Source organism: Trachypithecus francoisi, unplaced genomic scaffold, assembly GCF_009764315.1.
Source record: "Trachypithecus francoisi isolate TF-2019V2 unplaced genomic scaffold, Tfra_2.0 Lachesis_group5, whole genome shotgun sequence".
Lineage (NCBI taxonomy): Eukaryota > Metazoa > Chordata > Mammalia > Primates > Cercopithecidae > Trachypithecus > Trachypithecus francoisi.
The window spans coordinates 111,389,094-111,531,850 of record NW_022681470.1 but is presented as its reverse complement, the minus strand read 5'-3'; the positions used below and the strand labels follow the sequence as shown (position 1 = coordinate 111,531,850).

At 43.8% G+C, this 142,757-nt stretch overlaps 4 protein-coding genes and 2 long non-coding RNA genes across 11 annotated transcripts; 4 read left to right on the top strand and 2 right to left on the bottom strand.

The window, feature by feature from the left end:
* Window positions 1–9,434: 9,434 nt before the first annotated feature.
* Window positions 9,435–16,803, top strand: RBM15 (RNA binding motif protein 15). 2 transcript variants are annotated; one of them, XM_033199828.1, is made up of 2 exons: window positions 9,435–12,401; window positions 15,658–15,728. In XM_033199828.1, the coding sequence occupies exons 1-2, from the start codon at window positions 9,539–9,541 to the stop codon at window positions 15,726–15,728; spliced, it is 2,934 nt and encodes a 977-aa protein (XP_033055719.1). In that variant the 5' UTR covers window positions 9,435–9,538. The 2 variants fall into 2 exon arrangements, with proteins under 2 accessions (XP_033055719.1, XP_033055718.1); XM_033199827.1 differs by lacking the exon at window positions 15,658–15,728 and adding an exon at window positions 16,429–16,803 and having other exon boundaries at window positions 9,436–12,401.
* A 16,962-nt stretch (window positions 16,804–33,765) lies between these two features.
* On the bottom strand, window positions 33,766–63,842 carry SLC16A4 (solute carrier family 16 member 4). Of its 4 annotated transcripts, none has more exons than XM_033199823.1 (9): window positions 63,048–63,626; window positions 61,392–61,510; window positions 54,751–54,883; window positions 53,576–53,719; window positions 52,848–53,009; window positions 50,147–50,647; window positions 48,239–48,450; window positions 46,731–46,824; window positions 33,766–34,831 (listed from the first exon to the last, which is right to left on the bottom strand). In XM_033199823.1, exons 2-9 carry the CDS (start codon window positions 61,476–61,478, stop codon window positions 34,689–34,691), a joined length of 1,476 nt encoding a protein of 491 aa, XP_033055714.1. In that variant the 5' UTR covers window positions 61,479–61,510; window positions 63,048–63,626; the 3' UTR covers window positions 33,766–34,688. The 4 variants fall into 4 exon arrangements, with proteins under 4 accessions (XP_033055714.1, XP_033055715.1, XP_033055717.1 ...); XM_033199824.1 differs by having other exon boundaries at window positions 33,766–34,811; window positions 63,048–63,607; XM_033199825.1 differs by lacking the exon at window positions 33,766–34,831 and adding an exon at window positions 37,249–37,369 and having other exon boundaries at window positions 63,048–63,619.
* Window positions 48,444–61,824, top strand: LOC117076389. Its single transcript, XR_004434350.1, has 3 exons — window positions 48,444–48,839; window positions 54,728–54,917; window positions 61,770–61,824. It is a non-coding gene; the product is annotated as an uncharacterized LOC117076389 (long non-coding RNA).
* A 9,468-nt stretch (window positions 63,843–73,310) lies between the features above and the next one.
* Window positions 73,311–80,640, bottom strand: LAMTOR5 (late endosomal/lysosomal adaptor, MAPK and MTOR activator 5). 2 transcript variants are annotated; one of them, XM_033196842.1, is made up of 4 exons: window positions 79,681–80,640; window positions 78,420–78,481; window positions 75,992–76,109; window positions 73,311–73,646 (listed from the first exon to the last, which is right to left on the bottom strand). In XM_033196842.1, the coding sequence occupies exons 1-4, from the start codon at window positions 79,947–79,949 to the stop codon at window positions 73,586–73,588; spliced, it is 510 nt and encodes a 169-aa protein (XP_033052733.1). In that variant the 5' UTR covers window positions 79,950–80,640; the 3' UTR covers window positions 73,311–73,585. The 2 variants fall into 2 exon arrangements, with proteins under 2 accessions (XP_033052733.1, XP_033052734.1); XM_033196843.1 differs by lacking the exon at window positions 73,311–73,646 and adding an exon at window positions 74,547–74,854.
* Window positions 79,907–88,315, top strand: LOC117074898. Its single transcript, XR_004433755.1, has 3 exons — window positions 79,907–80,039; window positions 83,937–84,057; window positions 88,049–88,315. It is a non-coding gene; the product is annotated as an uncharacterized LOC117074898 (long non-coding RNA).
* Window positions 88,316–123,680: 35,365 nt separating this feature from the next.
* PROK1 (prokineticin 1) lies at window positions 123,681–129,885 on the top strand. Its single transcript, XM_033196841.1, has 3 exons — window positions 123,681–123,854; window positions 126,504–126,629; window positions 128,772–129,885. The coding sequence occupies exons 1-3, from the start codon at window positions 123,783–123,785 to the stop codon at window positions 128,889–128,891; spliced, it is 318 nt and encodes a 105-aa protein (XP_033052732.1). The 5' UTR covers window positions 123,681–123,782; the 3' UTR covers window positions 128,892–129,885.
* The last annotated feature ends 12,872 nt before the right edge of the window (window positions 129,886–142,757 follow it).

The window sequence follows — 142,757 nt, the reverse complement described above, 5'->3', positions numbered from 1 at the left end:
ATACTTCTGGACCCAAGCATTTTGGATAAGAGATACTCCATCTGTTTTGTGCTTTATAGCTTCTTTTCCCATCTAGGATATAAGGTAGCATTAGGCATTGATTTTATTGACATGTCTCTCTTTTACTCTGGAAGAAATTCAACTTCTATAATTAAAAACTTGATAGCTAACTGGAATAAAGTGAATTTTCTTAAGGTAAGGATAACAAGAAAACAAACAAAATGTGTAATAAACATCATCTTAAATGGAGAAACATTAGAAGTACTCCTTTTAAAATCAGGAATAATAGGCCAGGCTCAGTGGCTCACACCTGTAATCCCAGCACTTTGGGAGGCCGAGGCAGATGGATCACCTGAGGTCAGGAGTTTGAGACCAGCCTGACCAAAGTGGTGAAACCCCGTCTCTACTGATGTAGCAGGACGAGCCACAGACAAAACCCCTCAGACATTGGGTTAAAGAAGGAAGAGGCTTTATTCGGCTGGGAGCATCGGTAGAATTGCGTCTCAAGAACCGAGCTCCCTGAAGAAAGATTTCCTGGCCATTTTAAGGGCTTACAACTCTAAGGGGTCCACGTGAAAAGGTCGTGATAGATTGAGCAAGCATGGGGTATGTGACTATGTCCACATACATTAGTGGGGGGAGTAAGCAAGGCAAGTATTTCTCCATACCATTGTCTGTGATCTGTAGATAACACGAGTGGTTAGGGTGGGGGGTAATCTTTTTTTTTTTTTTTTAAGATGGAGTCTCGCTGTGTCACCCAGGCTGGAGTGCAGTGGCACAATCTTGGCTCACTGCAAGCTCTGCCTCCTGGGTTCATGCCATTCTCCTGCCTCAGCCTCCCGAGTAGCTGGGACTACAGGTACCCACCACCACGGCCAGGTAATTTTTTTGTATTTTTAGTAGAGACAGGGTTTCACTGTGTTAGCCAGGATGGTTTTAATCTCCTGACCTCTTGATCCGCCCGCCTCGGCCTCCCAAAGTGTTGTGATTACAGGTGTGAGCCACTGCGCCCGGCCAGGGTGAGGGTTAATCTTTAACCTATAGGCCTGGCCAATGGCACTGCTCAGTCTGTTATTTTTTAGTTTTTACTTCCTCCTTTTCTTTGGAGACAGGGGACAGTAGGAGAAATGGCCTCTCTCCTCACTAAAAATACAAAAAATTAGCCAGGCGTGGTGGCACACGCCTATAATCCCAGTTACTCAGGAGGCTGAGGCAGGGGAATCATCAGAACCCAGGAGGCAGAGGTTGCAGTGAGCCAAGATTGTGCCATTGCACTCCAGCCTGGGCAACAAGACTGAAACTCTGTCTCAAAAAATAAATAAATAAACAAAAAATAAAAATAAAATAAGGCATAATAATTCTTACCATCAATCTTTCTATGTAACATTATATCAAAGATTCTATCAATCAAAGTCAGCACAGTAACACCAGAAAAGCAAAATCATAAGGATTAGAAAGGAAGAAATACTCTTACTATTTGTAGATGATATAACTGACTACATAAAAAACTAAAAGGGGGTCAGGCACAATGGCTCATGCTTGTAATCCCAGCACTTTGGGAAGCCAAGGTGGGGAGATCGCTTGAGCCCAAGAATTCGAGATCAGCCTGGGCAATACGGTGAAACCTCATCTCTACTAAAAATATAAAAACGGAGGTGAGAGGATCACCTGAGCCCAGGGAGGTCGAGGCTGCAGTTGGCCGGGATCACACCATTGCACTCCAGCCTGGGCAACACAGTGAGACCCTGTCTCAAAAAAAAAAAAAAAAAAAGGAAATTTAGCAAGGGGCTGTATTTCGAATCCTGACAACAGACAAATAAAAAGCATAATTTAATTTAAAAAGACACCGTTACCAATAGTAACAAACCATACTAAAAGAGATGCAAGAGTACTCATCAAGTGTACAAATTTTGCTGAAGGAAACGAGATAAGACCTAATTAAATGAAAAAATATCCATATTCACTGAAATACTTTTTTAATAAGGAAAAATAATTTTTTTATAGGGAGACTTTTTTTTGCCATTTTCTTTCCTTTTTGTGGAGAATGGGGTCTCGCTATGTTGCCCAGGCAGGTCTCAAACTCCTGGGCTCAAGCTATCCTCCCACCTCTGCCTCCCTAAGTGCTGGGATTACAGGTGTGAGCCACTCTGCCTTATAATTTATAAGAAAGAACAAAAATTTCATATAGTCATATACTGGTGGCAGGGTTGGGGAAAGTGATGAGGATTTCTTAGACAAGATACAGAAAGTGCTAACTATAAAATGATAAATTCAATCTTATTTAAATTAAGAATTTGTTTCTTAAAAACCAGCTTAAATTGTGTGAAAAGATAAGCCACAACTAGAAAAAGATATTTGCCATACATACACTCTATGAAGGATTAGGATCAAGAACATGTGAAAAACTCATATACCTATAAGAAACATACAATTCAATAGAGGAGCAAAATACATGAATAGATATTTCATAGATGAAGAAATATATATGGCCAGTAAATTTATAAAGAGATATGCAACCTCACTAGTAACCAAAGAAATAAAATATCAAAACCACAGAGACATGCTATTTTATGTCCATTTGATTAAAAAAAGTTATAAAATGTTAGTGACATGGATCAATAAGATCTCTTATACACTACTGATGAGACTGTAAATTGCTAACACCACTTTAGAAAACAATTTGACATTATCCTGTGAAACTGGACATTCAATGCAACCTTTTTTTTTTTTTTTTTTTTTAAGAGACAGGGAGGGTTTCACTATATTACTCAGGCTGACCTCCTGGGCTCAAGTGATCTGTCCACCTTAGCCTCCTGAGTAGCTGGGATTACAGGCCAGCTTCAATATAATATAACTTTTTAATCCAGTAATTCCACTCCTAGGTATCCTTCACCTCCCACCTCTCCATCCTATCCCAGGGGAATTCTTGCATGTGTGCCTCAGGACATATGAATAAGAATCTTCATCATAGCACTGTGTTAGGCCATTCTGCGTTGCTACAAAGGAATACACAAGACTGGGGTAATTTATAAAGAAAAGAGGTTTTAACTGGCTCACAGTTCTGCAGGCTGTACAGGAAGCATGGTGCTGACATCTGCTCAGCTTCTGGTGAGGCCTTGGGCTGCTTACAATCATGGCAGAAGGCAAAGGGGGAGCCAGCATATCACATAGTGAGAGTGGGAGTGAGAGAGAGTGGAGTGACATATACTTTTAAACAACCAGAACTCTGGAGAACTCACTCACTATCACGAGGACAGCACCAAGCCATGAAGGATCCTCCCCCATGATCCAAATGCCTCTCACCAGGCCCCATGACCAACACTGAAGATAACATTTCAACATGAGATTAGAGGGGACAACATTCAAACTATATCAAGCACTCTTCAAAATAGCACAAAAAGTAGAAAATATTCATAGCCCAAATCAAAAGAAGAATGGATATATACGTAGTAGTACATTCGATATAATGGAATATTTTACAACAATGGAAATAACTATAGCTACTATATATGATAACATGGAAGAATCATAGTAACACAATAAATGAAAAATGGAAATCTCAGAAAATTATATATAGTATGTTGTTCGAATACAAGTTTGTATAAAGTTCAAAAACAACCAAAACGAAAATAATATACTTTTAAAGTATGTGTGTGCACACATGTGCAAGCACACGCACATATGAATTCTTTAAAATTCTTTTAAAAATTCTTTTACGAGGCAAGGATTGTTAAATGCTAGATTCAGGATATCTATGAAAGTGGACAGGATAGAGGAGCAGAATTTAGGTAGATGTAAATTACTGGTAATTTTCCATTTGTTTGAGTGCTGGATTGAGTGCTGGGTTCATGGATATTCATTATGTTATTAATAAATAATAAATGTTGAAGGGCCCATATATGGACCATTGATGATTGTATACCATGAATTAAGGATTACTATTAATCCAATTCTATGTACCCAAGTTCAAAGAGAAAATATATTAATAATAGCCATCATTTATATAGTGCTTACCATGTGCCAGGCACTGTTCTAAGCTCTTTATATGGTTTAACCCATTTAATCTTCCCAGTGAGGAGAAAACCAAGGCCCAGAGAGGTTACCAGTAACTCATCTGAGGCCCATAGCAGAGCTGGGATTTAATCCAGGCTGGCAGGCTCCAGAGTGTGTACTCTTAATCATTGCCCTATAAGGTGTCTAAATAAATAAAAGAGATAATTATGTTAGGACTTAGTCATGAAGAAGTTATAGCAGAGTGCTTTCTATAAAAATATTAAGGGAGAAACCACATGGACAGCTCTGTAAGGATGCTAAAACCCCCTGAATTGTATTACTTTGGATGGGTAAACTTTATGGTATATAAATTATATCTTAATAAAGCTGTTAAAAAAAAAACCTCACAGACCACAAATAGTGATTTTGTAACACAAACCGGTCCTGAATGATTGTTTGCTACTTTTGGGATTTAATATTTGCCTAAGGGTAAAAAGACACTTTTTCTGCAGACTAAACAAAATAAACCTCACTGTCAAGACACTACTCACTTTATGGAGGAAGATGAAATAGAAAATTTTAATTTGCTATTATCGGTGGGAAAAAATTTTCAATTCCCAGCTTTAGCCTCTTTTTTGCATCTGCCAGGAAATTGGATGGCTCTCAACTCCCAAGATAAATTTCATATTGCAGTTGTACTTGTGTGTATATTGAGGATATACAAACAATAAAACCTAGGAAAGATGAGGGTGGAAAGAAGACATTTGACTGAAAACATACACATAAGTTTAAGATGCCAGTATGTTTTCAATCTTTATTAAGCTTAATTTATATACCATAAAGTTTATGCATTTAAAGTATACAATTATAAAATTAGCTGGGTGTGGTTGTGCATACCTGTATCCCAGCTACTTCAGAGGGTGAGGCAGGAGAATCCCCTCAGCCCGGGAGGTGGAGTCTTCAGTGAGCCAAGATTGCACCACTGCACTCCAGCCTAGGCAACTGAGCAACACTCCGTCAAATAAATTAATTAATTAATTAAATAAAGTATACAATTCAGTAGTTTTTTAGTATCCCTACTGTGCTGCTGTGATGCTCAGGGAATCTGCTGGTAACTTAACTCTGTTTTCTTTTTTTTTTTTTTTTGAGACGGAGTCTTGATCTGTCATCCAGGCTGGAGTGCTATGGTGCCATTTCAGCTCACTGCAACCTCTGTTTCCTGGGTTCAAGCGATTTTCCTGCCTTAGCCTCCCGAGTAGCTGGGATCACAGGCGTCTACTACCACGCCTGGCTAATTTTTGTATTTTTAGTAAAGACACGGGATGGAGTTTCACCATATTGGCCATGCTGATCTCCAACTCCTGACCTCAAGTGATACACCTGTCTTGGTCTCCCAAAGTGCTGGGATTACAGGCGTCCTAAGCCACTTTGTCCAGCCCTGTTTTCATGACCACCGAAGATCCTCCTCACCTAGGTCAGCTCTCCTCACAAATCTGGCCATTGATCACAAAGAGATCAAATGAAAGCTCGGGTTGCACCTTAACAATTCCATCATCAACAGCAAGAGAAGGGTTCAAAGTCCTGGCCAACTAAACCATGGGTCACTTTTATCCACTTTTACACATGTGCCCTCTCTAAAGCACATATGTAAGCAGAGGATAAAACCTAACTTGGTCGGGGACTGTGGCTCACATCTGTAATCCCAGCACTTTGGGGAGGCTGAGATAGGAGGATCACTTGAGGCCAGGAGTTTGAGACACGCCTGGGCAACACGGCTAGACCCCATTGCTACAAAAAATTTAAAAATTAGCTGAGTGTGGTGGTGTGTGCCTGTGGTCCTACCTACATGGGAGGCTGAATCGGGAAGATTGCTTGAGCCCAGGAATTTGAGGTTGCAGTGAGTTATGATTGCACCATTACACTCCAGCCTGGGTGACACAGCAAGTCCCTGTCTCTAAAACTAAAACTAAAACTAAAACTAAACTAAACAAAAGAACAAAAAAGAAAAAAAGAAAAGAAAAACTCACTAAGCAGTTTTATGCTTTAAAGCAGGAGTTCCCAGACCCCAGGCTGTGGACCAGTAATGGTCAGTTGCCTGTTAGGACGTGGCTGCACAGCAGGTGAGGGGCAGGGGAGGGAGCATTACTGCCTGAGCTCCACCTCCTGACAGATCAGCAGAGGCATTCGATTCTCAGAGAAGGGCTAACCCTGTTGTGAATGGAGTATGTGAGGGATGTGGGTTGTGTGTTCCTTATGAGAATCTAATGCCTGATGATCTGAGGTGGAACAGTTCCATGAAACTGCTCCCTGGTGCCAAAAAGATTGGGGACCACTGCTTTAAGGAACACAAAGGATTTTCAGGTAGTATCTGCTGGGAGCCAGGGAATGGGGTAATTTTGGGGGCAAGAACACAAAAGAAATGAAAACAAATCATTTAACTAAAGCATGGATCCAACTTATGTCATTATTCAGTTGCTGTGGAAACACACACACATGTACACACATACACATCACAGGCAATATTTTGGCTGTTACTGTAATGGAATCCAGGCCTTTTCCATTTAAGCATAACACTTACTAGTCCTCTTGGCTCCAGGCAGATTTCCAGTCCCCCTCGGCAAGCCTTTGTACTATAGCCAGCTGCGGGCAGTAGCTTCCATCAAGCTCCCTGGTATTTGAAGTGGCACCACTAAGCTTGGCATGCCTCTGGTGCATGTTCACACAGACTGGGTGTCTGCTTGTCTCCCTGAATTATTTCTCTCAAATCTTGTGCTCCCTCAACCCCTATCATGAGGTCTGGAAAACTACTGATTTGGTCATTATCTTTTTCTTTGATCAGTGAGTCACCTTAGCAGGTCAATTTAGGTTAAAAAGTCACTCTGGTGCCTGGTTTATTATCTCGACTGGCTGTTATATTGAGTAATCAGATAATGGCTTAACTTCAATTTCCATTTGTGGTCTATTAATATAACCTTGAAACATTTAAACCCAGGTAACTTTTTATTTCATGCTTTTACAAATAATATGTTCATGTATTTTTTATCCTCCAGCATCCAGATTTTTATCTTTCAATACCATTTCCCACTAAAAGGAACCAGAGCTCTCTGGAGAAATGGCTGACTCCACAACTGGGGCAGGAAAAGGATATCAGGTAAGTCTGGAAGAAAACAATGGAGAAAGGAAGAGTGGGAAGAGTGATGCAGATGAAACAAGATTCATATGATTTGGTAATTGTTGAAATAGGGTGTTGGGTACACATGGGAGTTCTTTATAGTATTCTTTTATATATTTTAAACTTTTTCCATAAAAATAGTTTAAGGAAAGTTAAAAATGTTATTTTTTAAACTGAAGGAGTAATAGCGTGCCCTTTGTAGAAACAAAAGATTTCTACAAAGAAAAGTGAAGTCTCCCTCCTACTCCAGACCCTCACACCCCTCCTCAGGGCAATCCTAGGAACAATTTCCCATGTAGTTGTCAAGAAAGTTTCCACGAAAATATTTTTAAATGTACATGCTCAGAAAATACAAATATTTTTAAAACCACAAATGGTAGCGTATTATACACGTTATCTTATGCCTTCTGAAGTTTTATTTCTGAAGTTTTATTTCCTATTTTAATACAATGAATATGTCTACACATTACAATATTGTGGATTTTTATGCTTTACAATTGAGCTTCTTCCTTCAAGTTTCTTTGATTTATTCAAGAGATAAAAGGCCTACAGCTTCACATTCCTCAGGATTATTTACAAAAAGGATGGCTCAGACAAGGCTAAATTTAGGTTACAGTTCCTAATATTAACAGCTTTCAAGTTTAGGTTTCGGCTTTTGGGACATTACTGTTACCCTGAAAAATGTCATGTTTAAAAACACCTCACACCCTCTACTATAGATTGGATCTTGGGAAATAGGCTTGAGGACGGGATCAATATAACCTCCGCCCCGGCGCATACCCGGGAGAGTTGCAGACGGTCTAAAGGATGTGGTGACCTCAGCAGCAACCGGCGAGTGCTGGGGCACAGGCCATAACCCCCTAAGCTCGGCATCGCCTGCACCTCTCACAGGTGCTCTGTCCGCCACAGTAATGCTCTATGGAAATTAAAGTTGTAAGGCGAACGACTGAAGGAGCCAAACGAGGTGGATCCGGAGCGGCCACAAGGTGCCTGTGCTGCTGGCTTTTAACACACAATAAGACGAGTGCCAAGGGATAGAAAAAGCCACAGGGGGAATAAAAAACGACCTATCTGCATGGAGCCTAAATTTAGCTTGATGATTTTCAGGGAAGAAGCATTACATATTAAAAACAAACATTGCTATTTTACGGGAATACCGGATTTAAAAATCCACACAGATTTGCAGCCCAAAGACACGTCCGCGGTGTCCTGACAGTTCCGGCTCCGCCCGCAGGCCACGAGGCGGGGAACGACGGTCACTCCCCTCGGTTGTCCAGAGTACTTGGGCGGCAACGTGGAGCGCCCGGGAGAGACAGGCTTCTGGACGAGGGCTGCGTCTTAGCCGCTTAGCTTAGCTCTCGAGGTCCCGCGTGTTAAGTGTTAGCACCGCCCCGGGGCGTCAGCGTGACCCGGAGCTGCAGGAACCGTGAACTCCCTGCCCCGCGGGCCCGGGTGACCGCGGGCATCGCTCTCCCGAGCGCGGGAGGCGGGGCTTCCCCCGGCTGTGCACTCAGCTACCACAGCGACATAAGATGGTGTCCGCTAGGCGTCCCAGGACGGCTTCCTGAGGGACTGAAGGGCCCCGACAGCCGGAGAGTCTGCCCCGCCCCTTGATCGGCACAGGTAGGACGGCGGGGAGCTCAGAAGTTTCGAACTCCAAGGGCCGAAGCACAGCCAAATACCCCGCGGAACTTAACAAATGTTTGTGGGGAGAACGCCAAAAACGCGGGGAGGCGGAGCTGGCGCACAGTCACCCTCTCGCGACATCTAAGTGACGTCGCATAGCAAGCACGTGTTCTAGTCTTTCACCTTCAGTCAGCCTCCTCCGTTATACGGGCCTACCCCTTTAAGCGAGTGATGGACAGTTATTTCAGCCTATCAACTTCCTTGCAGACATCCAATCAGATTTAAACTTCTTTTAGCCGCCGGAGGAGTTGGAAAAAGGGGGTCGAAAGAGGGAGCTCACTGTCTCTCGCGATATCGCTGTGAGCCTGCCTCTCGAAAAAACGCCGAAACTTGGCCCCACCTCCCAAATAGTGGTTTAAAGGACCGGTTTATAAGCCAATGAAAGGGATGAGGAGGAGGGGTTGCTGCTTTCACTGAGCAAGAAGTACCGTTACAGGGCAGACTTTTTGTCCAATCAACACAGCTACACTTTGGGTCACGTGACCGCAGAGTGCGAGGGGCGGAGCTACAGGCTGGCGCGAGGAACCGTTAAGATAGACAACAAATGTAACCAATGAGGTACTCTGACTAGGGGGTTGGGAACCCAATAACAGTGGTTGGGCGTGCGCCTTCCTGGAGCGCGGGGAGATGTAAAGATAGACAAATAATTTTCCCAATGAGACTGTAGAAGAGAGAGCTAATTGGCCAATGAGGAATGCGGGGCGGGATCCTGTGCCGCGGCGGAGTCCAAGATGGCGGCGTGCGGTTCCGCTGTGTGAAACGAGCGCGGGGCGGCGGGTTGATCAGCTCCGCGGAGACGACCTCCGACGACCCGCAACAATGAAGGGAAAAGAGCGCTCGCCAGTCAAGGCCAAACGCTCTCGTGGTGGTGAGGACTCGACTTCCCGCGGAGAGCGGAGCAAGAAGTTAGGGGGCTCTGGTGGCAGCAATGGGAGCAGCAGCGGAAAGACCGATAGCGGCGGCGGGTCGCGGCGGAGTCTCCACCTGGACAAGTCCAGCAGTCGAGGTGGCAGCCGCGAGTATGACACCGGTGGGGGCAGCTCCAGTAGCCGCTTGCATAGTTATAGCTCCCCGAGCACCAAAAATTCTTCGGGCGGGGGCGAGTCGCGCAGCAGCTCCCGGGGTGGAGGCGGGGAGTCACGTTCCTCTGGGGCCGCCTCCTCAGCTCCCGGCGGCGGGGACGGCGCGGAATACAAGACCCTGAAGATAAGCGAGTTGGGGTCCCAGCTTAGTGACGAAGCGGTGGAGGACGGTCTGTTTCATGAGTTCAAACGTTTCGGTGATGTAAGTGTCAAAATCAGTCATCTGTCGGGTTCTGGCAGCGGGGATGAGCGGGTAGCCTTTGTGAACTTCCGGCGGCCAGAGGACGCGCGGGCGGCCAAGCATGCCAGAGGCCGCCTGGTGCTCTATGACCGGCCTCTGAAGATAGAAGCTGTGTATGTGAGCCGGCGCCGCAGCCGCTCTCCTTTAGACAAAGATACTTATCCTCCATCAGCCAGCGTGGTCGGGGCCTCTGTAGGTGGTCACCGGCACCCCCCTGGAGGTGGTGGAGGCCAGAGATCACTTTCCCCTGGTGGCGCTGCTTTGGGATACAGAGACTACCGGCTGCAGCAGTTGGCTCTTGGCCGCCTGCCCCCTCCACCTCCGCCACCATTGCCTCGAGAGCTGGAGAGAGAAAGAGACTACCCGTTCTATGAGAGAGTGCGCCCTGCATACAGTCTTGAGCCAAGGGTGGGAGCTGGAGCAGGTGCTGCTCCTTTCAGAGAAGTGGATGAGATTTCACCCGAGGATGATCAGCGAGCTAACCGGACGCTTTTCTTGGGCAACCTAGACATCACTGTAACGGAGAGTGACCTAAGAAGGGCGTTTGATCGCTTTGGAGTCATCACAGAAGTAGATATCAAGAGGCCTTCTCGCGGCCAGACTAGTACTTACGGCTTTCTCAAATTTGAGAACTTAGATATGTCTCACCGGGCCAAATTAGCAATGTCCGGCAAAATTATAATTCGGAATCCTATCAAAATTGGTTATGGCAAAGCTACACCCACCACCCGCCTCTGGGTGGGAGGCCTGGGACCTTGGGTTCCTCTTGCTGCCCTGGCACGAGAATTTGATCGATTTGGCACCATACGCACCATAGACTACCGAAAAGGTGATAGTTGGGCGTATATCCAGTATGAAAGCCTGGATGCAGCGCATGCTGCCTGGACCCATATGCGGGGCTTCCCACTTGGTGGCCCAGATCGACGCCTTAGAGTAGACTTTGCCGACACCGAACATCGTTACCAGCAGCAGTATCTGCAGCCTCTGCCCTTGACTCATTATGAGCTGGTGACAGATGCTTTTGGACATCGGGCACCTGACCCTTTGAGGGGTGCTCGGGATAGGACACCACCCTTACTATACAGAGATCGTGATAGGGACCTTTATCCTGACTCTGATTGGGTGCCACCCCCACCCCCAGTCCGAGAACGTAGCACTCGGACTGCAGCTACTTCTGTGCCTGCTTACGAGCCACTGGATAGCCTTGATCGCAGGCGGGATGGTTGGTCCTTGGACCGGGACAGAGGTGATCGAGATCTGCCCAGCAGCAGAGACCAGCCTAGGAAGCGAAGGCTGCCTGAGGAGAGTGGAGGACGTCATCTGGATAGGTCTCCTGAGAGTGACCGCCCACGAAAACGTCACTGCGCTCCTTCTCCTGACCGCAGTCCAGAATTGAGCAGTAGCCGGGATCGTTACAACAGCGACAATGATCGATCTTCCCGTCTTCTCTTGGAAAGGCCCTCTCCAATCAGAGACAGACGAGGTAGTTTGGAGAAGAGCCAGGGTGACAAGCGAGACCGTAAAAACTCTGCATCAGCTGAACGAGATAGGAAGCACCGGACAACTGCTCCCACTGAGGGAAAAAGCCCTCTGAAAAAAGAAGACCGCTCTGATGGGAGTGCACCTAGCACCAGCACTGCTTCCTGCAAGCTGAAGTCCCCGTCTCAGAAACAGGATGGGGGGACAGCCCCTGCGGCAGCAGCCTCTCCCAAACTCTGTTTGGCCTGGCAGGGCATGCTTCTGCTGAAGAACAGCAACTTTCCTTCCAACATGCATCTGTTGCAGGGTGACCTCCAAGTGGCTAGTAGTCTTCTTGTGGAGGGTTCAACTGGAGGCAAAGTGGCCCAGCTCAAGATCACTCAGCGTCTCCGTTTGGACCAGCCCAAGTTGGATGAAGTAACTCGACGCATCAAAGTAGCAGGGCCCAATGGTTATGCCATTCTTCTGGCTGTGCCTGGAAGTTCTGACAGCCGGTCCTCCTCTTCCTCAGCTGCATCAGACACTGCCACTTCTACTCAGAGGCCACTTAGGAACCTTGTGTCCTATTTAAAGCAAAAGCAGGCAGCCGGGGTGATCAGCCTCCCTGTGGGGGGCAACAAAGACAAGGAAAACACCGGGGTCCTTCATGCCTTCCCACCTTGTGAGTTCTCCCAGCAGTTCCTGGATTCCCCTGCCAAGGCACTGGCCAGATCTGAAGAAGATTACCTGGTCATGATCATTGTCCGTGGTGCGTCCTAAAGTCCATGTGTAACTTGTATTTACTACTTTGACATGGTTCCTGTTTTGTGATGTGTAATGGGATACAGCATCAGATGCAATTTTCTTTTTAGTTGTTAGTTGTAGCATTTTCTTTTTTATATTTTTATAAACGTCTTTAAAATAGAAATCAGGACAGTTTAGCTATTTTTTTGTTTGTTTAGCTATTATTTTAAGTGAAAGGGATGCCCTAAAGGTAGCAGGCAGACAGATTTGCTTTAATTAGGAGTTCCCACCCTTATGAGTAATTTTTTTCCTCTATTCAGTTTTTTTTTTTTTTAATCTTGAGCCTAAAAATCCTCTGAGTTACAAAACCAAAATTTTGAAAAGTCAGAATTTGGAGAAAGGAGTCCACTGACCATATAAAGAGAGTAATAGCCACCTAGAAATGACTCGATCGGTGTGTAGGTAAATAATTCTTTTACCAGAAATGTGTGTGACTGAAATTTGATCAGGGATCTCAAAGATATGCTGGTAAATTGTTTAGCAATGTAATTATTTTAATCAGGTATTTGAGTATTTCTTAAGATACAGTTTATTCCCAGAGAGTTTGCTTTAACTTGCATTTTTTAAAATCATTTGTTCTAGAGTTCTGTATCCCGTTTATGCACTTTTGGTTTGTAGCAGTAACTGTTCAGTAAAAATTAAGGACTATGTTACAAACCATATATGTCTTATGCTTACACTAGTATGCAAGAAGTGAGTAGGTGCTTTTAAAATCAGAATTCTTTGGTCAGTTATTGGTGTGTGGTGATGTTTTTACTGACTTTCAGAGAGGTGTAGCAGGTACAGTTCTAATTGTGCATATTTCAAAACTGTTCTTCATCAAAGATGAGTTTTTGATTTTGTATCCATTCAAATTTCTGGTTTCAATAATAGAAAGAAGAGTTGTCTGCAGGCTCGTAGTCATCTTTTATTTCAGTGGGCATTTAAATCAGCCATATTTGGATTGCAGACTTTCTTAAAAAGTCATCATAAAATGCATTTGACGTGCTCTCTTAAAATTTTGCTTGTCTTTTTATTTTCGTATTTAAACAGTAGTGACATTACATTATTGGAAATGTTTTGAACATCTTGGAAATTTTATGTTTAGTATTCTCACTGCTGTCCAGCTACGGAATTGAAATGTCAGTGTAGGAAAATCTTTTTTTATTTTTTATTTTCCCAGACACCTGGAATTAATACAGGATCATTTAACTTACCCTCACAGTTTTTTTTTTCGAAGGTGATAATGATACCAACCTCTGGTTCTCAACAAGGACTTTTGCTGCTTAACAGTAATGGATTTTTTTTTTTTTTTTAAATCTATCCCCTCTGTCCCACCCCTGATTTGTCAGGTCATTAGTAAGTATATTTTTCTCCCTTGATTTAAATGCTGAAGACTTCAGCTAAGGCCCTTGATATTTAATTATGATTAGAGACTTTTGGACCTTCTGGATCATGGTCATATTTCTGTTCTGTGAAAGTGACTTAACTTGAAGCCTGGCAGAATCCAACTGTTTTCTTTCTGTTATCAAAGCTGGAAGTTTTGAAATAGCACCAATAATAACCCAGAGAAATGTCATGTAATTTTTATTTTCCATTATGACAGGTGTCTAATGCATGTCAGCACGAAAGTGTCATCACTGCTGTGTCATCCCTCTTGGTTTTCACTATGCCTTTATAATTTTTTTAAGTTTGCAGGTTTTGTGGGGTTTTTTTTGTTTGTTTCTTTTTAAACTGGAAAAACTAGCCATTTTGAGAGAAGGAGGGTTCTATCTAGGCTGTGAGCATGAAGGTCCTTGTACCTCTTAGGAAAATACTATGCTTCTTGCTTTCAAAAAGCAGTGATTGGTTTGGAGTAGACACCTGTTCAGAAACTAATGCAAGTGTGAAGTCTGTGCATACATGGGCTCATAGTATAATTTGTGGCCAGCTACATTTTTCCAGTTTAAATAATCTCACTAACCATTAACTTTTGAGTATCTTTTGTTGAGATAGTTGGACAAATGATTTTGCTCTTTTGGAGAGTGAAGTCCATGACATCTAATTTTACTATCATCCAAAATGTGTGTTTTATTTCTTTTCTTTTTCTATCTTTCTTTCTTTCTTTTTTTTTTTGTTTTTTGTTTTGTTAGTGTGACAGCTTACAGAAGAGTACTATGGTTTTGCTCCATGTTTGTTTGAATCTTTACCTGACATTGCTACTTTTGTTAGGTCTGGGCAATTTGTACTTCAGTGTTTTTGAAACAATGGCTTGGTACCATTTCTAAATGTATGTATTATAAAAAACTAATTATGTTTAGTTGGTCATTACCTATAGAGTGCCATAGTCCACATGAACCGCTTATTTGTACTGCCCATTCTTTTGTGCAGGTTCATAATATCCATAAAGTATCTAGTTAAACCTTAAGAATTCGAATGAAAACAAAAGTCTAAAACCGGTTCTACTTCTCATTAGCCAGGATTTAATAATCCCAACGTTGGATGTTCTTTGTAACAACCAATTTTTTTCTATCTTTTTTCTTTAATTATTTTAATGTAGTTGATTTTTCTGGAACTCAGTTAAAATGAATGGAAAGAAAACTTCAGGATATCATTTAATGACTATTAAGTATTATTGGTAAAAACGTGAAGATAAGACTTTTAGATCACAGCTTCCAATTTTATGGGAAATTAAGCAATCAATACCTAGCCAATAGTCCTGCTTAACTTATTGGTTAAGTATTTTGTTGGGATTCCTGTAAATAATTTTTCACACAAAGTTTTAAATTCCTGGTGTACTTTGACTCTCAACTGAGAGTGGATAGAGTTTTTCTTTTGAGGATTACATCTTAAAATGTCCATCCCCTGACTGGTTATAAGCATTTGTCACCTTTTGAAGGTAAAATATACTCTGGCCCTTCTTGACTCACTTACAGGTCATTTTAGGTCCAGTAATAAGAGTCAGGTGTTTGGTTATTACTTTCAGAGTCAGACATTGTTTAGGTTTATTTAAAAACTATTAGCAGGTTTTCACTGACCATGCTTTTTTAAAAATAAAAAATGTAAATCCACTTTTTAAAGACAGATTTTTCATTATGCATATACAGCTTAAACTATAGTTTGGGTCCATATAGGAACCATTCACCAAAAACTCTGGTAACAGAATTAGGAAATCCTCTTGAGAAGAGGGCCTTAATGACCTTTTATGTGAAAAAAAATTTTGGAGAGAATTTCTGGACATTTTTTTTCTGTCTCTGCCACAGTGTTTGGTTTTGAGATAGGAGTTAGGTATGAGAACAAGAAGAGAGAAAACATGGCGCTGACCTTGTTATAGTGGTTATAGTGGTGTCCCTAAAGGGAGAAAATGATTTCAGGTAACCACAGTGAAATGTTAAGCTTAATGAAGAGTTTTATATGTATGGTTTCAAACAGAGTTGAAAAGTGAGAGTCCTGAAGTGTTCTTTGGCTGTTTAACAATTATTTGTATGAGTGTTTTCTTAAAATAATGGCTGTTGTCTTTGGTAACATAGATGAGGGTGGATTTTTAAATGGCTTTGTATCGACCCCTTTCTACAATAATGGAGTAGTCTGTGTTGCTCCATATAAATTACAGAATGAAAATAGATGGGGCAAAAGTTTGACTAAACTTCACCTTTTTATAGTTTCACTTTTTAAGTTATATTTAGAATATATTGATAGATTATAAATTGATTGTGAAACTTTTTTCTGAATTTTTTCGACATGTTTTACTCAGTTACATGAGTATAAAGGATATTTTCAGTCCTGTTATCTTCAATTGCAGTCTTTAAAAAAACCCACCCTATTGTTCTACTTGTTATATGTCTATTCATACAGTAAATTCATTTCAAGGTTTATGCCAGTGGGTATTATTGGTGCTTTTTGAAGTTGAGGTGAACCATCCAGGAAGGTCTTGTTAATGTTATGTTCATCTATAATGGCATAGGGGAAATATATATATTTTTAATATTGTAAACATTTGTACTGAATAACCTTTTTTTCCCCCCCTCCGCAAGCAAAACTGGTTGAACAGCGGATGAAGATATGGAATTCAAAGCTCTAATGGACCTTTTTGAAGAGAAGTTGTGGCTTATGTGGAGTTTACATGGGCCTCTGATGGAAGAAAGCTAATCTGTTTAGTATTTGTGCATTTTACTAAAATGGCAGCTTAAAGTTGTGTATCTGCTATTGTGATGCCAATGCCGGTGTTTTAAGTGGAAAAAAAAATGACCTCTTTGCTTTGTGCTGTGTACACAAGATTTCTGGAAAAGTAAAGAAAAACCCTTTTTATGGCTCACACAGCTTAAGAGTAGCTGTCTCTCAAACGTGCGCTCACAGTTGAGCTGCTTTTGTTTTATTCTAAATAAATTGTTTCTTTTGAGGAAAATGTTTTTCTGCCTGGAAGTGAATTGACGGCAAACCTTTGACCCCTTTGTTTGCAGCCGAGGGGGTACTTGCTGCTGCTCAGATCTTGTATGTCTTGAGCAAGAAGCAGGGAGACCATCAATTTCATTTTGACTATCACGGTGTGTCAATTCTGAAGGATCACTAGTGTTACTGTTGACCCCCTTTGTTTGCAGTGAAGGGGATCATTTGCTTCTCGGTTCTCAACGTGATGAGGAAATGGTGCTGTTTGCTGGCACGCAAGAAGCCGGGGCAGGCACCCTAAGCCTCACCACAGTGCCTGAGTCGGGGGCTTTTGCTGGTTTGAAGAGCTGGAGTTGCTGAAATTTAAGTTTTGATTTATTTTGTTCACCCATCACGTTTGGCCTTAGTTTCATTTTTAATTTGAAGAAAAGTTTGAAATTGCTTTATCTTGCACTTAACATTTGCACCAAATTGCCAAAAGAAGGAGAAATGCTCCGTTTGCTTTTTAAATGTTAATGATGATGTTAATAAAGCCTTTCCTGACACATTTGAGGAGCTCCTCCGTCTCCAGGGGCTTCTTACCAGAGTTATGCAGTGATGGGTTTAGTTCTGAATGGATGAAGAGTTCCTGAGAGCTAGCGTTTGTAATTAGAACCGTTACTTGGTATCTGTGCCTTATTTGACCTTTGGTTCCACATGCCTTGGATGTGCATGCACCGTGACGGTTTCATAGGTACGAACGCACACTCAGGCCCAGTCACTTCGGTTGGTAGTACAGATTGTGAGGAAAAAGATGGAGGCATCCTTAAGGAGGAAAAATGTTTGCCTTTAGTTCCTGCATTATCCTGTACAGGGGCTCCTGAGTTTCGGAAGCCTGTTCCCAGTACAGGAGAACAACTCCCCTGTTTGCAGCAGCAGACTTCGGTGCACAGTGACAACGCTGGAGTTCAAGAGGAAGCCAGCAATGCTGCACCATTGGCTTCAGACACCATTGTTGTTGTTTGCCAGTTTTAAACTTAACTAGTTGCAGACGAAGACCACCTTGAAATGCAGGCTTGTTGGGCTTGTTTTGAATTTTAACCTCGGATGGAAGAGCCCTAGTGCTGTCTGTCTCCATGCGGGATGATGATTGCTAGGCAACAGGTGATTATCAACAAAGGATGCCACGGTTATACTCTGCAAGGTGGTGTTCCAGTGGCAAACAGCTGTATAAACTCTTGTAAACAGGTAAGAGGGTTTTTAGAGGTCAAAATGCATTATAATTAATAGGGTGAGGGCTTTTAATGTTTTGGGTCTGTTTCTCTAGATGGAAGCCTTAAGGCACTCTGCTGCCATTACTAACTTCCTTCACCGAAGTGTCGTATTTCAGGTCAGAACTTCTGTTTTACTCAATATTTTTCTTTTTAAGTTTATTTTTAACATTAAAAAAATACTTTTAATGTGGCAGCCAAAGTTTTAAAATCTTGGTTATGGATTTGGAACCTATAGTCTTGATGTCCTTTAAAATTTGACATTTGCTGTTAACCTTGGCCTTTACCCTTAGTCATGATTTAATGATGCTGGAGGACTTACTGCTGTAAAAACGTTGCTTATTTACAAATACTGATTTCTAAACTTCAGAGTTAAGACATTACAGTGTATAACAGCAACAAAAGAAAGTACGCCATCAGATTGTGAATGATACATATTTTAACCAGGATTTTTTTTTCTTTCTTCTTTTTGTCCCACAGAGAGATTATAAAATTAGGCAACCTTAACTTTAGGGAAATTAACAAGCAGTGTTGAGAAGTCTGACTTTTGTCTGCCCTTCACATTTTCAGTATCTATTTAGTTTTACCAGCCTTCTGAGCCCTTCTCCCCTACATTAATCAAGTTTGAAGCTTTGGCAACTTATCACAAGCACAACTTTGTTAGTATGTAATACAACTTAGGTTTCCTTGCTTTATTTCAAATGAGATCAAAATTTTTGAATAGAATTGTTATTTTTTCATCTCTTCTAGAAGACATACAGTATCTAGTAACTATAGTAGCTGATCTATACTGGTTACTTTTTCCACAAGATTGAGCTCCTTGGATTGTTTTGCTAGGCAGTTTATGTACCCATACTTTGATAGAGTAAAAGGGAAAAAACGAAGTACAGTGGAAGTTTTCAGGTTCTCAGTGTGTCATAAGAATTTTTAAAACAGCTGGTTATGAGATGATGGCTGCCATCTGAGGCTTTTCTAAATGGTCTCTCCCCTGCATTTCTTTAAACATTTTATACTTGTTGTAAATGTCAGTTTTCAGTGTGTTTTCTTTTTCTTGCTAGTTCACACCATGAGGCCGCTGAGTGGTTTTTTCCAGTTAGTAAGCAAATATTTTAAATCACTGTGGAGATTTAGAAAGATTATGTTACACTTTCTACATATTTCTATATGTCTGGTATCTTTTTGAAGTTTCAAGCTTCATCTCTCTAGTAAGAACAAGAAAAAAGTTGCAGACAGGGCATTTGTTTATTTGTATATAAAACCATGTCATACAAATTGGAAAGGTACACAGCATGACAATTTTTTGAAATTACTCATGAAATCATTTTATTTATTCCCAGCTGCACTGTGGAAAAAAGTTAACTGGATTGAGTGTTAGATTCAGTGTTCTGGTTTTATAAATTGGAAACTTCCCTTTTGAAGTATTTGTGTGGTTTCCCAGTGTCCTTCATATGATCTAAATTTAGGGTTCTGTAAAGGAACTACTTCCAGGAACACCTCCAAATTGACTTGGGCTTAATTTGAAAAGCTTTGTTGTTAGTACTAAAATTAAAAATGAGGATTACCCTGATTTCAGTAAAACAACCTAAATTTTATAAATTGTCACTTCCATAGCTTAAGTTGTATAATTGTTTATAAGCTGTTTATCTGAGGCAATATATTTAGTATTTACAGCTTATAGAGCATCTATTTTTCTTTTGACAATAGTATATCTGATTATGGCTTCTGACCATCACCTCTGTCTCCCATTTCAGTTTAGTCTTTTTGAGCTTCCCTGTTTAAAGATCCTTTAACTTAATAACTTGAATTATAATCTAGTTTTAAAATCTTGGCAGAGGAATTTATTGAATAGCAAAATTCCTTCAAACCTCAGACAAGTTTGGTCTTAGCAACCAATAAGTTTTTTTCATCTATCTATTCTCTTCAGCAACTTGTACTCTTAACTGGAGAAGCTATGAAACAGGTGAATAGTTAATTTCTAATGAATTTTTTTTTTTCCTGTTGCCCAGGCTGGAGTGCAGTGGCATCATCTCAGCTCACTGCAACCTCTGCCTCCCGGGTTCAAGTGATTCTCCTGCCTCAGCCTCCTGAGTAGCTGGGATTATAGGCGTGTGCTGTCACGCCTGGCTGATTTTTTGTAATTTAATAGAGACACGGTTTCACAATGTTGGCTAGGCTGGTCTCGAACTCCTGGCCTGAAACAATCCCCCCGCCTCAGCCTCCCAAAGTGTTAGGATTACAGGTATGAGCCACTGCGCCCTGCCTCTAATGGATTTTAATAGGTGATATAGGTGTATGAATGAGCATATGAACAGGTTACTTAAAACAGGGATGGTCAAGAAAGGCTTTACAAAAGAATTTGTTAGAGTAGGACGTGGAATGGTGGAGAGAGGTTGGGATGGACGTGTCAGGCAGACAAGCGTAAGTAAGAATATAGCAGCTTGTGGATTGATGGAAAAGATAAGATGCAAACTGAAGCCTAGAATACTAGTAAAATGGTTGGGTCAACAAAAATAGGGAATCCTGAAGGGTAGGCCCGTTTGAGGGATGGAGAGTGGAAACAGATCATTTGGGGCACATTGATAGCAGTCATTTATTGACTGTCTACTTCAAGCCAAGGATTCTGCCAAGTACTGTACACACATTGTCTCATTTAAGTCTCACCACAGACCGTAATTTGACAGTTTAGTGATAGAGCCACAGTTCTAACCAGGCCTTTGTCCCAGCTAAGGCTCTCTTGGTTACTGTACTTGTGGAGGCTAGGAATGAGATTAAGGCTGCAAACCTGAAAAAATGGGCAATGGATTTCAAATTATAGTTTATCAACATTGGCAGTACTTGGGAAACGTGCAGGCCCTTGGTACCTCCCCTAGACATTCTGGGATGTGTTAGGACCAGCATGACCTAGGAGTCTTTGCTCTTTTACAAACCCCCCAGGTAATTCTGATATATTCTGTGGTCAGTGGGCCATGTGTTGAGCAACACTGGCCCATAGAGAGTAGAATACTAAGGTAAACTTAGGATAATGTCATATTTGAGGCATGGGAAGAGAAGATGGTGCTGGAAAAAAGCCTAGATAGGAAAGCAAGAATTGTGCTGTCTCAGAAACTGAGAGGGGCTTCTAGAAGATGACTTTAAAACTGTTGCAGCAGACAAGGAGAACAAAACTGCAATTGCCATGGAATTTATTACTTAAAATTGCCACTTAAGTAACATAACAGTTTTCTAGTCATGTAATTATTTCTCCAAGAAACTCAATCTAGATTACTATTTAATTTTGCCTTATAACAGTCCTGAAGGTGGGCCACTGTTTTGTTTATGAAATGCTAAAGGGACACCAGAAAAGTTTTGTGACTGAGGGATACATAGCCAGGGACTGATTGAGGTATCTTTGAGTTTTCAGACGTGAATCTAAAAATACTGTGACTATAGTCTTAAAATTGAAAGTGATGCTGGCATTGAGTGTGTACACATGAAACTTATTTCCGGACCATCACCTATATCTACTACTCCTAAGTTACCAATAGGATTGAGACAAAGGTATTATAGGTAAAGTTTAGTGTATCTTTGTCCTGTAAATGATTATTTATATCTATACTGCATTTGTGTTTGATAAGTATAGCCAATGAACTATTCAAATATTTGAGTACATATTATGTATTGGACATTATTCTAGATCTTGGGAGTAAATTTGTGAAAAAAGACATGTTTCTCTTTTCTTACGAAGCTTACAGTCTGGTGGAAGAAAGGAGATGATAAGCTATAAATTAGGGCCTTTAGGCTCCAGACAAAGGGTTTGGATTGTATTCTAAATGCTGATTGCTATAGAAAGACATTGTAGGTTTTAAGCAGAGAGTGATAGGATTTGATCAAGATTTGACTACCTGTCTGAGGAAAATAATAAATTTCCTTCAAATGCCAAAGAAAATAAGTTATTAACATTTCACAGATTCTCTGTCAGACTGTAAATATGTTTCTGTTCAGAGATCAGCACTGTTCTTTATTTAAATACAGTAATAAAGATTTTATTTCTTTTTAGGGCTCATAATTGTTGACCATCCTGAACTTTCAAAGCAGTCTTCCTTCTGAAGATGCCTCATTTTCTGAACATGCCGCTTCGTATTTTCTACTTTCAATAAACTGTCTTAACAGTTTCCACTGTAGTCATATATATGACTGATATGACACACTGACCACGCTTTCTGTATTTCATAACTTGCAGTTTTTCTAGTGATATTTAACCAAACTCCCTTTCTAAAAAATAATTTAGAGAGTCTTTCTGTGAAATGGCTGTTATCCTATGCAAATAAGATGTATGTGTGTAGTTTTTAAGTGCTGAATTTATCTGACCTTTTTCAGGTAACCAGCAGATTCCTTTTTACCTAGGAAAAGGACTTAATGAAAAATTTTTATGCGTAAGCATAAGTTATTATACCAGTGTCTGCAATATAATTATTATTACAGGCAAAATTAACACTTTGGGATGCTGTATACATGTATATTTTTTATTATATAGTTTAAGACCTATTGGGAATATTAATGTTTCATAAAATTGATTTGCATTTTAGCATATAGAAATTGACTGTCAGGCCAGGTGCGGTGGCTCACGCCTGTATTCCCAGCACTGTGGGAGGCCACGGTGGTTGGATCATGATGTCAGGAGTTTGAGACCAGCTTGGCCAACATAGTAAAACGTGTCACTACTAAAAATACAAAAAATTAGCCGGGCATGGTGGCACATGCCTGTAATCCCAGCTACTCAGGAGGCTGAGGCAGGAGAATTGCTTGAACCCAGGAGGTAGAGGTTGCAGTGAGCTGAGATCACGCCATTGCACTCCAGCCTGGGTGACAGTGCGAGACTCTGTCTCAAAAAAAAAAAAAATTGCCTATCAGGCTGGGCGCTGAGTCTTGCACCTGTAATTCCAGCGCTTTTTGAGGCTGAGGCGGGGGGATTGCTTGAGTCCAGGAGTGTAAGATCGTATATCTTTAAAAAGAAAAAAAAAATTGAATATCAATAGATTTACGTAGCTCCCAAGATAACTATCTTTCTTTCTTCTTTTTTTTTTTTTTTTGTGGGGATGGAGTCTCGCCTGTCACCCCAGCTGGAGTGCAATGGCGTGATCTTGGCTCACTACAACCCCTGCCTCCTGGGTTCAGGCAATTCTCCTGCCTCAGCCTCCGGAGTAGCTGCGATTACAGGTGTCTGCCACCATGACTGGCTACTTTTTTGTATTTTTAATAGTGACGGGGTTTCACTATGTTCACCAGGCTAATCTTGAACTCCTTACCTCGTGATCTGCCCGCCTTGGCCTCCCAAAGTGCTGGGATTACAGGCATGAGCCCCCGCACCCAGCCTATGATAAGTATCTTAATATATATGCCATTGTGTATATTCTTTATGTACAGAAACACTTCAGTAAACTAGACCCCTTAATTGGAATTTTTCTGCATTCTATGGCAGAGGTTCAACTCTGGCTGTACAATGGAATCAGCTGAGGAACTTTAATACTGATGACTGGGGCCCGCTATCAGGGATTCGTATAAATTGATCTAGATTGAGTGGGTTTCTGCAAAGGCCCAGGTTTCTTTTCATTTTGTTTTAAGTGCTCCCAGTTGATTGTAATGTGCAGTCAGGGCTGAGAACCACTGCTCTAGAGACAAATTTTATACCTACAAGTGCGCACAATCAGCCTTTTAAGGATTGTTTGAAAATCAGAACACAAAACTTTGAGAATGTAATTTGGGTTCAGTACAGTATGTATATTGCCCAGTCTTCTAGAATCTGTTACTGAAAGTGTGGTGCTCAGACCAACAGCATGAGTCTCAGCTGGAAGCTTATTAGAAATGCAGAATTGCAGGGCCTTACCCCAAACCCACTGAATGGAACAAGATATATGATTTGTACATATATTAAAGTTTGAGAAGCAGTACTTTAGATGTAGATATGAATGTTCTGTGTGATAAAAATTGATAATTAGAATCTTCTTCCATGTGCATAGGATTCTCAGATTTGTGCATTAGTCAGTGTCATTTACTGTAAAGCATTTTAAAAAATACTTTCAACAAGAAAAGTAGAACAAAAGAGTTCTTATGTAGTGAGCCTCAGGTGACCAGAAAATTACCAGAGGTCTCTGTCACCAAGACAGGGGAAAGAGTTACTATTTTGCCTATCCTACTTGGTTGGTTCTTGATTACTTTGCAATGCTTTTCTCTTTTCTTGCCTTCCAATTCTATCCTTGTCACCTGTCTTCATTATGAGATAGAAAATGTTACTTTTTTACAAGTACAGGTGCGGATATTGGAGACACTCTGCTAATAGGTGCCCCAGGATTTAGGAAATTTGGTAGTGGTAGGTTTAGAGCTTTCTGTGAGGGGATAGAAATGGGCAGAATTGAGGAATGGTTCCTAATTGCCTTTGTTTCTTAAGTGTAATATACTAACTTCATAAATCAATTTTCCTTATATAACAAGAATAAAATACCTATTAAAGTACACAGTGACAAATAATGTAGTATTAAGATTCATATGTATTAAAAGGAATGGTTCAGTATGAATGCTCAGAGACAAATAATGTATTAAGATTCATATGTATTAAAAGGAATGGTTCAGTATGAGTGTTCAGATAGTACTCTAAATTGCAGTGTATCAAATTAGGTTCAGGAATGATATTTTTACTTTTTTTTTTTGAGACAGTGTCTCCCTCTTGTCACCCAGACTGGAATGCAGTGGTACAATCTCAGCTCACTGCAACCTCCACCTTCAGGGTTTAAGTGATCCTCCTGCCTCAACTTCCCAAGTATCTGGGAAGCACGACTATAGGCGTGTGCCACACTGGGCAATTTTTGTATTTTTATTAGAGGCAGAGTTTCACTATGTCACCCAGGCTGGTCTTGAACTCCTGGACTCAAGCAGTCCACCTGCCTCAGCCTCCCAAAGTGCTAGAAATACAAGCACGAGTCACTGTGCACGGCCAGGAATGACTTTTTTTTTTTTTTTGAGACACAGTCTTGCACTGTCGTTCAGGCTGGAGTGCATGCACGTGGCACAATCTTGGCTCACTGGGCCCACTGAAACCTCTGCCTCCCAGGTTCAGGTGATTCTCCTGCCTCAGCCTCCCGAGTAGCTGGGACTACAAGCGCAAGCCACTACGCCTGGATAATTTTTGTATTTTTAGTAGAGATGGGGTTTCGCCATGTTGGCCAGGCTGGTCTTGAACTCCTGACCTCTGGCCGGGCGCGGTGGCTCAAGCCTGTAATCCCAGCACTTTGGGAGGCCGAGACGGGCCGATCACGAGGTCAGGAGATCGAGACTATCCTGGCTAATACGGTGAAACCCCATCTCTACTAAAAAAATACAAAAAACTAGCCGGGCGACGAGGCGGGCGCCTGTAGTCCAGCTACTCGGGAGGCTGAGACAGGAGAATGGCGTGAACCCGGGAGGCGGAGCTTGCAGTGAGCTGAGAGCCGGCCACTGCACTCCAGCCTGGCGGCAGAGCAAGACTCCGTCTCAAAAAAAAAATAAAAAAAAAAAAAAGAACTCCTGACCTCCTGCCTCGGCCTCCCCAAGTGCTAGGATTACAAGCATGAGCCACTGCACCTGGCCTGATACTTTTAATGTGTAAGTTTTTCATACCCAGAGGCACATGAAGAGATAAAAATAATGTTTAAATTTTTATGATAAAAGAATCTCAAATACATTCACTAAGCAACAATGTGGATATCAATTGAAAAATTGCAGTCAGATTATTTCTTAAATCCCACAGTTGTAAAATTTCTAAATTGGTATATGTGACTTAGAGGGATTTTTTTTCATCAAACACAACGATGCCAACGTCTCTAGAAAACTTTTCAAAGGTTCTTTTGTAATTTATAGATTTATCCTAGAAATAAGAGGTTTTTAGTGGAGACTTAACCTATGTCATCATTTGTCCTGACAAATTTCATTTGTGAAGTTTACTCTTTGCAGTGCTGTAACCTTACTGAAAGTTCATTCCACAAAAGGAATGGATTCATCTGCACTTTAAGGTTTAGTGATTGAAACTACTTTATATTTATAATGTATGAGTGCTTTTTTCGTTTAATATAGTGGTTTAAAAGTGTTTTGGACCTTCAGAGACACCCTCTCTTCTGTTTACTGCTCCTTAATTTTAGTAAAGTCTGAAGCCCTAATAAAAATTTTTTTTTAACATGGGGTATTGGCTCTCCCTCCTCAATTTTTTTTTAAAGCCAATTTTAAAGGGAGCGTTTCTAAGTACAGTAATTGGTTAAACATCTTTTTTCCTCCTGGGTTTCTTTTTAGGAACTACTGACAAAAACCTATAGTCGACTTTGGGATCTGACTTTATTATTCAGCAACTCAAAGATGAGTTCTAATTGGCAGACTTCTGGCACTGGCACTTGTCCTCCTGTTTCTATAGAAACTGGGTTGGAAGTCAGAGCTGCACAAAGGGAAAGGGTAAGTTTCTTTTAATTCCATATTTATAAACCCATATCTTATTAACTGTGACATGGTGTCAGTTTTCACATAAGAATATACATCCTCGAACTAGAACTCAAATATGTACTACTGATTTTCACTTGAGTGTAAACTGACATCAGGTCACTAAATGTAATAGGAGGGTTTAAATATGGATTTATTTTTCTTGTGACTGACTTCACATTTCTTGAAGCAGTGAACTCAATGTCATAATTCTCACTTTCAGCTATTTTTAATTTGGGGGTCATAAAATTGGTTTTTATTATCTTAGATCTTATTCTCTTGTACTTTTCTGGTAAATGAAAATTGGAAGGACATTTTGAAAGTCTGCATGAATTATAAATTTTGTTGTAGCGAAGTCTGATTCTTCTTTCCATTATAAAGTACTATACTACTGATCAGTTTTTTTAGTCTCTCTACTCTCTTAGCCAAGCAGGATGAGTTCGTCTGTTGGTGCACATACATTTGTTTTCATCCAGGCAGACACCCATTATTTGTAGAACCTAAGACACCTGCCAGTTGGTGAGTCATCTTATTGCTATGGCTTCAGAGAACTGCTGTATAGCTGGAGTATTTAGGCTTGAAATTGTTGAATTAGGTATGATAAGCGCATTCCTTTGATTTACAGGTTGCCATATATAAATAACTTATATTGAACTGTGACTAGTTTTGAGATAGTGGAAGGAAGGCAGTATTTGCTGTTGCTCTTTAAAAGTTGTCTCACTTGGCTGGGCACGGTGGCTCAAGCCTGTAATCCCAGCATTTTGGGAGGCCAAGACGGGCGGATCACGAGGTCAGGAGATCGAGACCATCCTGGCTAGCATGGTGAAACCCCGTCTCTACTAAAAAATACAAAAAAAACTAGCTGGGCGAGGTGGCGGGTGCCTGTAGTCCTGGCTACTCGGGAGGCTGAGGCAGGAGAATGGCGTAAACCCAGGAGACAGAGCTTGCACTCCGTCTCCGGCCACTGCACTCTAGCCTGGGCGACAGAGCAAGACTCCGTCTCAAAAAAAAAAAAAAAAAAAGTTGTCTCCCTTATTTCCTTGGTCCTGGCATACTGCCTTTAGGGGATGGACTTCTTTTTTTCCTGATAAAAGACGTAAGATTGGTTGACACAGGTCAAAGGGTGGAACACCTTGCCATTACATCTGCTCAATTTGTCACTTTAAAAAATAGTTTAGAAAGTAAAAGCTGGAAGCTTGTCAATAGGAAAAGTAAACTCATTTAAAAAATTTCTTTTCACAAGGCAAATAATGCCTTAAAGTGAATTATTTTTTTTTAATTTTAATTTAATTCTACTCTGATGAATTCTCATTAAAAGTATTGTATGTCTCCTTTGTTGGTTTCTGTTTTGCTCATTAGTGCTTGCACGAGGTAAAAATAGAAATGAATTTGTGGATTTTTTTTTTTATTTGGAAGGTGGCTAGAAAATACTTTAGTCTTTCGTTGTGTGCTATCAAGTATCCAGATGTAGTCCCCACTACTTAATAAGGAGTATAGTCCCCACTACTTAATAAGGAGTAGCCAACTCATCCAGGCTTTAAAACTTAAAGTCCTATGTCTCAAGAACTCCTTTGTTTCTGTCTAGACCCAGACAGTCACCCTAATCCTAGTTCATTCTCTGTATTCCTAAAAAGGCCTCACTAAGTTGTTATTGAGTATCATTTTGAATGGAAGGAGATTTCACAGTATATTAGCTTCTGGCGGAATGTATCAGGGATTAGGTTCTTTATTTTTATTTTTATTTGTTTATTTTTTTGGGGTTGGAGTCTCGCTCTGTCTCCCAGGCTGGAGTGCAGTGGTGCCATCTTGGCTCACTGCAACCTCCACCTCCCAGGTTCAAGCGATTCTCCTGTCTCAGCCTCCTGAGTAGCTGGGATTATGGGTGCCCACCACCATGCCTGACTAATTTTTGTATTTTTAATAGAGACAGGGCTTCATCATGTTGGCCAGGCTGGTTTCGAACTCCTGACCTCAAGTGATCCACCCGCCTCGGCCTCCCACCGAGGGGAGGAGCCACCATGCCCTGCCCCAGGTACTTTTTTCAAGAAATGACTTATTTGCCTCAGTGATCCTAAGTCATGCCAATTTAATTCTCACAGAAATAAAACATGGAGAATTTTAAATGGATTTTATAAGTTGCTTTCAAGCACTTTAGTTATTTTTTGTTTGTGTATATGTTGAGACCATAGATGACAAATGTGAGATAATTGAGTAGATATTTGTGGCAAATGAGTAGCCACATGAGGCAAATATGTAGATATAAAGCCTCATACAAGGTGGTTCTGGCTTAAGAGAAACACTCAAGGCTTTTAAAAAGTATTGGGCTTTGGGCCGGGTGTGATGGCTCATGCCTGTAATCCCAGCACTTTGGGAACCTGAATCGGGGATCACTTGAACTCAGGAGTTTAAGACCAACCTGGGCAATGTGGCAAAACTCCATCTCTAATAAAAATACAAAAGTTAGCTGGGTGTGGTGGTGTGCACCTGTAGTCCCAGCTACTCCGGAGGCTGAGGGAGGCTGGGGCAGGAGAGTTGCTTGAGCCTGGGAGACAGAGGTTACACTGAGCTGATATTGCACCACTGCACTAGAGCCCAGGCAACATGAGTGAAACCCTGTCTCAATAAAAAGTATTGGGCTTTGGTTTTATATGAGGTCTTCAGAGAAACCACCATCCAAGTTTTACACTATGTCTCTCTTAAAAACAATTAAAATAATAGTGTATGATTTTTTTCCTCACATGGAAAAAGCTGATTTTACAGTTAGACAAATATATTTACTAAATAAACATATTTTGCAAATAGGACATCACACATATACCTCAATTATTTGAAAAAATCACAAAAGTATCATTTCAGTACATTTAAGTATAATTATTGCTTTTAATAAAGTTAAACTCCTAGAGAATCATTAAAGAAGAAAAGCCAGGGGCCATGAGCTAATTAATCAGCACCAGTAATTAGGTTTTAAAATTGGCTTTGTTTTAAGCAAATAACTTGTTCTTAATTGCTTTTGTTCCTTATATATAAAATAGAAATAATAATAATTATTATCCATACTGTGTTACAGAATTAACGTGATGATAATGAGGTAATAGATGGGAAAGAACTCCAAATGGTTAACAGTACCATAAGGTAGAGTTTTAGTGTCAGTATTTTACAATGACATGTATGGAAAATTCCTTCTTTTATAATGATGGAAATATCCTAACAGTTTTAAACATAATCCAAGAAGTAGCAGAGAAGAAAGTATAGTGAAGTATACTGAACTTTTATGTTCAGATTACCATAGCTCTACTAGATATGTGTGTATATTTTAAGGCTTACAATTTGTAAACACTCCAACTATTAATAATAACATATTAAGGAATTACAAGTAGCCCTGTACATAGGCATTATTTTCTCTTTAATCAGGTTCACTGAGTATTGGGAGACCTAGGAAAGTTAATTATCTTAACAACTACATTATTATTGCATTGTAGCAGATGTATTTTGTGGTTTTAATTTTGATGGAGGTGGAGGATGAGGGGTGGTTCTTAGGTACTTTGCATCTTTGCATTCTCTATTTTTTTTTAAGACAAGGTCTCGTTCTGTTGCCCACGCTGGAGTTCAGTGGCATGATCATAGCTCACTGCAGCTTCCACCACCTGGGCTCGAGTGATCCTCCTGCCTCAGCCACCCAAGTAGCCTGGACTACAGGCGTATGCCACCATGTCCAGCTAATTTTTAACAATTTTTTTTGTAGAGATGGGGCTCACTGTGTTGCCCAAGCTGGTCTTAAACTCCTGATCACTCAAGTGATCCTCCCACCTCAGCCTCCCAAAGTGCCAGGATTACAGATGTGAGCCACCTGGCCTGCATTCTCCTTTTTGTTTCAATACAGACATTAAAATTTTAGGCCAATTTGAGTTAGATTTTTGTTAGAACTGCTTTCAATTGAATTAGCTTCATAATCTGTTGATACTGCCAAGAAGCCAGAGTAATGTAAAGGGGAAAGAGTAGGGTTTTGTGTTAGATTGTGTTTGGAATATTACTCCACTACTTGCTGGGTATTTAATTTCTTTGACCTTCAGGCTGGGCACAGTGGCTCATGCCTGTAATCCCAGCATTTGGAGAGGCCCAGGTGGGCAAATCAACTGAGGTCAGGAGTTCAAGACCAGCCTGGCCAACATGGCGAAACCACATCTCTACTAAAAGTACAAAAATTAGCTGGGCCTGGTGGTAGACGTCTGTAATCCCAGCTACTGGGGAGGCTGAGGCATGAAAATTGCTTGAACCCGGGAGGTGGAAGTTGCAGTGAGCCCAGATCATGTCATTGCACTCTAGCCTGGGTGACAAAAGTGAAACTCCATCTCAAAATAAATAAAACTGAATTATTTTTAAAAAATAATAATTTCTTTGACCTTCAGTTTCTTCATTTGTAGAATGGACATCATAGTATAGTATCTCTATCGGATTCTGAAGGTTATCATGAAGACTAAATAGGGTATTTGTCGGCTGGGTGCAGTGGCTCACACCTGTAATCCCCGCACTTTGGGAGGCTGAGGTGGGAGATTCACTTGAGTCTAGGAGTTCTAGACCAGCCTGGGCAACATGGCAAAACCCCATCTCTACCAAAAATACAAAATTTTGCCAGGTATGGTGCACGCCTGAGGTCCCAGCTACTTGGGAGGCTGAGGTGGGAGGATCACTGGAGCCCAGGAAGTAGAGGCTGCAGTGAGCTGTGATTGTGCCACTGCACGCCAACCTGGGTAACAGCAAGACCTGGTCTCAAATAAAAATTTTTTGAAAAATTTTTTTTAAAAAAAGATACGTGTCTACCTCAGTGACTGGTATGTTATTAGATGTTGAAGTAAAGTTATTCACCACTCTACCACCCCAAGCGCACTTATTCATATATAAGTTGTGTAATATTTGTTTCCTCTTTGTCTTATGGAATCTCTTCAGGGGGGAAGAAAAAATCAGCAACTATTATGCTTTTCTTGAAACTCCGTATATAGCTGGGATGATATTCCTGCATTATGGATTCCTAAAAGTGTTTTATATGGCATCTTAAAATATTGTCCACAAAAATGACAACATTGCAATAAATGAACAGGAATATCATAAGTTAATTGCTAATATGATGAACGCATTAGTTATAGAAGTCGTTAGCTTTCTGTAGTCTTGGGATTCAGGCTTTCTTAATTCCCACCACCCAGGTTTAGAGGGCCTATTACCGTTGAGTAGGATAAAGAACTTCTCTGTTGCATGAGATTCATAAAACCTAAGAATTCAATCTGGAGTTTTTTAGTTGGTCCTACTTAAAATGTACAGCTTGGTTAGATGGGAGGAAGGATCAGGTTGCTCTAGGTAGTTGAAGTCCCTTTTAAAAATAATTGCTACTCTAAAGAGAAGGAGGAATTAATGAAAGTGGTTCATAAAATCATTGATTTCTTTTATCTTTTGTTTTGACATGAAAGCAGAATGGACATTAGCACCTACTGTATATGAAGGGCATTTTGCCTGATACAACTATATTTCCTTTTTTTTTTTTTTGAGACGAAGTCTCACTCTGTTGCCCAGGCTGGAATGCAGTGGCATGATCTCACTGCCACCTCCGCCTCCCGGGATCAAGCAATTCCCCTGCCTCAGCCTCCTAAGTAGCTGGGACTACAGGCGTGCGACACTGCACCTGGCTAATTTTTGTATTTTTAGTAGAGACAGAATTTCACCATGTTGGTTAGGCTGGTCTTGAACTCCTGACCTCAAGTGATCCACCTGCCTTGGCTCTCAAAGTGCTAGGATTAAAGGTGTGATCAACCATGCCCGGCACAAGTATATTTTCATGGGTTTAGTCCTCACAGTACGTCTGTGAGGTAGGTTGGTGGTATTTTCATTTTACAGAGGAGGAAATTGGGTCTCAGAGAAGTTAATTTTAAAAGTAACTTTCATGAGGGCATATGGTAACAAGTGGCAGAGCTGATATTTATTATTAGTTAACTATTTTTGCTGTTTGTATGTGTAAGGGGGTGGTATTTTTTTCATATTTTCTTACATGTAAAATGTAAAAGTGTTAGACATCCACATCTAAATGTAAAAATGACATTTTTTAAAGTCAGAAAACCAGTTTTCTTTTTTCTTTTGCTTTAGAAAGCCATAAAAACCATATTTAAATAGGATCAACTACTGTTTTTTTTTTTTTTAACATAACTGAGATTTGAACCCAGATTAATTTGTTTCCAAAGCTTATGCTAGGCCTTGGAGAGTACAAAGATGAATGAAACCTCATTCATCTTGTTGATCTTGCAGACTAATGGAAAGGATTGACATGTGAGTTCATGTAGTAATCTGTTAAAAGTTAGATAGGATTCCAGATGAGAATGACTGCTGGGGAAGATTTTTCCAAAGGAGGTAGCCTTTGAGTGAGTCAGATAGTGAAAAGTGAAATGGTGCCTAGTAGAGAAAGGCGTACATAGGTAGTGACAGGGTATGGAGCTAAAACCAGTCTTCTAGAGTTTTTCTCTGTAAGGAATCAATAGACATTTTAAAGCAGAGAGGAATGAAAGAATAGAATAACGATGATGGTAATAGTTTAAGAAGCATTCTGGGCCAGGTGTGGTAGTTCATGCCTGTAATCCCACCACTTTGGGAGGCCGAGGCGGGTGGATCACTTGAGGTCAGGAGTTTGAGACCAGTATGGCCAAGATGGTGAAACCCTGTCTCTATTAAAAATAACAAAACTTAGCCGGGCATGGTGGCCAATGCCTGTGATCCCAGCTACTTGGGAGGCTGAGGCAAGAGAATAGCTTGAACCCTGGAGGTGGAGTTTGCAGTGAGCCGAGATCACACCACTGCATTCCAGCCTGGGCCACATAGTGAGACCCTGTCTCAAAAAAAAAAAAGCATTCTGAAGGAGATGCTAAGGGAGGTTGGTGGTTGGTGTTGCAGATGCAGGGAACTCGAGCTGGTTTTTTCCTCTTAAAGATCACTCAGGAGGAGGAAGAGGAGGAAAAAAAAAGCTTACTCCAAATAATGAAGGCTCTCTATTCACATGCAATTGCTTAGTCTAAGTGATATTATTAACATAATTATTCCATATATAAGAAACATCTTTTAATTTAAACATATTTCCCATTAAAACCACCTATTCAGCTTTCATGTAAATCTTGTAGATGTAAAGAGATGTTTCAATATTTAGTGTGAATATTTTGTTAATTAGATGTAGTGGAAAATGACACTTTGATGGGCAAAATTGCTGTTCAAATGATCTTGAAATGAAGTTTTTAAAGCAATTTTTATATACTGTTTATTATTTAGCAATACATACTTATCATAGAAATTTAAGAACTTAAGTAATACAAAGAAAGTAAGGATTACCTTTAATTAAGAACCTAAGTAATACAAGGAAAGTAAGGATTACCTTTAATCAATAAACAAAGATAAACTTTTGGAGGGAGTATATACCATTCTAGTCGCTAAGTAAGGTTTTAATATTCAGATTCTAGGGTTCTGATCAATCAAAGGCTATTTTTCGCACTTAGGTAAATTAAGAAAAAATGTTCTATCTTTACATATTTTAGTGACTGAATTACCATGGCGTAATTGAGAGTTTGGATTTATTATGGTACATTCCGATTTCTATTTAATATATAAGATACCTGATTAAAATTTCAGACTATTTGATTAAATACTAACAATACAGGCTGCTATTACTCTTGTCTTGCTACCAATTAGACATTTCTCAGAATGCTAAAGCAAGAAGGAACCTTAAAAACTTATCTGGTTGGCCGTGCCCAGTGACTCATGCCTGTAATCCCAGCACTTCGGAGGTCATGGCGGGCGGATCAGGAGGTCAGGAGATGGAGACCATCCTGGCTAACATGGTGAAACCCTGTCTCTACTAAAAATACAGAAAATTAGCTGGGTGTGATGGCATGTGCCTGTAGTCCCAGCTACTTGGAAGGCTGAGGCAGAATCGCTTGAATCTGCGATGTGGAGGTTGCAGTGAGCCGAGATTGCGCCACTGCACTCCAGCCTGGGTGACAGAGTGAGACGCCATCTCAAAAAATAAAATAAAATTCTTGTTTACCTTCTCATGTTACAAATGTAGATGCGTTTCTTTCAAGCTTTTGTTTCCAGTGACATACTAGTTTAGGTTTTCTTTCGTTAAGCTCTCACTTGATTGCAGTCTTCTTTCTTTCAGGTCAGACTGTTTTTCCATCTTTCGGCCAATGGTACAAAAAAAAAGGAAACTGAAGAGAGGAGATAGCATATGCCAGAGAAGTAGAAAGAGCCATTGTATGTCTGGGTATAATCATATAACCAGCCTGGAAGGAAGGAATGATTTCTGTTAGGGAAGGAATTTTGCCATTAGTAATTCTCAGCCATGAGTAGCTCCTCAAAGCAAGGAGCCTCCTGTATTGTGACCCATTCTAACTTAGTGAAGCTTCTTAGCTGTCCTGTTTTTCACTGATGAAGCTGAATGAGCTCCACCTGACTTAGGGACTTACCCCCATCTCCAATCTTACAGTGGAAGTTGGAGAAAATTAGGGACACATACCATTTTATTTTACCATGAATTTTATTAGAAGACCACTATTATGAAGAAAATAATCATAAATTACTATTTTCCAAAGAAAAAAAGAAGTGATAATATCAGTTTCCTTTTTTCCTTTACTAAACAAACACTTGAATACTTACTATATTCCTGTTAATATTGCTAGGTGTTGAGGATACAATAGTGAGCCAAAACAGATACGGTCCCTGCCCTCACAGAACTTCAGCGGTGAGATAGGTACCAACCACATAAATAATATGTAATAAGTGCTATGAAAGGAAGGTACAGGGGGCTATGAGAATATATGAGAAGAAACTGACTGCTTGATCATGCGGGTTAAACAATGGCTAGTTCCACCCTGAAATCTAAATGCTTTTTTTTTTTTTTTTGAGACAGAGCCTAGCTTTGTCACCCAGGTTGGAGTGGTATGTTGGCACGATCTCTGCTTACTGCAACCTCTGCCTCCTGGGTTCAAGTGATTCTCCTGCCTCAGTCTCCCAAGTAGCTGGGATTATAGGCGCCTGCCACCATGTCCGGCTAATTTTTTTGTGTTTAGTAGAAACGGCGTTTCGCCATGTTGGCCAGGGTGGTCTCGAACTCCTGACCTCCAGTGATCTGCCCACCTCGGCCTCCCAAACTGCTGGGATTATAAGCATGAGCCACTGCGCCTGGTCCTAAATGCTTTTTAAAAGCATAAGTTGGAGGGTCCTCAAAGTCTTTTGGCTAATGGCACATACTAAAACTTAAGTGAAACACTTTTTTTTTTTTAACTGAGTAGGTGATAGCAAAGAATATTTATGCTAAGGCACATCATTGAAAAGTCAACACTGAAAAAGGCAAATAATGTCCTTAGTATTACCATGATAATAATTTTGACCTCCTGGACATCCTAAAGGGTGTCAGGGATCTCTGGGGATCTGTTGACCTCACTTTGAGAAGTTCTTTTCTAAAGTATATTATGTATATTATATCTGATCACTTATTCAAGAAATTTCAGTGCTGTATGGCAACACAGGTCTGGGTTCCAGGGATATATCACTGAACAAAATAGATGAAAATATCTGCCCTCATGGAGCTTACATTGTGTCTTTGATTTTTCCCTTCTGTCTTAGATCATGATGCCTCACTGGATATGTAGAGTATACCCTCCCCCACCTTTTTCTTCTGGTCTGTCTGCTTGTCTCATGTCCTCTTTATTCTCTTATGGACAAAGAGGAGATGAGACAAGCAGACCAGAAAAAATTGACTTAATTTATTTTTGTTTTATAGCTCTGTGTTCCTGTTATTAATGTAAACAGTAAGTGAATAGAATGTTTTATAGCCTCTTTAAGTTCAACTAACTTTGAGTTGCTTTTTACTTACTGACTCCTGTTTGATCAGTGACCTCTATTAAATGTTTCTTGGAGTTACTAGAGTGAAAACAACTAGGACAAGTCTTTGTGTTATGTTGATTGTTATTGACCAATAGATCTCTAAGAAATAGGTGACTAGTCTCTGAACTCTTGTAGACATTTCTAGAAAGGAGGGAGTATGGAAGGTAGCAGTCCTTACCCTCCCAGTCCCTTGTCATTCTTGCCTTAGTCCTGCCAACACAGCAAATGTATTAGAGTGTATGTGTCTGTGTATGTATATGTGTATATATAAAACCTGTGAATTATAAAATAGTAGTCTCAGAAGTAACACCCTGGGGAAAGACTAGGAATTCTTGGACAAAAAGGTAGACAGTGCTACTAACATGTCATGTAGGCACAGCTAAAAATAGTAAAAATGGATTGAAGAGGAAAACTGTTTATAAGCCTTTTCTTTATTTCTTTTCTTTTCTTTTTTTTTTAATTTCTTACAGAGACTGGGTTTAAGTTACCCATGCTAGTCTCAAATTCCTGGCCTCAAGTCATCCTCGTGCCTTGGCCTCCCAGAGTGCTGGGATTACAGGTGTGAGCCATCATGCTGACCGAGCCTTTCATTTTATACACACACAAACACACATACACACACACACATACTCTTTCTCTCTCACTCACACACACACTCACTTTTTTTTGTTTTTTGAGATGGAGCCTCGCTCTGTCACCCAGGCTGGAGTGCAGTTGTGCAATCTCGGTTCACTACAACCTCCGACTCCTAGGTTCAAGTGTCTCTTGCCTCAGCCTCCTGAGTTGCTGGGATTATAGGTGCCCACCACCACACCTGGCTAATTTGTTTGTATTTTTAGTAGAGATGGGGTTTTGCCATGCTGGCCAGGTTGGTCTCAAACTCCTGATCTCAGGTGATCCGTCTGCCTCGGCCTTCTAAAGTGCTGGGATTTCACTCAGTCTTAGAATGCTGTTTCTGAAACATTAAGTATTAAAATATAGTCATGTGGCACATAACAGGACAAACCTCATGAGGTTATGATATGCATTTTTACTGTATCCTGTGTTTAGATACATGAGTACTTTGTTTAGATTCACAAGTATCTTTCAATGTTTAGATACAGTTGCCTACAGTACTCAGCACGGTAACATGCTGTATAGATTTGTGGCCTAGGAGCAATAGGCTCTACCATATAGCCTAGGTGTGTGTAGGTATACTGTTCATCTGACAACAAAATATCTAACAACACATTTCTCAGAATGTATCCCTGTTAAGTAACTCATGACTATATTTAATATATTTTCTTACCAGGGCAGGGAAATGTTTAGCATGTTTTAGAATTATTTCTATGTATTTCCATGCAAAATTACGTGAAATAAAACCTAGATGAAATAATTGTTGTAAATCTGTTTCTCCCAGTCATATTTGATCATTGAGATATTTGTATTTTTTAAATTCTAAATTAAGATCCAATTGCCATTCAATAGGATAATAGTATACAGTCGAGTATTTAGTTTTAGGATGGTATTTATACTAGCAAATAGGAGGTAAAATGTAGGATGCAGAAATACACATATGACTGATTATTTTATGAAAGTATAGTTGTTATAATCAAGCTTATATTTAAGTGGCTACTAGGTAAGTTAAATTTTGAGCTTCATTGGTATTGGAACATCTACTTTATTTGGTTGGAATAACTAGCCTTTCTCTACTGTTGAAAGTAAAAGGATTGGCCAGGCACAGTGACTTATGCCTGTAATCCCAGCACTTTGGAAAGCCAAGGCAGGCAGATTGCTTGAGCCCAAGGTTTCATGGCCAGACTGGGCAATGTGGTGAGACCCTATCTCTACAAAAAAGAAGTAATAAATTAGCTGGGTGTTGGCTAGGTGTGATGGCTCATGCCTATAATCTTAGCACTTTGGGAGGCCTAGGTAGAAGGATCACTTGAGCTTAGGAGTTCAAGACCAGCCTGGGCAACATAGTCAGACCTTGACCCTATTCTATCAAAAAGTAAAATTAAATTTAGAAAAGTATTGGAAAAGAATAAAGAAAAAGTTAAAGAAATAAAAAGTCAGGTGTCATGGCACATATCTGTAGTCCCAGCTACTCAGGAGGCTGAGTTGGGAGAATCACTTGAGCCCAGAAGGTTGAGGCTACAGTGAGCTGTGATTGTGCCACTGCCCTCCAGCCTGGGCAACAGAGGGAGAGCCTGCTCAAAAATTTAAAACCGATAGATAGATAGATAGATAGATAGATAGATAGATAGACAGACAGGGAGAGAGAATGAGTGTCTGATTTTATTAGATTTCTGTATTTTTTTTTTATAACAGTATGAAAAATCTGTTCAGATGCACTTCTGACCCTAAACAGTTTAATGCTTCTAAGTAAATTTTTTTTTCTTTTTTTTTTTTTTTTGAGAGGAGTCTCGCTCTGTCGCCCAGGCTAGAGTGCAGTGGCGCGATCTCCACTCACTCCCAGCTCCGCCTCCTGGATTCACACCATTCTCCTGTCTCAGCCTCCCGAGTAGCTGGGACCACAGGCATCCGCCGCCACGCCTGGCTAATTTTTTGTATTTTTAGTAGAGACGGGGGGTTTCACCGTGTTAGCCAGAATGGTCTCGATATCCTGACCTCGTGATCCGCCCACCTCAGCCTCCCAAAGTGCTGGGATTACAGGCGTGAGCCACCATGCCCAGCCAAGTAAATTTTTTTAAAGGAAATTATTGTTGATAGTTCAGAAGCCACTGTATTCTCACCATTTTAAATGGAAGCACACATATAAGTTGACATTGAAAAGACTAGATTCCTTTGTGGTTATAGCATAAGCATTGTGAATGTCAGAAAAAGACAAGATTACATACCAGTGATAATCTAGGATAATGTGCATGTATCTGAATGTTCACTCTATGCCTGGTATTACTGTTTGTAGCTGGCACTCTGAGGAATAAACTGGCAGCTGATGTAGAATTATTAAGCTGAAGACCTCTGTAAGCACTTCCTCAGTGTCTACAGGCTACCTGCATCAGATTTACCTGAGATGCATGTTAATAATGCAGATTCATTGGATTCTGTCAAGCAGAACTTCATCCTGGGTGGCCTTCAGTTGATTCTTATGCACAGTAAAATTATTATTTAACAATAATAATTATTGTATTTGAAGTTATTAATCCAGACTCTTATATCTATGGCTATAGGACTTGTTTTAGGCAGAAATGTCTAATAATGTTTCCTGTGATAATTTAAAACAAATAGGAAGATTGGGCTGAGCTTCCTTAAACACTTGTGCAAACCAGTTTTTTTACAGTCAGTAAAAAAGGAATAAGAATAATCATTCAAGTTAGATATTTTTTTTTTTTTTTTTTTTTTTTTTGAGACGGAGTCTTGCTCTGTCTCCTGGGCTGGAGTGCAGTGGCCGGATCTCAGCTCACTGCAAGCTCCGCCTCCCGGGTTTTACACCATTCTCCTGCCTCAGCCTCCCGAGTAGCTGGGACTACAGGCGCCCGCCACCTCGCCCGGCTAGTTTTTTTTTTTTGTATTTTTTAGTAGAGACGGGGTTTCACCATGTTAGCCAGGATGGTCTTGATCTCCTGACCTCGTGATCCGCCCGTCTCGGCCTCCCAAAGTGCTGGGATTACAGGCTTGAGCCACCGCGCCCGGCCGATATTTAATATAGGATTCTGAATTCATTTTTTAAGTGTTAATACTTTAAAACTATTCCACATCATTTTATGTGTTAGGTCATACATGTTTCAAAAGTAATTTAGCATCCTGTCTAAAAAGTATTCATACCTTCAGACATCTCAGAACTTGATTGTTAAGCCAAGTTATGAATCATTTTTATTAAGATTACTGTGTAAGTTTACTATTGGTCATCTTATTAAAACTTAACATGGCCAGGTGCAGTGGCTCACACCTGTAATCTCAGCACTTTGGGAGGCTGAGGTGGGCAGATTGCTTGAGCTCAGTAGTTCGACACCAGCGTGGGCAACATGGTGAAATCCCATCTCTACTAAAAATAGAAAAAATTAGCTGAGCATGGTGGGACACACCTGTAGTCCCAGCTACTCTGGAGACTGAGGTGGGAGAATCACTTGAACCTGCAGGTTGCAGTGAGCCAAGATCATGCCACTGCACTCCAGCCTGGGTGACAGAGGGAGAGTCCATCTCAAAACAAAAAACAAACAAAAAACTTAAAGTCCTTAATTTCAAAGTTTCTTGGTGTTAGTTCTTTTTTTTTTTTTTTTTAATTATACTTTAAGTTCTAGGGTACATGTTCATAACGTGCAGATTTGTTACATATGTATACTTGTGCCATGTTGGTGTGCTGCACCCATCAACTCGTCAGCACCCATCGACTCGTCATTTACATCAGGTATAACTCCCAGTGCAATCCCTCCCCTCTCCCCCCTCCCTGTGATAGGCCCCGGTGTGTGATGTTCCCCTTCCCGAGTCCAAGTGATCTCACTGTTCAGTTCCCACCTATGAGTGAGAACATGCGGTGTTTGGTGTTAGTTCTAATAAGTGGTTGAAAATTCTGCAGGTGACTGGTCAGAGTTGAATCAGAACTCCTGTGGTTGGGTTGTAGCATAGTGGCAGATTTCCAGGGTGTGCAGAGACAATTTTTCTCTCATCCCTGGGTCCACTGCAGCCACCAGCTGGCTATTGGCAATCTTGTTCTTTTACTTTGGGTGTATTGTGCAAATATTTTCTATATGTGGCATGATCCGAAAAATCTTGGGAAACTTGGCTTAGCAAATTTAAATTTCAGGGCCTTTTTAGATGGGAACTCAGTAAAGTTTCCTTGATAGAAATTTGCAATAAGATTTACTAGGAATGCGTCAAGTATTGGCTGTGTGCTGTAAGTTTTATTAAAAGGATCGTGGTGTCTATTAGGATTTGGAAGCTGGATTCTTTGGCCTTGCAAAGTGTGTTACATAAGGGAAGAACTCTTCCTCCTCTTATTAAACCACAATAGAGAGCTATTTGGAATTTATTTTTGATGCTTTGTAGGTATTCATCAATCTTAGGAAAACTGAATCAAGGTAAAAATCTGTAAGGCTTTGTAGTTTATGGGGAAAATAATCACTAGATACATAAAATATTTACTTTTTTTAGCCTTTTTTTTCCCCCACAGAATGTATAGAGGACAGGGCTTTGCTCTGCCTTCTCACTTTCTCCCCACTCACCCGCAACCTCCAGAGTGTGCAAGTAAAATTTTAGGCCATAGAGAAATTCTCCATTGACTGATAAAACTGATAAAGGTGACTGATAAAACTCTAGAGGTCAGGACTGGTAATAGTGGAGTGAGGAACAGATGGAATTTTTGTTTAATACTGTATCTGAAATTGAGGATGGGATAGATAGGAAATGACCTATCATTTCATGAGATGACTTTTCTGTGATAGTGGGACAGATACGAGCTTAGATGGATGAATATATATTTTAGCACTTAACTTTTTCCATAAAACACAAATAGTGCAAAATTACCAGTCTCACTCCATGGTATTTCTGATGAGATCAGTAAATAATAGAGACATAAACTTCTTTAGGAGCTAGTTGACTTTAACGTATGCTGCAGTACAATTGACTTACAACTATTTGGCATTAGAAATGATTTTTCTAGGGCCTGGTGGAGGGAGAAACAAGCGTGAAATACCTGCTTGACTTAAACTTCAACATATTTTCAAGTCATTTTATTGTCCCACAGCTCAGAATGTCTTCAATTAAAGGTAAGAAAATAAGGTGATGGGCTACAGTGACTTAATCAGGTGTTCAGTTAATGAAGTAGAAGAATGCAGATTCTAATAATTCACAGTTGTAGAGGTTCTAGGCTGTTCTTAATATGAAGTCCCGGCAGTGTATGTGGCCGAGTGAATACTGTGTCACGACCTGGTGAGTGATGTGAGGACTGTGAGTAACTTTTATCTTCTGTGTGTCCCACATAGCATTTAACAGAGTACTCTGCTAGTGATTTGCTTGACAGTTATTGAATGAATGCTAAGTTTCAAATATTCATTTGATAGTTACTTGATTACCAGGTAATCAAATAATTACTTACAGTGTTTTAGGGAGTTTTCAGAAGATATTTGTGATTAATTTAAATGATCATATATGTATGTTAGCATAGTGTATGCATTTGTCAGTTGGGAAAGGGGGGAATATGGAGAAGTGGGAAACTGTATTCAGTTTTATTTTATAGGCAACTAATGTAGTCCCTTGGTTTTATTTTAAAATGAAACTGAGCCTTGAGCATTTTGAGCTTTCATGTCAAATGCCTTGAATGGAAGAGTAGGAATTTCATGTAAGTAGCTTACATCTGCCCTGTATGTTGGAGAATGTGATTAGATATACTTGCTTTTCTGCCCAAGGCACTATTTTTGTATTTATATTGCTTTTTGCAGGTTTACTTTTGTTAATAGGAGTCTGTGAGAAATAAGGCTTAAAATATCAATACTTCTCATTTTTCCACAGCCTTCCAAGGCTTCCATCTTTGTGCTAGTGTGTAGTTCTGGGTGCCATCTAACCCCAAAAGCAGCAGTTGGGTTTGGATGAGCTGTGTGACATTTGGCCTACAGTTAGGTCTACTAACTACCCTGGGTCAGGGAACCTAGAACAATCCTAAAACTCACCTACTCTAATGCAGGCCATATTTTTTAATTAAAATTGAAATTGTCACTGAGTATTGGAAAGGAATAAGAAGGGACTTTGGGGTATAGTGGGTGGGCAGGGTGTTGTCTTACAAAGGAGATGTGGGGACTGGTAAGTTTTAACTTTCATCCTTTCAATCTCTCAGTTTCAGTAAAGATAAAGAATTTTGTTGCTACCATTATTTCTTAAAATCATGAAAGAAATGTAAGAAATCGAGGTGTATAATTTTCTTGCCCATATTCCCTATATTTAAAAAAAACAAGAATAGTATATATGGTTCTATGAATTTCTTGTGCTATTTTTGCTTTCCTTGAATTATTAAAATATGTTGCATAGAACTAATATTGTTTTCTTTTTTATTTTCATACAGGAAGGAGAGAAATATTGTTCATGTAATGTGTTACCTTTTTTGTCTGTGTGATCTACAAGAGCATGGCTGAAATGTTACCATTTTAAAGTAGTGTTTTGACTGAAGATTATTATGAGAAGTTTTACTTTTGTTAGATTCCTAATTTAAAATGCCTATACTCTTTTATAGGAGTTTCAACTTTTGCAATTTGGTAATAACAGATTTAGGTAAGTAAAAAATGAGAATCTCATACAGTTCTGAAGATCTAAGTTTGGTTGAGAATTTAATGTTTCATCACCAGTAAACCTTTTGATTCAGTTAAGGACTCAGTTCTGCCTACATCTGTAAGAACTGAGTTGATCTGTACATCAACATTTCTAATGTTTCTTTGGTAGTTGCTGCTGGAGTCAGAAGTTAGGAACAAATCTAATGGCCTTTGTAATGTCCTCTGTCATTTCACCGAGGAATGACTTAGAGGAACAAAGCTTTCCTGTAATTTCTTTCTTAAACAGATGGTTAAGGGCACAGCATTGCAGTTAGAATCTTGTTTAAGATACTAGGAGCACGTCCTGGACTAATAATTTCTACATAAGCTTTAGCAATAACCTTATAACTTGCTTTGACTTTTTTGTAGAGCTTACAGAATGTATGGCTGCCTAAGTAATACTCTCTGAATTAATGGGTAAAAAAAGATATTATGAGTTTTTTATCCTTACGTATGGTGCTAGGATATACTGGATTTGGGCTAACAAAAGCTTGTTAACTTTTTTTTGTCTCATTGACAAAAGTATTTTATATCTCATATTTTACATTACATAGGTGTGTGTGTGTATGAAATCAAAGTTTGAAAATAAAGTGATATATTCTATTTTTTAATCTGCTCTGTGGTGGTCTGTTTTCATAAAAACAATGAGATCATTACCCAACAAATTTACTTCAGAACTCACATGTATACCTGTAGCTTTTTCTTTTCAGGTAATGGTCTTCAGAAAACTTGCCTTGTCTTCTCGAGTATTGAACTATTTAAACATTTTATTTTAAGAAGTATACAGAGACATATAGGACATTAAACATGTTATAGTTTTGTCGCTTGTCTTTTTCATTTGAGTAAGATATTCTATGCCCTTGTATTTGTCACTTGCTTGTACTTTTGGCCCAATAGGCTTGAAAAGTTCCAAGACAATACTGGGACAGCCAGTGAAGAAGGAGCAAGATTGAAAAAATGCATCAGCAAACTGTGTTTGAGCTCTGTTTTCTGTATCTCACTGTCCTGGGTACTAGCCATAGAGTAGTTGTGCAAGGTACTTCTGGTACTTGGCCTCTTTTTACTAGTCCCTATATAACAATTCTGGGCTTTACTTTATAATTCTAGCCTGCTTTCCAGGTATGAAACGTAGGCTAAGTGTTAGATAGCATGGGAAGGGGTGTGTTCATAAATGCAAATAAGAGAGTTGGTTGCATATTTATATAAATTTTTTCTTTAGAATAAGTATACCTTAATTGAACCTCAGATAGTGGCATAGTTTTTTGTTCCCGGTACTAATTTTTTTTTTTCAGACAGGGTCTCACTCTATCACCCAGGCTGGAGTGCAGTGGCATGATCAAGGCTCACTGCACTCATTCCTGGGCTCAAGCAATCCTCCTACCTCAGCCTCCTGTGTAGCTGGGACTACAGGTATGCACCACCACATCTGGCTGATTTTAAAAATTTTTTTTGTAGAGATGGTGCCTCACTATCTTGTCCAGGCTGGTCTGGAACTCTTGGACTCACAATCCTCCCACCTTGGCCTCCCTAAGTGCTGAGATTATAGGCATAAGCCACTATGCCAGGCCCTCTCAGTAACAATTCTTGTTATCCTTAGTTTATACTCTCCTTCTTTTAATATTTACTTTTTCTGAATCTTTTTTTTTTTTTGAGATGAAATCTCGCTCTGTTGCCCAGGCTGGAGTGAAGTGGTGCAAAGTGAAGTCGGCTCACAGCAACCTCCATCCCCCGGGTTCAAGCAATTCTCCTGCCTCAGCCTCCCGAGTTAGCTGGGATTATAGGTGCCTGCCACTACATTTGGCTAATTTTTGTATTTTTAGTAGAGACGGGGTTTCTCCATGATGGCCAGGCTGGTCTCGAACTCCTGACCTCAGGTGATCCACCCACTTCGACCTCCCAAAGTGCTGGGATTACAGGCGTGAGCCACTGTGCCTGGCCCCTTTCTGAGTCTTAAGAGGTATAAACTTAACATCATTTTGAAACTTAATTTTTAAAAAATGATAGTGGGACAAGATCAACTCCCTTCTGTCTTACTTCAGGACTAAAAGAAGCAAAAGTAAGTTTTAGGCTAAGTTCCTTTTTGTGGATGATTAGAAATGTCATAGTAATTTGTACATTGAAACACATTGAGAACTTGTGGTGTGTGAGAAACTGAAATTTAGGTCTGTTCCCTAGAAATATTTCTGTGTGAGTATTCAAGTTTGTAGTAGTATTAGATTAAATGTTCAGCAAGCATAAAATGTCCAGTTAGGTAAAAGGTGAATGTAAAACTACAATTTGAATCTTAAACTTAACTTATATATGAGAACTCCCCAAATGTTTACTGTACTTGTATATAATAATTTCCAATGGCCCCCAATAGCCTCTCCATAGAGATCTGGCCTTTAGGGCAAGTATCCTCCCATCCTTGGTACCCACAATTTGAAGGGCCTCTTTTCAAAGAGAGATACTTAAAGAACAGATAACAAGCAATCCTGGACATCCATATGGCACATCAGAAGAACAAAAGTGTCAGGCCTATACCTTTCAAGCTCTATAAAAGTGACTCATGTTTAGATACAGGATGCTAGTCATTCATTGATTTTTGTTTGTTTGTTTCGTTTTTTCTTTTATAGAGACAAGGTCTCTGTTGCCCAGACTGGTCTCGAACCCCTCAGCTCAAGTGAGAACCCCCACCTTGGCCTCCCAGAGTACTAGAATTACAGGCGTCAGCAATTGCTCCCAGCCTTTTTCTTTTCTTTTCTTTTCTTTTTTTTTTTTTTTTAAAGCATCATGGGTCTTTGAAGCTCTGAAAAAACTCTGGATTGTCTCCCCCAGACAAATAGACATAGATCCAGGGTCTGCCCTACAACTCCCAAGAATATAAGAATCTGCTTAAGGCACATCTTAAGAGAATACAAGAATCTGAGCCTTCAGATTTTCCTGCATTGGTGATGGAGTGAGTAGATACAGGAAAAGCAGAAATAATCTGTTTCTTTTAACCTGATACTGTCATTACATGTTACCATTAATCCTGGATCAGTGTTTCCTTTTATTGCTATTGAAATTTGTTCAGAATGTGGTGAAAGGTGTTACCTGCTATAGGTGGTCCAGAAAGGACAGCCATCCCAGCAAAGAAGCTGGCAAGTCCCAAAAACCTGTTTACTGTAGAATTCCTACACAGATCAACCTGTAGGAGTTAGAATTCAGTGTTAGCCACATTAAGGGTGAAATTCTATAGAGACCTATGCCTAAAAGGGACAAATACTATTTATGTCATCTCAAGCTACGAACAGTGTGACTTCTGGGGTGAGTTGGTTGGCTTTTTGCCCCCAATATTGTGAAAGAGCTGAGGACTAATAGTGAACAGTAACTGCTAGGCAGGCAGTGTTTTCAGTTTATTAGTAAGAATACAAGTTTTTATTTTCATTTTAATTTTGTAGGTGGTTCATGGGTACTTTTTCTTCCCCAAACCTTGCTGCTTTTCTCTATTAGGAAATGATATTTACGATATGAATTGATAGTGATATTCTTTTTTTTTTTTTGAGACAAGGTCTCACTCTGTCACCCAGAGTGGAGTGCAGTTGTGTGATCTTGGCTCACTGCAACCTTCACCTCCCAGGTTCAAGCGATCCTCCCACCTCAAGGGAGCTACTTCCAAGTAGCTGGGACCACAGGTGCGTGCCGCCACACCTGGCTAATTTTTTTATTTTTCGTAGAGATGGGGTTTCACCATGTTGCCCAGGCTGGTCTCCAACTCCTGAGCTCCAGCGATCCACCCACCTCTGCCTCCCAAAGTGCTGAGATTACGGATGTGAGCCACCACGCCTGGCCAGATGGTGATATTCTTGAATCCCCTAAGGCTAGGTATCAGCCATTGGTTTGTAAGTAATCAGATATCACAAGGAGTTAATTTCAGCTTTAGGAAGCTTGATTTTTGCCTGAGCTTCATATAATATCCTGTAGCACTTATGCTAATATTGATAGAACAGAAGTTTTCTAGGAAGTCTGTTCCAGCATGTTTAGGACCTGGTTCTAAGGAGAACCCATGAGATTCCCAGGGGTTCCCAGAACACCGAAGTATTTGTAGAAGTATTTTGGTTGCATCTGGGTCAAGGACTTTGAGTCAGTTTAGGGTAAAAATGGAGAGGAAGTATAAAACAATGGCCCTGTGAAAGTACACAGGACCAAAGCAATAACTTCAAGAGAGAAACCACACTGGTCAGGAAATCCGTTTTTCTCTGTGTTCTCAGGGATCTCTTCTTTAAGATTATGTCTTAAAAGGAGCCAAACAAGTTTCTGGAACTGAAGGAGAGAAGTGAACACAAGCCTAATCTAGGAGACTGATAAGTAAAAAGGAATCCTGCTGATCCCTTTTTTGCTGTAATTTTATTGCTGTCCCATGTGGATAGTCCTCTCACCATCCCTCCCCCGTCACAAACAAGATGAGTAACTGGACAGGATATAGCTGCAGAGTTTCTAAGATGTTTGAAATGATTTTTTTAAGTTATAAAATTAATACAAAATATGTATTTTAGGGAGATTGTTACTGATATTTGCTTTTACTAAATGGTTTAACAATGTTAATGAGTGTGTCTACTCACCAGTACAGGCAGTATCAATGCCAGGTAACCACCAGCAAAGATGGCAAAGCAGATGGTGTAGGTCATAAGTAGTGGAAATGTGGTGGCTAAAGGAGCAAGCAGGTTAGTGATGCCGCAGAGGATGAGGTAAGACTTGTGGTAATGATACTTCTTAATCCAGTTTTGATCAGCAACCCATCCAGAAATAATCTGACTGACCGTCTCAAGGATACCTGGAACAATATTGAAATCTTTTTATTTTCCTAGCCCCTTTGAAAAATGTGAATGCATACAGCATCATTTCCCAAGTAATGTGACCTCATCCCAAGGCCAGGATATGTGAGGAAAAAAATGATTTCATTTGTGTACCATTAAGCTCTATTATTTACTTACCTATTCCAAATACATTTAATAAAATAGCAAAAAAGTCTCTGCTAGAGTTGTGTAGAAGACCCCTGTAGTTAGTGTTTTTTTCTGATTGTGTTTGGAAAGCTTACATCATCACTACAGTGGGAATCTTTGGTTACAGAGGACGCTGGGCACAGAAGGCCATGCAGTCCCTTCGTCTAAGAGGTCCTGCAAGTGAGAAAAAGAAGTTTCTAAAAGACAAATAGACCTTCAGGTCAGTGTCTTGGGGAAATTGTATTGTAGAAGATTGGAGTATAAATAAGTCTTCTGTTAAAAAAGAGATATTGGGACTCATAATTGCATATAAAGTTTTAGGAATTAAGTCCTCCAAAGTTTATGCTTAATTTGAAAATATGTAGTAAGTTTGGAAATGGGAGATCGTATTTTGGACCACTGCACCTGACCAAATCCCTATCTTCTAGATCAAGCATTCTGTCTTTAAACAGTTTTATGAGTAGTCAACTAAAATAGTTGCTTTTATTTATTTATTTATTTTCATTTTATTATTATTATTATTTTTGAAACAGTCTCACTCTGTCGCCCAGGCTGGAGTGCGGTGGCACAATCTTGCCTCACTGCAAGTTCTGCCTCCCGGGTTTGTGCCATTCTCCTGCCTCAGCCTCCCGAGTAGTTGCTACTACAGGCGCCCGCTACCATGCCCAGCTAATTTTTTGTATTTTTAGTAGAGATGGGGTTTCACCACGTTAGCCAGGATGGTCTCAATCTCCTGGCCTCGTGATTCGCCCACCTCAGCCTCCCAAAATGCTGGGATTACAGGCGTGAGCCACCACACCCGGCCAGTTGTTTTTATTTTTACTTTACATTTTAACTTATTTTAAGTATCAGACAATCCATAAGTGACTAGCCTTAAAAGTCATATTTATCTGTTTTACTATGAGTTCAAGGGAAAAAATCCTTAGCTACAAATAATAAAACATTACTGAATGCTTGCTACAGGCCAGGCACTATTCTAAACTCTACATGCATGGCTTTTTTGATCCTGACAATCTTATGAGGGTAGATACTATTATCCCTGTATTACAGATGAAATGAAGGCACCATGAAGCAAAGTAACTTGCTGAAGTTCCCACAGTTAAGAAATACAGAGCAGGAGGTTGAGCCAGGGAAGTCTTGCTCCAGAACCAATCCTTTGAGCCACTGCGCTGTGCTGTCTACCTGGGGTTTTCTGTTCCTTACAGTGGCTATTGCCACTGAGCATCAGCTTTTTGAAATTTCCGCATTTATCTAATAAATAATGTCTACTGTGTCAAACACTGTTATATGAAGATGAGTAAGACTTGTTTTAGTGTCCACTATCTAGTAGGGGAGCCTGTGTGCAGTGACAGAGATCTCTTCTGGGGAAATGCCCAGGTGCTCCATTTAGCCTCAAAAATTTTACTTTCTCTGGCCCTTCTACAATTCCTCTTTTGTTTTTCTTTAGCTTTTTATTAAAATGTAAAAAACTTGTAAAATTAAGTTGATCTTTCCTTTTGGGTAGGAGGCTAACGTAGGCTTTCTTACCTGCTACGGAAACGAGGTAAGAGGCATCCATGATGTCAATCCCCAGCGTTTTGGCTCTGGCTACCAGGTGAAAGGTAGGGATGAAGTATGCTAACTGACTGAGGAGAAAAGACCAAGTAAATATGTAGAAGAAAGGATTTCTAAAGAGAGAAATATCAAAGAGTTGTTTGCAGCTCCACGAAATAACCTTATCACTTTCTTCATTACTTTTTAATAACAGTCTGTTCCTGTTAGGCCCATTGTAGAACTCTTCACTTTGATTTTGTGAGACTATTAAATTTTTGCTAGGTAGTCCAGCCTTCTGCGTAGTACTGTCCTTGATGGTAGACTCTTCTGTCTCATCACAATGTGTTTCTGTTGCACATGCCTCTGGACCACGTGCAGACAAACTGCTGCCTTTATCTTTAATACCAGAATTCTCAGTTTTGATATGGATGGGTCTTAAGAGCATACTAGAAGGCACCAAATTCAATGCGATAGCTCCAAATAATATAAGGGCACCTAAATAGGAGGGAGAGATTGAGCAATTAAAAATAGCCTTTCAGTTCACAATATTGCTTTGTGTTCATAGGCTCAGAAGAGGCCCCACTGGCATAGCCCATTAATTCTTGAAAACATTACTTTGTCTCAGATTTGACTTATTAGTCATATACACTGCAGTATCCCATGTACTAATGTAGTGCTTTGGAGATAGAAAACCAGAAAGCTGCACCAATAGATGGGATAAAAGGAGAAGTGGTGGTTATTTCTGTTAAGAGTTGAGGGGGGCAAGTTTTTGGAGGGAGAGGAGGGTATTTCAAATGCTAAAAAATTAAATAGAAAATTTAGGCTGGGCGCGGTGACTCACACCTGTAATCCCAGCACTTTGAGAGGCCGAGACAGGTGGGTCACGAGGTCAGGAGATCGAGACCATCCTGGCTGACATGGTGAAACCCCGTCTCTACTAAAAATACAAAAATTAGCCGGGTGCGGTGGCGGGTGCCTGTAGTCCCAGCTACACGGGAGGCTGAGGCAGGAGAATGGCGTGAACCTGGGAGGTGGAGTTTGCAGTGAGTGGAGATTGCGCTACTGCACTCCAGCCTGGGCGACAGAGCGAGACTCCGTCTCAAAAAAAAAAAGAAAGAAAATTTAAATATCCTGAAGTGAGAGTACAGATTTAGGTACAGAAAAAATAGAATAAGATAAAAGAAATCATTTGGAAACAACCTTAGAAGAGGGGACACCTGGCCAGGTGCTATGGCTCATGCCTAGAGTCCTAGCATTTTGGGAAGCTGAGGCAGGCAGATCACTTGAGCCCAGGAGTTCAGGACCAGCCTGAGCAACATGGTGAAAACCTGTCTCTACAAAAAATACAAAAAAAATTAGCCTGATGTGGTAATGTTCACCTGTAGTCCCAGTTACTTGGGAGGCTAAGGTGGGAGGATTGTTTAGCCTAGGAGGTGGAGGTTGCAGTGAGCTGATGTTATGCCACAGCACTCCAGGCTGAGTGACAAAGAGAGCCTATCTCAAAAAAAAAAAAAGGCCGGGCGCGGTGGCTCAAGCCTGTAATCCCAGCACTTTGGGAGGCCGAGACGGGCGGATCACGAGGTCAGGAGATCGAGACCATCCTGGCTAATACGGTGAAACCCCGTCTCTACTAAAAATACAAAAACTAGCCGGGCGAGGTGGCGGGCGCCTGTAGTCCCAGCTACTTGGGAGGCTGAGGCAGGAGAATGGCGGAAACCCAGGAGGCGGAGCTTGCAGTGAGCTGAGATCTGGCCACTGCACTCCAGTCCGGGCGACAGAGCGAGACTCCGCCTAAAAAAAAAAAAAAAAAAAAGCAGGGGGAGGAAGGCATGGATAGCCTTTCATCCCATGACATTTTTTAGATCTTCCTTAAAAGATGACAGATGCTAATCTTGCCTTTGAAGCTGAATAGTTGCTTGCATTCAGCATGTCCTGATCAAAGCTATGGCTTGTATGGTGCTTCTAAAGATAGAATAGGCTATAGGTTCTGCTATCCTATCATGGATTTGTCAGCTGGTCCCATTCACCATGAGACTGCTGAATAGTTAGGAAAGATTCAACAAAACTGCCATGTAGATAGCAATAGGCATGAATACACACATATACATATTTTTTCCAGAAGTTTAAGATTATTTTAATCCAAATGTCTTAGTTACAAAGAAAATTGTGAGATGAATCATTTTTTATTCATTTGTGAAAATTTATAGTTGACATTATATAAACTATTAAGGAACGTACTCTTTTTACCAAAGTATTTTTCTTTTTCGTCTATTTTAGTGAGTCTGATGGAGGAGGCATTTTTTAAATGTAGATTTTTGTCTTAAAGGGAAAATGGGAAAAGTGAGTGTTTTGAGGGAGGAAGGGGGAAGCCTTGCTTCCCCAGAAGTATCGCTTTTACTGCAAGCTGTTTCCAGCTGCATGGAATGCCCTCCATCTCCTCAGACGTTGAGCCCTATGGTGAATTCTGAGTTGCTTGTGTGAGCTGGCAAAGCCTGCAAGTATTTCAAGATCTCCTCTGCATATGTATTCTCCAGGGAAGAGAAGCATATTTACTTTAGAAATTATGCTCATTTCCTCTCTCACAATACCTTGTGAAATCGATTGCTGTAAAAGTCTTAACTTCCAGTTCTCAAAGGGAGAAAGCTGAATGCTAAATCTTGCACAGTTGATAATAAAGAAACTTAGAATGACTTACCTGTCCAGTCATACAGATCTATAAGGAATTTTGTAAAGGGTGCCAACAGAAAAGTCAGTCCCATCCCAGAACGGGCAATAGCTGTAGAAAGAGCCAGTCGTTTTTTGAAGTATTTGGTAGTTACCACAGCAGCTACTTGGTATAAGAAAGCAGAACCCAAACCTAAAAGAAAAACATAATAGTTTAGAATCACTCTCATATTAAGTGGCTTGGTACCAGAAAAGATAATTTCCTGGATCCAAGATAATAGGCCTTTTGGACCCAGGAACAGTAGAAGGGAAGGGTCCTGTTCCATCTTCTATGGATAGATGCATATATATATATATATACACACACACATACACACACACACACACACATATACATACATATATATATACACACACACACATACATACACACATACATATTTTGAGACAGGGTCTCACTTTGTCACCCAGACTGAAGTGCAGTGGCACAGTCTCGGCTCACTACAGTCTCAACTTCCTGGGCTCAAGCAGTCCTCCTGCCTCAGCCTCCCAAATAGCTGGGACTACAGACATGTGCCACCACTGGCCTGGCTAATTTTTGTATTTTTAGTAGAGACAGGGTTTCACCATGTTGCCCAGGCTGGTCTGGAACTTATGGACTCAAGCGATCCACCCGCTTTGGCCTCCCAAAGTGCTAGGATTACAAGCGTGAGCCACCACTCCCAGCCTTCTATGGTCACATAATTAGAATGGACTCACCAGGTAGAAATCCCATAGTTACACAAAGAAAAGGAATACTTGTGGCCCAGCTGCTGATCAGATATCCACCAGTAACAAGGAAAGCTCCAAGAATGGAGGTAGTTTTCTCTCCAAGTATGTCACAAATAATAGCAACCAGGGGACCTTAAGAGAAGAAAGAAAGGCAGTTCTTAGGTAAATATGATCTGGCATCTCTTATCCTCTGATGGCGATTTAAATGAATGACAAGGAAAGCAAGAGGACTGTTTACTTTGAAGTATTACGTATTCTTCAAAAAATATTTTCATATCGGGTTTCTTAATATCACTAGCCCCACACTATTTTAGTTTTTGGAAGGGGAGTTTAAAAGAAAATGTTTATTGTAAATAAGGTTTGGAGGGGAGGTGTTTTGAAATTCATTATAGAACCTCCACAAAAAGATTGCATATAGTGGTCAATGACTAAAATAAGGTTGAAGCACTTATCTGCTCTTCCATCCTGTTACAGCTCCAAATAAAAGAGGAGAAATTGGTTCTGTAATTTGTTTTAAGGCTGGACGCCATGGCTCTTTAATCCCATACTTTGGGAGGCCAAGGTGGGCAGATCACCTGAGGTCTGGAGTTTGAGACCAGCCTGGCCAACATGGTGAAACGCCATCTCTACTAAAAATACAAAAATTAGCCAGGCATGGTGGCGGATGCCTGTAATCCCAGCTACGTGGGAGGCTGAGGCAGGAGAATCACTTGAACCTGGGAGGTGGAGGTTGCAGTGAGCCAAGATTGCACCGCTACACTCCAGCCTGGGCAACAGAGTGAGAGTCTGTCTCAAAAAACTAAATAAATAAATATAATTGTTTTGAGTATACTTAGATAACTAGAACTTCGTGGCCTAACTTCCAGGTTGAGGGCCTTACTCACTGAACCCATATTAAGGCATTAACAGACTGGAAAGGCAATGCATGAAATACTGAATCATGGCATTTAATAATTCTTCGGCTTTCTTTCTTTGAATGCTGATTCTCCCAACTTTGTTACTAAGTCAAGTGGAAGCTAAATATGGCAATTCCTTACTTTCTTAGTGTTACATATCAGTAAATGAACCTGAATTTTAGCAATGCTTCAGTCTGGAATAGGAATCTTGGAATTGCCCTTTGTGGTTCTTCTCTTTGGACAGCAAGCTTATTGCCAGCCTTATACCTGCACAAAAACGAAGAGATGACATGATGGATCCAATCCAACCAATTTGCTCTGAGGTGCCTTCAAACTCTTCTTGAAAGACCACAAAGAAAATTGCAAAAGTCTTGGTCATCCCCATCACAAACACATTCACCTAAATCAAAGCAGACCAGAGTCCAACTCAGGTGGTAAGTCAGCCATTACAGAGGCAATTACAGCTACTAGAAGTTATGATTCCCTTAACCTACAACTATTTACCAGTTTGCCTTATTGGTTGAGCCTCATTATACATCTTATATTTTATGGGGGAAGTCATTACTTTTAAAGTAGCTAAGCATTTTAAATGGAAACATCTCATTTAATCCTCATTTCATGGCTTTAGAATAGGCATGCCAGTGTTGTATACCAAATAATTTATACCAAATAAACCACCCAATGGGTTCACCTTGCCTGCTGCCTAGATACAGCTGATTTATCAAGACGGGAATTGCAGTAGAGAGTTATTCCCACAGCGCCCATTGTGCAGGAGACTGGAGTTTATTATGCCAGTCAGTTTCCCTGAGCTTTTGGGGATCAGAGTTTTTAAGGATAATTTGGTGGGTTGGGAGGCCAGTGAGTTGGGAGTGTTGATTGGTTGGGTCAGAGATGAAACAAAGCTGCCCTTTTGTGCCTAGTCACTCTGGATGGAAGGGCGGGGGCGGGCAGGGCGGGGGGAGGGGGGGAACCCATGACCAGATAAACCAGTTTATTAATCTGGGTGGTGCCAGCTGATCCATCAAGTGCAGGGTCTGCAAATTATCTCAAGCACTGATCTTAGGTTTCACAATAGTGATGTTATCCCCCGAGCAATTTGGGGAGGGTCTGTCTTGTAGCCTCCAGCTGTATGATTCCTAAACCATAATTTCTAATCTTATGGCTAATTTGTTAGTCCTACAAAGGCAATCTAGTCCCCAGGCAGAAAGGAAGTGTTTTTTTTTTTTTTTTTTGGAAAGGGCTGTTAGTTTCTTTTTCAAAATTAAGCTATCAACTAAGTTTCCCCCAAAGTTAGTTCAGCCTACGCATGGGAATGAACAAGGACAGCTTGGAAGTCAGAAGCAAGATGGAGTTGGTTAGGTGAGATCTCTGTCTCCGTAATAATTTTCTCAGTTATAATTTTGCGACAGCAGTTCCAAGATCAGGAAATCGAAGTTTAGAGAGGTTAAAAGTTGCTTAAAATAGGGGTACTGGAACTGAGATTTGAACCCAGATTAGACTGACTCTAGATCCGGCACTCCTCTACTGCCCTCAGTAGCATCTGTTAAAGACAGCTAATTCCATTTACCTTTGTGGGAGAAAAGTGTTTGTCCATAAGAGGAATAATTATTCCTGTCAGTTCTCAGATTAATTTTGATTTAACTTTGCTGCTGAGCTGAGTACCTTCCTTCACTTGATATATAAATAGGTTGACCATATAATGTATCATCCAAATTGAGACACTCAAGAGTGAAAAGGGGTGCTTAATTTTGGATTAACTGGGATGTATGGTCACCTTAAGGTTGGGCCAGGTGCCCCATCCTTTTCTTTCTGCCCCACCTAATCTTCCTTACCTGCACTCTACTAGAATTGCTGCTTTGGAGATGAGGTTTTCTTTCTGTGGAGTATTAACTTTTATTTCTCAGAATTCTAGTTAGCTGGGGGGCTGTTAAGTGTTATTCTTTCTTTCCCTTTTTGAGTAACAGTCATACTTGATCCCACAGGGGTCTAGAGGGGAAACCTAGCCAGGGTTTGCATTCACTTTCAAAGCCCAGGAGCCATGTGTATTGTCTGTCTCCAGGGGCTTCCTGGCTTCCCCTTTTCCTTTCCTTGTTTCAGTATTGGCTTTTCAAGGCCACCTCTGCTTTCAACCTGGCCGTGCATTGCTTATGAACCACAAAACCAGCTGGGCATGCAGGCTCCTGCCTATAATCCTAGTACTTTGGGAGGCCAAGGTGGGTGGATCGCTTGAGCCCAGGAGTTCAAGACCAGCCTGGGCAACATGGCGAAACCCTGTCTCTACAAAAAGTACAAAAAATTAGCTGGGCATAGTGGTATAACACCTGTAGTCCCAGCTACCTGGGAGGGTGAGGTGGGAGGATCACCTGAACCTGGGAGGTCAAGGGTACAGTGAGCTGTGATCACACTATCTGCACTCCAGCCTGGGTGACAGTGAGACCTTGTCTCAAAATTAATAATAATAAAGGAACTACAAAGCCTTAGGTTCCCTTTCATTAATGCCACTTTCTCAGCCCACCTGTTACAGTTCTGTACTCATCTCACTTAATACCTGTTCTCTGGACAATCATTCACTCTCAAGGTTTTAATTACCACCTGCATACTTATGGTGATGTAGCTGAATAGGGTTCTGCAATCAGTCTACCTTAACTTGCATCCAGGCTGTGCTTCCTACTGGGGCGTGACCTTGGGCAAACTACTTCGCACATCACATGGGTTAAGCTTCCTCTTTTATGATGGAGGGGCAGCGGGGGGGATGAAAATGTTACCTAGCTCATAAGACTGTGAAGAGTAATTGAGAAAATTCTGATAAAGTACTTAATATTTGGCACTTAACACTCAAAACAATTAACTGTGGTTTCCATTCTGCTTTCTCGAGAGCTTCAAACTCCTCTAATTGTGTACCATATCTTTATAACTTCTGGTCAACTTGTCCAAACATAAACTCACATTTCCCTTATCCTATGCCTAATCTTTTCAGTTTTTTCTATTGGTACCATCCACCCATTCATTTGAGTGAGAGATGTGCTTTCTCTTAGATACCTCCCTCCCTCAGCCCCTGCTTTTAAATAATTGTCAAGACCTGCCCCCTTCTTTTCACCCCATCACTATTGGCGATGCTCAGAAATTGCAACAGTGGTAGTGGTAAGGAAGAAGTCTCTTAATATACTTTTCCCCTTTCTGATTTGATAAAAGGAACAAACTTATTTAGAATGAACAGTGCTATAAACGCCAGGACTATATATTCAAAAGTTAAAAAGACATTTTATCAGGCCCCCATTTAGGCAATTTATAACCATAATTTTCCTCTAAGGCACTTTCGTCAGGCTAGAAAATATACACAGATCTCAAATGACTTAGACTTTCTTCTGTCAGTTCATAATAATGTGGTGATTGTGTCCTCTCATGAGCAAGGAGTACTAAAATGCATCATTCTGTAAAATAAACTTCCTTTTGTTCTGTGCTGGTATCTAGAGGATGTTGACCTCTATATTCTTAGCTACCTAAATTTAGCTAGCTCCTGGTCCCCCAGTTCAGAGCTTTTTGTCTCTAGTCTGTCCTTGGTGTCTGGGTGTAGCAGCAGTGAATGGTTAGGACTTGTCTCTATTAACTGGCTCCGTGTCCACTGTGTATCAAGAAGACCAAGGGCAGAGCCTTTTCACCTACCATGCTTACTGTCCCTTAACTTGAAGTCTTCCAAGTTTGTTTGAGTTTTGACTCAAAGATATTAAAAATCTCTCCCAAGGTCTAGGTTTTTTCTTAGTTAATTTAGCAGACTACATAAATCTGCATTATTCTACATAATCCCATGTCTTAGACCAAGCTTGGTAGGTTTCAATTCTGTTACCAGAGTCCACATCATACATTGTAAATGACTCACTCCAAAATAAAGCAAAAACCCTAGAACTTCTCCAGTCCCCTCATTTTCTTTTTGTCTTTAAGAGCAGTTAATTGGGTTGAACCTGGCAGGAACACCTTAAGCAGGCCTTCCCCCACACCCCACCTCCAGTAAGAGTTTCCTCACTAGATCACTTTAATTATTGTCTTGGGAAAGGAGTTGGATCAGCCTCAGTGACTTATTTTCAATACAGGGACCAGGCTTTGTCAGAGTTAGTTTTATCTAATAACAACTTCTTATCCTGCATCCCTTTCTAGTATCACCCTAGCTCCTCCTGAGCTTCACAGACAAGCTTCTGTAAAAATACGGTATTAGGTATCTCCGCTTTCTGTCATTCCGCTACTCCACTGAAAACTAAAGTTCACTACCTTTGGCCCCCACTGCTCCACTGTACTAGCTCTTATCAGGGTTATGGGACTTTTTTGTTGCTAAACCAATAGACTCTTGGTATTTCTCTCCTATTTGACCTCTCAGTAGCATCTGCTTATCACATTTCTCTGAAATGCAAATCTATGACATCCCTGCTTAATTTTTCTCATTAGCTTCTCATAGCCTCAAGAGCCATTCTCATCTCTTCAATTTCATCAGCTATCCCCTTCATCCTTATTTGTTTATTCATAAATGTGTGCAGCTATCAATTCACCCATCTATCCATCCAGCAACAGTATTTACTGAGTGCCTACTACGTTCCAGGCTGTATACTGGCACTGGGCTTACAGTAATGAGCGTATACTCAGGAGCAATGCAGACGAAGGCCCTGCCCCCACAGAACATTCAGTCTAGTAAGACAGACTGAATATAGAAAACAGTCATACAAATATATAAAGTGTGGTAAGTTGGTTAGAATGAATCTCTCTTTTTTTAAGTAGGAAGCTCCCAAAGAACATTGTTATTTTTCACTTACCAGGAGCTCGTGTGTTATAGAAAAGAACACTTGTAAGTCATACAGAAACAAAAGCACAGTCATTCAAGTGTGCACATTACAACTGTGGGAGATTAGCCTCTGAATTTATTGTTAACATTTTGAGGATCCAGTGCATTTTTTGTACTTAGTAAGCAGTATCACACCCTAAAAGTGGTACAGTGTTTATTAATCTGGTTATTAGATGGTTTTTCTTACCAGCAACTGAATTGGTCAAAAACCATTCTATCCTCAGAGGATAATGTAGAAAAAGTCAGGGTGGTTACTGGGGAGAAAGGCAGGAAAATTAGAGATCCTCACCAACAGTGCCCATTCTGCAAAACCTATGATTTAGGGAGGTGGCCCAGCCACAGGAAGGGCTCTCAGACTTAGGGCATCCTTTAGTTTCCCTACTAGTAACATTTCTGGGGGGAAAATGAGATTCCATATTCTTCAGTACTGAAGCTAATGTCAAGTACTACTCTTATGTGTTAGGAGTTTTGTATTACATAAATCCTGGCTGGGGACCTCTGCCCCTAACTTCTGTAGCACTAGGGAGGAGGCCTGATGTTTTCCCACCATCCTGTTTGTAGAGTTCTTAGTTATCTGCATGTGAACTGTAGGATTATTAGAAGGCACCAGGACTTGTGCTACCCTTCCCTGTGAGCTGCTTACTGTAGGGCTGAGTGGGGGAGAAGTGTCGGCAAGAAGGGTATTTTTTTGAGTGCATGTGCCTCTGGTGCCGCTCTCTGGAGGGCTGTGTGGGGCATAGCTGGGATTCACCGACATTCTGGAATGGGCATGCTGATGATGCAGATCACCACTGTCACACCTCAACCCCTGGGAGGGTGAGGGAAAGAAGTTAATTTAAAAAATGGAATGCCTAGTCTAGTTGCTTATAGGTGAAGGAGAAAAATCAGGCTCCCCCTTCAAAATCCGTGTCCTCCCTTTGCAAACACATCGGAAATACAGATAGCATAAACTATAGTTAGTGGGGATGGATTGGGAAGTAGACAGCAGGCCAGAGGAAACGTCCCCACCCCTTATCAGTGGAGGGGGCTGTGCCAGCAGTGTTCTATCTATGCTGGGCTGAACTGGGGAGACCACCCCCAGAGCACTTTTTAGCACCTCCCAGTGCTACTTTGGGGATGGTTAAAAGTATGATTGTCCCCAAACCCTAACTGCCATGCAGCCAGTACAGAACTGCTGATTGTGACTGAGCATTCTCAGATTTAAGAGGTGGTAGACTGGAAGATTAGAGGACTGGATTCAGGAACGTTTCTGTTTGTTTGTTTTGAGAGAGTCTCTCATGGTTTCCTAGGCTACAATGCAGTGGCAGGATCTTGGCTCACTTCAGTCTCCGCCTCCTGAGTTCAAGCAGTTCTCCTGCCTCAGCCTCCCAAGTAGCTGGGACTACAGGTGTACGCCACTGCACTCAGCTAATTTTTGTAGAGATGGGGTTTCATGGGGCCGGGTGCGGTGGCTCAAGCCTGTAATCCCAGCACTTTGGGAGGCCCAGACGGGCGGATCATGAGGTCAGGAGTTCGAGACCATCCTGGCTAATACGGTGAAACCCTGTCTCTACTTAAAAATACAAAAACTAGCCGGGCGACGAGGCGGGCGGCTGTAGTCCCAGCTACTCGGGAGGCTGAGGCAGGAGAATGGCGTAAACCCAGGAGGCGGAGCTTGCAGTGAGCTGAGATCCGGCCACTGCACTCCAGCCTGGGTGGCAGAGCAAGACTCCGTCTCAAAAAAAAAAAAAAAAAAAAAGAGATGGGGTTTCACCATGCTAGCCAGGCTGGTCTCGAACTCCTGACTTCAAGTGATCCACCCACCTAGACCTCCCAAAGTGCTGGAATTATAGGCGTGAACCCCCACACCCAGCCCAGGAACATTTCTGCTTTCACTCTAGGGGCATTTTCAGCTTTCTCCTAGGTTGGGCATGAGCCTCTGACTTTAGCAGTTTTTGGCAGCTCCTGGCCTTGTTCCTGCCCACCCCTCCACTCAGATGCCAAAGATTTCCTAAGTGATCTTATTTGTAGGCAGCTCTGAGCCTTTCTCCAGAAAGCCTGCTTTCAGGCAATAGGAAAGGGGGAAAAAGCGAAATCTTACCAGGAAAAAATGAACCACAATCATCCATCCCCATCCTCCATCCAGGGTTTCAGTGTAAGGTCGGGCCTTCCCCTCCCTCTTCAGCATGATGCCTCTTCTATTTTAAATGCAGAAGATCCCTGTGATAAATCCAAGACAGTTGATTCAGTGGACCAGAAACTAATCTAAACTTTTAAACTTTTTATCTGAAAGGGAATGTTCATACATTGTTGGTGGGAATGCAAATTAGTTCAGCCACTGTGCAAAGCGGTTTGGAGATTTCTGAAATAACTAAAAATTGAACTACCATTTGACCCAGTAATCCCATTCCTGGGATATACCCAAAGGAAGATAAATTGTTCTACCAAAAATCCACATGCACTTTTGTGTTCACTGCAGCATTATTCACAGTAACAAAGACATGGAACCAACCTATGTGCTCATCAGGAGTGGGTTGGATAAAGAAAATGTGACACATAGACACCATGGAATACTACACAGCCATAAAAAAGAACAAAATCATATCCTTTACAGCAATATGGATGCAGCTGGAGACATTATCTTGAGCAAGTTGATGCAGAAACAACCAAATACTGCATGTTCTCACTTATAAGTGGGAGCTAAACATTGGGTACATATGGACGTAAAGATAGGAACCACAGACACTGGGGACTACAAGATAGGGAGGGAGGAGGGTTGAAAAACTCCCTATTGGGTGCTATGCTCACTACCTGGGTGACGGGTTCAATTATACTCCAAATCTCAGCATCACACAATATACCTTTGTAACAAACCTACACATTTACCCCCTGAATCTAAAATAAAAGTTGGAATTTAAAATAAAACAGCAAAAAAACCTTTTTTCCTCTGATACAAAACCACTTGTAATTTTTCTGAAGCCCCTCAGTTACAGATGAAGTCTGCCTGATGCAACTAAGAACTTAGTTACCTGGAAAGCCTGACCTCAGTGACTGTGGGGTGGCCAATCCGAGAACTGTACTCAGTGTCCCTCACCCCAGGTCTGCAAGCCAGTTTCTTGGGGAAGCTGTACATCACCCTGCTGGTCCTCTGGGTGAACTCTCGACTTAAGAGAAATAGAAAGGGAAGGGGAGCCTTGAGTTTAGGAATTCTCCTTAGAAAACACTTGCTAAATGTAAATATTTTTGGAGCTAAACAGACGTGACAACGAAATGCGATACCCGCTCATTGAATATATCCTAGATCAGAAAAAAAGTTGTAAAAGACAGTTTGCAGGGACAATTGGGGAAACTTGAATATGGACTGTATAATACAGAATACCAAGGTTAACCTCTTGAATATGATGGTGATCTTGTGGTCCCACAAGAGAATATTCTTAGGAGATACATGCTAAAGTATTCAGGAGTAACATGACACCGTGCTACCTTCTCACAATCGGTTCTGTAAAACAAACAAGTATATATAAAGAATGATAGCAAAAAGAAAATGTAAATGTTCTGAGGAAGGGGGAACAGTACTCATTATTTTCCCTGTTGGGTTGAAGGCTGACTGTTTCTAACTGAACTTAGTTAGAAAGGAAAGTCAGCTGGCAGGGTGTGCAGAATGGCCATCTGGTGAGCAGGCTGGGTGGGGAGAGATGCCAGTCATCGAAGACGTCGTAGAAAGCCAACCCAGCACACAGTCCCATTCCCATCTTACCTTTGATGTGGTGTTCAGCAAAGAAATCCTCCACAGATCAAGCAATTAAGGAAGAAAAATAAATTACACCATTTTCTGGAATATTACTCTTTTTCTAAGGCATTTCATTTTGCTGCACTGGGAAAACAAGTGAGCATTGTAAGAGCCAAGGAGGGCTCAGACGATTTAGGCCCTCCTGCTAGTGGACTTTACTTCCTGAGGGGAGGAGGAAAGACTGTGATTTGATGTCATCTCAGGCCCTCCCTCCACCCACAGTCACTCAGAAGGTAGAATTTTTTGCCGCAGGCTCAAAAGCAAGCATAGAGTAAACTAAGTGGAAAGTCCTTTCGGCGACTATGCTCAGGGCAGGGGGATGGGGCTCCAGAGCTCTCATACACTTGTCTTCAAAGTTCCTCAGGGAACGTCTCACGACGTGCTTACTTTACAGGAGAATATAAAACTGGCTGGGTGGCGAGAGAGGCATTTCCTGGGCCACAAACAGTAATCTTCAGTAAGCTCAACCCATTCGTGTGGCCTTTTGTATATTGACTAAAGATTCTGCTTACTAATTTGGGGTTTCAGACCCCATTTTAATTGCATTTTTGAGACCTGATTACCTCACCCACCTCCTGCAAAAGATGTATGCTCGCAGTAATTTTAACGAGATTGTTTTTTATTTTGGAAATGGTTAAGGCTGAGACTCCTAGAAAATTACTGGGATAATTCAACTTTCTCTTCCCATTTCCTCCCTCTACTCTGCCCTCCACATAAAATGAAACAAAACAAACAAGTCAAATGGGAAATTGTCTTTCGTCTCCCACACCAATATTCCAGATTTTAACCCAGAGTATATTTTAGATGAAAGGATGTGTTTTTAGTTTTATCTGGAAAATCTGCACATATTTATGCATGCTCCTTTTTAAAAAGCAAGAGGCTTCTCAGGTTCTTAAAATCAAACCCTATAACAGTTTTTGATTAAAGTGCTTGCAGAAGGACAGCTTAGTGGTTTGGGAGGGTGTCCTGTAAGTGTAACCATGGAAGGATTATGCGGTTACATGATGCTGGTGGCAGGGATCAAATAAACATTCAGCAGAAGGAGAAAACCGGAAGAGAGAAGGCAAATGCTTTTCAGAGAGCTGTTTGTAATTATGAATACACTCTAGACAACATTTTTTTTTCTTTTTTGAGACAGAATCTCACTCTGTTGCCTAGGCTGGAGTGCAGTGGTGCAATTTCGGCTCACTGCAACCTCTGCCTCCCGTGTTCAAGTGATTCTCCTGCCTCAGTCTCCCAAGTAGCTGGGACTACAGGTGCACATTACCATGCCCGGCTAATTTTTTGTATTTTAGTAGAGATGGGGTTTCACCGTGTTGCCCAGGCTGGTCTTGAACTCCTGAGCTCAGGCAGTCCACCTGCCTTAGCCTCCCAAAGTGCTAGGATTACAGACATAAGCCACTGTGGCTGGCCTGAAAACATTTTTTAGTAAACAAGACTGATTATTTACTGATTTGGTGGCCCGCTTGTTGCTCTTTTAAAGCAGGGCTATCTATGATTTTTTTTTTTATTGAGACAGGGTCTGCTCTATTGCCCAGGCTAGAGTGCAGTGGCATAATCATGGCTTACTGCAGCCTTGACCTCCCCAGTTCAAGCAATCCTCCCACTTCAGCCTCCTGAGTAGCTGGGACTACAGGCATGCGCCACCATGCTCAGCTAATTAAAATTTTTTGTTGTTGTAGAGATGGGGGTTTCACCCTTTTACCCAGGCTGTTTGCGATCTCCTGGGCTCAAGTGATCCTCCCATCTTGACCTCCCAAAGTATTGGGATTACAGGTTTAGCCACCGTAATGGGCCAGCTATTTATAATTCTAATCACAGAATGAAATGAGGCAAGGCTTCATATATATTTTTCTCATACACACACAGAGGAATATATATATACACATACATATATACATATAGGAATATGTACACATAAGAGTATATACACATGTAGATGAATAGGAATATAGATGTGTGTGTGTATACACACACATCTATATTCCTATTCATCTTTCTTATAGCAGGCTTTATATTGATAGAGAACTCTGATGCTAATGCCTGGGGTCAGATTTGAAATGCAGCAGAAGAGGAAGTCATTCATAGAGGCCAAGAGGAAAGCAAAGTAATCAGAGAGTAACTCCTTCAAATCAGAGAATAACTCCTTCAAACCTATGTTTCATGAAGGCACATTAACAGAAATCTGCAGGCTTGGTGATAATCTCAATTTTGTCATTTTTTAAGCCCGTAGACTCTGAGTCTATTTCTAAAACTCTAAAGTGTATCTATTATTTTGCAAGGTTGTGGTGAGGATTAACAATATATCGTGTAAGATGACTACACATTGGACCTACTATTGGTACTTGGTTCATGAAAAATAATTTTCGTTAGTCAAATGAGGCCTAATAGCAAGAACAAAGAATTCTTAAGCCACCTTTGGGATATTAGTTAACATTTTGGCATCTATACCCGATTGACTTAATAAAGCTTATAGAGTCTTTAAGGAAACATAAACAATTCTCTCAACTTCTAACCTTTTAACTCTTGGCCCTAAAGCTGTTCAGCAAGAATGCAGCATGATTTTGCAATCATCACGCAAGGTAATCATCACGATTACCCTCATCCCACTGTCAAATATAGCCAGCCCAGGAATAATCTTTAACACTTATGGATTTAGACTTTAATAAGCATTACCAACTAGAATTAAGATATTTTATTTTCAGTTGACTCTCTCCTTGCCTTCATTCAATTCTTGTGCAGAAAAGAGTTACTGGCCTGAGATTCCTATTCTCTGAAACATCACTGGCCTGAGATTCCTATTCTTTGAAAGGCCTGTTTACGTGGTTGGCCTCTGGCTGGCAACTGGGAACTTAGATTTCAGGAGGGTTCCTACCATTCCTTAAATGATAATAGTGAATCATTGTGCCTAAACTATGTAAACAATACAATTTTTATGCTGAACGTTTGCTTTCTTTTTGGGAGCCTGGAATTTTTATATGTGCTAGGCAGAGGGTACTTACGTGACCAGCCCCCTTGGGCACTGAGTCTCTACTAAGCTTTCTGGATTGGCAACATTTCACACATGTTACAACTCATTGCTGGAGGAATTAACTACATCCTGTGTATCTTCACTGATAGAAGAATTCTTGCAAGCTTCTGCCTGGTTTCTTCTGGACTTTGCCCCATCCTCCTTTTGCCTTTGTTGAGTCAGCTTTGTATCCTTTCACTTTAATAAACCTTGTAAGTACAACAACTAAGTGCTCAGTCCTGTGAGTCATCCTAGTGAATTATCAAACCTGAGGAGTTGAATGAGTCTGGGTTATTCAGAAAGAATAGAATATTCTCCAGAGCAAGAACCAGTGATGGGGGAGGAGATATTGAGGTTGATTTACTATGAGAATTGACTCACATGATTATGGAGACTGAAAAGCCTGCACTCTGGTCAGCAAGTGGGACAATCAAGAGAGTTGATGGTGTAGTTCCAGTCTGAGTCCAGAAGCCTGAAAACCAGAAGTGCTGATGGTATAAGTTTTAGTCTGAGAGGGCCTGAGAACCAGGAGAGCCATTTGTGTAAGTTCCATTCTGAGTCTGAGTCCAAAGTCAGGAGAAGACCGATGTCTGAACTACAAGACAGTCAGACAATGAGAAATTCTTTGTTAGCCTTTTATTCTAGTCAGGCCTTTAATGGATTGCATGAGTTCCGCCCACACTGAGGAGGGCAGTCTTCTTCAGTCTACTGATTCAAATGCTGATCTCATCCAGAAACACCTTCACAGTTGCACCCCAAAATAATGTTTAGCCAAATACCTGAGCATCCCATAGCCCAGCCAAGCTGACACATAAAATTAACTGTTATAGAAGTGTCCCGGGACTCCCTCATAGAAGCATACTTCAGTTTTGGCTCTGTACAGACTAGAAAATAAGCCTTCTCCAGCCTTAAGCTCTTTCCAGCATGTCTTATGTTTCATTGATAAATTGGATACATTATATCCTACCTCAAAGGGTGCTGTGAAGAATAAATGAGAATATATGTTCATTTATTTCATTCAATAAAAACAGTTGCTTTCTATGTGCCAGATGTTGTGCCAGACAGAGGGGGCTATATAGTAGACACAGGGTGGCATGAGATGTGGCCCAAGGGGTTAGCAGGGGCTAAATCATGCAGGGGTTGGGAGGTCACAGCTAAAACTGTTTAAATTATTATTATTTTTTTTTTTTTTTGAGGCAGGGTCTCACTCAGTCACATCCCAGGCTGGAGTGCAATGGCACAATCTCATCTCACTGCAACCTCTGCCTCCTGGATTCAAGTGATTCTTGTGCCTCATCCTCCTGAGTAGCTGCGATTATGTGCACCACCACACCCGGCTAATTTTTTTTTGAATTTTAGTAGAGATGGGGTTTCACCATGTTGGCCAGGCTGGTTTCGAACTCCTGACCTCAAGTTATCTGCCCATCTCGGCTTCCCAGAGTGCTAGGATTACAGGCATGAACCACTGTGCCCAGCCATAACTTTTTTTTTTTTTTTTTTTTTTTTTTTGAGACGGAGTCTCGCTCTGTCGCCCGGGCTGGAGTGCAGTGGCCGGTTCTCAGCTCACTGCAAGCTCCGCCTCCCGGGCTTACGCCATTCTCCTGCCTCAGCCTCCGAGTAGCTGGGACTACAGACGCCCGCCACCTCGCCCGGCTAGTTTTTTTTTTGTATTTTTTAGTAGAGACGGGGTTTCACCGTGTTAGCCAGGAGGGTCTCGATCTCCTGACCTCCTGATCCGCCCGTCTCGGCCTCCCAAAGTGCTGGGATTACAGGCTTGAGCCACCGCGCCCGGCCAACTTTTTAATTCTAAATGCAATGGAAGGCTGTTCATAGTGGCTCACACCTATAATCCCGGCACTTTGAGAGGCCAAGGTGGGTGAATCACTTGAGGACAGGAGTTTGAAACCAACCTGGCCAACATGGTGAAACCCTGTCTCTATGCAAAAATTAGCCAGGTGTTGTGAATGCCTGTAATCCCAGCTACTTGGGACGCTGAGGCACGAGAAGCGGTTGAACCTGGGAGGAAGAGGTTGCAGTGAGCTGAGATGGTGCCACCACGCCCCAGCCTGGGTGACAGAGTGACACTCTGTTTCAAATAAATAAATAACATTTAAATGCAATGAGAGACTCCTTAGGGGAGGTTTAGCATTGTGTCTGGTAAACAGCAAGCACTCATACATGCTTGCTATTAAGGATTACCACCAAGATGCCCTGTCAGCATCTAAAATCAAACCCCGTCATCTTATCACTGTTAATGAGTTCACTGCTTTTATTTCTAAGGCACCCAGTTCTATCACCTAGACTAGAAAATTCATCTTTAATTCTTCATTCTCCTTTATTCCCTTTCTGCCAATTTTTTTTTTTTTTTTGAGATGGTGTTTTGCTTTTGTTGCCCAGGCTGGAGTGCAATGGTGCGATCTCACTGCAACCTCCCGCTCCTGGGTTCAAGCGATTCTCCTGCCTCAGCCTCCCGAGTAGCTGGGTTTACAGGCCTGTGCCACCAATGCCCAGCTAATTTTGTATTTTTAGTAAAAATGGGGTTTCTCCATATTGGTCAGACTGGTCTTGAACTCCCAACCTCAGGTGATCTGCCCTCCTTGGCCTCCCAAAGTACTGGGATTACAGGCGTGAGCTACCACACCTGGCCTAATTTGCTTTTTTTGTCTCTTAATTTGATCCTGAGCTAATGATCTTGTGGAGCCTATTTCTTCTCTAAAATGGGGATAATACCTTGTAAGATTCAGGATTAAATGAGGTAAATGAATGTAAATTGCTTAGCATGTGGCAAAAACTCACTAAAGATTGGCTGTTACTACTTTGGGCTAGGAACTGGAGATACATAGATGAACAAAAGGAAGCTCACCTTGAAAAAAATGAGCTCTTTCTACAAGTTATTTTTTTTTCTTTGAGATGGAGTCTCACTCTCACCCAGGCTGGAGTACAGCAGTGCAATCTTGGCTCACTACAACCTCCGCCTCCCAAGCTCAAGGGATTCTCCTGCCTCAACCTCTCAAAGTAGCTGGGATTGTAGGTGCTCGCCACCACACCCGGCTAATTTTTATATTTTTAGTAGAGATGGGGTTTCACCATGTTGAGCAGGCTGGTCTTGAACTCCTGACCTCAGGTGATCCACCCGCCTTGGCCTCCCAAAGTGCTAGGATTACAGGCGAGAGTCACGGCACCTGGCCACTACAAATTAATCTTAAAGCTCCACGTTTACTCTCACCTGCTCCAAAATCCAATCTGCTAATAGGATAAAGCCTAGATTTCTTAAAAAGCAGATATTCAGTTTCCTTGAGTTAGCTACCCTACCTTTCAGCTTTTTCACCTCCTACCTCACAGACCAAACTAAGGCATTTGCTATTACATATTCCTTTTGGTTTATCCACTCTTTTTTTTTTTTTTTTTTGAGGCGGAGTCTCGCTCTGTCACCCGGACTGGAGTGCAGTGGCCAGATCTCAGCTCACTGCAAGCTCTGCCTCCCGGGTTTATGCCATTCTCCTGCCTCAGCCTCCTGAGTAGCTGGGACTACAGGCGCCCGCCACCTCGCCCGGCTAGTTTTTGTATTTTTAGTAGAGACGGGGTTTCACCGTGTTAGCCAGGATGGTCTCGATCTCCTGACCTCGCGATCTGCCCGTCTCGGCCTCCCAAAGTGCTGGGATTACAGGCTTGAGCCACCGCGCCCGGCGGTTTATCCACTCTTTACCACTGCCATTTCCTCTTCCTGGAAACCCTATATTCCTTTTACTGCAAGCATCCATTCATTCTATCTTTGGAGGCTCAGTTCATACTACAGAACTCTTTTGTGGGACTAGGCATGGTTGCTCACACCTGTAACCCCAGCACTTTGGGAGGCTGAGGTGGGAGGATTGCTTGAGGTCAGGAGTTCAAGACCAGCCTGGGCAACATGACAAAACCCTGTCTCTACTAAAAATACAACAATTAGCCAGACATGGTGGTGTGCACCTGTAGCCCCAGCTACTTGGGAGGCTGAGGCACAAGAATCACTTGCACCTGGGAAAGCAGAGGTTGCAGTGAGTCAAGATTGTGTCACTGCACTCTAGCCTAGGCGCCTAGGTGATAGAGCAGGACCCTGTCTCAAAAACAAAAAAATAAGGAAAACTTCTTGTACTAGTTATATACTCATCTATTCAGCAATTATTCAGTGCCTACTCTGTTCTAGGAACTGTTTTAGGTGCTTAAGATACATATGTAAATAAGACAAAGTGGTTGGGCGCGGGGGCTCATGCCTGAAATCTGGCACTTGAAAGGCCGAGGCAGGTGGATCGTTTGAGGCCCAGAGTTTGAGACCAGCTGGCCCAACATGGCAAAACGCCATCTCTACTAAAAATACAAAAAGTAGCTGGGCGTGGTGGTGTGTGCCTGTAGTCCCAGCTACTCGGGAGACTGAGGAACAAGAATCACTTGAACCCGGGAGGCGGAGGTTGCAGTGAGCCGAGATTGTGCCACTGCACTCCAGCCTGGGTGACAGAGCGAGACTGTCTCAAAAAAAAAAAAAAAAAAAGACAAAGCTTGTGCCCTCAAACTGTGTACACTAGTAGGGAAGTCAGACATAAAACAACATGTATGTCGGTTATTAATAAGTATGGTGAAGACCACACATATATATCCCATCTATTAAAGTACAAGGCCGGGCGCGGTGGCTCAAGCCTGTAATCCCAGCACTTTGAGAGGCCGAGACGGGTGGATCACGAGGTCAGGAGATCGAGACCATCGCGGCTAACACGGTGAAACCCCGTCTCTACTAAAAAATACAAAAAACTAGCCAGGCGAGGTGGTGGGCGCCTGTAGTCCCAGCTACTCCGGAGGCTGAGGCAGGAGAATGGCATAAACCCGGGAGGCGGAGGTTGCAGTGAGCCGAGATTGTGCCACTGCACTCCAGCCTGGGTGACAGAGCGAGACTGTCTCAAAAAAAAAAAAAAAAAAAAGACAAAGCTTGTGCCCTCAAACTGTGTACACTAGTAGGGAAGTCAGACATAAAACAACATGTATGTCAGTTATTAATAAGTATGGTGAAGACCACACATATATATCCCATCTATTAAAAGTACAAGGCCGGGCGCGGTGGCTCAAGCCTGTAATCCCAGCACTTTGAGAGGCCGAGACGGGTGGATCACGAGGTCAGGAGATCGAGACCATCGCGGCTAACACGGTGAAACCCCGTCTCTACTAAAAAATACAAAAAACTAGCCAGGCGAGGTGGCGGGCGCCTGTAGTCCCAGCTACTCCGGAGGCTGAGGCAGGAGAATGGCATAAACCCGGGAGGCGGAACTTGCAGTGAGCCGAGATCCGGCCACTGCACTCCAGCCCGGGCGACAGAGCAAGACTCCGTCTCAAAAAAATAAATAAATAAATAAAGTACAAGCTCAAGGGCTGGAGCTATGTCTTACTAAAATGTTTGCTGTTCTCACATAGCACCTTATATTTGTAGATGCTTAATATTTTTGGATAAGTAATATTCTGGAGGTTTTTACACTGTCAAATGTTAAATTGCTAGAGCAACAGAGAATGACATTCAAGTTCAACGAATCAGTCTTTTGTGACTGCTTGTGCACAATTCCGTTGTTGAAAACTATAAAGGTTGAAGTGAACCTTTTTTTTTTTTTTTGAGATAGTGGCTTGCTCTGTCACCCAGGCTAGGGTGCAGTGGCACATCATCAACGTTAACCTTCTAGGCTCAAGTGATCCTCCTGCCTCAGCCTCCCAAGTAGCTGGGACTACAGGCCCATGCCACCATGCCTGGTTAATTAAAAAAAGCTTATTTTGTAGAGATGGGGTCACAGTATGTTGCCCAGGCTGGTCTTGGCTTAAGCCATCTCCTGCCTTGACCTCTCAAAGTGCTGGAATTACAGGTATGAGTCACTGTACCCAGTCAGACCTATACTTTTCAAATGTAAAAATTTATTTTCTAGCCAACATGTCCTATTTGGTGGTCTAGGTGTTAAAGAGTACAGACTCAGCTGGGCGCGGTGGCTCACGCCTGTAATCCTAGCACTTTGGGAGGCCGAGGCAGGCAGATCATGAGGTCAGGAGATTGAGATCATCCTGGCTAACAGTGAAACCCCGTCTCTATAAAAATACAAAAAATGAGCCAGGTGTGGTGGTGGGCACCTGTAGTCCCAGCTACTGGGGAGGCGGAGGCAGGAGAATGGCATGAACCTAGGAGGCAGAGCTTGCAGTGAGCAAGATCATGCCATTGCACTCCAGCCTGGGCGACAGAGCTAGACTCTGTCTCAACAACAACAAAAAAAGAGTACAGACTCCGAGTTGGAGTCCTGAGTCCAAATGATGACTCTGGTAATTTCATAGCCTTAGTTACACAAACCTAAGATAGGGTAAATAAGAGTACCTACTGTATAGGGTTATTAAGGAAAATTAAATGAGTTCCTGCCACATAGTACAGCTGATCCTTGAACAACACGGATCCACTTACACATGAATTTTCTTTCACCTCTGCCACCCGAGACAGTGAGACAAACCCTCCTTTTCAGACTACTCATTGTGAAGATGACAAATACAAAGACCTTTATAACGATCCACTTCTACTTAATGAATATTATATATTATCTTCCTTATAGTTTTAATAACATTCTTTTCTCTAGCTTACTTTACTGTAAGAATATAGTATATAATACATAAAACAGCCAGGCGCGGTGGCTCATTGCCTGTAATCCCAGCACTTTGGGAGGTTGAGGCGGGTGGATCATGAGGTCAAGAGATCGAGACGATCCTGGCCAACATGGTGAAACCCCATCTCTACTAAAAATACAAAAATTAGCCAGGTGTGGTGTCACATGCCTGTAATCCCAACTACTTGGGAGGCTGAGGCAGAAGAATCGCTTGAACCCGGGAGGCGGAGGTTGCAATGAGCCGAGATCGCACCACTGCACTCCAGCCTGGCAGCAGAGCAGGACTCTGTCTACCAAACAAAAAAAAACAAAAACCAAACCAAAAAAATATGAAACATAGAAAACTAGTGTTAATGTTTAAGTCAGTAGGCTATTGAGGGTTTAAAAGTTGTATGTAGATCTCTGACTGCACAGGGGTGGGATCCATGGATGTACCTGTGAGAATGTAGGTATTTCAGGAAGCTTCTTAAACAAAAGCAAGTAATTTAGAACAAAGACCTTTTAAAACAATTACAATTTGATAACTGAACAAAAAGAACCAATGGTTAAGTTTAAAGAATCTAGAAAAGATCCATTTTCCTCCAAACAGATTTATTGAATATAGCAAAATTCTATATACAAAGTGACCTGGACCTGCTGCTTCAAAACATGATCCTTTCTTACTAATATCTTGATAGTCGGTCCATAGAGCATTAGAAAGCAATTGACTCTTAAATAAATAGAAAAGTGCCCAATGCACATTAAATCAATGGCCTAACTACTGGAACTTTAGTAGTTCTATAAGGTAATTAACATAGGTAGGACTGAGTTCCTGTGACAGGCTGCTGAAGAACAGATATGAGGTGTCAAGAGGCCATTTTGTGCACTGCCACTGTGATGCCATCATGTTTCTGGATCATAATGTTCCTGAAATGCAAGGAAGAAAATATTCAGTAAGATGTTATCAGTGGTACTTCACTGTAAGATTAAAGATGTTGTTTGGTTTAGGACACAATGTATAAAATAATGTAATTGTTTCTCTATGTATAAAACTAATAAACATTAACAAAACATTTGGGAAATACATAAACGTATAGCATATAAACACGAAATGAATTCTTAATCCTACTACACACAGACAACCACTGTTAATATTTCCCTGGTTCTTTGTTTTGGTTTTTTTAGGCACTGTCTTGCTGTGTTGCCCAGGCTGGCCTCAAACTCCTGGACTAAGCAATCCTCCTGCTTCAGCCACCTCAGTAGCTGGAACTACAAAAAAAAGGCTTTCCTGGTCCTTGTTTTCTTTGCATGTATATGATACAGTCATGTGCTGCATAACAATGCTTCAGTCAACAGTGTACCCTACATATGATGGTAGTCCCATAAGATTATAATGGAACTGAAAAATTCCTATTGCCTAGTGACCTTTTAACTGTCCCAGCGTCACACAGCACAACACACTACTCACGTTTGTGGTAATGCTGGTATAAACAAATTGTGAAATTGTGCTGCCAGTCATAAAAAGTATAGCACATACAATTATATACAGTACATAACACTTGATAATAAATGACTATGCTATGGTTTATGTATTTACTATACTTTTTTTTTTTTTTGAGATGGAGTCTTGCTCTGTTGCCCAGGTTGGAGTGCACTGGTTCCCGAGTTAAAGCAATTCTCCTGCCTCAGCCTCCCAAGTAGCTAGGCTTACAGGTGCCCACCACCATGCCTGGCTAACTTTCGTATTTTTAGTAGAGACAGGGTTTCACCATGTTGGTTAGGCTGGTCTCGAACTCCTGACCTCAAGTGATCTGCCCACCTTGGCCTCCCAAAGTGCTGGGATTACAGGTGTGAGCCACTGTGGCCGGCATACTTTTTATAATTATTTTAGAGTATACTACTCCTACTTATTAAGAAAAGGTTAACTATAAACCAGCCTCAGACAGGTCCTTTAGGAGGTATTCCAGAAGGTATCATCATTACAGGAGACAGGAGATGACAACTCCATGCATGTTACTGCCCTGGATGACCTTCCAGTGGGAGAAGATGTGGAGGTAGAAGACAGTGATATTGATGATCCTGACCCTGTGCAGGCCTAGGCTAATGTGTGTTTCTTCTTTGTTTTTAACAAAAGTCTAAAAAGTGAAAGAAAAAAAAAAAATTAAAAGAATTTTTGTGCAGTTGTACAATTGTTTTAAGTGTTATTATAAAGGTCAAAAAGTTTTATTGGCTCATTCAGAGCAACTTCCAGTCTTGCAAGCTCCGTTCATGGTAAGTGCCCTATTCAGATATACTTTTAAAAAAATTTCTCTATATCGTATTTTTACTGTATCTTCTCTATGTTTAGATACACAAATACCACTGTTATAACTGCCTACATTATTTAGGCTACAAATCTTTGTAGTCTAAGAGCAATACAGCCTAGGTGTGTAATAGGGTATACCACCTAGGTTTGTTTAAGTACACTCTATGATGTTCATACAACAAAACTGCCTGACACGTTTCTCAGAATGTATCCCCATTGTTAAGCAATGCATGACTGTATGTTTCTTCTTTTTACAAAGCTGTGATAGTAGCAGTTGTATATGTTTTTTCACATATTATCCTGAGGACCATCACTTGGAATATCTTTAGTAATTTTATTAGAAGTAATTTTTGCCTGGGTGCAGTGACTCATTCCTGTAATCCCAGCACTTTGGGAGGCTGAGGTGGGCAAATCACTGGAGCCCAGGAGTTTGAGACCAGCCTGGGAAACATGGTGAAACCTCCTCTCTACAAAAAATAGAAAAATTAGCTGGGTGTGGTAGTGCACACCTGTAGTGTCAGCTCTAACTCGGGAGGCTGAGTTGGGTGAATCGCCTGAGCGATTGAGAAGGGTTGAGGTCACAGTGACCCATGATCACACCACTGTACTCCAGCCTGGTGCCAGGGCAACACCTTGCCTCAAAAAAAAAAAAAAAAAGAAAGAAAAAAAGAAAAAAAAAAGTAGTTTTTATTCTCGGATTAGTTTTCCTTTGTGCTATTTATTACTTGCTTTTGGTTGATAAACTGATAGTTTGTGCCAATTCTTATTCTTCATTTAAATAGCATTGTGTCTTGAGAGCACATTAGCTTTAGGGATCAACTTGTCTGTTCCTGTGGTCCAAAAGATTAAGAACTTTTCCCAAAGTAGTTTGAATGAGGAATCACTGATGAACACAGGGCCGGCCCCCACCAATTTTACCAGGAATTTTTCTGAACAAAAAGGAAAGGATCTGTTGAAATCTACTCACCCATTATCTGATTCTAGACACACCACAGGAATATCAGTGGGGTCAGAGGTTAGCTTAGCTGCTTGCTGGGCTAGAACAGATATCACTCCAGCATGCTCATCTGACAGGGTCCCACGGCCTGGAAAACAGAGATGATATATGTCACCTGATTGCTCATAGAGTATTTCTGCTAGAATAAGCTAGCTGGTTGTTTTAAAATGTCAACAGAATTGTCTTTTTATTAATGTTTGTATTAGTCTGTATATATTATAGTAACTAAATCTTGGGTACAAAAGTACCTATAAATTCTAGGTACAAAAATTAATTACTAAGTATACTTCACAATATATTTCTGTATACAAAGGCAACACAAACTTAACTGTACCTGAAACCAAATCAGGTAACAGACATGCCACTATGGCAGAGCATATGGATGTACCATTACTATACAAAACATTTTGACCAGATCCGATGTCGACATTTGGGCCTTGAAGGTTTCTTGAAGGAACTCATTTAGTTTTAGATTTCCATACCTGAATTTCAGTCTTTCCATTAGTGAGCCTGGCAAATGCTTCCAAAAATTTACCCTTTTCTCCCAAATGACTGATGTGCATGTTAAACATAACTGAGTTACACAGATTACCTCTTTCAGTTACTCTTCCAGAAAAAATTCAGAGCTTTACACATTCCTGACTTAGGAGCAACAAGTCTTAGATTTACTAGTCCTGTCACTAATTAACGGCTTTAGTTATTTACCTTTCCAAACTTATTTCCTCATCTGTAATTGCTACCATTTATTAAGTATTATGTCTCAGCCTATGTAAGCATTTTATACATATTATATAACCTTAAAATATTGTGATTAGGCCAGGTGTGGTGGCTCATTCTTGTAATCCCAGCACTCTGGGAGGCTGAGGTGGGTGGATCACCTGAGATAAAGAGTTCGAGACCAACCTGGCCAACATGGTGAAACCCTGTCTCTACTAAAAATACAAAAATTAGCTGGGCGTGGTGGCAGATGCCTGTAATCCCAGCTACTCAGGAGGCTGAGGCAGGAGAATTGCTTGAACCTGGGAAGCAGAGGTTGCAGTGAGCCAAGATTGTGCCACCACACTCTAGCCTGGGCGACAGAGCAAGACTTTGTCTCAAAAAAAAAAAAAAAAAAAAATATATATATATATATATATTGTGATTAAGAGGCCTCAGGGCCAGACAAAAATCCTAGCTTAACTACTTACCAGCTGTATGACCTTGGGCAAGTTATTTAACCTCTGTGTCTCAGTTTCTTTTTTTTTATTTTTATTTTTTGAGATGGAGTCTTGCTCTTGTCATCCAGGCTAGAGAGCAATGGTACAGTCTTGGCTCACTGCAACCTCTGCCTCCCACGTTCAAGTGATTCTCTGCCTCAGCCTCCTGAGTAGCTGGGATTACTGGCACCTGCTACCATGCCTGGCTAATTTATTTTGCATTTTTAGTACAGATGTGGTTTCACCATGTTGGCCAGGCTAGTCTCGAACTCCTGACCTCAGGTGATCCACCAGCCTCTGCCTCCCAAAGTGCTGGGATTACAGGTGTGAGCCACCACACCCAGCCTCTTTTTTTAAATTTTAAAAACATATATATTATATATATATATATATTTTTAAATAGAGATGGGGAGGTCTGTGTTGCACAGGCTGGTCTTGAACTCCTGGGCTCAAGTTATGTGTCTGCCTTGGCCTCCCAAAGTACTGGGATTACAAGCGTGAGCCACTGCACCTGGCCCCTCAATTTCTTTTTCTACCCCACTGGGTTGTTATGAGGAATAAGAGTATATGTAAAGCACTTACAATGGTACTTGGCACATAAGAGCTCAATAAATATAATCCTATGATTATTACCATTATTAAATAACAACCCAGTGAAGAAAATGAAGCCCTAAATGGTAGTTTTTTGGTCCATGTTCACACTACTAGCAAATGAAAGAGCAAGGGGTTGAGACCAGGTATGTCCAACAATGAAACCCCATTTTACTGCCTATTCACTTCTTGTTTAGTGTAGTTGAGCTTAAAAATAGTACATCACCCACCTTGCAGGGTTGTTGTGAAAATTAAAGATAATGTATTTAGAACCTAGCAGTCTCAGCATATGGAATACACTCAATAAATGGTTAACAGCCGTCGTTATCTGAAGTCCTTTCTAGACTCAATTTAAAATGATTCAAATATTATTTTTAGTAGAGACAACTATTTATTGCTATAGGACTGCAAGGAACATCTTCCTTCATAAATACCAACTGAAAAGTTTCAATTTTCTGATACTGTTATTTGGAGATAATCTCTACTCTCAAATGCAGAAAGAACTGGCAAGGTAACAGGAAATAAAAGCTAGAAAATAATAGCACGCTAGGCTCCAAGTCAACATCAGATGCTGTGCAATTCACCAAATGGTTGGTATGAGAGATACTTACAACCCAGATTAAGTCCTTGTGAATCTGTGCACAGGACTCCAACAATGGAGGGATTCTTCATTCTAATTCCAGGAACGCAAGAGAGTTGAAGTACATAATGGGAGAAAAAGGATTTAAATAAATATCAACATACAGGTGTTCTATGTACCAGGCATTCTTTAAGTGCTTTAAATCAATGTTTCTCAATCTTTTTTCATTGTCACACCTTAAGAAAAAAATTAAGTTCTAGGGCCGGGCGCGGTGGCTCACGCCTGTAATCCCAGCACTTTGGGAGGCCGAGGTGGATGGATCACCTGAGGTCGTAGTTCAAGACCAGCCTGACCAACATGGAGAAACCCCCGTCTCTACTAAAAATACAAAATTAGCCGGGCGTGGTGGCGCATGACTGTAATCTCAGCTACTCCGGAGGCTGAGGCAGGATAATCGCTTGAACCCCCGGAGGCGGAGGTTGCGGTGAGCCGAGATCACGCCATTGCGCTCCAGCTTGAGAAACAAGAGCGAAACTCCGTCTCAAAAAAAAAAAGAAAAGTGTTCTAATTAATTTAAATAAACTAGTTTCTCTCTGATGAGAGATAAAAATGTGTACTGCTGAGTTCTGCAGGGCCACAAACACTGCGTGAAAAACATCTAGGATGCTTTCACTCTTGTTAAAAAATGCATGTTTTAGTACTAACTCATTTAAAACAGCTGTTGAAAAACTCTTAAGTTACCTCCTGGAGGGTAAGTGGAAGCTGAGGGGCATCGGTGGTAGGCAGGTGTCTCTCTGTACCCTTTATACTTTTCCAGTTTTGAATTTTACATAGATACTGCTCGTTCGAAAAATTTAAAGGATGATTTTTATCTACTTAAGCACCAAGTTACTGATAGGTTACACACAAGGAGAAACGTGTTTGTTTACACCGCAGGGCTCGACTCTGCACAACCGGCACAATCTTCCCAAAAGTCAACCCGTTTCCTAAAACTCGTGCGGAACAACCCTAACCGTAAAGACGATTTCAACAACGAGATTGGCAGTTTTGGCATGTGGCCTGGGCCCAGGAAACCCGCTCAAGAGGGAATGTGCGCTGCTCGGCAGGATTTTAATTCCGGGTCACCTGCCCCGCCCTGCGACCCTTGGGTAGGGCTTAGTCCCCTCATCCCGTGTCCCAGGGGTCGCGAGACTCTCCGAGACGCCCTGGCCGGCACTCGCAGCTCGCGCCTTTCGTCCCGCTCAAGTTCCTCCGCCGCGACCTCAGCACAGGCCGAAGGGCGCACTACTCACGTGTCTTCCAAGTGCTGCTCCAAGGTCGCCTCCATCCCACCCACCGACCACCCTGACCCAGAACCCAGCGGCACGGCACGTCCTTCTCCAGCACAGTCCTCAGTCACTTGACGCGAGCGGGGCGTGGACCCTAACGGCGCCTCCAAAGGGACAAAATTGATCACGGTGCAACGGCCGCGTTCTTTACTGGAAAACATCGCTGCGCTTCCGCCGCACAGAGGAAGGTGAAGGCTTGGGCTGCTGGCGCGGTGACTTGCTCTTGGCTCCATGGCGGAACCGGCCCGGAGGGATTATTCCCCTCTAGGGAGAGAGGTCTGCAGCCGGGCCTTAGTGTCTCAGTTCGTGGCCTGGCATTTTGTGTCAGTGTTTTTTAACCTTTGGACTCGACTTCAACCTACTCCGAGACCTAGGGGACAGATCTTAAAGTTTTACAATAACCCAGGGGTCAGACAGGGTCTGATCTAGCCTGTGGGGCAAGTACGGGGAAGACGCGGGACCTCTGGGAGGGGCTCAGTAGGCTCGTAGGGGGAAAGACGCACACAGGGACTAAAGGACCAGATGGAGCAAGGTTCAACTCCCGAACTGAGTGTTGGCAAAGTGTCGGGATTTTAACGAAGACATTGGTGCTTATTATGGTGAGGGGACTCAGGACCGTTTAGGGGAAGAGAGTGGCATTTGGGTCCTAACTTGTAAGGAAGACTGGGTAGGACTATTTAAAAATAACTTTAAAAAATTAATTATAAAGCTGGTAAAAATAAAGAAAGGAAAACACCTATGGCCCCACTGTCCACAGATGACTTTTAACCCCTTGGAGAATATCCTTTCAGATAGTTGTCTTTGCAAATGTGTACTTTTAATGTTTTTTCGTTTGCCTTTAAAAAGTTTTTTTTGGGTGCACAGGGTCTTGTGCTGTCACCCAGGCTGTAGTGCAGTAGAACAATTATAGCTCATTACAACCTTGACGTCCTGGGTTCAAGCTATCCTCCCCTCTCAGCCTTTCAACTGGATAGGACCACAGCCTCGAGCCATCATGCCTGGCTAATTTTTACATTTTTTGTAGAGATGGGGGTCTCGCTGTGTTGTCCGGGCTGGTCTTAAACTCCTTGCCTCAATAGTCCTCCCACTCTAGCCTCCCAAAATGTGATTGCAGGCTGAGTCACCATGCCCAGCATGTTTTGTTTCTTTTTTCTTTTGTAAGCAAAATTGACATACATACTGGAGGACAATTCTGTAGCTGGCCTTCTTTACAGAGTTTAGAATAAATGTCTTTCCATGTCAAGTTTTCACTTACATCCTTTGTAATTGTTGAAAAATATTCCATTTTATAGCTGTATCTTAATTGTGGATTAAGGTTGGAGTGCAGTGGCACTATCATGGCTTAGTCCAGCCTCAGCCTCCTAGGTTCAAGTGATCTTCCCACCTCAGCCTCCCAAGAAGCTAGGACTACAGGAACGCACCACCACACCTAGCTAATTAAAAAAACAATTTGTAGAGATGGGGTCTCAGTGTGTAGTCCAGTCTCAAGTGACCCTCCCTCCTTGGCCTCCCAAAGTGCTGAGATTGCAGGCCAGCCACTATACTTGGACTTTTTTTTTTTTTTTGCTTTTGTTTGTTTTTTGTTTTAGCTATTACAGTGCTGGTTGAATATCCTCATAGCTAAATATTTGTGCAGTTTTAAAATTTCCTTATAAGTTACTAGAAATTGAATGACTGGGTTAAAGGACATGGTCATTTTTTAAGACTTTTGATACATACTTACAAATTGCCTCCCGAAAAAGTGGTGCTAATTTACATTCAAATTGGTAAGCTTCACTCCCTCCATGGATCATTCCTTGTGCTAAGTTTCTTCCGACTCTCTCACCTCCAGCTTTTTACTCACAGCCTACCTTCCAGTCTGGTTCCCAGCTGCCAGATCGGAAGATACCAGACTCTGGTATTGAACCAGAGTCCAATACCCGGCACTGGCATTCAGAGTCCCTTTTTATTCCTCAGCTGTCATAGTAAAACTTGCAGCTTCCTTAAAATTCCAGTCTGTTCTCTGTCGCCCAGGCTGGCGTGCAGTGGCGCCATCTCAGCTCACTGCAACCTCTGCCTCCTGGTTCAAGCGATTCTTCTGCCTCAGCCTCCTGAGTAGCTGGGATTACAGGCATCTGCCACCACACCCAGCTAATTTTTGTACTTTTAGTAGAGATGGGGTTTCACCGTGTTGGCCAGGCTGGTCTCAAACTCCTGACTTCAAGTGATCCGCCCACCTCGGCCTCCCAAAATGCTGGGATTATAGGCGTGAGCCATTGTGCCCAGCCAAAATTCCAGTTTGAATGTTATAATTCAGGGGTCTTGGACTCCTGCTGTAGAGAAATTATTCGTGTTGTTAGGGGTAACACAGTATGGGCCATATTAGTTTTAGAAAAAGCAGTTTAAAACTTAGCATTAGAAAATGTAAGTACTGCCTGGTGCAGTGGCACGTGCCTATAATCCCAGCTACTCAGGAGGCCGAGGCAGGAGGATCCCTTGAGCCCAGGAGTTCAAGTCCAGCCTGGGCAATATAGTCTGGTAGCCACATTAAAAAAAGTAAAACAGGGCAGGGCACAGTGGCTCACGCCTATAATCCTAGCACTTTAGGAGGCTGAGGTGTGTGGATCACTTGAGGTCAGGAGTTTGAGACCAGCCTGGCCAACATGTCGAAACCCCATCTCTACTAAAAATACAAAAATTAACTGGGCGTGGTGGTGCGTACCTGTAGTCCCAGCTACTCAGGAGGCTGAGGCAGGAGGATTGCTTGAACCCAGGAGATGGAGGTTGCAGTGAGCCGAGATTGAGCCACAGCAGTCCAGGCTGTGCAACAGTGTGAGACTCTCTCAAAACAAAGTAAAACAGATGAAATTAATTTTAATAACATTTTATTTATTCAAACAATATATTCAAAATGTTATTTCAATTTGTGATTGATAAAATACTAATATTTTACATTTTTTCTCCTGTACTATTTTCAAAATCCAGGGTATATTTTTCAGTTAGCAGCACATTTCAATTCAGACCAGCCATATTTCAAGTGCTCAGTAGCCACTCGTGGCTAGTGGCCACAGTATTGGCCAGTGTAGCCCCAGGGTATCTCAAATTATCTCAAAGTTAGACCAGTGATTAAAGGATTCTCTGGGCCAGGTATGGTGGTTTTCAGGCCAGGTATGGTGGTTTTATGCCTGTAATCCCAGCACTTCGGGAGGCCTAGGTGGGTGGATAGCTTGAAGCCAGGAGTTTGAGACCAGCCTAGCCAATGTGGGGAGACCCTGTCTCTACAAAAACACAAAAATTAGCTGGGCAGGGTGATGCGCACCTGTGGTCTCAAGTACTTTGTGTGACGTGGGATGATCACTCAAGGCCGGGAGGTGGAGGCTGCAGTGAGCTGAGATTGCACAACTGCACTCCAGCCTGGGGAACAGAATGAGACCCGTCTCAAAAAAAAAAAAAAAAAAAAAAGGATTCTCAGAAAGGCTAGTGATTACTTTTTAAGGTATAAGGAAGACCTTTTAAGGGAAATCAAGTAGGAAGAGGATGATAGCTGGCTCACGTGTCCTTGCCACATGGGAGGTGAGAGAGCAGGCTACTCCTTACCACCCGCTCTTTCTCTGCCGTGCTGCTCTCTTGCCCCTGCTGCTCTCTTGTCCCTGTGCAGGGAGGCAGGGGGAGAGGAATAGCATATATAAATTAGGCAAGTGCTAGGGGCTGGAGTGATGGTTGGAGAAAGTATCTGACCCTTAATTGTTTTCTGCTTTCTTTAGCTTGTGGGGTATTTAACAATTCTTTGTTCTTAGTTTTGAGGGCCAGCAACCATTTCTGGGATGACAGAAAAAGTTCCATGACATCCATATTAGAGCATTTGTTTCATTGTATTGTAACTTTTTTATGTTTACTTTTGAAAAAGTTCATTCTTTTCTCTTTTTACTTCTTTTTTTTTTCTTTTTGAGGCAGGGTCTTACTCTGTCACTCAGGCTGTAGTGCAGTGGCACAATCTTGGCTCACTGCAACCTCTGCCTCCTGAGCTCGTGATTCAGCCTCCCGAGTAGCTGGGACTACAGGTGTACACCACACTTGGCTATTTTTTTTTGTATTTTTTGTAGAGATGGGGTTTTGCCACGTTGCCAGGCTGGTCTTGAACTCCTGGGCTTAAGCAGTCTGCTCTCCTTGATCTCACAAAATGCTGGGATTACAGACATGAGCTACAGCACCCAGCCCTTATGTTTACTTTTCATAGACAGGAAGAGTGTCTTCGTCTCTGCATTGCTAGTGCAATAGAGCATGATAAAAATTCAATAAAGATTGATCGAAGAGTCTTGATGTCTTTTGGGAAAGGAGCTCTATGGTTACTTTTACTCTAAGGTAAAGAAATTTAGGTCCTGAACTTTAACCACCTTCTCCTCTTCTTTCTCCCCTCTTTCATAAGTGAGCTCTTGGAAAGTTAAAATGCCAGGAGGGCCGGGCGCGGTGGCTCAAGCCTGTAATCCCAGCACTTTGGGAGGCTGAGACGGGCGGATCACGAGGTCAGGAGATCAAGACCATCCTGGCTAACACGGTGAAACCCCCATCTCTACTAAAAAATACAAAAAACTAGCCGGGCGAGGTGGCAGGCGCCTGTAGTCCCAGCTACTTGGGAGGCTGAGGCAGGAGAATGGCGTGAACCCGGGAGGTGGAGCTTGCAGTGAGCTGAGATCCGGCCACTGCACTCCAGCCTGGGCGACAGAGCGAGACTCCATCTCAAAAAAAAAAAAAAAAAAAAAATCCCAGGAGGGTCCAGCAGAGAATACCCAAACCCACATGTCCTGATGGGAAGTGGGGGATAAGTAGAGAGGGAAACACAGACCCTGCCTGCCATCTCACTGCTGCTGGCCCAGGGGACCCTAACTCCTTTTCTTGACCCGTCAGAAGCAGAATCCTCTTGAGGATCTGTTTAAGAAGCACAGCTCTGGTAGAAAGGCTAGCTTTCCTCTGGGTACAGAGGGCTCTGCTACCCCAGGGCTGGCCACACTGGGCTGTGACTCACTCTCATAATGCTCAGGGTCACGGGCTTTCAGTGGAATGAGTCCTCTTGTGCCACCAGGGGGCACCAAGGCCACAGAAAACCCTACTCGGAAGGTTCTGGGGTGAGGGAAAGGAATCCACGGGTCTGTAGAGCTGGCAGAGCATGGGTAAGGATAGCATTATGCTAGGTGGCCTTGAAGTCAGATGTAAATTGGGATCCTGGCTTGGCCCCTGACTATCCATGGGAACTTTGAGCCTCACAGGGCTCATTTTTGATGTGGGGGTACCATTACCTGCCTCATCAGGTTGCGGGGAGGATTATATGAGATACTTTATGTAAGAGGGGCTGGTGCATTGTGGAAGTCAATAAGTTTTGTTAAATCTGAGTAAGAAGACCTGTTTGTTTCCTCAAGTTGCTTATAATCTAGGTGAGGACACATCTGAGAGAATAACTAATAGTTCAGTGAAGCCAAATGATTGGCACAGACCTCAAGTGGTCTAGCATTTATAGGAGAGGGGGACTGTGAAACAGGACTTAAAAGAAATTAAAAATGTGTAAGCAAAAACTCAGTTGTATGTAAAAAAAAAAATCCCCCTGAGAAAGAGAAAGAGGTGGAATCCTTTAAAAATTAACTGCCTGTTTTTCTGTCTGTGGCTAGTGAGCCTTATCTCTCCCTTTCCCAGGCATTGTGAAAACCCTGTTTCCCTAGCTGTGCAGCTACAAGGTCACTAGACAGATAAACTCCAGTCATAAAACATGTTTTTCCTTGAAAAGTAAGAAATAATGTAATGCATGTCTCAAATGAATGACTGTTTCTTGCTTCTGTAATATGCTTTCCCCTGCACAGATCTCCTACTGCCCCATGACATGCTTAAAAGGTAACCTGACTCTTTGTTTGGGGCTCAGTCCATTGGATGTTAATCTGACTGGCTTGGTGCGCCTAAATAATAAATAATATATATCCTCCTCAACCCCTCAGTCTCTCCGATTCCTAAATTATCCTGCTGCAATTGCAGGGCTAGATTTACAGACCTGCTTTATAAAGCTATGTTAAATTAGATCAGTATATTTTATTCTTTTTATTAGATTTTTCTATAGCATAAAAATGATAAAATACAGCAAGAAAAAAAGTCATTTGAAATTCTAGTCCTAATCCTAATATGAATGTGAAGGAGCTGGGCTAGAATGGAATAAGGTATAATTTGCATAAGGTGGAAATGAGGACAGGCCCGTCACAAGGATCATGAGAGTCTTGCTGGCAAAAGCATCTTACTGCATTCATGCTGCAGCACAGGACCCTGATGCAGAACAGGTTGGGGACACAGCCCTGCCTTCTAATAGTGGACACCATCTGAGAGCTGAGGTATAGATTCAAAGCCTGACTCCTAATAGCGATTGGTAGTAATATCATCAGCAGTTCATGTACATGGGGTGACAATGGCGTGCCAGGCAATTCAGAGGGCCTCTTGGTCCTCACATCATTTTTGAAGTAGCTAACATCACTATCCCCCTTTTACAGCTAAAAAACAAAACAAAACCCTGAGGCTCAGAAGATAAATATTTGCTGAAGATCACCGTGCTTGTAAGTGGTGGAGCCTGACCATTAACCTCCCCACGACACTGCTTCAATTTCTATCACTTCATCAACCACACAACCCGAGAACTGTGAGGGGATTTAGCAGGCCCAGTCCAGATCTCTTATTCTACAGAGAAGAAATCTGAGGCTCAGAGAGGGGAAGGGGCTAATTTGGACCTTTAACTTCTGATTCTTAAATTTCTTTCTGGTGTTCCAGCTATACTGTACTACAAGAGGCCGTCTTAGAGCTTTAGTTAAACCAGCTTCAGAGAGACTCATTTTATGGGTTGAATTATGCCTCCCCAAAATTCCTGGGTCAAAGTTCTAAGCCCCAGTACCTCCGAATGTGGAGATAGGACTTTTGCAGAGTAATCAGGTGAAATGAGGTAGTTAGGGTGGGCCTTAGTCCAGTATGGCTGGTATCCTCATGAAAAGGGGAAATGTGGACACAGACGTACATAAAGGGAAGACGGTGTGAGGAGACATAAAGAACAAATAGTCATCTATAGCCAAGGCCTGGAACAGATCCTTCCCTAACAGCCCTCAGAAGGAAGCAACCTCGCTGACAGCTTGATTTTGGACTGTTCCCCTCTAGCACTGTGAGACAATAAATTCATGTTGGTTAGGACACCCAGTTTGTTATGGCAGCCCTAGGAAACCTTTGTGGATGTATGTGCTCATATACCCATAAAGTCTAAAAGTCAAAAGTATCACAGACTTTTGGCAGCCCTTCAATAATAGAAGCACTGGTTGGGAGGGTCACCCTCCCCAAGGCAAAAGGATAGAGCAAATGATCTTTCCAGCTTGCTCCCAACCTTGAACTTTGGCCAAGATATATTTCTTTCACTGGACATTGGCCAACAGTGGTGTCATGACTTGTTTGACCGTGACCTTCTTGAGTCTGTTTTATTATCTCTGAGCTTGACCTACAGAAGAAGCTCAATAAATGTGGGTAGAGGGGATGAGTGGGAAAATCACCTCCCAGCCATTCCAGTTCAAGCCTTTCCAAGCAGAAGAGGCCCACCCTAACGACCTCATTTTCACTTGATTACTCGACGTCAGAGTCATAGGTGGGGCAGGAAGTAGGGTATGTAAGGCCTGTCAGTGGATAGAAGTTGAAGCTGGACACTGTCTCCTAAAGTTTAGAGCTGAGCCCGAATTCTGGAAAATACAAGCAAAATACATTTTAGATGACTCAGGATGGGCTAAAGAAGTTCCAGTACAGGAAACTATTTTCCTGCTGCTTTATTAATTCTGCTACAGAAGATAAATGAGATGCAGACTTTCATATCCAAGTCTTCATTAGATGCCCAGTTAATGCAGCCATGACAAATGGGTATGAAGCCCTTATGAATAAAAAAAAGATCAACCCAGTATAAAAAATCATAGACCAGAGAAATGAAAATTTAGAGGAGCTGATAAAATACCCTATCCTTAATTAGACTGTCAGCATATACATCAAATTAGCCTTAATGCCAAGATTTATTGGCCTTGGAATTGGGTAAATTAAATAAGTGCTTACAAATGAATGGAAAAGAAATTACCTGTATTAAAACGTATTTGTGATGCAGGACTGTGCACTGAGGCTTTTAGTCAAACTCAGGCTTGCAGCTTCTTTTGCTCTGCATCCATTTCCACCCCGTGTTCCCCAGTGGGTTTCAGAGACCCTATTTGTGGGGTAACAATATGTACCATTGTCAGCTATCTCTGCTGTTGTCCTGGAAAAATCCTTCTTGGACAGTAAAATATTTTTGTCTGTATTTCACCATCTCCAGATTAGAAGGGTGTTACTGATTCTTACCTCAGAGAAGAGAATGTCATGGAGACAAAATGACCTGCTTAGAGTTCTGCCTGCCCCAGCATGGACAGCAGAGCACAAAGATTTCTTCTGGACTCCCACAATCTCCCTTGGAATCCAAGAACTTGTCTACCATCCCAACACTTTAGTGTCCTCTTGTAAGCCCCTGGACAAATCCTCTGATGCCTTGATACCTCAGTTTTTCCCCACTATAAATGGGAAGATAAATTCACCATAAACTGTACTTACCTTGCAGCGTCATTATGAGAATTTCATGAAACAATGCGATATAAAGCTCCTAGCACAGTTCCCGGCACCATTGTAAGCACCGAACAAATGAAAGCTGTTGTAATTAGGATCTCAAGAAATGACAGCTGAGGCAAATTTGGATTAGAATGCCTTCAGCATTCTCAGGTGCAAGCAACAGAAGCTGACTCTGGTTTAAAGAATAGGAAAGGAAGTGAATTAAAAGATATTGGGTAGCTTGTGGAATTGGGAGGACTGTAGAGCTCAGTCTAAGTTTCTAGTGACAAAGCTTCAAATCATACATGAGGAAAATGCCCCTGCCGCTCCTGTTCCTGGTGTGACTACACACACATAATTGCCAGCAGTACCAAGGCCCCTCTGCAGGAGGAACGTAACCCTGCAATTACTGCTTCCCCTGAAGTCAGATACCTCCGCTGCTGCCCTTCCCAGTAGTCATGGAGCCTGGATCACATACCTGGCTTTAGTTGTAAAGGAGGCTGGAGAGAAAATGCTCTGCTCTCTGTAATGGTCTTGAAAGTGGCCCGCACATAGCAAAGCTATTCAAAAGCGGGTGAGCAGCATGAAAGCATCCAGAGGGATTCTTGCTTTGCACGAGGGAGAACTCTTGCTCCCAGCATTTGAGACCCCGCAGGGGCATTTTCCTCATGCGTGATTTGAAGCTTTGTCTCTAGAAGCTTAGACTTAGAGTAGGACACCTCTGAGTGTGAATGTCCTACCTGAGTTCTCTCTCATGCAAAGCAAGAATCCCTGTGGAGGGATTGACACCACAGCCTCTTCCATAATGTCTCCGAGCAACTTTATTGGGCAGCATTCCACTCCTTGGCAAAGGGGAGAGGTGGATTCTACCTCTCTCCTGCATAAGCCTAGTCTAATATAGAATTTGGGAGCACTTTGTGCTCCTAGAGATCAGGGTCATCATAAAGGATCTCGGAGTCTGCACGTGTGCCAGCTTCATGTTGTGGCCTCACTGTAGATCCGCAGTTCCATTTCTTTATGGATCCCTTACCCCTACTGTGCCAAATTCTATGCTGATAGCAATAATAATTCAGACAGGGCTTCCTCACTCAAGGAGTTTGTGCTCTGTATAGTTAATAAGCTAGAGATAATGAAAAAAAACCCAGTTTGAATTTTGGGTAAGAGAAACTTTTCAGATCAATGATCATTACCAATAGCAGCTTCCATGCATGACCCTGCCCGGAGCTTGGGGCCTGCACTACTGTTTCCAGGAAACATGTTCTTTTTAAATTTTTTTTTTTTTTTTGTAGAGATGGGGTCTCAGTCTGTTGCCCAGGCTGGTCTCAAACTCCTGGCTTCAAGCAATCCTCCTGCTTCAGCCTCCCAAACTTCTGGGATTACAGATATGAGCCACCAAGGCTGGCTGATGGGTACCAAATTCTAGGAGAGGACTTGAATAGGGTAGGCATCTGTCTTTCCCCATTCCTTTTAGGGACAGAGCTCTCCTGGGCGGGATAAAGAGAGAGGGAGAGGAAGGAGGATGAATAGTGAAGCACCAAACCTCAGAATCAAGGCCTTTTTCTTTTTTCTTTCTTTCTTTTCTTTTTTTAATTTTAGGTGGAGTTTCGCTCTTGTCACCCAGGCTGGAGTGCAATGGCACGATCTCAGCTCACCACAACCTCCGCCTCCCGGGTTCAAGCGATTCTCCTGCCTCAGCCTCCCAAGTAGCTGGGACTACAGGCGTGTGCCACCATGCCTGGCTAATTTTTGTATTTTTTAAAATAGAAACAGGGTTTCACCATCTTGGCCAGGCTGGTCTTGAACTCCTAACCTCATGATCTACCCACCTCGGCCTCCCAAAGTGCTGGGATTACCATGAGCCACCATGCCCGGGCTCTTTTTTTTTTTTGAGATGGAGTTTCACTCTTGTTGCCCAGGCTAGAGTACAGTGGCATAATCTCGGCTCACCGCAACCTCCACCTCCCAGGTTCAAGGGATTCTCCTGCCTCAGCCTCTCGAGTAGCTGGAATTACAGGCACGCGCCACCACACCCTGCTAACTTTTTTGCATTTTTAGTAGAGACGGGGTTTCTCCATGTTGGTCAGGCTGGTCTCGAACTCCCGACCTCAGGTAATCCACCTGCCTCGCCTCCCAAAGTGCTGGGATTGCAGGCATGAGCCACCATGCCTGGCCAGAATCAAGGCCTTTTTAAAACTTCAGTGTCTTGTCTTTACCCTTCATGGTGCCTAGAAAAGCATCTGCCTCATAGAAGGTGTTCAGTGAATGACTGTTTCATTAGTGAAGGCATTCCCTTTGGAAATCTCATAGGAAACTGACCCTCTCCAACCCTTCACCTGTGCATTATTCCAGCTCCCAAGGAGGCAGCAGAAACTGGGGTAATCACAACGGTCAACAGCAGCAAAGGCAGCACTTTCTGATTTACTTGACTGCTATGGATGCCACCTCTCTCCATGCCTCAGTTTAATATCTGTAAGTTTGATCAGCACGTCATTCAAGAACATTGCGTTTACTCTGGTACTTAAAGATGAAAAATCAACATTTACAAAGCAGATCCATTGTCAACCTAAATAACAAATAAAGAGAGTCTCTATAAAAGAAAAAAATATTTATTTGGGAATAGAGCATTGCATAGGAATATGCCTGCCTTAGTAATGCATGTATTCAGGGAGGTAGAGCAAGACAAAGGTTTTTAATGGACAAAATGAAGAGGATTACATAATTGTTTTGAAATAGTCATCCTTGGCTATAAAGATCAATAACAAGGGTGATGCCAGTCCAAGGTTGGACAGGCAATTGCTGGGCGGATGACTTTGCAGAAGTCTTTTTTGAGTAAGGTTGTAATGGCCTTTGTAGGAGGTTGTGGCTTTTGCGATCTTTTGTGATAGCTTTTGTTACCAGGCATACAAGCATGAGAATGCTCTCTTCAGGGCCTTCCCTGGCTCTGTTTATCAGGGGTTTCTTGTTAGTGATTCCATTTTGATTCTGACAACTTTCACACATTCATACACATTGTCTTATTTAATCTCACAGTCATTCCATGACTCTAGCCCCATTTTGTGAATGAAGTAACCGAGGTCTGGAGAGGTCAACTAACTGGTCAAGGTCGTAGAATTTGAAAATGTTCACTGTCTTGGGTCTCTAATACTGGGGCTGACCATTCTCCCAGGCAATGTTGAATGAGTCGGCCCAGGTGAGTCCGCTCCTCTGCAACTGTGTCTCCTCAACTAGTTTGAACAGCACAGGCCTGGAGTCAGTCCCATAAAGTGACTAAGCGTTTCCTTCTGCCCATTTCCCCTCAGCAACAGGAGGACTTGTCCGTGTGTCTTCAGACACCACACAGTAAATCAACTGCCACATTAATTCTGGACCATCAGTATTTTCCCCCAGGAGAAAGTCAGAGGCAAACACACTAATATCTCATTGATATTTTCAGTTGCCAAAGGGGAAGTGAGATGAATCTAATCCCATCTGTCAAGGTGGAGAAGGGCTGATTTGAAAGCAGCATAGATTACTTTAAGGAGATGATAGTTTATCACTCTCTGGACAAGGGAATACGAAATGAGGACTAACCTCCTTTATGAGTTGGTAAAACATTGATCAGCAAAGACAATATCTGGGGAAATGAACACCAAGTTCTCTGGCCCTTTTTCCACCCTTCCTTTCCCCAAGACTTTGTGTTTTATATATATATATACACACCCGCACAAACAGGACAGAATCCACCTCCTGCCCCTCAAGAAATAGTTAACATTTGTTGAGGATTAATTATTGCCAGGCTTTGTACTCCATGTTTTATATTTACTATGCAGAAGCCTTAAGTGTTAAACGAGGTAAGTGTTATTATTAGAACCTTTGTACAGATGTGGAAACTGAGGTGTACAGAGGTTGACTTGCCCGAGGTTACCCAGCTAGTGAAGGATGAAATCAGATGCAGTCCAGCCAACCCTGGGCCTGCTGTCAGTCACATGCAATAAACGCAGATCAACCAGCCTGGGAAGCCGCCTAGACAGCCCTGCTTAGACACCACTGAGCCTCTCTTCACTCACTCCATCCTTGGTCACCACCTTAGGAAGCCCTGCTGACCCCCGGAGGATGTGCCTTTTACAGGTTGTAGAGGCTGAGCCACAGCTGAAGGGCTGGAATGCCTGGGGGCCTCAGACAGGGTGTCTGGAGATCTGAGGCTCAAGGAAGGGTGGAGATGGGGCTAAAGTTGAAGGCCATGAGTCTTGCCACAAGCGGGCTCAGTGAGCTGAGGTGCCTCTCAGTTACTTCTGTGTGTGAATTTCCGTGGAGGACAGTGATGGGCTCTGGGCCCTCAGAAAAACGGGACATCCAGTGTGTCCAGCCACAATGCAGCCTGCCCTGGCTGCTGAGAGTCTCAGAAAATGCCACGGTCATGGGTTAGGAAAGCCTGGGGACCATAACAATGTGACTTCAAAAACCCAAGAAGGAATGTGCACACCTGAGATGCTCAGAATGCATGTGTCAGTGTTCAGTTCTAACTCTTTGCTTCAGCCAGGGACAGAAGCACCCTCTACAGTAAAGAACCACAAGAGAGGGCTTTGCTGCCAGCCTCAGCCAGGGACACATGCGGCCAAAGCAAAGGTCACTCCAGGGCTGGGCTGCAGATTTCAGCCTCTGTGGCCAGAAACAAGCTTCCCAATTAATAATATTCTGGATCGGAAGAGATGGCTGCTCTGTCTCAGGCGTGTTTGCTGTTGATCCTGTGATTGATGCTGATAACATTAAGAGTCTGTCAGAGTGATATTTCATGAATGTCTTATGTGGGGGGATGATACAGTCAGCAAATGCAATTCCCTAGCTCAGGCAGAATCAGAGATGACCCAAAGCGCTGATGGAAAGTCCCAGGCCCTTTCCAGCCTCTGGCAGGGTAGGGGAAGCGGGTGAGGTGGGGGCTTGGGAGGGGCTGGGCTGACCTGGAACTGTAACAGGGATGTCCCATGAGGGGCTGTGAAGAGAAACAGTATGTGAGAGAGGCGAGAAGCTTTTCTCTGGGTTTCCTCATGTAGAATGATCCCATCTGTGTAGGCCATGAAGGAGTCCAGGGAATTTCACCCCAAAATGTTGAAACCGCCTTTGCAAAGATTATGACAGTGAGAGAAGCCTGGCATGGCTGACCTTATCTTGCTTCTAGCCTCACAGGCTGGCTGTTCTTGCTCATTCCTGGGCATAGGCCAAGTTAATCTTGGGAGGGATTTATGGTTTAACTTTGAAGCCAGATCATAATAGTCCCTCCCTAAAACTGACCCCTTTCTTGTTCTGGTACTGAAGCTGCCTTTGTAAGACTAATGAAAGGCCACAAAATTAGGATTATGGAAGGGGCCTGAATTCTGATAAGATGTATGCATAGCTTGCCTTTCTGTCATCGTTTATTGCACGGCACTCACAAGATTTGTAGCTTCCCCAGTTGGTCCCATAGATAATATCACTATGGTAGAACCACAGATTGATCTTTTGAGATGTTTTTCAGACTTTTGTATTCTGGTGACTGACTCCATCCAGACCCCATGACTCATGACTCAGCTGGTCATGTGGCTGTTACCCAGAGTCTGACTCAGCACCAGAGGACCATTTTCCACACTCCTATCTATGATTTCATCCCCAACCAATCAGCACCACCCATTCCCTAGCCCCCTGCCCACCAAACTGATATCCTTAAAAACCCTAACCTCCTTCTCAGAGAAACTGATTGGAGTAATAAACTCCTGTCTTCTGTGTGGCTAGCCTTATGTTAATTAAACTCTTTCTTAGGGCAGCACTGCTCTCAGTGAATCAGCTCTATCTGTGCAGGGGACAAGAAGGACCCACTGGGTGACTACAATATGGCATTTTGGTGTGTTGGTTATTTTAAGTTAGAGGCCTTTGATGCTGGAAGAAGCTTTACTCTGATATCGCCTTATCTACCACAAGACTGGATCTGCCAAAGAGAACACAATTGCCTTCCATTCCCTTGCCTTCCGTTCCCTTCCTGAAATCTCAATATCTATGGCAGAAAAGAAGACTGGGGAATGTCATACACAGTATTACACAGTAATGTCATGTACTCCACAGTATTTACACAAAACATAGAACACAGAATGTAATACACAATATTTTCACAAAACAATATCTGTCTCTCCAACTCATTCAAATTCTAAAGAGTCATTTACAGGTTAATTTGTGTCTTCTACGCCCATTCATTCTCCCTAACGATCATTTACTACTCCTCAAAAGAATTACCACCATTCTCCATCTCCCACTCCCCTATGAGGAAGGGTATATAAGTTTCTGTCTGGATCTCATTAGACGACTGTGTAATTGTGCTTCTATGATCCCTACCCCACATGTTAAATGAATTTTGTATGCCTTTTTCTTTTATCAATCTGCCTTTTGTTAGAGTATTTTCAGAGGACCTTCAATGGGCAAAGGTGAAACTTTCCTTCTTTGACCCTACAGCTATTAGACTTGATTGAGTAAGACACACAATGATGAAAGTAAATAAGAAGAAAAACATTCTTCCTGCTGTCTCCAGAGTTTGAAATGTCTGCCCCAAACTTCTATTTCTATCTATCAGAAGTTCATGCATTAATCATAAGGTTGATCTCAAAAGTGATTTTGTTTGTTTGTTTGTTTTTGAGAAGGAGTCTCACTCTGTCACCTAGGCTGGAGTGCAGTGGCACAATCTTGGCTCACTGCAACCTCTGCCTTCTGGGTTCAAGCAATTCTCCTGCCTCAGCCTCCTGAGTAGCTGGGACTACACAGGCACGTGCCACCATGCCTGGCTAATTTTTGTATTTATAGTAGAGACAGAGTTTCATCGTATTGGCCAGGCTGGTCTCAAACTCCTGACCTCAAGTGATCTGCCCGCCTCTGCCTCCCAAAGTGCTGGGATTACAGGCATGAGCCACCGTGCCCGGATGTGAAAAGTTTTTTGAATTCCCAATTAGAAATGATCTTCACCCTGACTCCAATAACACTTTGTATATTACTGTAAAAGCATAATGTTCAAATATTTAAAATATACCTCCTTCAAGTATAAAATGGACACGTGCCAAAGACTTAGCAACTCATGAAGGAGGGAACCGATAATGTAGTTAAGCTAATTCAAAGAGCATTTTGAGGAAGTGAATACTTATGGTCATTTAAAAGGAAATGTTAAAATAAAATTTCTAGGTTAAAAATAAAACTCGTCATCGCATATATGGTCAAATGATTTTTGACAAGGGTACCAAGACCATTCCATGGGGGAAAAGACAGTCATTTCAACAAATCGTGTTGGGAAAACTAGACATCCATGTTCAAAAGAATGAACCTTTACCTTACCTTCCACCCTATACAAAAATTAACTCAAAATGGATCAAAGACTTAAATGTAAGAGCTAAAATTATAAAATGCTTAGAAGAAAACATAGGGAAAAAGGTCTATGGCATTATATTTGACAATGACTTTTTTTTTTTTGAGATACGGTTTCACTCTGTCACCCTGGCTGGAGTTCAGTGCAGTGGCGCAATCTCAGCTCACTGCAACCTCCACCTTTCAGGCTCAAGCAATCCCCCTACTTCAGGCCCTAAGCAGCTTGGACTACAAGCATGCACCACCACGCACAGCTAATTTTTGTATTTTTGTACAGAGTTTTGCTATGTTGCCCAGGCTGGTCTTGAACTCCTGAGCTCAAGCGATCCACCTGCCTCAGCCTCCCAAAGTGTTGGGATTACAGGTATGAACCACTGTGCCCAGCCCTGATCCCCAAATTTTTAAACAAAGCTGCTCTTTCATAATCAATTGCAAATCAGGAGATCTTTGAAGGCCCCTATTCAAGACACCGCACCCTTTTAAACTTAAGCCAAAGTGTAACCTCCTGGCAATCAATTTTGCAATTTATGATTTTGCCTGTGGCTTCTGCTATTCTGAAATTTATGCCTGCCTCTAAAAATCCTTGCCTGCAAGCCACTGGGGAGGCTAGGTTTTAAGCACTTAGCTGTCTGGACTTCCTTCCTTAGTGCTCTGCAATAAACACCTTCCTTTCTATCACCACAAAATCCTGGGTGTGGGTGTCCGGTTTTACTGTGTTGGGTGAGCAGACCACAGTTTGGTTCTGTTACAAGTCCCTGCTCCATCTCACTTGCTACAACATGAATGAAACTTGAGGATGTTATGCAAGATGAAATAAGCCAGTCACAAAAAGACAAATACTGTATTATTCCACTTATATGAGGTACTTACGATAGACAAAATCATCAAGACAGAAGGTATAATGATGGTTGCCAGGGGTTGAGGGAAGACAAAATAGGGAGTTATTTTTTAATGGGTGAGGAGTTTCGGTTTTGCAACAGGAAAAGTGTTCTGGAGACAGATGGTGGTGATGGCTGCATGACAATATGAATGTGCTTAATACCACTGAACTGTTCTTAACTCCACTGAAACATGGTTAAGATGGCCCGGGTACAGTGGCTCACGCCTGTAATCCCAGCACTTTGGGAGGCTGAGGCGGGCAGATCACTTGAGGTCAGGAGTTCAAGACCAGCCTGACCAACATGGTGAAACCCAGTCTCTACTAAAAATACAAAAATTAGCCAGGTATGGTGGCGTGCACCTGTAATTCGAGCTACTTGGGAGGCTGAGGCAGGAGAATTGCCTGAACCCAGGATGCGGAGGTTGCAGTGTACTGAGATCGCACCACTGCACTCTAGCCTGGGCAACAGAGCAAGACTCCATCTCAAAAAAAAAAAGGTTAAGATGGTAAATTTTGTACCAATTAAAAAACAAAGTGGCTAATGCCCTATAGGGCAATTAAACATCATAATCTTTGGTGTTATCTTTTTATTAGATAGAAATTATTTATATTTACTGGATAAGATCTGTAAGTTAACATGTAACTTCACAGAATCTGAGCCCTTAATGAATAATAAATAGCCAAGTCACAGGGAGATACTTTCCCTGAGGTAATTAAGCAATCCTTGGGTAGGCTTGTGAAGAAATGCCCAAAATGACGTTGGAAGGACATGCTGTTCTCTCTTGGCCTTATTTCCAAGATTTGGATTCTAAGTATTATTTTTTAACATCACAGAAATTTTTTATGCCCTGGTCTCTTGAGGGTAGGGACTGTGTCTCTTTCATCTTTGCCCGTCTCCATATGCTCTGGTTTGTAGAATAGAATTGAAGAAGGAGCCATGCACTAGATAGAGCGGGTTGGGAGTAGCAGACGTGCCTGCTCATTGCTTCTGTGACCTTGACCCATCCTGTAATTTCCCCACGCCTCGCTATTCTTATCCATCAACGATGAGATTGCACCTAAATCCTGGGTGCTGTGCTGGGCCCGGGGATGCTGTCTAATCTCTGAGTTTCCTGGGTTTGCTCTAATCACCCATATGAAAAAGAAGCTACTCAAGGTAAACACAAATGAAACGGATAATGAATAAATACTATTTTTTCTTGCTTTCTTTGGAAGAGGCATCCTGGATGCTACTCGAAGCCTGCAGCCCTGACTCCTGGGGTGGGAGGTGGGCGAGGACTTGTATTTTGTAGGTCTGCTAGAGAGGGAACAGCTGTCCTCTGGTGGCAGGATTGACGCCTCCCAGAATCCGGGGGCTCTGGATCAGCAGGCATCAGAGGGAAAAGAAGCTGGCATCCAAGCCTGCCTTTGAGAAAGGAGCAAATTACTATCTTATTATAAATTCGTGAGCCACTCATTGCTGTTTTCAATTAATTTCTTGACAAATCTGGCTGTTCCTCTTCTTATTTTTCTTAGGACAGGAGGTGTCCTGGTGATCAGCTGGAGCTCTGGGGAGCTGTTGCTGAAATTAACTTGAGAGCTTTGGAGAGAGATTTACACGGCAGAGTGGAGCCAGGGCTGCTCCTTTGGCAGGCACTGTTGTGCCACTGTGGAGGCACCCCTGGTTTTCCCATGCTGTGCAGTGTCCTCAAAGGCCTTTGGAGCCATGCCCAGGCTCAGCCCCATCCTGGTGTCCCCCTGTGTCTGTTGTGCCACTGCCCAGCTACTTCGCTTGGCCATGGGCCTCACCAGCTTGCAGACAAACCCATCTATCTATGCCTCCCAGCCCAGCTTGGCCCACTTGCAAGCACTTACAGAGGGTTTCAGAAGGAACATGTCTGCCATCTGTGTTTGGAGACTGTGTCCCAGACTCTCAAGCTCACATTAGTCATGGCCACAGATGGGACTGGAGTCCTGCCCACTGGAGTCCCAAAGGTCTCTGGTGTTTGTTTTCCACTCTGCATGCCTGGATTGGGGGACGGCAGGGTGATACAGGTTGTTGGCGTACCTCCCAGCTGGGCCGTTTCCTTGGTTCCCTGGGACTACCTCGCTTCCTCTCTAGATCATCAGTCTCAGCAGAGGAAACCAAAAATCTCCTCCTCGCCCCACAACCATCTTTTGCTGACTGCTAAGCATCCCTGCTCTGAAAACATAACCACCATAAAAGCAATAGGCTTGTCTTCTCTGTTCTAAGCATGTACTATTCAGGTGATGTAGGGGGAGTAAACGGGCCCAGAGAAATTCAATAATTTTTCTAAGGGTACCAGCTGATAAGCGACAGAATGAGGATCTGAGCTCAGTTCTAAATGACCCCATCACTCATGCTCTTTTTTTAATCCCCTTTATAATTATTTTTAAATAACATTTAATTAATTTTCTATTATAAAAGGAACACATGCTCAAACAAAAAACTTAGAAAATATAAAAATGTATGAAGATGAGACAAAATAACCCCCAGTATTAGCAATGCCAACTTGCCAAGACAAAAATGTTAATGTTTTTATTTTTTTTCTTTTCAATCTTTGTTCTCTGTGCACACACACACACACACACACAGGCAAAGTGAAATCACATTGTATATTCTTTATTGCTTCTAGCATTTTCTACTTAGCAATCTAATATTACTATTTCCTGATATCAATAAATGATCTTCAATCCCATGCTTAACTCTTCTGTCCAAGGCATGTTCTGCACGATTTTGTTTTCTCCTGTGTCCTGTCAAATGCCTCCTTTCTGGCCTGCATCTTAGGGGGACACTGAAGTCTCCTTTCCAACAGAAGTTCTATTCAGGGGGAATCTGTTGTCTTGTTCAAAGCCCATCCTGGGCTGGGGAGTGAGCAGGAGAGGGGGCGGGGGAGGGGGGGGGAGAGAGAGAGAGAGACCACCCACAGGTGACTAGATACCCTTTGTAGAAGGATGCCCCAGAGGCAGCATGGCCCTTCACCACCACAGTTACCTGGAACTAGCAGAAACTGTGTGGAGGAAGAGGCACATCCCTTTTGAATGGCTGTGCCCTTGCAGCCACCTCAGTCCCTGCTTCCTGAAGGGAATCAGTTACTGGGCTCTGGGAGACAATTTTCAAAGTGAACTTCCATGGATGTGAAGGGAACCTAGAAATCTGAAGGTGCTAGGTCTTATTTTGCTCAGAACTGAAAAAGCCACTTTGAGAGGGCAAACATTGAGGAAAAAATGAAGAATATTTCATTGTTTGGGGAAATCCTGTGAGCCTATAGGAGTCGTCTTAGCCCATGTGCATGGTCACATGGCCTCTGTCCAGGATGGCCAAGACGGAGTGACTTCCCTAGAAGGGACTGGCTTCCCGGGGGGCAGGCCTTTTCAGGGCTCAGCCCCAGGCCTCCTTACCAAAATGTTGAAAAAAAAAGTTTATTCCACAGACCACTAGAAATAGGGAAAGCGTTAATGGATTATAACTCAATTCTCAACACCAACAATCCATAACTCTCAAAGATCTGTGACTCCAAAAGGGTGACCTGAATCAGGAGACTCATAATTGCATTGCCGAAGTACAATGTGATCAGAGGCAAAAACATAACTAGGACCTCCCACCAGTTGAAACTCCCTTTATCCTGGGTCTGTGGTTATCTCATTGTTATTTTCCACTGTAGGTGAATTATTTCATTGTAGAGTCCCCTATTTAGAAAATACATGGCATGTGTGCCAGCGTTTTCCCATCCTGCACCTATGGCAGACATCACCAATCAACATCGGCACCCTCCCCACCAGAGCCTAGAAGCAGCTTCAGACTCAGTCTCAACATACTTCTCCAGGCAGCCATTATGAATCAGTCAGCACTGACCTGGAATGAAATCCTTTGCCATTCCTGAATTAGTTTATAATCACCAGCAGGAATTGTATAACAAGTTCGTATTAGATAGAATACTTAGAAAGTCCTCAGGTTGGTTCGTTTGCCTGTTTCCTCATAAGAATGAGGGCAGAGCTGGGCGTGGTGGTTCATGCCTGTAATCCCAGCACTTTGGAAGGCTGAGGTGGGAGGATTGCTTGAGACCAGGAGTTTGAGACCAGCCTGGGCAACATGGCAAGATCCCATCTCTGCAAAATATATATTAAAAAAAATAAAATGAAGAATGAGGGCAGGAGGTGGCGGGAGAAGTGGAAGCAGACGGAGGAAGTTAGGTTGAAGAGAGCCAAGAATTCTTATTCTGATCTTACCATTTTCTTTCTTTCTTCACTCTGTCACCCAGGCTGGAGTGCAGTGACGCTATCCTAGCTCACTGCAACCTCTGCCTCCCAGGCTCAAGTGATTCTTGTGCCTTAGCCTCCTGAGTAGCTAGGATTATAGGTGTGTGCCACCATGCCTACTAAATGTTGTATTTTTAGTAGAGAAAGAGTTGCGCCATGTTGGCCAGGCTGGTTTCAAACTCCTGGCCTCAAGCGTTCCACCCACCTCGGCCTCCCAAAGTGCTGGATTTATAGGCGTGAGCCACCATACCCAGCCCCATTTTCTTATTTAAGACTGAATATGTTTCTCCCGACATTGCCACAGGTAGCCTCCTTTCCTGCCTGTTCCTAGTCCAGCCCTGGGACTCTTCTCACCTCTTGTCAGGGTCCCTTGAAGCAGGCTCTGGGTTGCCCTTCTTCCTGAGGCAGGCAAGAGGCAGAGCTGGGTTCAAGCAATTTTCATGCCTCAGCCTCCCAAGTAGCTGGGATTACAGGCATGTGCCACCATGCCCGGCTAAGTTTTGTATTTTTAGTAGAGGTGGAGTTACACCATGTTGTCCAGGCTGGTCTCAAACTCCTCACCTCAGGTGATCCACCCACCTTGGCCTCCCAAAGTGCTGGAATTACAGGGATGAGCCACTGTATCTGGCCTATTCTTTAACGAGAAGAATAGAGCAATGCAGTCCCTGAACTGGGCCGAGGTTCCCAGGGGCTTCCCAGGAGCATGCGGCTGACTTATTTTAGTGAAAAATTAGCCAGCACAGATTTATCACCCAATATATAGCTTTGGCCATCAGTATTCCCATAGCAGCTTCTGCTGATTGCCTTGTTCAATCAACACAGGGTGGAGGTAATATTCCATTCATATTGCGAGATCCTGGCTTTGTGTCCTGACGGGCCATGTGGGCAGGCTGCTCTCTGCTCCAACACTGCCTCAACACTATATTCACACCATCCTGATTTTTTTTTTCCCAAGTGTTTGCACGACTCAGCCTATGCAAGGGATTATGGAGCTCAGTGGCTCTGTGGCTTCTTTTCAGGTTCTGGCAAATGACTTTCTTCTTCTTCTTCTTCTTCTTCTTCTTCTTCTTCTCTTCTTCTTCTTCTTCTTCTTCTTCTTCTCCTTCTCCTTCTCCTTCTCCTTCTCCTTCTCCTTCTTCCTCTTCCTCTTTCTCTTCCTCTCCTTCTCTTCCTTCTCCTTCTCCTCCTCCTCCTCCTTCTTCCTCCTCCTCCTCCTCCTCTTTCTTCTTCTTCTTCCTCTTCTTCTTCTTTTTTTTGAGATGGAGTTTTGCTCTTGTTGCCCAGGCTGGAGTACAATGGTGCGATCTCAGCTCACCGTAAACTCCACCTCCTGGGTTCAAACGATTCTCCTGCCTCAGACTCTCGAGTAACTGGGATTACAGGCATGCACCACCATGCCCAGCTAATTTTGTGTTTTTAGTGGAGACGGGGTTTCTCCATGTTGGTCAGGCTGGTCTTGAACTCCCGACCTCAGGTGATCCACCCGTCTTGGCCTCCCAAAGTACTGGGATTACAGGCGTGAGCCACCACACCCAGCCGTTTATTTGCTTCTTCATGGCAACTCACAGACCATGATCCCCACTTAATCTTGTGGGTTTGTAGTAGTAGCACAGGAAAGCTATGTTGAACCTTGGCACATCGGTTAGCTTTTCCAGGTGCTCAGGAGGGGAAGGTGAACTAGCTGTGTGTAGTGTGGTAAATAAAGGGGCTGGGCTACCTTTTAGAGGTTTGGCACACTGAGTAACTTATGCCCTGACCAGGGACCTGGGCTAGGAACTTAGCTACATGGCTTGGTGGCCTGGGACCTTGGTCCCATTTGCAAACACAACAGCTGCACTGGAAGAAGCTTTGTCATAATAGTTATTATTATAGCAACCATCCAGAGGATGCTGCATCCTAAATATCCCTCAGCAGTAGTCCAGGTAAGAAGCACACCTGACTATGCTCTTCTCTGCTTCAGAACCCTTCAGGGAGCTCCACTGCCTAAAAGGAAAAGTCCACATCTGGGCACTTGGGTCTCCATGAGCTCCTGCCTGCTTGTGGCTCCAGTCTTACCTCTCACTGCTTCCCGCATTAAACATTTGCCCTAAACATTGAACTGGGTTCATTGTTGCATATTCCCCCTCACCCCCAAATCAGGCTTTGCTCATTCCCAGGATATCTTTCAACTTCCCCCACCTCCCCACCTGCCTAACACCACCACTCACTAACAAGGAGCTGTGCTCCAAAGCCTGTGAACAGCTGTGTCATGGAGGAGCTGCCGTGCTCTGTCCAGAGGGCTGTCACTTGAGCACAGAGACTGAGCCTTCCCCATCTTTCAAGCCTTTAGTCTCAAGCACAGCCTGCCCCCTGGTAGCCCCTAGGAAATGTCCACCAAATGCATGCAAGGTCTTGCAGCTGCCCCACAGCTTGACATCCCACTTCCTCCTGAGCCTCCTCCTCCACTGCCTTCTATCCTCTGCTCGAACCCCTTAACTGATGCCCCAGTTTTTCAAGGGCAGCTTCTTCTGTGTTGTTTGCTCATTCACTCAACTAACAAGGGCTGAGCATGCATCAGCCTTCAGGGACTGAGGAACAAAGGTGCTCACACTCTGATGGGAGGCACACGGAAGCAGTGGCAATGAAATCTGTAAAGTTTTCTGTGAGAAGTTAAAGAGAAAATGCTAGAGGATCCCAGAGGAGGAAGCTACTACTGACTGCATGGTGGCTCCTCCCCAGCCTCATACCCTGGCTCTCACTCTTCAGCCTGCCCCAGTTCCCCGCTAAGCTACACATTCTCCAGGAAATCGCAGCACACCCATGGCATCCACCTTTCCACTGAAGACTCCTGAGTATTCAGACCCAACCTCTGTCTGAGGATCACAGAAGTTAGGTAACTCGGCTAAGGCCACACAGCTAGGGGCAGCAGGGATGGCGCTCTCCCAAGACCATGCTGCACTCCTCCAAATCTGCTTTTTGCTCCCCTCTCATCCATCTCCACCTTTTTCCCCCTGCTCTATGTCCTGGGAGGCTGATCTGTGAGGATGCCTTAGTGGGCTCCTGTCCTGGCTGCCTTCCAGGTGGATTTGGCTAGTAGCTCTCAGAGAAGTAGAAGAAAGGAGGAACATGAAACCGAGGAATTAACTCCTCTATCATGCTTCCAGTGAGGCCACCTAGGTTGGCTGTTCCTTGGCAGAAGGGAATCCTCTCAAGGGAGCTTCTCTACAAGACCTTCTCCTTCTGGTCCAGATAGCTGTTCTCCTCCTGGTCTTCTGGCTGGGTGATGGGAGAAGCTCCTCCACTCTGCTGCTACTGGCTCTAGGTTACCGCAATAGCTCTGCCTATACCCGACACCACGCTCACACCTTTGAAAAAACACCCTCTGTGCATCATCCTAGTTTGAGTGGCTCCCTCTTTCCTGCGGGCCCGGGATTGATGCATGCTTCTTCTGCATGTCCTGGATTGGCGAATAGCATCAATATCTGTACAGCTCTCCTGGCCCCGACCTTAACCATCTCCTATTCTTCTTTCTCTCTCATCCCGCTCTAGGACCTGAATGCCTCTGAAGTTCACTCCTTTGGCCCACTCCCTTCCTGCTGCCTTTGGGCTCTCCTTATCTGACTCTGCCTATTGAAACTGTCTGCTAGCCGGCCCAGCATCTCCAGGCATGGCTTCACTCATCCATCTCTCCCTTGCTGAAGGTCTCCTTATGTAACACACGATTCCTTCAGATGGTCCTTCATCACTAGCAAGATGACACCTAAATTCATTGGCATGGCAGACAAGACTCTAGCCTTGCCTCCCAGAGGCCAGTCTCTGTCTCTGCCACTCCCTAAGTGGACTGCATTCTGTGTTTCTGCTGCCATAAACATGATTTATTCTGGCTGGAACATCTTCTGTCCATGTCTGCCGAGTGCACTTCACACCCCCTGCAGTTCAAGCGTCCTTCCTCCACAAAGCCTTTTCTTTTGATCACTACAGGACCTGTAAAAGTTATCCTGGGATAGCATGTATTTACTAGACTGAAATGATCTGTTTGCCCATCAATTTCCCCAACTGATATATGGCAAGGAGGAGTTGAATCTAAGAGTAGATTTCAAAGCCTATGTCCTTTCCATTGCCCTGTACCCTGCTCCCCACAAGAATACCTATTTCTTGGGGTTGGTGGGAGGATTATGTGAAATAATGCATGGAAAGTGCCTGGCACACAGTAAGTGCTCAGTAAATACTGTTATAAATGGGCGACCAGGATGGGAGCTCCCCACCTTATCTATTTCCTGTGTATCTCTGAGTCCTTCGAATCTCTTGCCTCCTCTACCCAGACTATATTTCTGGGGGTTACAAATCGTTGAGGCTCCCAGTTAGAGGTGAAGATCCCATTAGCAAAGATTGACTATCGAATTAGCTGTCAGGAAGCCCAGCTTGTTAGGTCAGCAAAGAAAGGGAAGGGAAGGGAAGGGAAGGGATAGGAAGGGATAGAGTCTTGCTCTGTCTCCAAGGCTGGAGTGCAGTGGTGCGATCTCAGCAACCTCAGACTCCCGGGTTGAAGTGATTCTTGTGCCTCAGCCTCCCCCTGAGTAGCTGGGATTACAGGCGTGCACCAACATGCCTGGTCAGGAGAGAAAAATGTTATTGATAGGCAGGTGTGCATGTGCATGTGTGTGTGTGTGATTGTGTCCAAGTGCTGAGGACGTGCTATTCATGGGGTGCAAGAAGATAGATCTTGCTTCTCCAGTAGTCTTGTCTACCTGCAGGTCTCGTCAGGCCATATCTCCAAACTTCTACTTGCTTTGGAAATCTCACATGGACCCTTCCCAGGATCAGGAAAAAAAAATTAAGTTGAGTACCTTAATTCTATGACTCTACTTGACTGGCACTAAGAGATCTTGACCACTTAAAACATTCATTTATTTCCCACATACCTGGCAAAATTCTATTTTGCCACAGGCCCTGCTGCCCTAGAAGGTTTTGTTACATGGCAGTGGAATTTCACTACTAGGGAAATCCCCTACTGTTCAACCTGTAGAAGCAGAAGGAAGGAGCAGATATCCAGTCACATGGGGGTACATGGGATTGATTACAGGGCTTCTCCTCCTAGCCTAGTGGGATAAAATTGACAAAAAGGACAGCTGTTATCCACCCCATCTCCTCCCTCTCCACCCTAATGGAGGAAGAAGCTTCCTGAGAGAAGCTACTTCCTGAGCTCAGCCTTGCTTCTGTCCTCTGGAGAGTCAGCCCCTCAGAGAGCATGTTGCCTTCTCTGAGCATTTGCCAGGCTGGGCTGGGCTGGATGGAGGGAGCGGAGACAATGCCTGCCTGCCTGCTTTCTTACCATCTGCAGAAGCCTCGGCCTCTGAGTGAAACCGAGTCACTGCCCCAGATGCTGGGGACCTGGGCATCTTTGTCCCCTTGTGTCTCCTCCTAGCACTGGCCAGGAGCCTACAAAGTGCACTTGGAACCAACTAGTCCAAGTCCTTGGTGAACTTGTCATTTTCCTTAGTTCTCTCCATCTTCCTGGCCCTTTTAGGGACTTGTCACAGCGCCTGCTGAGAGTGATTGGCCAACAGAAGCTCCTCCTGCACTCTCAGCCCACTGTGGGGGCAGGGGCAGGCCGAAAGGCTGTGGAGTGAGAGAAAGTCACCTGCTAGGAGGTTCTGGCTTTGTTGATGCCACTGACTCAGCCCTAGGCCTTTCCCGTGTGACCATCCCATCAGACTCACACCCCTGAGCTAACCTGCACCCAGGCCTTCCTGGAAGTACAGTCTCACGCTCAGGGCAGTGTTTCATGCCTGTCTTTCCAAGGAGTTTCTGTAGGATTTCAACATGTGGTCTCCCTGCTGCCCTCAGAGCTACTCATGTGACTCTGTTTCCTTCTTTTCAGTCTTTTAAAATTGTGGTGAAAGGCGAATAACTTTGAATTTATTTATTTATTTATTTATTTATTTATTGAGACTGAGTCTTGCTCTGTTGCCCAGGCTGGAGTGCAGTGGCTGGATCTCAGCTCACTGCAAGCTCCGCCTCCCGGGTTTATACCATTCTCCTGCCTCAGCCTCCCGAGTAGCTGGGACTACAGGCGCCCGCCACCTCGCCCCGCTAGTTTTTTGTATTTTTTAGTAGAGATGGGGTTTCACCAGGTTAGCCAGGATGGTCTCGATCTCCTGACCTTGTGATCCGCCCGTCTCGGCCTTCTAAAGTGCTGGGATTACAGGCTTGAGCCACTGCGCCCGGCTGAATTTATATTTTAATCATTTTTGAGTGTGCAATTCAGTGGCATTAAGTATTTTCCTTCCTTTTTGCTCCTGGCAGCCTTAACAATAAAACAGTGGTCCTCTCTGTTTCCCCCCAGGCCACATGGTGGGTGTCGGGGGTCAACTTGGATGCCCCATATCTCCCATTTGGATGAAAAGTTTCTATTCTGACAACCACCCATTTGAAAAATGTAAACTTCCATGGAATCTGCCTTCCTTCAGCAGAAAACTAATGGGAGGCTTTTTAAATTAAGAAATTAGAGTGAGTTGGCCGGGTGCGGTGGCCCACGACTGTAATCCCAGCACTTCGGAAGGTCGAGGAGGGCAGATCACTTGAGGTCAGGAGTTTGAGATCAGCCTGGCCAACATGGTGAAAACCTGTCTCTACTAAAAATACAAAAATTGGCTGGGTATGGTGGCGTGCACCTGTAATCTCAGCTATTCGCGAGGCGGAAGCTAGAGAATCGCTTGAACCCGAGAAGCAGAGGTCCCAGTGAGCTGAGATTGTGTCACTGCACTCCAGCCTGGGCAACACAGCAAGACTCTGTCCAAAAAGGCAAAAAAAAAATGAGAGTGAGTTGGTCCTGATTTCACTTACTCCTACTTTTACCAGCCTATGTGAGAAAGGAGACAGCACTGGACCCAGAGCTTAGAACACCATAAAGGCTGCTGGCCTCTGGTACCACTGGGGAGAGGGACTCCAGTCAGCTGGTGAAGGGCTCGGTTCCCTGACTGCTTGGAATGAGGACTTGTCTGATCTTTCCCCAGAAGTTTGCAGTTGTTTGGGATAGAGCCAATGTGCTGTCTTTGGGCAGGAGCTTGCCTTTTAATGTACTGTGTTTGTATCATAATGCTTCTGGGTATGAGAGAGAGAGCCTGGCTTAAAGTCAATTAACATGTGGTCAAATCAAGGATCCAGGTTCTTTCATCTTTCTGCTCTGTCATCCTCAGCATTGGCTTTTTTTAAGACCAGTTACCCAGGTGGTCCCAACTCTCCAATCCCCCATGGTGGAAGAAGAAAGGCTCCATGATTCCTTGATTCACCCAGCTGTAGAAAGAAAGAAACCACTCCTTCAAGCATAGACTTTATGGCCTTCCCTTCTGATTAATCAGGCCAACATAGCTCACCTGTACACCCCTGGATCATCTGCTGTTACAGGTGAACAATGTGGTGGGTTGACTGTTCAAGATTCAGTGCTAGTGCCGGGAATATGGTCAGCTTCCCCTGAAGCACAGCTTCTAAGTACCCTGGGGAATTGCATTACATGTAGAAGAGATACACACTGAGCAAAACTTGGTTTCTGTTAGAAGAAGAGACGTGGGAAGTGGTCCCCTACAACAATGTTTTTCAAAATGTGGACTGAGATCCATTAGTGGGTCATGAAATCAGTTTAGATCACAGTTGATGGGGCAAATTCAGCCTTTATTTATTTGTATAAATAAAGTTTCATTGGAACACAGCCACCCCCACTTGTTTCCTATTATCAATGGCAGCTTTCCCACTACAATGGCAGAGTTAATTACTTGGGACAGAGATCATATAGTCATCAAAGCCTAAAATATTTACTCTCGGACCTTTTACAGAAAATATTTACTGATCCCTGGTTAAGGGGGTTGCAACCAGTACTAAAAGATGAAACAGATTAGACTAGATTAGAAAATATATCAGAGTGCATCGCATGTGATAGGGATAAATATTATTTCATAAACTCTTTATTTTAGTTTTATATAAACATAAATTCGTGCTTGTGGGTGCTGGGCTCTAGTTTATTTCTTATGGTGGGCCATAGTCAAATAGTTTGAAAAATTGCACTGGAGTACCACTCATTTTTGGCCATGGAAATAGCTTCTTAAGAAGGCCTGTTTGGAGATGGAGACCATCCTGGCTAACACTGTGAAACCCCGTCTCTACTAAAAAATACAAAAAACTAGCCAGGCGAGGGGGCGCCTGTAGTCCCAGCTACTCGGGAGGCTGAGGCAGGAGAATGGCGGTAAACCCGGGAGGCGGAGCTTGCAGTGAGCTGAGATCCGGCCACTGCACTCCAGCCCGGGCGACAGAGTGAGACTCCGTCTCAAAAAAAAAAAAAGAAGGCCTGTTTGTAATAGTGCTGCCCTGTGGGTTGGATGTGATCTCCATACCTAAAAAGTTGGGTGCTGGGGAAGACGCCTTGAGTTAGCAAAGGGCCTTCATGGCCTAAGCAATTTTGGGGAGTGACCCTGTAGTGCTGAGTGAGCAACAGTATAGGATGATTAGGAGTCTGGCCAGGAGGAAACTGGACCAGCTGAGGTCAGACTTGAAGAGACTGTGCTGGAAGATTTAAGCCTTTGTTGGTTCTAACATTCTGTGACTTTCAGAGGGGCATTCACCCCATTCCGTGGTTGGAAAATCAAGGCCAGAGGAGACCACACACAGAAAATTCAGGGGCAGGACTAGTGACTTCGGCCCTTTGGTGGCTTTCTGCCTGCCCTTTCCTGACTGTGAGTTTTCTTTGGCCCATGCTCCAACTGTGCCTGGAGAGAAGCTAGACCAGATGGAGACTAGCTGGGAGCATTGACTCCTGGGTTCTCCTCTCCTGAGAACTCTGATCTTGCCAGCACAAAGGGGAAGACATCTTCTCTAACTCCTACAGGGAAGGGAGTCCCGCCGGCTAGTTTTCCACGTTTCTGGGCCTCTGGCTTTTAGCAATTGCCCTCCTTTCCCTCCAATTCTGGCATCTTCCTGCCTGTGTGGGAGTCCCTAGCGTGCAAGGAGGCTGAAGGGCCCTGATTGTCTGTGAGAGCCTCTGCCATTAGTAAGGCAGTCCTGGAATGTTTATGGCCTCTGCCACTTCAAAGACATTGCTGGGCTCCCATCAAGGGGATGGCTTTGACGTTTATAGGACGGTCAACAAGCTAATAAACCAGAGATGTTTCTAGTGCCTGAGGGATCCTCTTACAAGAAGAAATTTATTTCACATAAGAGTGTCCAGAAATGTATTGGAAATATCCAGCCAAGTGTGCATACTAACTAACCTCATGCTTCATTTTGATGAGACCCTATGTCCTTGGAGAGCAGACCCTGTAAGGCAGTTTCAGACAACCGGCTCCAACTCAGCAGGAGTAGCTGGGGGCCTGGGCTCTTCTTTCTGAAACTGCCTTCAGAGTTGGAGGGAAGGAGGGCAATTGCCAAAAACCTGGCTGAATCTGAGCTCAGGTGGAATTTTCTATCTCAGCTACCACTGAAATCAAATATGAGCTCAGGCACTGGTCTTCCAAGATGTCAAAGCACAAGTCCTTTCAGAAAGTGAACTCACGTGAACCCCAAGTATGTGAAATCGCTGAAGATTGAGCTGCTCTGTCCAAGTGGTGTGGGCAGCTTTCTGCTGGACTCTTCTAGCCACAGAAGGATACCCTTCCTCCTAGGATAACCCCTGAGATACTGTGTCTGAAAGCCCCTTATTTTGTAGAGAAGAAAAATAAAGTCCTAAAATGTTGAGGTGACTTCTTAGCTTGGGGTCCCCACAAAACAGAGCCAGAGGCAAAGGGTTGGGTGTCAGTAATTTATTTGAAGGTGATTCCAGAAAATAGAAGAAAGAGTGGGGAGAAAGAAGTGAGCTGAGAAATAATGTGTTCTCCAGCTTGCAGGCTGGATTCTTCCATAGTCCCCAGAGAAGAGGTCTAAGGCCCTCTGAGTTGGAGCATTTACCCACTGGTTCCTCCTCCCTCTGGTTGAGGGTTCCTCCAGTGGGGAGGGATTGGGTTCCTGCACTTGCAGGCTGTGCTGATGAGTGGGTTGAGTTCCTGCAGTGCAGAGAGGCTGTGGGCATCACGTGGGAAAAAACGGTTTTCCAGGTTGACCCTGTTAGCGCAAGGTGAATGTCAGGCCTCTGAGCCCAAGCTAAGCCATCACATCCCCTGTGACCTGCACGTATACATCCAAATGGCCTGAAGTAACTGAAGAATCATAAAAGAAGTAAAAATGGCCTGTTCCTGCCTTAACTGATGACATTCCACCACAAAAGAAGTGAAAATGGCCGGCCCCTGCCTTAACTGATGACATTACCTTGTGAAATTCCTTCTCCTGGCCTATCCTGGCTCAAAAGCTCCCCCACTGAGCACCTTGTGACCGCCCCCCCCCCCCCCACCAGAGAACAACCCCTTTGACTGTAATTTTCCACTACCCACCCAAATCCTATAAAATGGCCCCACCCCATCTCCCTTCCTGACTCTCTTTTCGGACTCAGCCCGCCTGCACCCAGGTGAAATAAACAGCCTTGTTGCTCACACAAAGCCTGTTTGGTGGTCTCTTCACATGGACACGAGTGAAAGTGAATCTGAGCTCACATGGAATTTTCTATCTCAGCTGTTCCTGAAATCAAAGATGGGCCCAGGGGACATGATGTTGTGGGGCACCAGGGGAATCTGCTATGAGGAACTTATCCAAGGTCCAGAAAGTCCATGAGCTGGGCCTAGGATGCCAGCGATCCACAGGCAAGAGTAACATATGAGATGTATACTTATGCATATGGGTATACTTGATCGCACCTGGGCATAGAAACACACACACACACACTCACACACATTCATCTGAATCTTAGCATTAGAAGGATTGTGGAAATAAAGGAAGACCAAATGAGAAAAGCAAAAGCTACTTGGCACAAGCTTGCTATAGCAAGGGAGTCAGCCACCCTCACTTGTGTATTGACAGAGACCCAAAGGCAGGCAGAGGATTGGGAAAGCTTTATAGTGGGAAAAAGGGAAGGCTTCAGGTGTTTCCTGATTGGGGGCTGCTGGCCTGGGGAATCTGTAGGAGGGCTCACTAGAAACAGGACATCCTGTGTGATTGGTAGGGGATGCATATTTAGCTTCCTCTGGTTTGTCCTAAGTTGGAAGTGGGGACAAAAATTAGGGGGGTGGGGTGCTATTGGTTATTAATCAAGTCCTGGCCATTTGGGGTTGATTGTTTACAGGGGTTATTTCTTGGTTTTCTGGATTATTGTGAGAGATAGCAGCATGATTTGCCGCAAGTCTGATTTACGGTAGCCAGACTTCCTGGACTGTTTATGGTAGATAAGAGATTGATTTCCTGGGTTTGTTGCTGCAGATTGTAGGGCAATCCCTGGTTTTAGGTATGATCTGGCTGTTGTCCATTTGTATATTCAGTCTCTTAAGATCTTAAAGGGTACTAAGGACAAAAATCCCCTCCATATCCTCCCTGACAGAGGGTCAGCCGTAAGGCCTCTTTCTGAACATATTTAGCAATGAGAGGCTCACTACCTCCATAGCAGCCAGTTCCCTTGTCTACTGGGATATTCTCGCTTATACTGGCCTAAAATCGTCTTCCCTGTACCTTCCACACTTTGATCCTACTTTTGCCTTTTGGGGCAACACAACTCTCTCATATGTGATAGGCAGCGTAGTACAGCAGTCAGAAGTGGGCATCGCCGGGCACGGTGGCTCACGCCTGTAATCTCAGCACTTTGGGAGGCCGAGGTGGGTGGATCACGAGGTCAGGAGATCGAGACCTTCCTGGCTAACATGGTGAAACCCTGTCTCTACTAAAAATACAAAAAATTAGCCGGGCGTAGTGGCGGGCGCCTGTAGTCCAAGCTACTTGGGAGGCTGAGGCAGGAGAATGGCTTGAACCAGGGAGACGGAGCTTGTAGTGAGCAAAGATTGCGCCACTGTACTCTAGCCTGGGCAACAGAGTGAGACTGTCTCAAAAAAAAAAAAAAAAAAAAAAAAGAAGTGGGCATCTAGAGTTAGATTTGGGGTCAGGTTTTAGCCCTGTAACTTACTGTCTGTGTGACTTTGGGCCATCATGGAGCCTCCATTTCCTCAGCTGGAGTAGTGATGGGGTAGGAGTAACGCTGTCTACTCAGGACATCAGATAACGCATGTAGACTGCCCAGTAATGGATCACTGCAGTGGAAGGCTGCTTTTTCAGGCTAGGTATCTGCAATTCCTTCACTTCTTCTTTCTCATAAGCTTGGTTGCCATTTCAAGATCTACCCTAAAACGGTGCACCCACTTTCTGGCTCTGGAACTCAGCCTGCAGTGGGCCAGAGAGAGAGTGCAGTCCTGGGACTCTGCCTTATAAAGTGATGTATGGTTTGGCTCTGTGTCCCCACCCAAATCTTATCTTGAATTGTAATAATTCCCACGCGTCAAGTGCGGGACCCAGTGGGAGGTGATTGAATCATGGGGGCGGCTTCCCCCATGCTGCTCTTGTGATAGTGAGTGAGTTCTCATGAGATCTGATGGTTTTATAAGCATGTGGTATTTCCCCTGCTGGCACTCATTCTCTCTCCTGCCACCCTGTGAAGAAGTGATTTCTGCCATGATTGTAAGTTTCCTGAGACTTCCCCAGTCATGCAGAACTGTGAGTCAATTAAACCTCTTTTCTTTATAAATTACCTGTTCTTGGGTATTTCCTTATAGTAATGAGAGAATGGACTAAAACATAGGGTTAGAGTGTTTGGAAGTTGACAGGTGACAGGGTGGTGGGAGGGGGAAATCGAGGGCTGCTGGGGAAGAAGATGATCAGGAGATTAGCAGGCTGGACTTTCTGGTGGGTGGGTGGGAGGACCTGAGGCTGGTAAGGCAGGTGGGATAGGACATTGTCCAGTTAAGCTTCCAACCTAACCCCCAAACTCAGCCTTGGGCTCCAAGTTTGGGAACACAGGCTAAGAGAGAAGGGCCCCAAGCTTTCTTCTGGGCGGGGCCTTTTGCGAAAACCTCCAGCAGGTCCAGACTGTTAAGGCTGCCTCTGGGCCAAGGGCCCCCATGCTGCCTTTCCCTCCTGTGCCCCAGATTCCCCCAAATATGAACCTTCAGGGAGACTCCATCCCAAGGGCAGAGCTGGGGGCTGAGACTGGAGAGCATGCACAAATCTGGTGTGGGGGCAGGTGGGAGAAGCCCCAGAGTGGGAGGGGAAGGTGGGATGGGATGGGCATCATGGCAGGATGGTGGGAGGAAACGGTGGAGCTTATTAATGTTTCTTGTGGCTGGGGACAGTGGCTCACACCTGCAATTCCAGCACTTTGGGAGGCTGAGGTGGGTGGCTCTCTTGAGGCCAGGAGTTCAAGACCAGCCTGGCCAACACGGTGAAACCTCGTCCTCTACCCAAAATACAAAAAATTAGCCAGGTATGGTGGCACACTCCTGTAATCCCAGCTACTTGGGAGGCTTAGGCATGAGAATCACTTGAACCCGGGAGGTGGAGGTTGCAGTGAGCCCAGCTTGCATCACTGCATTCCAGCCTTGGTGATAGAGCAAGACTCTGTCTAAAAAAGAAAAAGGCCTCTTGTGCCTCTTTTCCAGTCCTTCTTGGCTGATCAGCCAACTTGGCAGCTCCTAAGTAAGCCCCCATCCTGTGCCTAAGGCTGACCAGGCATGAGGAGGTGCAAACACTGCTTACCCTGAGATCCTGCTGCTGCACCTCCTTTCCTAGGCTCTGCCAAGTTATAATGGAATGTTCTTAAACAATAGTCCCAGCCCTGTGGCCTGAGAAGATGCTTCTGTTAGAACAACTCTCTCCTTTTCACCTTTCCAGCTAAATGATGAGGGCTCCAGTGGGGCTGAAGAGCAATGTCCCATCATGAAAGATATCCCAGTCTATAGGCATGTTAGCCCACCCTCTCTCCTTCGGTTCCCTTAAAAATCTGGGAGGTGAGGCAGGTCCTGAAGATACAGACTGGAAGGAGTGAGGGAATCTGGCTGATCTCAGTGGCAGAGCTGGGACTCAAACCCAAGCTTCTTTATTCCAGGCCTCCTCCTCCTGGGCCATAGCTGGGTGGAGTTTGGGTTCTGCCATTGTTTAGCTATGTGACTTAGGCACTTCCATAACTTCTGGGTTCAGATTCCTTCTGGGTTCAGGAACTTATGGGTTCCAGTTCCTTCTCCGTGTGGTGAGGGGGTAGAAACAGACCAGACTGCCTTGGGATGAAACCTTGAGGGCGAAAATGCCAAGTCCTGCCCTAGCAGCGGACAGGAAAGAGAGATATGGAGAGAAATCCCTTTCCCCTCGGTGGCTGGCTTCTCCCTGGCCTCCTGGGTCAGCCTGGGCCATCTCCCCTCTGGGCAGTGAAGCAGTTTTTACCCTGCCTGTGACTCTGTTTCTTTGTAGACTCCTTAGGCATTGTGACCGGGGAGCTTAGTCAAAAATAACCAAATGCCACAGGGCCCCAAAGGAAGAAGTGTTCTAGCATTTCTTAGGACATGTTAAGAAACAAACACACACAAGCTGTAAATTCTGGGTGTGTCTAAAGGAAGCCAAGACAAAGTGGCTCTGGCTTATCTGATCTTTGACAAACCTGACAAAAACAAGAAATGGGGAAAGGATTCCCTGTTTAATAAATGGTGCTGGGAAAATTGGCTAGCCATAAGTAGAAAGCTGAAACTGGATCCTTTCCTTACTCCTTATACAAAAATTAATTCAAGATGGATTAGAGACTTAAATGTTAGACCTAAAACCATAAAAACCCTAGAAGAAAACCTAGGCAATACCATTCAGGACATAGGCATAGGCAAAGACTTCATGACTAAAACACCAAAAGCAACAGCAACAAAAGCCAAAATTGACAAATGAGATCTAATTAAACTAAAGAGCTTCTGCACAGCAAAAGAAACTACCATCAGAGCGAACAGGCAACCTACAGAATGGGAGAAAATTTTTGCAATCTACTCATCTGACAAAGGGCTAATATCCAGAACCTACAAAGAACTCAAACAAATTTACAAGAAAAAAGCAAACAACCCCATCAAAAAGTGGGCAAAGGATATGAATAGACGCTTCTCAAAAGAAGACATTCATTCATTCACATTCAGCCAACAGACACATGAAAAAATGCTCATCATCACTCACCATCAGAGAAATGCAAATCAAAACCACAAAACCATCTCATACCAGTTAGAATGGCGATCATTAAAAAATCAGGAAACAACAGGTGCTGGAAAGGATGTGGAGAAATAGGAACACTTTTACACTGTTGGTGGGACTGTAAACTAGTTCAACCATTGTGGAAAACAGTGTGGCGATTCCTCAAGGATCTAGAACTAGAAATACCATTTGACCCAGCCATCCCATTACTGGGGATATACCCAAAGGATTATAAATCATGCTGCTATAAAGACACATGCACACGTATGTTTATTGCGGCACTATTCACAATAGCAAAGATTTGGAATCAACCCAAATGTCCATCTGTGACAGACTGGATTAAGAAAATGTGGCACATATACACCATGGAATACTATGCAGCCATAAAAAAGGATGAGTTTGTGTCCTTTGTAGGGACATGGATGCAGCTGGAAACCATCATTCTCAGCAAACTATCGCAAGAACAGAAAACCAAATACCGCATGTTCTCACTCATAGGTGGGAAGTGAACAATGAGATCACTTGGACACAGGAAGGGGAGCATCACACACCAGGTCCTATTGTGGGGAGGCGGGGGAGGGATAGCATTAGGAGATATACCTAATGTAAATGATGAGTTAATGGGTGCAGCACACCAACATGGCACATGTATATTTATGTAACAAACCTGCATGTTGTGCACATGTACCCTAGAACTTAAAGTATAATTTTAAAAAATAAGAAAAATAATAATAATAAAATAGAAAACCTCTAAAAACTCAAAAAAAAAAAGTGGCTCTGGCTTTCAGCAGTGCCACTGGGAGACCTGAAGGGAGTGGCCCCTTGCTTCTGGTCCCCTGGGTCTAGTCCCTCTAAACAGCTGGCGTGAGGGAGGGACAGTGTATCATTCAGATTTTGCTCTTCAGGGAGGCCTTCTCTGCAGTGATTACTTAAGGAAACAGGGTTTTATTGTGGTGCTGATTGGCCAAGGCCTGGTTTTCTTGGTCCCAGGTCCACATCATACCTGATAGGAGGATAATGTGGGAGGAGGGGCAGATATGCTATGAGTGCCAGTGCTGGTTCCCACAGCTGCTGTAACAAGTTACCACAAACTTAGTGACTTTAAACAACAGACATTTATTTTTTCACAGGTCGAGGGGCCAGAAGTCTGAAATGAAGGCATTAGTAGGGTCACATTCCCTCTGAAATCTCTAGGGGAGAATCTTTCCTTGCCTATTCAAGTTCCTGGTGGTGGCTGGTGTTCCTTGGTGTGCAGCAGCACAATTCCCATCGTTGCCTCTGCTCCCCTTGGCCTTCTCTTCTCTCTCTTATAGGAACATTTGCCTTTGGACTTAGGACTCGCTTCTGTAATACTGGATGATCTCATGTCAAGATCCTTAAACTAATTACATCTGCCAAGCGATTTTTCCCAAATATGGTCATATTCACAGGTTGCAGTTCGACAGAGACATATCTTTTTGGACATATCTTTTTTCAGCCCACTAGAGTGTCTAAGCACTCTGAGAGTTCTGTCATGTACTTCTCATAATACACCTGAGAGGAGGGTATTATTCCCATGTTTCAGAAGATAAAAGTGAGGCTCAGAGAGGTGAGATAACTTGTACCAGTTCATATCATCAGTGAGTGGCTGGACTAGGATGGAAACTGAGGGCTTCACCACCCAGACAAGAGGGCAGGGGCCAGCCTGTGGAAAGGTATGGAGGAATGCAAGCTCGGCCCATGGAGGAGCTGTGAGCAGCTTCATCCTGCTGCAGTGGTGAGTGTGTGAGGGTGGGAATGATGGGAGAGGAAGCTGAAGGAGAGCAAGGCAGGTCTTTCAAGACCTTGGACCCAGGCTAAGGAGTTTGGGTTTGACCTGGGGATACAGAGGATCCTTGGAGACTCTGGAGTTCTCAGAGGTGAAGAGCAGACTTCTGGGTTGCATGGAAGATGGATTGCAGAGAGGTAAACCTGGAGGGAAGGGCCTGTCAGGAGGATGGGAAGAACAGCACCAGTGCAGATGGAAAGGGAAGGAAGAATCTAAAGTTAAGGGGAGGTCCAAGTGACAGGATTAAATGATCAATTAATTCAGATAAATTTAGGAATCTAGGAAGTTCCCAGGTTCAAGTCCTGAGTGTATTGTGGTGCCTGCCTCTCACAACGCTGGAAGAATGTGGCAGTGGGCAACCATGGTTTGTAGCTGCCCAAGATCCTTGGACACTTTCCCTGTATTCAGATCTCAGTCAGTTATCTCCCAGTGTGCTTGCAGAGGTGCAGGTGTGAGCACTGGGCTGTGCAGTCAGACAGCCCACGTGAGCCTTTCACAGGAAAGAAGCAGCTCATAGAAAGGGGCTCTACAGGGGCCTGGACGTCATCAGATGATGGCAGAGGAAGCTGAACGTAGAGCTGGGTCTCATCAACAGAGTAGCTGCCTTTGGGAGACATCTTCCTTGTTAGGCAATTCTATGGTTGGTTCTGGACACCCTGTTCTTGGACACTCAGCTGCATCCTGTTTCTCAAGACACCTAACAACTCAACGAGCTACTTAACAGTCTTCATTAGATTCCGTTTCTGCTGAAGCCAACCAGATTGGACTCTGTTATTTACAACTAAGAACCCTGAACAATATAAGTGAGTTTGGCAGCTAGGGTGAAAAGGAGGTGAAAGGACAGGGGCATGTTGAATGTGAGGTGCAAGTGGGGTATCGATGTGGTGATATCCAAGGGGCTATTGGCTCTACGGGCCAGGAGTGTGGGGTGGCCTGTGCTGGAACACGGGAGTGAGATCGTGAATGTGTAGGTGGCTGTGAGCCCTATTCAGGACGAGTGTGCAGGGACAGGATACCATCGAGTGTGGAACCTCAGTGAACAGCTTCATTTAAGAGATGGCAAGAAGCAGGGGGAGACTTAGAAGAAGACTGAGAGGGGAGGACTTAGACACAATGGTGTCATGAAAAGTAAGAGAGGAATTCAAAGAAAGAGTAGTGCCTGGGCCAAAAAGGCACAAAAGGGCAAGAGAGACGAGGAGTCAAAAAAACAATGCCTTGCGTTTGACATTTAAAAGGCTAAGGATAGGCCAGGCAAGGTGGTTCATGCCTGTAGTCTCAGTATTTTGGGAGGCTGAGGCGGGCAGAATGTTTGAGCCCATTTGGAGCTCTTTGCAGCAATAGTAATATGACATAAAAACATCTGTGATTTCTCCTGGCAACAAAATCACAGTACTGTTAAAATTTTTATAGTTTGTGGCCTATGGTCCAAAGAAAATGTTAAAAACTCAGTTAGAAGTTAGTGAACATTAAGATACAAATTTTCTGTCTACCAAATTTATGGATTCTCTGAATTCTGCTCATGAACTCCTCGGGGGCTGTGACTCCAAGTTAACAACCCCCAGCCTGGATGCTTGGGTTTCCTTTATTCTATTATCCCTTTCTTTATCTCTTTTTGAAATGGATCAGAGTTAATTCTTGTTTAATTATTAGCAACAAACCAGTAATAAAGGGAGCATTTTTTTTCTTTGAGACAGTCTCACTCTGTCACCCAGGCAGAGGCGCAATCTCAGCTCACTGTAACCTCCGCCTCCCAGGTTCAAGGAATTCTCCTGCCTCAGCCTCCCGAGTAGCTGGTATTACAGGCACATGTCACCGCACCTGGCTAAATTTTGTATTTTTAGTAGAGATGGGGTTTCACCATGTTGGCCAGGCTGGTCTCGAACTCCTGACCTCAGGTGATCCACTTGCCTCAGCTTCCCAAAGTGCTGAGATTACAGGCATGAGTCACTGCACCCAGCCAAAGGGAGCATATTTTAACACACGTGCTCAAACATTAACACAAGATCCGCGCATTCAGTCAGGAGCAAGGAGGCCCCTGGATATGGGCTCCCTTCCTAGCTTGCAGAACAATAACCATGATCTTAAGGTAGAGTTGAAAGAGGCCTCTCAACCTCTCCCCCATGCTTGGGTGAGACTTATTCTATGTCTGAAGGTAAACAGTCTCAGGGGACTATGCCAGGTCAGGGAATATTCCACTCCATAGTCTCACTCCATGAGAAGTCACCCTACATCTTGAAGGGCCCCTCAAGGTAGGCCTTGAGATTGGCTGTTGCTACATGCGCGCACACACACATCTGTATAAATGGTCCATGGTGACACTGACATCAGCTAAAACAGAGAAATAAGGGCCAGGCTTAAGTTATGAGATGTAACCTGCACGTAGCCCTCTTACACAGACACTCAATGGCATGCTGCCCATCTGCCCTCTTTCTCTCCGAAGGTGTGTAGGAGTCTGGGAAAGGCTTGCCCAGCACATCTCCACTAGCTCTGTCCTCCCTCAGGGGAGCCAAGTCCATTTTTAGCACTTTCACCTTTACCCTCCATGTTTTACCGCTCGCTTCTTGATTCACTTCCCCTCCTACTTCGCTCCTTTGTTTCCTCCAGTTTCTGTTTGCTTAGTTCAGGGTTTTCCTCTTCTTTCCACTCTGGTTTTCCACACCACATCTGTCAGCCAAAAAGTAGTCCTAACTGTGGCTAAAAAGAGTCAAGTACTGTTGAAATCTGCCTAGACATGGGAACAGGAGAGCTCTAAGGTCTAGAGGGAAATTAGACCCTAGAAGCACGAGTTCCTGGTCCTGACACATGGAAGGAACTGAGTGAATGTGTAATTAAGTTATTGAATAAAGAACCACTACTGCTTATCCCTGGAGCTCCCCAGAGTCTCTTCTGGGATTTCCACCAAGTTGCCGTCTATCCCTTGCCCTCCTCTAATTAAACTGGCTTTTCCTCAAGCACTAGCATTCAAGAGAAATAAAATGTTTTTAATCAAGGTTCTTGGTTTTGTTTTGCAACAACATTTCTGGCTACCATTCTTCACTGCAGTTGTGAGGTGATAAGTTTTGTGTGTTTGGGGCAGCGGGGAGGGAGGGAGTGAGTGAGAATGGGGAGTGAATGGGACGGGTGTTAGCCTGAGAATCACATGATCTAACATTGTCTCCTGGAAGGCGAGCTTGTGATGTGGGGTAGTGTGTGCAGGGCAAGCAGAGCCCACAGGACCACTTCTGTAAGGTGTTCCAAGCCCCCAGCAAAGCGCTGCCTCCTTCCTAGGTAGCTTTTCTCCCAGAGTGGAAGGTCCTCCAAGGCTGGGGTGGTCTCTTGGTTCTTCTGTCACCAGCCCAGCCCAGGTCACAGTGTACAGGTGGGCCTTACAGACTCATTATTTTGATTCTCACCTCCCAGGAGAATTTTATATTAAAGCATACAAGTTCATATGTTTATAGTAAAAATTGTCAATTGGTCTCAAATGCTGCTGTGTGCTGGGCATTGTGGTAAGCACTTTACATGCATCATCTCACTTAACTCTCCACCTGCAGTCAGAGGGATCCTTTCAAGGTGTGAATCAGGCCAGGTGCTGCGATGTGTGTCTACAGTCCTAGATATTCAGGAGGCTGAGGCCGGAGGATCGCTTGAGTCCAGGAGTTCCAGGCTGCAGTGAGCCACAATTGCACTCCAACCTGGGTAACAGAGCAAGACCTTGTCTCTAAAAAAAATCTAAATGTGTATCAGATCCTGCCTCTCCCCTGTTCCAAACTCTCCAAGTGTTCCATCACATTTGGAGTCAGGTTCCTGCCGTGTCCCACCAGGCAGGCTGGATTTGGCCTTTGGCTCCTGCTCCAACTGCATCCCCTCCCATCCCGTCCCCTGGCTCACCTTGCTCTTTGCTTCTCCTGGAACTGGCCAAGAAGCCTTGCCACAGGGCCTTTGCACTGACTTTTTCTCCAGGCTCTGGCCAGCTCACTCCTTCACTTTATCAGTAGTCTGCACAAGTGCCTTCTCAGAGAGACCCTTACCACATCTAAAATAACACCCCTTGTCAAAGTCTGTTGCCTTCCCTGCCCTCTTTTTTTTTTTTTTTTTGAGAAGGAGTCTTGTTTTGTTGCCCAGGCTGGAGTACAATGGCATGATCTCGGCTTACTGCAACCTCTGCCTCCCAGGTTCAAGTGATTCTCTTGCCTCAGCCTCCTGAGTAGCTGGGATTATAGGCGTGAGCCACCACAGCCGGCTAATTTTTGTATTTTTCCTAGAGACGGGGTTTCACCATGTTGACCAGGCTGGTCTTGAAATCCTGACCTCAAGTGATCTGCCTGCCTCTACCTTCTAACCCAAAGTGCTGGGATTACAAGCTTGAGCCACTGCGCCTGGCCCCCTGCCTTGCTTTTTAACAGTGCTTAGCAAAATTGGCCGTTTTATTACAAATCTGTTTATTTGTCTATCACCCGTCTCCTTGACTAGAGTCAAAACTACATGAGGACAGGATTTTGTTTTGCTCACCACTGTATTCCCAGTGCTAAGAACAGTGCCTTTAATACAGTAGGCTCTCAATAAACATAGTCAAGGAGTAAATACATAGATGAATACTCACAATATCTTATGATGTAAATGCTATTCTTACCGCCGTGTTATAGATAGGAAAACTGAGGCTTGGAGAGATTAGCAATATTTTCAAGGTCATGAAGCCATCGATCTAAAGTCAAAGTAGCTGCCTCTGGGGGCTTAGCTCCCGGCCCCCATGCTAGTTAGTCTTCCTCTCTGCACTCATAAAGGCCTGTCAACATTTCTATGTGGAAACCCTACACCCACGTGACACTTGACGAGAAATGTTTTGCGGATGAATCTGTTTGTGAAATACTACAGACTGCATTTCCCACTTGGTATTTCAAACACTTGTTAGCACATGAAAGGCCCTGAAAAGTTCTGCAAAAACCAAGCTGGTTTGTGTTTCCCAAATTTTTGACTCTAGTCGTCTTTTATTTGTTTATTTGTGTATTAACATATTGCAACACATACCTTGGGAAATGTTGGCTTTTATTATTGTGGAGAGAAGGCAGATCATCTGACAAAGGACTGGGAGTTCTCTCTGGGTCCTCTGACACAGAGAGGGCTGGGGTCAGGGGCTTCCCTCGCAGGAGGAGGTGCCCTCCCCAAAGTCAACTTCCCACCAGACTGACATCTGAGCCCACCGTGTTTGTACACTCACAGATAAGGCCCCTCTCATGCTCACCCCTAAACCTGGAAGGCCAGTGCTGTGGCTCTATTACCTTTCAGCCACAGCCCATACCAACTCGGCTCTGCAGGGTACTGGGAGAGGGTGTGCCCTGTGTGTTTGCTGGCTTTCTGCCCTTAGGTCATTGTACCAAGGGACACTTGCTGGTGTTCATCCTGAGTCCGTGAGAGAGCAAATCCTTATGTGTGTGTCATTTAGGAGCATCAGCCTCACAAGCCTAGTCTTTTTTTCCTCACTGTCTTATGTCTCCTCCCTGTAATTTTAACCTTTCAGAGAAATAAGGATACCACCTCACCCTCTTCTGTCTTCTCAGCTACCTCTGTGTTGAGCCCATGGTAAATGCCTAGATAATTCTTGGTGTGAGTGTGAGGGAACCAATAATCCTGTATGTTGCATAGTTTGGTGCAGGGAAGGATAAATGGTTATGCTGCAAATCCCTTAATTCATTACCAGAGCCTTTCCTCTGCCCCAAGTAGGATAGAAGGATACCCAGAGGCAGAAAAGAACATCGAGTGAAATGTACGTAACCGTCTGAATCACTGCGTTCTTGGGAGAGTTAGAGCAACTGTCAGAGCCCCCGAAGTATCCATTTTTATTGGTTTTGATGTTGATTTGATGTTGTTAGAGATTCAGGTCTCATCTTGGCTTCTGAGATCATCTGAGTAACATCGGTGTTGGAGAAGGGAAAAGCAGAGATGAGGCATCCACAGGCAGCCCTGGATCCTGAGTGTAAACATCTGGGAGGAGGCGGGGGATGCAGGAGAGCCTGGCCTTCCCAGCTTGCCGGGCACAAGGCTGAGCGGGAGGAAGCGAGAGGCATCCAAGCAGGCAGTATTTTATCTTCACCCCAAGTGACCATGAGAGGTGCCATGCAAGTCTCAATCATGCTCCTCCTAGTAACTGTGTCTGACTGTGCTGTGATCACAGGGGTAAGTCGCCTAACATTCTCTGTGCCCTGGGTTTTGGGAAGATGTCAGGGTCTGCACAGGTTGTAAGCCCAGGAACCATGCAGGAGACTCTGTTGGCTCAACACACTGTGAACCAAAGGGAATGGGGAGTTATGCATTAGACAGCACTTTAGAGAGGGATTGCATGCGATTTTCAGACTAGTTAGATCTCACTCTACTAAATGGGATCTGCTTTTGAGAAGCTGTGTATGAATCAAATACTGTTTTAAATGCATTAGGAGAGCATTGAAGATTTTGAAGTTCAGTCCTTTGGTAAAATGAAGATTCCTATTATGTAATAAGGAATTCCTTTATAAAGTGGATTGGCAAACCTTAATTTATCTTTTGTGTGAATTTTAATTTTTATTTATGGTTTGGTTCACATATTAATATTAATATTAATTTACATAGCATGTTGACTTAATTAAAGGCAGTAAGCTTAATTAAATGTGGTAAGCTTATAAACGTCTATTGTATAAATTTAACCTCTGCTTAGAAAGGATATCTTTGAAATTCTTTCACTCTGTGCCTGCCCAGTTAGTTCTGAGAGGAATATGGGTGACACTAACATTCTGAGTGTACCCCAAAGCAAGTGTTCAGATAACAAGTAGAAATCCAGTGTCAAAGCAGAGGCTCAGCATATGGGCACTGTCCAATTGGTTCAAAATATTCAGATCACAGTTTTCTCTCGGAAGTTTGCCTTTACCTCGAACCGCCTTCAAATAGGGGCGCATGATGTGTTATGGTAGCAGGACCATTCTTATTGAAGCAGAAAGCAATGCTCTACCTGAGAGCTTTCCATATAAAAGCCACTGGGAAAAAAAGGTCAGGGGGAGCAGGGAAACTAACTTTTAGTTCAGCCTCCACCAGCTTTTTACACGGATAATGGAAATGTAGAGAAATACAAACAATTCCTGGAATTGGGTTAATTTTACTATTCACCGAAAGGACAAATTCTTTCTTTTCTCTTTTAAAGGAAAAAGACTGAGTTCAAAAGAACAAATATTAAAGGCAAGTCAAATGCTTTTGAGATCCAAAGCAAAAATAAAAATATCTGTGAAGGCAGAATTATACCTCATGAAGTGTTTACACTGTAGGCTGCCCTTCTATGGGGTAGCTTGAAATTCTGGGAGGGCAAGAACAACGGAGAGAAGCCCCGGCTGCTGTGCAGTGAGGGCAGGAGCAGCATGGTTGGCCTGGATGCTGGGCTTGCCTCACCACCCATGCCAGCTCCAGCACTGGCCCAGAGTGGCAGCAGGGCAGGCAGATCTGAGAGCGGCAGGCAAACATTTTCATAGTGAAAAGCACAATAAAGAGTGCATTTCCCTAGGTAAGGGGAAACCCAGGAAAGACAGAGGAGTAGTTAGAACAGGGCAGTAAGGGGAAGTCAGGAACCCCCAGGCTCCCCACATCCTCCATGTCCTGCTGGTGTCCCACTTCTGACTCGCAGCAGGAGCCCAGGCTCCACCACCGCTACATTCCCCTGCTCCCTGGACTGTAGCTGTCCCCACATCCAAGGCTTTATGATCCTTCTTCCAAGAGTGGGACAGCAATGCCCCACCTCTACGGGAGAAGAAGAGTCAACTGGGGTTTCCTTTACCCCAACCCCGAGCTTTTGGGGACTGGCTGGGTGTGAGATGTGCCCTTGCTGGGCTGGAGACAGGCACAGCTGGGTACCTGCCACCCGTAACTCCTCCGCATGATCAGTTGAGCTGACATCCACTCTTTCCCTCTTGGGTCTGAGCAAGTAGGGGCTTCCAGGTCCCGCCACGTCCCACACAGCAGCCTGAAGGTGCCCATAGGCTTTTATTGGAGAAGAGTGATCCAAAACCCAGCTTTGCATTTTAGCTCAGAAAAGCCACATAGCATCTCTGAGAATGGAAAGTGTGGATGCTTCTTCAGCGGGTCCCCACCTGAGTCTGGAGCAGTTAAGAGTTCTGTCTTCCCCAGCCCTGGCTTTTATTTAACATGAGCTTAGGTGGCCTTCTTTACAAATGGCACCTTTCCCAAACCAGGCAGGGCCGCTCAGCCCCTGTGCTGCGATCCTCTCTGGGAATCAGGGAAGTCAGCAGAGAGACCCTGGGAGAGGCACCTGTTCACTGGGGTGCTGGCCCCTTGGCTGAGGCTGGGGCTCTGAGGGCCAGGGTGGGGGCGCCTCCATGCAGAGGGGAGGCACTGACCACAGTGCAGTCAGGGCTGGAGACTCCTGGTCCAGGGCAGCTCAGCACTGACCATCCAGGAATTTGGGCCATCAGGGTCCCTCCCACCTCTGAGAATTCGAATTAATTCAGTTCCACCAACATCCACTGAGCGTCTACTAGCCCTAGAAAAGCTATGCCTTCTAACCCCCAGCCTTGTCAGAAAAGGAGGACTGTCTTCCTTCTGAGCGGCCTCAAGGAGCTTGGAAGTTTCCTCAGATCCAAATCCAATGCCCTCCTGAGCCCTGAGCCTAGCCATGAGGGGAGCAGGGCAATAAAGCGTGGCCCAGGGCATTCTGTTAGGCTAAGGCCAGGGGTGACACTCTCAGCCTCTTCTCGCTCCATCCTGATAAGGGCTTTTTGGATCTACCCTTCCCTTCTGCTTTCTCTTGGGTGCACTAATGGGCTGCTCCCTTCTCTCTCCCACCTGCAGGCCTGTGAGCGGGATGTCCAGTGTGGGGCAGGCACCTGCTGTGCCATCAGCCTGTGGCTTCGAGGGCTGCGGATGTGTACCCCGCTGGGGCGGGAAGGCGAGGAGTGCCACCCCGGCAGCCACAAGGTACTATGCAGACACTGCATGGGTGCACATATGTGGGTGGGCCATGCGGGGAGCAGAGGGTGACGTCCTGGGGCCTTGCTCTAGCTGGGAAGGCTAGAGAGGCTAGCTCCAGAGAGGGAGTCTAGGGAGGCTGTGGCTCCAGAGGACTTCACCCTCCTCTGACAGCTGATCCAGCCCTGATCCAGCCCCTGAATGTCCAAGGGGAAGCAGAAGGCTATGGGGTTGCTGTGTCCCCACCACCAACAGGCACCCACCTTACTTAGTGCCCTGCAGATAACACGTTTGTACATTTATTTGTACAAGGCCTGACATGATCCACTGACAAACTTCTAGCACAGGTTAGAGAATCACTGATCTTAATTTGATCCTGACAGCAACCCTGGGCAATGCTGAAGAAACTGACAGACAAGCAAACTCACGTGACTTGCTCAAGGCACACAGCCAGTGAGACAGAGCTGGGACTGGAACTGCAGTTTTCCGACGCCAGCTCTAGTTATACCTCACTGATGTTGGGCACTGCCACCTTGCTTTTGAAGGGGCAGCCTCAGGTGGAGGGGTGCCACTGATCTCATAGGCTGTTAGACAGGCTGGGCATTCCCAGCCCCTAATTCGCTGTGTGGACTTGGGCAAATTAGTTCACCTGCTCTTAGGCCACACATATACAATGAGTGGAGCAGACTCACTGCCTCTAATGTCCCTTATGGATCTGATGAATTCAGATTTGGGAAGGATCTCACATGCCCTTTGCTCTGAAGGAAACTCCCTTCAGGAACATAAAAGTAGACCCACAAAATCACCTTCCACATCTGGTAAGGTCTACAGTGAGGCAAGTGAGGTGCCCACTTTAAGGAGTCACTCACTCTTGTGCCCTGAGTATATAGTTCCTGCCCTGCTCCCACTCCTTGACTGCCAGCTCCCAGTCCAGAGTCCTCTGGAGCCACAGCCTCCCCATTGCACTCCCTCTCTGGAGCCACTTTACCACACTTCACGGGTTAACCAGTGAAGCTCCCAATTCCCACAGCTTTTTCATTAAAATGCAAATTGTGGTGGTTCAATCTAGTCTGACATTGACTATTACAAGGCAATTAGGGCATTTCCACAGGCTCTCAGATGACTTGCTCTCCTCCCTGGGCCTTGCCCCTCTCTCCACATGTACCCCTCTGTCTGAATTAGACATTCCTGAGCACAGGCTGTCGGGCTTACCAGCTCTCTTACACCTGGACTCAGGCATGTTTCCTGCTCTTCGGGGACTTACCTGCACCCCGGCTCGGTGCTCATCTGGGCACAGAGCATCCTCCAGCAGTCTCTCTCCCAGTCACAGCCCCCGCCCAACCTCCTGTCCCAGGATGAAGAGGGGCTAGAGAGTGGTGAACGAGGCCGGACAATGTGGCAGTCCTTGTAACCTTGGGGAATGTGAGGTGGTTCAGCTCCAGATCCATATTCCCAATAAAGACAACAGTGGTAATAAAAACTAATGCTGAATGCTTTCTGCATGCCACCCTTCATACTGGGTGCTTTTTGTCATTTTAACCTCTTTATAACCATATGTGGTAGGTGCTGTTATTAACCCATTTTACAAATGATAAAGCTGAGGCACAGAGAGGTCAAATGATTTGCTGATTGTCACACAGCAGGGAAGTGGTAGACCTGGGATTTGAACTCCGGCAGTCTGACAATGGGCCCATGCTCCTAACTCCTCCCTGAGGATACCCCAGTGGTTTAGCACTCCTCTGGCGTGTGAGTCAGGGCAGAGATGGTGGCTGTCCTATTCGCCGCTGCACTTGCAGCACCCACCAAGGTGCTGAGCCCATAATGGATGAGCAACAAACATTCAATCAATGGACGTATGTGTGCGTGTGTGTGTGTGTGCAGGCACATGTGTGCTGAGTCTCCAGAGCCAGGTAGCCTGGGTGCGAATCCTAGCTCCCCCAGAAATTAGCTGTGTGATCTTGGCGTACTGCTTAGCCACACTGTACCTCAGTTTTCTCATCTCTAATTGCTATTCTTGTTGTGCTAGGTGCAATGGAGAAGTGGGCTAGGGTGTGGGGGGAGACATTTGCCAGCCCTGGACTGAGCAGAGACTGCTGCCAGGAGGCCCACCAATGTCCCTTTGGTGAAGGTGCTGCTTTCTTCTCTCCTTAGGTCCCCTTCTTTGGGAAACGCAAGCACCATACCTGTCCTTGCTCACCCAACCTGCTGTGCTCCAGGTTCCCAGACGGCAGGTACCGCTGCTCCATGGACTTGAAGAACATCAATTTTTAGGCACTTGCCCGGTCTCAGGATACCCACCATCCTTTTCCTGAGCACTGCCTGGATTTTTGTTTCTGCCATGCAACCCAGCTCCCATGACTCTCCCAGTCCCTACACTGACTACCTTGATCTCTCTTGCCTAGTACACACATATGCACATGGGCAGACATACCTCCCATCAAGACGTGGTCCCCAGGCTGGCCTGAGGATGTCCCAGCTTGAAGCTGTGGTGTGAGAGATGGCCAGCCTGGTTCCCTTCCCTGCTTAGGCTGCCAGAAAGGTGGTAAATGGCAGAGAGGACATTCCCCCTCCCCTCCCTTCCTGGGCCTGCTTTCCTTCCTGGGCCCTCCCCCTCTCCCCACATGTACCCCTCAGTCTAAATTGGACATTCCTGGGCACAGGCTCTTGGGTGCATTGCTGAGTCCCAGGTCCTGGCCTGACCCTCAGGTCCTTTATGTGGTCTGTGAGGACCAATTTGTGGGCCGTTCATCTTCCCTTGATTGGTTAACTCCTTAGTTTTAGACCACAGACTCAAGACTGGCCCTTCCCTGAGGGCAGTGGACAGTCACCCTAAGGCAGGTGTAGGGATCCCAGGGAGGTCAGTCAGCCTCCTGAAGACTCTGGTCCCAGCCAGCCTGTGGTCTGTGGCCTGTGACCTTCTGCTAGAATTGTCATGCCTCTGAGGCCCCCTCTTACCACACTTTACCAGTTAACTACTGAAGCCCCCAATTCCCACAGCTTTTCCATTAAAATGCAAATGGTGGTGGCTCAATCTAATCTGATATTGACATATTAGAAGGCAATTAGGGCGTTTCCTTAAACAGCTCCTTTCCAAGCATCAGCCCCGAGAGCAGGTTGGTGACTTTGAGGAGGGCAGTCCTCTGTCCAGATTGGGGTGGGAGCAAGGGACGGGGAGCAGGGCAGGGGCTGAAAAGGGCACTGATTTCAGACCAGGAAGGCAACTACTCACCAACCTGCTGGCTTCAGAATAAAAGCACAAACTGAACTGAGATGTATGGCATGGTGTTCCTGCTGTCGGTTTCAGCCAGGGCCTACGCCTCTGTGGCAATCTGGGGAGGAAGGCAAGGACCAGGTTGTGTCCAGGTTGGGGAGGAGTGTGACTGGTATTCCTCCCCTCCCCCACCCAGCCAGGGTCTATTTTTTGGAGAGAGTGGATTTCAGGGTCTTTTTGAAGAAAGGATAAGAGGCAGCCTCGTGGGCTCTGGGCAGGGGGTGCGCTGCTCAGAAGAGTTGGGGGCGGGAAGGGGCTGTGAGCTGGCATGAGCTGGAAAGTCCATTGCTGAGATCGCTTAGCAGGGACCAGCTGCAACTTTCATTTTTGAAATTTGGTCCCATTTGTTTTAGGTCAAATATTTGACCCCACCAGGCCACTGTGTGCCTGGAGTGAAGAAATTCACATTACTAATGGAGCTGGCAAGGATGTGAGCCCTCCATCCTAACCCAGAGACTGGTAGCTTCCTCTAAATGTAGCTTCCTGGTCTCGCTGTCTCCTCTGCTCCTCAATTTTTAGTCCAGAAAAATGTAACATACAATAGGAAAGCACATCATGTTCCATTCTATTTCTCAGAAGCTTCCAGGAAGACTATGGTTTCTGAGGCCTGGAGGGCTTCTGTACTCCCTGAGGGCTGGCTCTGTGTGTGTTCTCCATCCATCAACCCTCCCTCCTTAGGGGATGCCCAGGACAGTCTTTACTCCAGGACCCACTTAAGCCAGGCCAGTCCCCCAACAAGGTCCTTTCTTTGTTTTTTGTTTTTGTCTCCTTTTATGGACATTGTCACCTGCTGTGGTGACTTGGAGCCTTCTTGCAGCCCATGAATCTCTTTCTCCTTCGGTTTCAGGCTCAGGCCTTGGATATAAAGTTCCTTCCCATGTCCAGGATTCCATTTAAACCATGACCTGTCCTTTGACAGTCATAGCTTTTCTCGAGGTACCATTGATTGCTGCCTGGTGGACTTTTGTGGGACCCTTTCTAAATTGTGCCCCTCCCTGCAAGCAGAGCCATCCTGGATGAGGCAAGGTCTTGTCTCAGAGCAGCAGGGGGCAGGTGAAGGTGGCTGCAGGCACCAGGACACCCCGTGGTGCTCACTAACATGCCAATTGCTGTTCATAATCTATTAGGGTGGTACATTAAAAGTAATGGCAAACCACAATTACTTTTGCACCAACCTACTAATTGGACCCATTTTCATATTTTCTTTTCTTATTTTTAAGAGAGAGAAGGGGTCTCTTTCTGTCATTCAGGCTGGAGTACAGGAGCATGATCATAGCTCACTGCAGCCTTGAACTTCTGGGCTCAAATGATCCCCCCACCTCAGCCTCCCAAGTAGCTAGGAGTACAAGCACGTGCCACCATGACAGGCTAATTTTCTCTTTCTTTCTTTCTTTCTTTCTTTCTTTCTTTCTTTCTTTCTTTCTTTTTTGTAGAGATGGTGTCTCACTATGCTGCCCAGGCTGGTGTCAGACTCCTGGGCTCAAGCAATCCTTTTGCCTTGGCCTCCCAAGGGGATTACAGGTGTGAGTCACTGCACCTGGCCCATGATGCAAATCCTGATGTGCAGTTTGGAATTGTATGTCGTACCAAGTGGAAAGGTTAAGAGGCAATGCATTTTTTTTTTTTTTTTTTGACAGGGTCTTTCTCTGTCACCCAGGCTACAGTGCAGTGGCACAGTTATAGCTCATCGCAGCCTCCATGTCCTGGGCTCAAGCGATCCTCTGGCCTCAGTCTTCTGAGTGGCTAGGACCATAGCTTTGTGCCAGTAAGCCTGGCTAATTTTTCTTTCTTGAGACAGAGTCTCGCTCTTGCCCATGCTGGAGTGCAGTGGCATGATCTCAGCTCATAACAACCTCTGTCTCCTGAGTTCCAGTGATTCTTGTGCCTCAGCCTCCTGAGTAGCTGGGATTACAGGCACACACCACCATGCCTAGCTAATTTTTGTATTTTTAGTAGAGATGGTGTTTAGCCATGTTGCCCAGGCTGGTCTTGAACTCTTGGCCTCAAGTGATCTGCCCACCTCGGCCTCCCAAACTGCTGGGATTACAGGTGTGAGCCACTGTACCTGGCCAAGCCTGCCTAATTTATATTCATATTTTTATTTTTTGTAGAGATGGGGTCTTGCTTTCTTGCCCAGGCTGGTTTTGAACTCATGGGCTCAAGTGATCTGCCTGCCTTGGCCTGCCAAAGTGCTGGGATTACGGGAGTGAGCCAAGACGCCTGTCCATCAATGCTAATTATTGTTATTTTTGTTTTTGTCCCCTTTGCAATTTCTTAGATATATTTTTTATTGTATTTGTCTTCTGTGTCTTAGTTTCACATTCTTCTGTACTGGCTTGGGCGTTCCCATCTTCTTTGATCAAATGTAATATAACGCCTAAGACCATTCTCATTTCTTATTATGTGAATTTTGAGGAATGTAGAATTGGTCCCCATTCCTATTACTGGAGACAAAAGGGCAGAGACAGCAGAGGCTGGGGAGGTTAAGAAGAATACATTTGTGAGTGTTCTTTATATTCAGGAATATGTTCTTCATAAATATAAAAATAATTTACTTATAAGAATGTACCTATAAGGAAAATGAATTAAATTAAATTAAATTAAATTAGAAACAGGTGAAACTGACATAGCTTCAAGATGGGGAGGAATCTTCAAATGCAGCCTTTACCTCCTATTTGGCGCCAACCCTTTCCTCAGCAACTGGTGGTGTCTGGTACCATCTAGTGGTTAAAGTGGGGACAGCGTGGGGAGCTGAAGTGGAAAAGATGGGCGACTCAGAGGCCACTCCTCGAAGCAGATGGGGATCATTCTGCAGCAATCCCCAAACATTAGACTCAGTAACAGGTTTAGAGGGACAGCGCTTCCATTTGTGGAAATAAGTCTGCCACCCTATGGACACACGAAAAATGCTTAATTGCTGCTTGGGCCCTGTGCCTTCCTGGACACTTCTTTCTTCGGAGCTGCTGTCATCTTCCTGCTGGGATTTTAGGAAAGGCTGAGGGCATCCCCTCTGACTGCTTCTTTAGGATCGAGAAGGTGGAGGTAGGCGAGGGGTCAGAGTAACACTATAGAGTGTCCCCATCCTTCATTTGTGTATCCTTGGGACACAGCATGAACGGCAAGAGCTGCCTCTCTGAGGCTTTTGCATCATTTGATCCCCTTCCCAAATCTGCATTTGTGTCACTGACCTTGGTTAAGGCTTCCACCCTCTCCCTAGTATCCAGAGGGAGGCCGGGGTGGGCTACAGCCTGGAGCCCTCCCCACCAACGAGGTAGGGCTAGACACCGACTGAGAGGAGGGTAGCAGCCAGAGCAGAGTTATCCCAGGAGCTCTCCTGAGGGCCTGAAACACTCAAAGGAGATTAAGTGGAAATCTGCTGCTAAACCCAACTCCACCTGAATATTTAACAGTGAACATAGGACAGTGTAGTCTGTAGAACTGGTGGATGACTGAGCAGGCACAGGTGAGTGCATGCTGACTGCTGTTCCTCTCCTGTCCAGTCATCCCCTTCTGAGGCCCCAGGAGGCAGTGGCCAGAGGTGAGACCCAAGGAGGAGCAGGAAGCCTCCTAAAGCCAGAGGGAAAGGTCAGCTCAGCAGAGCCTCCGAGGTTGGGGACCTGCTTCAGAGTTGAATCTGCAGGACGAATGACAGCTCGATTTTACTTAGAGTGTGTGTTTGTTTAGGGTGGCTCTGCTTGGGCAGGGGCTGAGAGGGGGTCAAGACCCTTGAGCTGTGGAGAGCAATACTTGATGTTTATCTTTCTCCGTTTCTGCTGCTATAATGAAATACCCGTGACCGAGTAATTTATGAAGAACAGAAATGTATTTCTCATAATTCTGGAGGCTGAGAAGTCCAAGATTAAGGCACCAGCAGATTCAGTGTCTGCTGAAGGCTTTCTTTTTATCCTCATATGGCAGAAGGTAGACGGGCAAAAGGGGCTGGCTAGTTCCCTGGAGCCCTTTTGTAAGGCCACTAATCCTAATCACAAGGGCAGATCCTAGTCTGACCTAATCACCCCAAGGCTCCACCTCTTAATATGATTGCATGGGCAGTTACGTTTCAACACGTAAATTCAGGGGGACATTCACACCACAGCAGCATTCCTACATCTTCATACCCTTGACAGTGACAGTCATTGAGTTCCAGAAATTGCTACTTGAAAATGTGATCCATATACTGCCCAGGCTGGTCTCACACTCCGGGGCTCAAGCAATCCTCCTGCCTTGGCCTCCCAAAGCACTGGGATTACAGATGTGAGCCACTGCGCCTGGCCCATTAGTCGGCCTTGACCTGTGAGTCCAGCCCGAGTCAACCTTGAGGATTTGTCTGGGTTGTCAAAACATCAGATTGTACCAGAAGGGGAAGGAAGCACAAGGGAGCCTGGGGGCACATTCTCTGTCTGGGTATCTTGGGGACACCTGTTCTGATTGGGAGCTGGAAAGGAAAACAAAAAGAGTCATTGTTAAACAAACAGGTTTTCTCCATTGAATGACAAGTGAATGAATAAAACACACTATATCCACACAATGGAGTATTATGCAGCCATGAAAAAGAATGAAGTATTGCTATACACCATAACATGGAGGAACCTTGAAAACATCATGCTGGGTGAAAGAAGCCAGTCACAGAAGGTCACATCTTGTATAATTCTATTTATGGGAAATGTCCTGAATAGGTAACTCTGTAGAGACAGAAAGTAGATTAGTTGTTGCCCAGGGCTGGGTGTGGGCTGCAGGTAGGAAAATGGGGAGTGACTGTTAATATTCTTTTTGGAGCCACAAGAATGTTCAAAATTAGTTAGTGGGCATGGTTGCACCACTCTGTGAGTATCCTAAAAATTATTTGAAATGTATATTTTAAATGGGTGAATGGTCTGGTGTGTAAATTATATCACCATAAAGCTGTTAAAAAATACTAAAATCCAAAAAGTAAAGAAGAAAAAAAAAATAACTCTACAACTTCAGTTTGTAGAATTGATGAGGTCAGGAAGGGGCCAGGGCTCACAGTTTCTGAGTTTTGGTGCTTGCAGGGACCCAGGAGATCCTCAAGCCCCAGGGCACAGCAGGAGTGAGGAGGCTGGGCGTTCTGGGCTGGACTGTGACTTGATGTTCCTTCATTTAATATTTGTTTTGTAGGCTGAAGAGAACGATTTGATATTGACCCAAACTGTGTATTTCTTTGCTAATGTACCAAATAAGGCATTTGTTATATGTGGTTTTCTACCCCAAACATCTTCTACACCAATGGCATACTAGACTGTTTTCAATTTAGATGATTAAAGAAACCCCCTACGAGCAGAACAAACGCACTATACTGTGCACTGTGCAGTCTGGGGTTTCAGTTTCCTGGGACTGCATCTTAAGATGAATGTGAGGAATTTTTGTTTTCCACTGGAGGGCACTGCCCACCCTGGTGGAAACAGAGAGGTCCCTATGTAGTGGCTGAGTTAGCTGGCACAGGCCTTAACTGGCTCTGAGTCTTCTGTTGACTGCAGGGATGTTTTGTGTCCCCTTTAGAACTACACCCTGGACAGCTGACTCTGACAAGGAATAAGGTTGAAAGATGGGATGCCATCTCTTGCTCCAACCCTGGTTGGGCCATGGCTAGATTCAGAAGCCCAGAGCCACAGAATCACTGAGGTGAACAACTTGAGGTGAACGAGAGTCAGCTTCCCTGCTGAGGTTTTCCATCCCATATTTATGACAAAGGGCTCTGCCGGGGTCTGCACACAGCCACAGTCTGCAGCCACACTCTAGGTCCCTGCCACTCTGCTCTGTCCTGTCCCAGTTCTCCGCTCACCTGAGGAGCAGTGCTTGGGTCTTGGGAAGACCACCTGGTCCAGGTCACAGGAAGGATATGATTTACGGTCCTTTTGTCCAGAAGATCCTTTCCTGTCTCCTCGATAGTCTCTGCTGCCCATCGGTCATGGACATATTTGTTTCTGTGCAACTTGGAAGAAAAACACGAGTGTGGTTCTTAAAAGGATTCAGAGCTCCCGCGGGGGCTGGCCTGATACAGGGCAGGAAAATATTCTGGGTCTAGTGAGGACAAAGGGACCTTTATTTGGGAGCTGAAGATTAATGAGGAGGATTAACTGGATCGCAACAGAGAGAAACACTGGTGAGTAAGAAGACGTGGGCACAGTTCTGACGGAGGCGAGTCATAGAGGAGCCTGTGAAATTCTGTCTCAAAACTAAACCCCAAAGATTAAGTAAACAAATATGTCAAATGGCAGCTTGACATGTTCTTGTTATTCTACATTTTGCTCGATTGGCATTTCTCATCAAATTAGTGGGAAAGCTACCTTGTTTATGTTTTGGACGGGGGGTTAGCACAGGGGTTCACTGCATGGACTGCCTGAGTTTGAACCCTAGTTTGGACTTCCTAGGGACTTTGGACCCAAAGTTACTAAACTTCTCAGTACCTCAGTTTCCCCGTCTATACAATGGCAATAATAAAAATAGCACCTACATGTTGTAACCAGCACACTAAACTAGCATTACTTGGAGGGAATCTCTTCAGTGAGGTAAACTAATAAAATGTCCAGGAAGGAATGAACAATCTTTTCTCAGATGCGCTTCGATTCCCTAGAAGCTGAACACGGTAGGAAGAAATCAGTTTGTTCAGATCATGTTCTGTTATTATCTTGAAGTTTAGAAGCACAGGTTTATGTAGGCAGAGCTCAATTACAGCTCCATTTGGGAACATAGATACGCAGATCTTATCTAAGTACTTCTTAATACCTCGCTTAAACATATGAATCACTCTTTCACAGTAAAATGAAATGTTTGCTCAATATGGGCTATGATCTTAATACTGTGCTATTAATTTTATTTATTTATTTTTTTGTAGAAAAAGCATAAGGAGAGTGGGCTTTGAAGTCTGTCCTGGCTCCTCTCAGATTGAGTCCAAATCAAACCTCCCAAACCATGTGTGTTCCCTGAGACAGGCCTCACCATTGCTGCAACTCCCTTCTAGGAGGAGGCAGTGCTAGGGAATGTTGCTCACCCCCTAGACCACCAGTTCCCAAGTACCAAAGGAAGATGTTGGTGCCAGGACTCTGCTTCTGTGGGGCCTGTAATGAGCCCTTCTACAGCTCGGACTCTGATGCAGGTGCTCCTTGTACCTCCCACTCCCAGAGAAACACTGCCCTAACCCATCAACCCAAACTTTGAAGGAAATCACTTAAACAAATAATGAAAATTCAACTTTTCTTTCCAAGTGGCAGAGAGGCTAGTTTCCGTTAGGAGAAGTTCCAGCTAAGATAGAGGGTAGTCTTGTTGCTAAAGCAAGGATTAGCAAGCCCGGGAGAGGGAGGAAGAAGGGTATGTGTGCGCACCTGGGTCTGTGCCCATTGAGAATTAGGTTTCAAAGGGGGAACTATTGTGCCTGTGAAAACCTGAGTCATCAAAGTGCAAAGGGGGAAAAAGAATACAAAGAGAGGAGTCGTTGCTCAGGAGAGAGAAGAGGTCCCTTGAAAGGCAGTCATTTCCACGCACTTGAAGGCAAACAGCTGGGCCCCCACCTGGACTCTGGAAAGCCTTGCAGGTGAGGAGGCTGAGCTGGCTGCTCTGAGGCCCAGACCAGGAGGCAACATGTGTTCTACATACACACTCCCTGGACCCATCTGGGGCCCAGCTGGGAAGGGATGAGACAAGGACGTGAGCTGCCAGATGGGATGCTCAGGGTCTCCAGGGGGTGTCAGAGAGCCAGGGCAGCAGAAGGTGGGGCCCAGGACCCTCTCCTGGGAGCTGCCCCACTCCAGGAGCTTCCGAGGGTGGTATCTTAGTAGCAGCAGCCCCACGGGCAGAGGCAGCCTTCAGCTTACTCTCATCGTGAGGGGAGGACAGTGAGACATCTGAGAGCCTGCACCGTCAGGCTGACCATGCCTGGTCTCATTAGCCTGCAAGAAGGGGCCCTGGTGCAGGCCCAGGGAGGTGGGGTCAGAGGAAGGAGCCTGTGAGGGGTCTCAGGGGAACTAAGCACCTGGGGGAATTTGTTCCCAGCTGGGGAAAGATGAAAGAGAGGGTTCTTGCCTTAGCTCCCTGTTGCAGTCTTGGTTGGACAAGTTGGCGCCCCAGTGTCCCCTGGGGCCTGACTGCAAAGCATATGGGGCACAAGCGGCTTTTCTGGGTTGCCCCAGAGGTCCCCTGAGTCCTTGAGGAGTTGGGTACAATCAGAAGCAGGACCATATACTGCCCCCAACATCTCTCACCCTATTTCTCAGACTCTATCCCCACTGTTTCCCACTCTACAAGGCGCCCTCTCTTCCTGCTCTGTCCTCTCTCTGACCTTCAGGCTGGTGGTCAGAGGTCCACTTGGTGGTCCTGGGACCAAAAGTCTCATCTCAGCATCCTGAGTCCAGGTCTGTTTCCACATCTGGTAAATGGCAACAGTAACCCCTGACTGCCCATAGGCTGTCACGAGGGCATCCTCGGCAGTGCTCCCCCAAACTCCCCTAGGGTTAAACTCACCTGGGGTGCTTGTCAAGTACCCAGAATCCTGTGCCCCAGCCCAGAGCCACTGGATCTGGATTTCTGGATAGGAAGTCTGGCAAGCTAGAGTTTTAGTAGCTTGAGAAATGTTGGAAAAGGGTGAAGCAAAAAGGCTCCATTCACTCACTCTTCTTGGTTTGGATCCTGCTCCACCCGCCACCGCCTAGCTGCAGGACCTGGGGAAATTTGCTCCTCTAACTCAATTTCCTCATTGGTAAAATAGGTTCCCGTTAGAGCTTATCTTGTGAGGTTGTTGTGAGGACTAAATACGAGGAGCAAGCCCCAGGCTGGCACAGAGAGGAAGCACAGTAACTGTGAATATCACTACTAGATAGGCTTATAGAATGAATGTGCTTTGTAGGCTGATAGATGAATTTTTTCTTCTCTTTATATAAAGTGGGCTCTGCCCTCTATTCAATAAAAGACAGCGTCTGTGCCAACCAGTCCTCAAAAGGCAAGTATAGAAACTGGATTGTGCACTTAATCAGGGTGGAATAGAACAGCCTGTGCCCACCCCCTCCTCTGATGGCTCATGAAATGGGCCAGGTGGGAGTGAGGGTGGCCTCCTGCAGCCCTGCACCTGGACACCCTGCCCCACGAGGAGAAAGCAGGGCAGGGCCCTCCGTGCTCATACCCCTCTTCCTGACCCTTCCCCGCCTCAGGATTGCTGCCTTAAAATAATGCTTTGACTGCTACCCCCAGTAGACCCACCCAGGATTTTACTGCACGCTGCAGCCCTCTTCATTCTGTAAACCACCCCGTGGAGTCAGTCTGTTCAGTTCAAGGTGAAGATTTTAACTCAGGCTATTTATAATTCCTGCAATGGAGCGGGTGTTAGTTTCAAAGCAGTCATGCCAGATGTCAACTTAGAAGTTGAGAGGGAGACAAGCGTTATTATAAATTAATGTTGCCAGTGATTAATATTTGATATTTTTAACATACATTCGTCTCAAAGGAAAAAAATCCTCTTTAATTAATGTGGCTAGATGTTGTGCAGTCCTTCCACTTACGTGGGATTACTGAAAATCTTTGGATATAGCTTTGAGCAAAAATCTGACGGAAGAAAATAATTGAACCCTGAAGTCAGAGTGAGAGTTTGATGCCCCCGTGTCTGTACACCTGTCTCCTTCCGCTGGGACTGTTGGGTTTGGGCGTCATCCGCAGTCTCCTTCCGCCTTCCATCCTTTCCCCTGGGGACCTCCTGCTCCCACTCTGGACTGGTCCAGGCTGGAGAAGCCACTGGTTGGTTCCATCATGGCCTGGGAATCTGCAGATTTTTCTTTAGGCTGGGCTTTGCCAATATGTGAAGTGGCTCATCCTGTAGATTATCACCAGGTGGGAGGAGAGGCTTGCCCTACAGACCTCTGCTATTTTGTCTGCACAGGGCAAAAAGAAATGGTTGGTCTTATTTCAAAGCTGATATATTTCTCCCCACATTCACATTTCCTATATCTCTTGGAAAATGGCAAGTCCTCGCATCCCTAGCGTGGGTTCCCACAGTGGCACCAACTTGTGATATTATCTCTCTTTTCAAATGTTCCTGAACCTACCATTGATCTTAGCCTCCACTATACCTTCCTCAGAGTGGCCAACTGGTGGCTAGGGTTAGCATCTGACCTGCAGACAAGTTGGTCTGCAGGTGTCGGCCTGCATTATACTTAAAAAATAAATTGGGGCCAGGCAAGGTGGCTCACCTTGGTCACAAGGTCAAGAGATCGAGACCATCCTGGCTGACACGGTGAAACCCCATCTCTACTAAAAATACCAAAATCAGCCGAGCCTGGTGGTGTGTGCCTGTAATCCCAACTACTCAGGAGGCTGAGGCAGGAGAATCACTTGAACCTGGGAGGCAGAGGTTGCAGTGAGCCGAGTTTGCGCCACTGCACTCCAGCCTGGCGACAGAGCGAGACTCTCTGAGAAAAAAAAAAAAAAATTGGAAGGACACTGGGCCTCATGGCCCATGCCTGTTACCCCAGCACTTTGGGAGGCTGAGGTGGAGGACTGCTTGAGGCCAGGAGTTCGAGACCAGCCTGGACAACACAGGGAGACCTGTAAAATGGAACAATTTGGAAGAGAATTGAATTGCATTTTTTTTCTTTTTTGATCTAGTTTCTCCTAAAATTATTTTCAACATTTATTTCTAAATTTAGAATTTGAAGCACAATCTCTAGTATTTTGTAGGCCCATATAATGTTACATGCCCACTCCTTAGTTTAGTAAAAACGGATATAATTTGGTAGAATCTCTGTCAGGTGATTTTTTTTTTTTTTTAACATCGGCTAATATACCCTTCTCCATTACTTGCCAAGCCCCTGTGGTCATCCAGGCTTTCACTCTTGCCAGTGTCACTGAGCCTCATGTTTCTCATCTGTGAAATGAGGCCTGAGCAGGCTGGGGTAGAAAGATCATGGGTTTTGGAGTTGAACTGGTCCTGGATTGAAATCCTGGCAATGCTGTGTTCTGATCTTGGAGCTGAGTAACAACTTAACTTCTTTAAGCTTCATTTTTCTCATTTGCAAAATATAGATAATAGCAACTACCCTGCATGCTCTTGTTGATGATTCGATGAGAGGAGAATAATAAGAGCTTGCATTCATTGAGTGCCTGCTGTTGCCAGGCACCTTGCATGGCCTCACTGATCATCACAAAAATCCTACAAGGTAGAAGATGTTTCCAGATGAGGACGCTGAGGCTGGGAGGGATGACTGCCACGAGGGCAGAGCAGGGGTGCTGAGCACACAATGGGCACTCAGGGACCCAGGGCTGTGTAAGAGACATTGCCAAGGTCACCTCTAGTCCTGAAAACCCCATGACTCAGACCCTGTCCCTCCCCTTTTCACAGTGACCAGGCCCCCAGAACCCATGCCAGGGAGGAGTGAGTTTTGCACATGTTCAAAGAGAGAACATAAAACCTGAAGTTGTCCCTCTTAGTATTCTGAGTTTTCAAAAGGTGCATATTCCTTCCATTCATTAGATTATAGTTTATGATATTTGGTTCACAAGAGTGTATTTATTGTTATTTACAAGTAAACCTATTTTTTACCGTGTTGCATACATGACATAGAAGTTACCATTTTAGCCATTTTTAAGCGTTTAGTTCAGGAGCATTGAGTCAATTCATGTTCTTGGGCAAGCATCACCATCATCCATTTCCAGAACATTTTCATCTTCCCAGACTGAAACTCTGAACCCATTAAACAATAAATCCCCATTCTCTCCCTGCTCCCAGCTCCTGGAAGCCACCATTCTACTTTCTGTCTCTGAATTTGACTCCTCTGTGTGCGTCATATAAGCGGAATCATACAGCATTTGTCTTTCTGTGACTGGCTTATTTCACTTAACATAGCATCTTCAAGGTTCATCAATTTTGTAGCACGTGTTAGAATGTCCTTTCTTTTTAAGACTGAATAATATTCATATATATATATACATATATATACACACATACAGACATACACACACACAGACACACACACACACACATACACACACACAGACATACACACACATACCACATTTTGTTTATCCATTCCTCTGTGGAGGGACACTTGATCCTACTTTTTGGCTAGTGTGAATAATGCTGCTACAAACATGGGTGTACAAATATCTTTTTGGGACCCGGCTTTCAATTCATCTGAGTGAACTGAAGAATCCCACAAGAGGGATTGTTGAATCATACAGCAGTGTTCTACTTTTAATTTTTTGAGGAATTGCCGTACTGTTTTCCATAATGGCTGCACCGTTTCACATGCATACCTACAATATACAAGGTTTCCAGTTTCTCTGCGTATTTGCTAACACTTGTTGTTTTCTCTCCTTTCCTTTCTTCCCTTTTTCCTTCCCTCTCTCCTTCTTTTCCTTCCTTCCCTCCTTCCTTCCTTTGATAGCCGCCATACTAATGTGTGTGATGTGATATCTCATTGTGGTCTTGATTTGTATTTCCCTAATAATTAGCGATGTTGAGCAAATTTTCATGTTTCTTGGCCATTTGTATCTCTTCTTTGAATAAATCACTTCTATTCGAGTCATTGGCCCGTTTAAAAATCAAGTTATGGCCAGGCACAGTGGCTCATGCCTGTAATCCTGGCACTTTGGGAGGCCAAGGTGGGTGGATCAAGAGGTCAGGAGTTCAAGACTATCCTGGCCAAGATGGTGAAACCCCGTCTCTACTAAAAATACAAAAATTAGCCAAGTGTGGTGGTGGGCACCTGTAATCCCAGCTACTCGGGAGGCTGAGGCAGGAGAATCACTTGAACCTGGGAGGCAGACGTTGCAGTGAGCCAAGTAGACACCACTGTGCTCCAGCCTGGGCAACAGAGCAAGACTCCCTCTCAAAAAAAAAAAGAAAAAATCAGGTTATTTGTTTTTTG

Coding starts and splice junctions, on each gene's coding strand:
- PROK1 (XM_033196841.1), top strand. CDS start 123,783: ATGAGAGGTGCCATGCAAGTCTCAATCATGCTCCTCCTAGTAACTGTG. Junction 123,855..126,503: donor ACTGTGCTGTGATCACAGGG/GTAAGTCGCCTA, acceptor TCCCACCTGCAG/GCCTGTGAGCGGGATGTCCA. Junction 126,630..128,771: donor GCCACCCCGGCAGCCACAAG/GTACTATGCAGA, acceptor TTCTCTCCTTAG/GTCCCCTTCTTTGGGAAACG.
- LAMTOR5 (XM_033196842.1), bottom strand. CDS start 79,949: ATGGAGCCAAGAGCAAGTCACCGCGCCAGCAGCCCAAGCCTTCACCTT. Junction 78,482..79,680: donor GAGCAGCACTTGGAAGACAC/GTGAGTAGTGCG, acceptor TCCTGGAATTAG/AATGAAGAATCCCTCCATTG. Junction 73,647..75,991: donor TGTCTAGAATCAGATAATGG/GTGAGTAGATTT, acceptor CTTGCATTTCAG/GAACATTATGATCCAGAAAC.
- RBM15 (XM_033199828.1), top strand. CDS start 9,539: ATGAGGAATGCGGGGCGGGATCCTGTGCCGCGGCGGAGTCCAAGATGG. Junction 12,402..15,657: donor GGTCATGATCATTGTCCGTG/GTGCGTCCTAAA, acceptor TCTCTGCCACAG/TGTTTGGTTTTGAGATAGGA.
- SLC16A4 (XM_033199823.1), bottom strand. CDS start 61,478: ATGCTGAAGAGGGAGGGGAAGGCCCGACCTTACACTGAAACCCTGGAT. Junction 54,884..61,391: donor TTGTGGTTCATTTTTTCCTG/GTAAGATTTCGC, acceptor GCTTTGATTTAG/GTGAATGTGTTTGTGATGGG. Junction 50,648..52,847: donor AGATCTGTATGACTGGACAG/GTAAGTCATTCT, acceptor CCTCCTATTTAG/GTGCCCTTATATTATTTGGA.